Consider the following 144179-nt stretch of genomic DNA (forward strand, 5'->3'; position numbering starts at 1 on the left):
GACCACACAGGGGAGGAGAAATCGGGTGTAGGAGGAGACTGCAAAGGAATATCTGGGGAAGGCCCTCACCAAGGAAGGCAAATGAGGGACTGGCTGGTGCAGGGTCAAGTTCGTTATCTACCTACATGTCTTTGTACCCCTGAGATATCAGTGTCTTCCTCTGTAAAATGGTCTGCGAGTGTCCTCAGTGTTTCCTGATGCACACTAATTCTGTGGTATCTTAAAAGGCATTCTAAGGTAAAAATAACTTCCTTTTTAAAATAAAAGGGGAGAGGATGTGGAGAAATAGGAATGCTTTTACATTGTTGGTGGAAGTGTAAATTGGTTCAACCATTGTGGAAGACAGTGTGGCAATTCCTCAAGGATCTAGAAATAGAAATACCATTTGACCCAGTAATCCCATTACTGGGTATATATCCAAAGGTTTATAAATCATTCTATTATAAAGACACATGCACACACATGTTCATTGTGGCACTGTTTATGATAGCAAAGACTTGGAACCAACCCAAATGCCCATCAGTGATAGACTGGATAAAGAAAATGTTGCACATATACAACATGGAATACTATGCAGCCACAAAAAAGGATGAGTTCATGTCCTTTACAGGGACATGGATGAAGCTGGAAACCATCATTCTCAGCAAACTGACACAAGAACAGAAAACCAAACACCACATGTTCTCACTCATAAGTGGTTGTTGAACAATGAGAACACATAGACACAGGGAGGGGAACATTATACACCAGGCCTGTTGGGGGTGGGGAGGCTAGGGGATGGATAGTAGGGGGTGGGGGCATTGGGGAGGGACAACATTAGGAGAAATACCTAATGTAGATGATGGGGGGATGGATGCAGCAAACCACCATGGCATGTGTATACCTATGTAACAATCCTGCACAATCTGCCCATGTACCCCAGAAGTTAAGGTATAATAATAATAATAAGGGGAAATATTTGTTTAGATAAGGTTTGCTGTTACTGTTTTTGTGTGTTTGTTACTGCAGGATTTATCAGGGTCTTTAGAGGCTAATATAATTATTAATCTCCTAGAGATGATAAACTTGAAAGCATTTCCCAAACTTGATCACCAAGCAACTTATCAGAGTTTATTATGGAAAACAGTTTCCCAGGACAGAGCTCAGGAGAATGCTATACTACCTTGTGTCTGGGTATGATTTATTTGAAGGAAAGCTTGGCTCCCACTTCTTTTCATAACGAGCTCTTGGGATGGGGTGGCAAAGCCAATTTATCTTATTGGGAAGAGAGAAGGACACGCAAATGTGCTTTTTTGGTTAAAAGCTCTTTGCACATCTGTGTCCCCAAAACTTCTCCACTTACTTATTAGTACCAAAAATCCTATCAGAGACAAATGGACTTTACATTGTGCTTTGAGAAATAGAGTTTATGCCTATATTGAACCCATACTGCACCACATATTTTTATATAAATTTTATGTATCTCATTTAATTTTCATAGGGCTCCCACAACAATGGTTGTGCATATTGTGTAGTAAATGACATTCATAGCCTTGCCTGAAATATACACATTATTGTTCCTATTTAACTGGTAAATTCAGGTCTAGGGAGCTTAAGTGTCAGAAAAGGTAATAAGCCTAGGAACTGGTATATAAATGCAAGTCTCTTCCTTTTGAAGTGCCAAGAATAATTTCAATTCTTTTCCAGTTCATTTTTTAATTTTTCAAATCAGGCTGACCCCGATAAGTAGTAATTTACAAATGTAAACCTTAGTGCAAATTCAGAAGTCAACTTTTAGTATCTTGGCCACTTGAAGAAAAATGAAAGTTGCTGAAGTATATGATAATTTTGATCAAATATCATATTATTTCTTCATAATAAAGCACTCGGAAACATAGAGGCTTGAAACAATTTTATTTTCTTGTAGTACTTCTAATCATCTCACCTGGGGTCATTCATATGGCAGGAGTCACCTGATGGCTCAGTTGTGGCCAGGAGGCCTAGCACACTAGCACTGTCTTGCTGTCATAACTGATGATGGTTGCTGGCTCACAACAGGAACCTTTCCCGGCACCTAGACCCCAGTATTGAATAGACAACCATGGGAATCCACATGTTCAGGCTTCTTGAGACTTAGGCTGCGGAACTTTTACACCATCAGTTCCCCTAAATTCTGTTACTCAAAGTGAGTCATAAATCTAGTTCAGACATAAGGGGCAGAAAATAGACTCATTCTTGGTGGTAAGAACAGCAAAGTCATACTGGAGAAAGCCTACAGACGGGAATTATTGCTGTAATCTTTGCGAACACTTGACCACCATTCTAGCAGATACTTCTTAGAACATCTGTTTAGTCAATGTCCCATTTTCTGGGAATCTATCTTCTTGTTAATGTGATAGGGCTGACCCTAATCCCCTAGTAAGAGCTAATTAGACCAAGAGATGTAACCCTACCTCAGAAGAAGTCAATCCATTGCCAGAATTGATTCAACCAGATTATTTCCAGAAGAATTTTAAGTTCTGAAGCAAAGAAATAAGTTAGTGAATCAGTAGTACTGAAATCAACAGCCATTAGGTGCAGCCATTTGTTTCTCCACATTTATGGAAAAGCAGAGATGTCCAATTCATTTGTTCATTGAAAAATATTTACATGTGAAAAATGAGCCATACCCATTACGTGCTTGGCACTCTAATAGGTACTTGGCTCACTCAACTGAGAAAGTATGATAAAATCATATGCACAGGGATAAGAGACTAAACTCCACACTTTTCCAAAGAGACAGCTCTGGTTCCAAAACCTGATGATGCTTGTTGTATATCCTTCTCTTGTTTGCTCCAAGTTGCTTTGGAACTGTACAATAAAAACTCTTATTTTCCTTAAGCTGGTAGAAATGGCTTCGATTACTTGTATCTAAATGAGTCCGGATATAGAATTCTATTGAGAGAAACTGCCAATTACTTCTGTATTGGCAGAGAGACTATAATGTTGAAACAAACTGTCTACTATTCCTAGAACTTTTAAGAATTAGTACCTGCGTGATATGGTCATTTGAACTGTCAACAGCAGGACCTGAAGATGTCAGGCAGATTCTTCTCTATTTTTATACAGCAAGATGTTTCCAAATGTAGTAAATCTCTGACTTGCTTACTGGGCATAAAATGAGTCAGGAGGAATAAGCCTGTCTTTCTGTTAATACGTATTTATTCAGCATTGCACTGATTATTCTTTGAGTGCATATTGTGTGTCAGGCACCATTCTAGGCATTTAAAAAAAAAATCAACAAACCAAATTGACAAAATTTCTGTTCTTATAGAGCTTACAGTTTAGCACTTTCTTCCCAGGTTATAAAAAATGTGAAAAGGAAAGCATAGATGTCATTTTTAACTCTCTTAGTTTGTTTAGAAAAAGATATTTTCTAAAACTGGTATTTACTAGCATAGGTACTTTCTTATTGAGAAATCCAATGGTCAATAACCTTATCTAGTCCTTAAACATTTTTGAATGTACAAGTGCAGTAGAAAAGGAAAAAGCAACAACAAAGATATTAAAAAGGATCCAGTGATGTTGATATACTAAATGTTTCTGTGAAATAATTCACTCAGTCTCTTGAAATATTGAGCCTATGTTTCTAGCTGAAGAAATGCTGAGCTGCCCTCTCATTGAGATAGAACTAGTGAGGTTAGGGGATAATAGATATAATACAGCAGAATTCAGAGCATCGTAATTCATCTGTTGTATGAATGCTAAGAGCTTGATTTCATTCTCATTAGTCCTGGGCAGTCTGTGTTTTTCCTCTGGCAAATTGTTAATACAGATTTAAATCAGTTGCTTCTTCCATCTATTGGAAGAAAAAGGCCATTTAGCTTTTCAAGTATTTTTTTAAATTAATACTCAAATATTTCTTGAGTTGTTTTAATATGGGAAAAGCTTTGACTTAAAAAAAATGTGGCTTCTTTTCTAATAGTCAAGATGTTGCTTCTCAGATGGCTGGCTTTGAATCTCTATTCTGGGAGTTCAAACATTAATACATTTCCTAAATAGTCTACATGCTAGCTAATAGGCTCACAAAAGAATATTTACTAAATCAATTTTCAAAACAAACTTTTACCCGAGATTTGTTGTAGAGGCTGCAAATGTCTCTACAACAGAAGGATGTGGGAGAGGATAGACTGTTATATAGATAGAGATATAGAAATATATTGATAGAGATATAGATAGAGACATAGAGTTTTGATACTCATACTGCATTTGCTGTTGGAAATCATTATCTTCCTGTTGAACCCTTCGAATGCTTAATCAGAGCAGTTGAAGTTGTGCCTATGTTTGATACCATTTTTTTTCTCAACCCATAGAAACATGTCTGCACAGTTGACCTGGTCCATTAAACACATTATACAGAAAAAAACATCATGTATTAACTACTCGCAAAAAATGAAAGGTAGGCCAGTCATGGTGGCTCACACCTGTAATCCCAGTGCTTTGGGAGGCTGAGGCAGGCGGATCACCTGAGGTTTGGAGTTCGAGACCAGCCTGTACAGGCCTGTATGTAACCCCAGCTACTCGAGAGGCTGAGGCAGGAGAATTGGTTGGACCCGGGAGGCAGAGGTTTTGTGTGGTGAGCCAAGATTGTGCCATTGCCCTCCAGCCTGAACAACAAGCGAGAAACTCCATCTCAAAAGAGAGAGAGAGGGAGAGAGAGAGAGAGAGAGAGAGAGAGAGAGAGAGAGAGGGGTGACCTGGCATAGAACTGTGAATATAGGTCTTGAAGATAAATATATAGGTTTGGATTCAAGCTTGGTTACTTACTGGCCACAAGACCTCGAACAAATTGCTTGGTATCTCTGTACCTCCAGCTTTCTCATCTATTATAAGGACACTTTTATCCCATCTAGTTCATATGTATATATATGTAAATAAAGTAATGCAGCCATAGCACAATGGCACAGAATAGGGCACTGTTATTTCTACTGCAAGATGATAGAACAGTAGTAGGGGTAAGGAAATATAAGTGAATAGAACATATATTTGTGGAATCTCAAAGCAAAAACAAACCTTATCAATAAGTAAGCTCTTCTAAGTTTTTCATTTTGTAGACCCTCAGTCAGATGCCCAGAGAAGTTAAATGACTCACCGTGAGTGACCAAGCAAACTGAAAGAGCCGAGAGTTATATAATCAGAGGTAAGATGCTTTGTAACTGGTCTGTTCTTTCATTTATCCCTCTCATAATAAGGTGGTGTCTGTGATCATTATAGCATATTACCTGAGTAGCATTAGCAGTAACTTCAATCCAAGGAGTTACCTGAGACTCTACCACTTAAATGTAGATCAAAAAGAGGAAACTTTTGTATCATCAGGATAAAAGGGAGCCCAATGCCTAAAGAACAGATTGTATCCCTGAGTCTATTAGCTCCCTTATGCTTCAAAAGAAAATTCTCTTGGGCAGATAAGAAGTTGGTATTGCAAAAGGTAATAAATACATAAATTTTCATGCGTAACAGTCAGGGCTTGAGCAGGCTTGCCTACAATGCAGCCCACACCATCCAGAACTCTCCCCCACCCTTCTAGCTCTTGTGCACTACTCATGGCTCTGAGCAACAGAGGAAGGAAGTGCTCATTGTTCAGGGTACAAATTAATCAACTGAGGGGGTTGTTCTGAGTGGAAATGTACACTCTTCCCTCCTACTACCATGTATCTCACCCTCAAGATGCCACATAGGATGTGAGGAGCTTGGAGGCCGTGGTAGCAGAAGCCACTTGCACTGCATTGTGTGGGCACTTGAGGCTCCCTGCTGGACCATGATGTTGAGCTCCCTGGGCTGAGCATCTGTCCCTTATAAATAAAGCCTTTAAGAATCTGCATCTGTGGGGTCCAAAGTGGCTCCTGCCGGAGGTCATGGCGCTCGTGAAGGCGAGGTCATCAGTTCAAGGCTAACCTCAGAAGAATCTGCATCTGTAACTTTCCCAGGTGATACTGTCTTGCTAAACTGGAGAGAGACAGTGATATAAAAATAATCCACTTTTATTTGTAGTAGCAGCTCAGAAATGCCATGGTGATCAGCTATTTAGTTCCATGGGCATGTTCTTTCATGGCCTCTGAGAGAGAAATGTTTGTTTAGTTTCTTCTAGACTGTTTGGCCAGGTTATTTTCAGAGGGAATTCAAAAAAGAAAATACTTTTATAGTAAGATAAAAGCTAATTGCTTATAATTAAGTTCAATAGAAACACCCTCCATAATTTAATAAAACTTATTTTTTAAGGTCTTTAATGTTTTATACATGCCTGCTGAATGAATCAGCAGAAGGCTATTTTACAAAGTACGATTCAGATAAATAGGGAATGATTTGTGCTTTCTAAGCCCTAAGTTTTCAGTCTGGTTTCTTGGAAAAGGAAGCAAACGAATGTAGATTATTTGCTTCTGGAACAACATATTTTATTTGTTCTTCATTCTTTCCTTGAGAAATATTTGTGAGTTTAAGTTGCAGAGGCCAAATGATGCTTCTTAAATATTATTCATAATATTCTAACTGAATTGAAACATAGTGAGACAGGAGATATTTGAATTTGTGCCCTGACCCCACCAACACTGACTAAAATCATCTCCTGAAACAGAATAGCTGTGAATGGCCAGAGACAGATTTCTTTTTGCTTCTACTCTCCACTTTTCTTTGTCCCTCTGTTCCCATTGTCAGTTGTAACACCTTAGCTAAAGCACTTTCGTGTGCAGTCAGTTAAGCCTTTTGTGACTAAGATTGTAGTCAGGGGAAGGTATATCTTCTACTGCCATTTCCTATTGATGTATAAAATTAAGGTAATTTGGTATCTTTAAATCTCAAGCCTGGATATTCTCGTTAGTGCTGTGGATCATGGAGTAGCTAAGGAGACAAAGCACTCCCACCCCTCTGGATAAGAATCAGCAACCTCTTCTCCAATCTGTTTTGTTACATGCGTTGCCATGGTGTTGGAAGGCGGTGGCCTAGATAAAGCATTGCAGAACTGTGGTTCAGAGAAAAGCTTTGCAAAATGTCTTCTCTCTCAGTCAGCCTTAGCCCTACTTAGGGTCTCCATCTACCTTCCGTGATCTGATGGATGCAATACCAATGTCATCAATAAAGTCTCCTAAAATCTCCCTAATGATCTTGCTGTCTTTACATTTCTGAAGGTCCCCAAAGTGCCTTCACGCCTATCTTTCTATTTCTTTCTTCTCTGTTTCTCCCCTCTATCCCTCCTCTTTTTCTCTCTCTCTTTTACATTTATTGAGTACCATGTACAGTACTGTGCAACAGGGGACTGGCTCCTGGTTACACAACCTTATTACCATGTATTATTTTCCCTTTCTTAACACATATTGCACCTGAAGCGTTGGACAATTGAGTGCTTTAGTGTTGTGATAGGATTACACTGCCTGGAAGTTGGGCAGAGCCAGGTTTCAAGTCAAGCTCTCTCTGACGTCAGAACCTCTGCACTTTCCATCATATTCAGGACTTGCAGGGTCTAAAGTGATCTGCTGGCTGCAGGTATCCCCTAAGGCTCTCCCAGTAGAGAGCCCAAGTAACAATTAGCTTACTTGTTACTAATTTGTAGATCTCAGGATCTCCTTATTGGTGAGGAATGTAATAGTAAAATCTAAAGAAAACAATTACCTGAGGTGGCTAAGGGGATCCTATAGGAATCGACTGCTTGCATCTAAAGCAGGATGTGCTAATTCAACTCTGCAGCAAATCATTTTAATTTCATAAGACTCACCCAGAGAATGCTAATTAAAAATTTGGATTCCTGATGCTGTAGCCTTTCTTCCTGATTTACTAGAACAGAAATGGAGCCCGGGAATGTGAATTTTAACAGTTTCCCTGGGTGATCCTATGCAAGTGGTTTGAGGACCATACTTTAGTATGCACTGCTGGAAGGCAGTGTTATGAAAGTGGAGAAGATTGAAATAGCCTGGGAAGCTTTAAAATAATATAGATTTTTGAGCCTCACCCCACACCGATGGAATTAGAATCTTTGTGATAGGCAGAGATGGACCTTGAGATTCTGTACTTTTTTCCCCAGGTGATTTTGAAATAACCAGTCTTATTACTATCATTTGGTAAATGCTTTCAACTACTTTCCCATCCATATATCATTAGCATCAGACTCTCGGTTCTATATCTGCAATCCTGACGCCTCCTTCCAGGCCTTTGTACCACTGCCTCCCGCTCACCCCCACTCCTCTTTCTAAGGGGTTAGAATGTGCTTAAAGCTGGACTGCCATTTTGAAAAATATTCCCCTAGGAGACAAGCATATTTCAAGCACCATTCTGAGCTGAACTCTTGATTTCAGCAAAAAACTCTTTTAAAATGATGAAGAAACATGGTTTAATGAAACTATTGAAAATTCCATAAAATTTATCCTACGTGACTAAGCTGTAGCAGCTTTTTGTATTCAGTTTAACCCACATGGAAAATGTTAAATCACCATATTAACAACACAATCTAGCAGTTGAATAGCATGACAGTTACCATGGGAATGTGCCAAACACAGGTGGGCTGGCAGTGTGTGTAGGGGGTTTTGGAGGGGGATGTATTGTAGGTTAGAACTGCTATGCCTGTTTTTATATTTAAATTATTTATACAGTCAACAGATTTTAAAGAGATGCATCTGGACTTTCTAAATTATGATCTTCCGCCTCTCTACCTTGTCAACTTGTTAGAGGGAATTATTTAAATGCTATAAGTCCAACCTTTTTCTTTTGGTGAAAACATGGTTATTTCTGCCTTCAGCTAGAATCTCTGACTCTTTTTCTACGCAGAATTCTGGATGTAGTAATAATAATAATGACCAAAAATGTAAAATCCAAATGCATTCTATATACTGCAAGACCCTAGATAATGGAACCTTAGCTAGCTCCCTGATGTCACCTTGTACAGCCCCTGGTTTTACCCTTATAATGACACTATGATATGGATCCTATTCTTATTTATTCCTGTTTCATAGATAAATAGAAAATACAACACTGTAGTGCCCCATGACCAAAGCTCTTATGGATTTAAACAACACAATGAAATTGAGTGTTAAACTTGTTAAAGAAGATTTGCTACCCACACATTTAGATTCCTTACCCACACTGATTTGGCCAACTCTTGGTGGCACATCTGTGAGTCTGCATTATAGTCACTCATGGAGATTATTAAAGATAACAGTGCCTGGCTTTACCCCAGAGCCATGGAATCAGATTTCCAACAGTGAGTAGTGAGGAGATACAGAGCTCAGTCAGGAAAAGGTAGTCTATAGACACTCTAGGTTATTCTGAGGCACAAGGGTTGAGAATCTGTTGAATTATAAAATAGCTTATTTTGCACATGAGACATTTGTGCTGTTTGAGTGCTGTTAGGGCAGTACTAAGGAAGAAGTTTCATAAAGTCACTTCTGTGTTTTATTTGTCTAGTCCAGTGTCAGGTCAACAACAGCACTACTCACTGGGTGCGGTGGCTTACACCTGTAATCCCAGCACTTTGGGAGGCTGAGGTGGGTGCATCACCTGAAGTCAGGAGTTTGAGACCAGCCTGACCAACATAGTGAAATGCCGTCTCCACAAAAATACAAAAATTAGCAGCGCATGATGGGAGGTGCCTGTAATCCCAGCTACTCGGGAGGCTGAAGTGGGAGAATCTCTTGAGCCCAGGAAACGGAGGTTGCAGTGAGCCAAGATGGTGCCATTGTACTCCAACCTGGGCGACAGAACAAGACTCCATCTTAAAAAAAAAAAAAAAAAAAGATAGCACAACTACTGTTCCTATGCATATTAATATTCAAAATAATGATAATAAATACCGAGTTAAACTAATTTCTCTGGATCAGGCATTGAACGAAGTTATGCATATCATCTTGTTTAATCTTGCAAACAACCTTTGGAGGTAGATACCAAAATTATATTCTGCATTTTTCAGATAAGGCAATTGAGGGTCACCCAGGCTAAGTTATTTGCACTGGGTCCCATGTTAAATGTGTAAAGCAGATTTTCTTCTTATTTTAACTCCAGTCTTAACCTCTACACAGTATTTCTTCTCAAAGATATTTAGCTAATGGTTTTGGAACGAAGAAACTGGCAAAAAGGAAAGAAAGAAAAATGAATGCAAGGAAGGAAGAGAAGTGAGAGAGGGAGGTGAACAATAATGGAGGAAAAAGGAAGGGAAAGTGGAGGTAAGAAGAGTATTTGTGCTATGAAAATAGAAATACAAGTCAACCTTGAAGTCAACTCACACCTGCTTTTCTTCACAAAATGAGACTCTGTGGTCACTTGCCAGCAATATATCTTATATGTCTGTCACCTGTGGGGTTCCTGTCTTCCAGGTCTTACTGAAATGCTATCTCTTTTCTCCCAAAGGAAAAGTGCCAATTTGGGATGGTGATATTCAAGTACATTCTTAGGTTATGGTGTTTGGGGGGTAGAATTTTTGGCATGCTGAACAAAGGGATTAAAAAGGTCAGTTTTATGTAGGGACTCCCTTTGCTGGGGAGGGAAGGTCTCATTTCCAAAAACTTTCCTTTATTTTTTCTTCCCAGAGTTTTACATGGAAATATGATGAAACATTGCCTTCCTACTATATAATTAATAAGAAAAAATGAACTGAGCCTGGATTACACTATTATGATAAGGTATGGGAGAAAGGGAAAAGGATTCAGCCAAGTGCCCCAGATTTTAGGGTTTACTCTGGGTTTTCTTTCTCTGAGTGTATCTTCCCTTGTCTCTTCTCATTACTGGAGTGATAATGTTTAGAGGCCCAAGATTAGGTTGTGGGTCTGGGGTAAGGTAGCAAGAAGCCACAGTCTTACTTTTGGTCTGGGCCTCTCATATCCACTCACTGTAAGCCAGAGTTGCCCCTGTTTAGCTCAACAGTGCTGTAGTTTTGATATAGGGTCAGAGAACAATGTTCCACAGGGTGATTCAATGAATGCATTTGGCTGGAGTGTACCTTCCATGTATCTTATTCTGGAATCTGAACAAGCAACATATGGTTATTCAAAAAATTCACAGATCCTGGGTCCTAGTCAAATATCACCTCTTCTTGAATAAGAGAGCCATCCTTTCTCAGAGCCTGCAGTGAAGAGAGTACTATTTAACTTAGCAGTCCCTAACACCGGTGAATACCAAAGTCCCCTGTTGCTAAAGAACAAATTCTTTTGTAAGGGTTGTAGCAGGTTTCCAAGCAGGGCTTCACCTGCTTGAATTGGGAACTTTTTCCAAGCCCCAAGTCACTTGCCTTATGAAAAATGCTACTTATATGTTTCTTGAATTAAAAAAAAAAAAGAGAGCAGAAAAGTATGTTGTATGAGAGCACAACCTTCAGAGTCAGACACACCCAGATTTTATTCATGAGCATTACTCAATATGAATTTGGATTTTCTGTAAATCTGTTTCCTTATCTCTATATCATGGATAATAACAATAACCATTTAGGTATTTTGTTACGATTTAATACAACAATCTTGCACTGGTCTCTAAGTTTTTATTTTATATTGTGTTCTTTCCCCCAAGTCTCACATCTTTGGCCTCAAAGGGATTAAAATTATGTAGGTTGTGTTCTTCAGGAAGCCAACCCTGAGGTGTAGTTTAATATACAGAGTATGTTCAGATGAGAGAGCTCTGAGGACCAAGTCCCATGAAAGAAAAGGAAGGAAATAGGATTGAGTGAAGGAGAAGGCTGAGCGGTCTTAGCTGATCCCACAGTAAGATCTGAACTGAAGTGACCATCTTAATTATCCTGTATTAGGTCAAAAAGACTATGCCTTTTTATCTAAGCATCAACAGTCATTGGATGTTGCTGCCTGAGGATCCCATTACCCTAGAAGAGGTGGCTCTGTGCAGCTGAGGCAGCTGAAAGCTGCAATATGCCTGCTGGCAGCACTCCCTGTAGCTGAGCAATAAGTGCTCCTTGAAGAGGGATTTGGGTGGGTCATCCCTGTGTCCTCACATCATACCCCTGACACATGATTCTTAATAATAACTAGCTTTTGGCTTCCTGTGTTTTCAGCAATGTGTCATAAATCTGGATACATCTATCTATCTATCTATCTATCTATCTATCTATCTATCTATCTATCATCTATCTATCTATCATCTATCATCTATCCATCCTGAGCACACATAACTAAACTGCCCAGCATCAACCATCTGGTAAATAATGTGTGGCCTTTAAAGCAACACAATCTAGCTGCAGTGCTCCTATGCTTAAGCTCTGCTATCTATCTTGCAGTGACCTGGGTCTTTAAAAAGATCTGCTGGTCGTGTCAGATATAGCTGTATGTTTCTAGTACAGTGGTTCTCAAACTTTGATCCCCAGATTAGCATCATCAGCATCAGTGAAAATTTGTTAGAAATGTAAATCTTCTGGCCTTACCCAGAAGCAGAATCAGATATTTTCAAAGCAAGGCACACAATCATATTTTGGCAAGTCCTCTAAGGGATTCTGCTGCACTCTCAAGCTTGAGAAACATTTCAGTAATATATAGGGACAATAACAACAGCAAAAATAACCTAGCATATTCTAAGGGCCTTTCCATTCAATCTTCTTTTCATCTATCCCCACCTGTGGAACTCTGCTCCTTCCTGGTCAATGATGCCAGCTGCTGAAATCTTCCCCTGCTGGGTTCCACATTAGAAATGGACAACTCCTTGTTGTATCATGTTGCCATCATTCCCGCTTAGCCTCAAGGGTAGTGCTTCATTAGTTTTATTATTTATAATTTGATCTTGTCCCAAGGCAAGTGTGGCAACCCAAACCATGTATGTTGGTTTTATTGGCAGGCCAAAGAGCCCTGAGTTGAGATCTCAGGCCCATGACTAATTAAAAGCATGTCCTTGACCAATCTCAAATTTATCTTTGTTTCAATGTTTTTATCTGCAAAATTGGGAGTAAAAATACCCGCCTCACGGGGCTGCCTGCATATTTAATTAGATCATTAATTTCCATAATTGCCTAGTTTCTAACACATAAAATATGCTCCATGAGAGACTTGGTTAAAACTTACATGGAAGCCCTTTCCCTCTTCCTGCTGAGATATCATTAAAAAACCAACTGGACTTAAGAATTAACAGCATATAGGTATATGACATATTATTCTAAATACAACATTCTACTCTTCCATCCTTCTTAACCTCACCAAGAAAAGCCTTTATTAAAATAGTTTACATTTTTTCTAAAAAAAAAGTCCAAGTAGAATGTCAGAAACATACTCCAACGGATTTGTTTAATCTGAACATATGTATATGTGTGTATACACACACACACACACACACACACACATACACTTAAGCTCTTATAACAAACTTTCACATAATCATGTTATGAGTCTGTAGAAACAGAAAGTTATAACACATTTCCCCATCCATCATAAGGGTCACAACTAACACTCCTATAACAAAAGACATGTTAACAAGAAAAAGCATGACAAATTTCTTATATCAAAGTTCTATACGGCATAAATGAAAAGCCAAAGACCCAGGGAAAAATGTCTGTTTTTATGCTTCGATTCAGTCAAGAATAGATTGCCATGTAGAAAGGCGACAGGACCAAAAGAATTGACCTAATAGACTGAGGTGGGAAACCCATAAGACCTCTTCATTTATATTCTCCTTGGCCCCTCTATGCTGCATCCCTTCCCTCTGGGTATAGGGTAGGAGCTCTCTGGAATGAGGGTCTTATAACCTACTATCAGACAAGGTAGGTCAGAGAGTTTCTTTGTGGCCATCTTTCACACAGAGATGTGGGAAAAAATTAAAATTATATTTCTATGTTTTATGTCTTGATTTGTGAGAAAGGGGTTCTAGTTTTTATGACCCACCTTGGAAAGGAGAAATTGTCTTTTCTATGTCTTGCTTCTGGGGAGAAAAGGGGGCAGGAGACAGGAAGGCAAGAAAAGATCAGAGACATTTTGCTTCTGAGGCTGCTTCTGATGCCTTCTAGTCTCCTTTAGTTCAAAGTACTCAGCATGCCAAAGCATCATACTGTAGGATGGTATTTTTTGAGCCATAAAAAGTCCAATATCAATTATATGAGTTAAATATAGACTTTTCCATTTCAGTGATGACAAACCACCATTGATAGTGGTTAACTATCTTGCTGACATTATGCGGTTAACAAAGGGCAGAACCAGAATTGGAGCTCAAAATCCCAGTACAGTTTTTTTTCCATTATTCAGCCCTACCTCAAAGAACTCTGATTAGCTCTTAAATTATTATTTTTTAACTAAGAAAGAAATCTAGGTGTTGATGATAGATTAGAACAGTGTCCAGATAATGATATTCACGTTTTCTAATCAGAGCATTACTGAAGTTTTCTCTTTGGATAGATGTTGGGAACCTTGCAGAGAAAAATTTTATCATCAGCAGGGCCAAAAAAGCCTGTAATGTGAAAGAAGCTGGAAAGTTATTAAAATACCGAAGGATTATGATTTAAACCTAAACTAAGGAGGCTGTGAAAGGAGAGAAGAATGAATATCTCCTGGCATGAGGCCCATTAACATCCTAGGAAGAGCTAACTGTGGAATAGGACACAGTGAGGAACTAAGAGCTTTCTAGAGGTTGACCTTGAAAACCCAGCCAGTCTCCACAGGGGTCTTGATCTACAGAAGTTCCCTGGGCATTAACTTACATAAGAGTGACCAGAGCCAGAGCTCTCAACCTTGGCTGCATGTTAGGATCATCTGGGGAGGGTTTTAAAATTCCGATGCCCAGGCTACACCTAGACTAATGACATCAAGGATTGCTAAAGGTGGGACGCAGTCTTTAATATTTTTTAAAGCTCCCTGTGAGATGATAGAGCACAGCTCAAGTGAAGAGCCACAATTCTGGAAGCTAAAATATTTTCCTCTTTTTTGTTTGTTCCTTCATACTTTCTGCATTCCTTTCTTCCTCTCTTTCTCCTTTCTTCCCATCCTTCTTTCCTTTCTTTCTTAAAACCAGGTTTGAGAATTTATTACACAGAAGCCATTACTATAAAGATACATAAGATGTGATTTCCATCCCTGTCTTATTTTTATGTAGCTTTATAGTAAATTAATGCAAATTTAGAGATTTAAATTGCACCTATATATTAACTACTAGTTCTGTAGTTCAGAAGTCTGTCACAGCACGAATGGGCTCCCTGCTCAGAATATTGGAATGCTGAAATGGAAGTGTCAGCCAGGGTCAGTTCTCATCTTGAGGTGCTGGGGAAAAAATCCACTTCCAGGCACATTCAGGTTGTTGGCTGAATTCAGTTCCTCAGGTTGAAGTACTGATCCTTTTTAATCTCAGTTTTTTTTTTTTGCTATCTGTCAAAAAGGGGCTTCCCTCAGCACCTAAATGCCACCCACATTTCTTGCTATTTGATATCCTCCACCTTCTAGTCAGCAATGGTACAATGAATCTTTCATGCTTCAAATCTATGATTTCAACTTCTGTGACCAGCTGGACAAAAGTCTTTGCTTTTAAAGAGTTGAAATGGTTAGGTCAAATCCATTTAGATAATCTCCCTATCTAAAGGTCGGTTGATTTGGGACTTAATTACATCTGCAAAACTGCCTTCATAGCAACACCTAAATTAGCATTTAAATAACTGGGAGAAGGTTTGTGCACACACAAAACAAGAACCTTGGGGGCCATCTTAAAATTCTGCTACCACCGTCCCCAAGGAGTTCACAAGTAGAGAAACAGGCTTGAGACTCAGTATTAAGTAATAAAGGACAGTCATAGGTACAAGAAATAAAAGCAGTACTAATGTGATAATCCTATTCTTGGGGGAGGGGCCAAGAACAGCTCCAGTCTGCAGCTCTCAGGGAGACCAATGCAGAAGGTGGGTGATTTCCACATTTCCAACTGAGGTACCAGGTTCTTCTAATTGGGACTTGTTAGGCAGTGGGTGCAGCCTATGGAGGGCGCGCAGAAGCAGGGTGGGGCATTGCTTCACCCAGGAAGTGCAGGGAACTGGGGGAACCTCCTTCCCCAGCCAAGGAAAGAAATGAGGGACTGTACTACCTGGCCAAGATACTACATTTTTTCCCCACAGTTTTTGTAATCTGAAGATCAGGAGATTTCCTCATGTGCCTATACCACCAGGGCACTGGAGGTCAAGCACAAAACTGAGCGGCTGTTTGAGCAGACACTGAGCTAGCTGCAAGTTATTTTTTGTACCCCAGTGGCATCTGGAACACCACTGAGGCAGAACCATTCACTCCCTTGGAAAGGGGGCTGAAGCTAGGGGGCCCAGTGGTCTCACTCAGCAGGTTCCACTCCCATGGAGCCCGACAAGCTAAGAACCACTGGCTTAAAATTCTCACTGCCAGCATAGCAGTCTGCAGTCAACCTGTGGAAGATCTAGCTTGGTGGGGGAGGGTATCCACCATTACTGAGGCTTTAGTAGGCAGTTTTCCTCTGACAGTGCTAAGGAGGCTGGGAGGTGTGGACTGGGTAGAATTCACCACAACTCAGCATAGTGGCTGTGGCCAGACTGCCTCTCTAGATCCTCGTCATTGAGCAGGGCATCTCTGAAGGAAAGGTAACAGTCCCAATCAGGGGCTTGCAGGCAAAACTCCCATCTCCCTGGGACAGAGAACCTGGGAGAAGGAGTGGCTGTAGGCATAGCTTCAGCAGATTTAATTTCTCCTGCCTGCTGGCTCTGAAGAGAGCAGCTTATCTTGACAAGATGAATTGTCCCAGCACAGTGCACCAGCTCTGCTAAGGGACAGACTACCTCCTCAAGTGGATCCCTGACCCCCATGCCTCCTGACTGGGAGAGACCTCCCAACAGGGGTGGACAGACACCTCATACAGGAAAGCTCTGGCTGGCATCAAGCCAGTGCCCCGCTGGGACAAAGCTTTTAGAGGAAGGAGTAGGCAGCAATCTTTGGTGTTCTGCAGCCTCCACTGGTGATACCCAGGTGAACGTCTAGCAAACTGCAGCAGACCTGAAGAGAGGCCTGACTGTTAGAAGAAAAACTAACTAACAGAAAGTAACAACATCAACATCAACAAAAGGACCCCACACAAAAACTCCCTCCAAAAGTCATCATCCTCAAAGATCAAAGCAGATAAACAAAACCAGTGCAAAAATGCTGAAAATTCCAAAAAACAGAATGCCTCTTATCCTCCAAATGATTGCAACTCCCCTCCAGCAAGGGCACAGGACTGAATGGATGATGAGATTGAAGAATTGACAAAAGTAGGCTTCAGAAGGTGGATAATAACAAACTCCTTTAAGCTAAAGGAGCATGTTCTAACCCAATGCAAGGAAGCTAAAAACCTTGATAAAGTTACAGGAACTGCTAACTCAAATAACCAGTATAGAGAGAAACATAAATGACTTTATAGAGCTTAAAAACACAGCACGAGATCTTTGTGAAGCATACACAAGTATCAATAACTGACTCAATCAAGCTGAAGAAAGGATATCAAGATTGAAGACGAACTTATTGAAATAAAATGTGAAGATAAGATTTGAGAAAAATGAATGGAAAGGAATGAACAAAGCCTCCAAGAAATATGGGAGTATGTGAAAAGACCAAACCTACCAATGATTATGTATCTGAAAGTGACAGGGAGAATGGAACCAAGTTGGAAAACACACAGGAATATCATCCAGAAAAACTTCCCCCAATCTAGCAAGACAGGCCAACATTCAAATTCAAGAAATACAAAGAACACCACTAAGATACTCCTCAAGAAGAACAATCCCAGGACACATGATTGTCAGATTCTCTAAGGTTGAAACAAAGGAAAAATGTTAAGGGCAGCTAGAGAGAAAGATCGGGTTACCTACAAAGGGAAGCTGATAAGACTAACAGTGGATCTCTCTATAGAAACCCTACAAATCAAAAGTGAGTGGGGGCCAATATTCAACATTCTTAAAGAAACGAATTTTCAATACAGAATTTCATATCCAGTCAAACTAAGCTGCATAAGTGAAGGAGAAATAAAATCCTTTCCAGATAAGCAAATGCTGAGGGATTTTGTCACCACCAGGCCTGCCTTACAAAAGCTTCTGAGGAAGCCTAAATATAGAAAGAAAAAACCAGTACTGGCTACTGAAAAAACACACCAAAATATAAAGATTAATGACACTATGAAGAAATTGCATCAACTAATATGCAAAATAACCAGCTAGCATTATGATGACAGGATCAAATTCACACATAACAATATTAACCTTAAATGTAAATGAGCTAAATGCCCCAATTAAAAAACACAGATTGGCAAATTGGATAAAGAGCCAAGACCCATCAGAATGCTGTATTCAGGACCCATCTGTTGTGCAAAGACACACATAGGCTCAAGATAAAGGGCTGGAGTAATATTTACCAAGAAAATGGAAAGCCAAAAAAAAAAAAAGCAGAGGTTGCAATCCCAGTCTCTGACAAAACAGACTTTAAACCAACAAAGATCAAAAAAGTCAAAGAAAAGCTTTACATAATGATACAGGGAACAATTCAACAAGAAGAGCTAATTATCCTAAATATATATGCACCTTATACAGGAGCATCCAGATTCATAAAACAGGTTATTAGAGACCCTACACAATAATAGTGGGATATTTTAACACCCCACTATCAATATTAGACAGCTCAATGAGACAGAAAATTAATAAGGATACTGAGGGCTTGAACTCTGCTCTGGACCAAGTGGACATAATATACAACCACAGAACTCTCCACCTCAAATCAATAGAGTAAACATTCTTCTCAGCATCACATAGCACTAATTCTAAAATCAGCCACATAATTGGAAGTAAAACACACCTTGGCAAATACAAAATAACAGAAACCATAACAAACAGTCTTTCAGACCACAGTGCAATCAAATTAGAACTCAAAATTAGGAAACTCACTCAAAACTGTACAACTACATGGAAATGGAACAACCTGCTCCTGAATGACTACTGGGTAAATTACAAAATTAAGGCAGAAATAAATAAGTTATTTGAAAACAATGAGAACAAAGAGACAACATACCAGAATCTCTGGGACTCAACTAAAGCAGTGTTAACAGGGAATTTTATAGCGCTAAATGCCTATAAAGCTGAAAGAGAAAGCTGGAAAGATCTGAAATTGACACCCTAACATAACAAAGAACTAGAGAAGCAAGAGCAAACAAATTCAAAAGCTAGCAGAAGAAAATAAATAAAATCAGAGCAGAACTGAAGGAGATAGACACATGAAAAACCCTTCAAAAAATCAATGAATTCAGCAGCTGGTTTTTTTGAAAAATTAACAAAATAGAGACTGCTAGCCAGACCAATAAAGAAGAAAAGAGAGAAGAATCAAATAGACATAATAAAAAGTGGTAAAAGGGATATTACCCCTGATCTCACAGAAATACAAACTACCATCAGAGAATTCTATAAACACCTCTACACAAACTAGAAAATCTAGAAGAAATGGATAAATTCCTAAACACATACATCCTCCCAAGACTAAACCATGAAGAAGTCCAATTTCTGAATAGACCAATAACAAGTTCTGAAATTGAGACAATAATTAATAACCTACCAACTAAGAAAAGGCCAGAACGCAATGAATTCACAGCCAAACTCTACCAGAGGTACCCAGAGAAGCTGAAATCATTCCTTCTGAAACTATTCTAAACAACTGAAAAAGAGGGACTCCTCCCAACTCATTATATGAAGCCAGTATCGTCCTGATACCAAAACCTGGCAGAGACAACAACAACAAAATTCAGGCCAATATCCCTGATGAACATCGATGTAAAAATCTTCAATAAAATACTGGCAAACTGACTCCAGAAGCACATCAAAAAGCTTATCCAAAATGATCAAGTTGGCTTCATACCTGGGATGTAAGGCAGGTAGATTACATTTATTGTAATCCATCACATAAACTGAACCAATAACAAAAACCACATGATTGTCTCAATAGGTGCAGAAAAGGCCTTCAATAAAATTAAACATACCTTTGTGCTAAAACTCAGTAAACTAGGTATTGATGGAACATATCTCAAAATAATAAGAGCATTTTTTGAAAAAAAACCATAGCCAGTATCATACTGAATGGGCAAAAACTGGAAGCATTCCCTTAGAAAACCAGCACAAGACAAGGATGCCCTCTCTCACCACTTCTATTCAACATAGTATTGGAAGTTCTGTCCAGGACAATCAGGCAAGGGAAATAAATAAAGATATTTAAATAGGAAGAGAGGAAATTAAATTGTCTTTGTTTGCAGACAACATGATTGTATATTTAGAAAACCCCATTGTCTCAGCCCCAAAACTCCTTAAGCTGATAAGCAACTTCGGCAAAGTCTCAGGATACAGAATCAGTGTGCAAAAATCACAAGCATTCCTATACAACAATAATAAACCAACAGAGAGCCAAATCACAAGTGAACTCCCATTCACAATTGCTACAAAGAGAATAAAACACTTGGGAATACAACTTACAAAAGATGTAAAGGGCCTCTTCAAGGAGCACTACAAGCCACTGCTCAAGGAAATAAGAGGGGACACAAACAAATGGAAAAAAACTTCCATGCTCATGGATAGGAAGAATCAATATCATGAAAATGGCCATACTGCCCAAAGTCATTCATAGATTCAATGCTATTCCCATAAAGCTACCAATGACTTTCTTTGAAGAATTAGATAAAATTTCTTTAAATTTTATATAGAACCAAAAAAGAGTCCATATAGCCAAAACAATCCTAAGCAAAAAGAACAAAGCTGGAGGCATCATGCTATCTGACTTCAAACCATACTACAAGGCTCCAGTAACCAAAACAGTATGGTACTGGTACCAAAACAGATACATAAACCAATAGAACAGAGCAGAGACCTTAAAAATAACCCTACACATCTACAACCATCTAACCTTTGACAAGCATGACAGAAACAAACAACAGGGAAAGGATTCCTACTCAATAAATGGTGTTGGGAAAACTGGCTAGCCATATGCTGAAAACGGAAACTGGACCCCTTCCTTATACCTTATATAAAAAATACCTCAAGATGTGTTCAAGACTTAAATGTAAAACCTAAAACCATAAAAACCCCAGAAGAAAACTTGTATATACAATAGCATTCAGGACATAGGCATGGGCAAAGACTTCATGACAGAAACATCAAAAGCAATGACAACAAAAGCCAAAATTGACAAATGGGGTCTAATTAAACTAAATAACTTCTGCACAGCAAAAGAAACTATCATCAGTGTGAACAGGCAACCTACAGAATGGGAGAAAATTTTTGCAATCTATCCATCTGCCAAGAGCTAATATTCAGAATTCTATAAGGAACCTGAACAAATTTACAAGACAAAACCCAACAACCCCATCAAAGATGGGCAAAGGGTATAAACACAAACTTCAAAAGATGACATTTATGAGGCTGAGAAACATGAAAAAAAAGCTCATCATCGCTGGTCATTAGAGAGATGCAAATCAAAACCACAATGAGATACTATCTCACACCAGTTAAAATGGCAATTATTAAAAAGTCAGGAAACAACAGATGCTGGTGAGGCTGTGGAGAAATAGGAACACTTTTACACTGCTGGTGGGACTGCAAATTAGTTCAACCATTGTGGAGGACAGTGGGTGATTCCTCAAGGATCTAGATATAGAAATACCCCACAATCCCATTACTGGGTATATAGCCAAAGGATTATAAATCATTCTACTATAAAGACTCACGCACAAGTACACTTATTGCAGCAGTGTTTACAATAGCAAAGACTTGGAAACAACCCTAACGCCCATCAATGTTAGACTAGATAAAGAAAAAGTGGCATATATATATCATGGAATACTATGCAGTCATAAAAAAAGAATAAGTTCGTGTCCTTTGAAGGGACACGGATGAAGCCAGCAACCATCATTCTCAGCAAACTAACACAGGAACAGAAAACCAAACAATGCATGTTCTCACTCATAAGTGGGAGTTGAACAATGAGAACACATGAACACAGGGAGGGGAACATCACACACACCAGGGCCTGTCAGGGGTTGTGGGGCAAGGGGAGGGAGAGAATTAGGACAAATACCTAATGCATGTGGGGCTTAAAACCTAGATGACAGGTTGATAGGTACATCAAACCACTGTGGCACATGTATACCTATGTAATAAACCTGCACATTTTGCACATGTATCTCAGAATTTAAAGTCAAAAAAAAATTTTTTAATGACATAAAAAGAGAAGTGGTACTAATGACTTACTGAGAGACTAACTCCAGGAGATACTTGTAAGTCAAAGTGGGCTTCCTAGAGGAGTTGACACCTTAGCCCCATCATGTACTGGAAAATTACTTGTTAAGTAACTACTGTATGTATATACCAGGCACTGAGCTGAATTTTGAGAGATAAATCGTTATTTTCTGGGCGGACAGGAAAAAGGATGAGTTTTCTGGGGAGGAGTCATTTTACATGTAAAAGCATGTGACCAACATATAACAAAATAGAGAAGTGTTTAAGGACTTAGATGCAGTTCAGTTCTATCAGCACAAATATATGTGGAAAGTGGCTGGCAAGGAAGCCAAAGTGAGGCAGGGGCCCACTTATGACTCAGATATCCTGTGACTCAGATTTTGTATTACTCTTTTACCCACTACTTGACTGAGGCATAAAGTACAATAAATTGTGTATATGTAAAAGTCACAGATTGATGAATTTTTGTATATTTATTGACCCATGAAACTCTCACCACAATCAGAAAAACAAGTATTTTCTATCATTCCAAGAATTTCCTTACGCCCTTTTGTAACCCATAGCCACAGGTAACCACTGATTTGTTTTCTGTCACTATACATTAGCTTTCATTATTTGAATTTTATATAAACGAATTTATACAGGAGGCACTCATTTGTGCTTGGTTTCTTTCATTCAGCATAATTCTGGGGTTCATCTATGTTGTTGCAAGCATTGGAAAAGTATTAACAAGTCATTCTTTTTTTTTTTATTCCTGAGAACCATTCCATTTTATTGTATGAATATAACGAAATTTTGTATACATTCTCCTGTTGATGGACATTTGTATTGTTTGCGGTTTTTGGCTGCTTAATAGATAAATTATTTAATAAAGTTTCCATAAATATTCATGTGTTAGTTTGTGTCAACATGCTTTCATTTCTGTTAAACACCAGAAAGAGAATGTGTCATAAATTTTTGCCTTTTGTTTTACTTTCAGTTTTTTAACTTTGAAGAAACTATCCAGATTGCTTGTATTTACAGCAATATACGCAACTTCTAGGTGCTCTGCAACCTTGCTAACACTTGATATGTTGCCTTTTTAATTTTAATTTTGGCAGATCTAATGGGTGTATAGTGGCATCTCATTGTCTTTTTAATGCACATCTATCTGAAATCCAGTAATGTAAATTTGCCTTTAAATGTTTATTGGCCCTTTGTACACCTTATTTCATAAAGTCTGTTAAAATATTTACCCATTTTTAATGAAGTTGTTCATCTTCTTGTAACTGAGTTGTAAATGTTTTTTATATATTTTAAACAGAAGTCATTTCTCCGATAGATGTGTTAGAAACATTTCATTGGTCTGTGACTTACACTGTCATTTTTATGGTGTCTTGAAGTGCAAATATCCAGTTTATTATATTTTTCTTTTATGTTTTGTGTCTTTCCTGTTACAGCTAAGAAACTTTTGCCTATTCCAAGGTTGCATAAAATTTCTTCTGTGTTTTTCTCTACAAGTTTCTTCTCGATCATTCATGTCTATAATCCCTTCTGCATTTTTATCTATATGGTGTAAAATAAGATTAAATGTTAATTTTCTAATATGACTATCTAGTTGGTTCAAGATGATTTGTTGCAGACTTTTCATTCTTCATTGAGTTGGTTTGGTAACTGTTGAAAATCACTGACCATATAAACGTGGGCCACAGAGCTGTTTTAAGTAGGAGAAAGATGATGGCCTATGCACTTAAAAATGATTCATTCTTACTCTCGTTAATTAATTCTATAAATATTTCTGAAAATTCTGCAATATGCTGAATGCTGTGCTAAGGACTGGGTCATATTTTTGTTTCTGTCTTCAAAGCTAGCACAAAGCCTGGCCTAAGAAAGGCCCTTGGAAATGTTTATTTAATGAAAGAGAAAGGCAAGTAAGATAGAGCCTCTGGCTTTATGATTCTTAAGAGTTTAGAGCCAAAGAAAGATCCTTGGTTCTGAGTAGATGATACCACAGATAAGGAGATAATTGAGAGTCAATACAGCTTTCTAGGGAAAAAGTGCTGAGAAGGCACAGAGGTAGGAAAATGATAGTAAACACTAACAGTCGATTCAAGAAATAAAGATATTGTGATTGGTGAGGAGTTTAAGATGCTTCCTAGGTTTGCAGCATAGAAGATATAAACAGTAGACCAGATTTAGTGGGGACAAAAGTGCACTGGGTAGGGAAGGGTGTGCAACCTAAATCCTGCCTTCAGAGTTTATAACTCAGGGAAGAAAGGAGACTGTGCAGATGAAGTATGATGTCTGTGAAAAAAAAGAGGTCAACAAGAGATCATGTGAAAGCAAACAGGAGACTCTGAAGAAATTAGTATTTAAGGCCAGGTGCAGTGGCTCACACCTGTAATCCCAGCACTTTGGGAGGCTAAGGCAAGAGAATCACTTGAACCTGGGAGGCAGAGGTCTCAGTGAGCCAAGAGCACACCATTGCACTCCAGCCTGGGCAACAGGGTGAGACTCCATCTCAAAAAAAAATGTATTTAATAAAGATTTTGGAGGTAGATGAAGATGTTTTTAATAGTTGACATGATAGGAGAACATTTTGGACATAAGGAACTATGTAAGTGAAAGCTTGAGGGTATGGCTACACACATCATGTTTGCAAGGCTAGAATTTTCTGTTGTGGATAAAGCAGGGCAATGTGGGTAAGTGAAGGACTGATGGATTTAGTGAGATTTGAGGCTGGAAAGAAAGATTTGGGCTAGATGACATGTGATTTCAGGTGCCTGGATATACAGCACTTTGTCAGGCCCTATGTTAGATTCATCTGACATAGTACGACATGGTTCCTGCCTCTGAGAAACTCATTCTTCAGTGATTAAAATAATCCAATAAGTAATTATAAAGAGGCTGAAACATGCAGTAAGGACATATGTAAGGTGGAAGGCACAAAGTAAGAAGTAACTTACTCTGCCTGTGGAAATGAGGAGCTCTTCACTCAGGAGAGTCTTAAATGGCAAGTGGAGTTTCTGGAGGGTGGAGCATTGTTTAAAGAAGGCTTTCCAGATAGAGACAGCAATGTGATTCGAAGTATGCTCAGGCTCTGTCAGATCTCTCTTATTTTTTCCCCTTGCTTCTTACTAAAGAAAATACAATGTTAAAATCTGTGTTTACAGTTGGAATGGAGAAAAAGACATGCTGCTTCAGCTTCCGGTGTCAACTGGGTCAGTTTAATCTACCAACACCAGAGAGTCCTTTTTATGGTGTCAGGTGCTAGCCCAGCTTTAATGATGAGGTGGTACTTTATTTCTCTTTGTGATATTGGTCCTTGTATAAATCTGCTTCAGGTATCTCAGTGAGGAAGTGGTGATTACAAGGCAAGATCAGGTTTTCTTGTTTTCCTACAGAAAAGAAATATCAGAGATGGGTACATCCCTGATATTTTGGAGTGAAGGACTTAGTTTTCAGAACAGACAAGGCTTTCATTGGAAATGCTAAATTTCCAGAGGCTTCTACAAAACTATTTATTGTTTCCTTGGCTCAGTGGGCTCTCCTTATTGCCTGTATCAGAGCTCTGCAGTTTCTTGCATTCTGATGATGAGAAACCTTACAGGAGACAATGCAGCTGTTTGGAATTTCAAGTGATTCAGCACCACTGGGGACATGACATACTGGAAATGACAATATCTCCATTTCCACCTGCCAGAAACTCAGGGACCAGCAGCACGATCTTCCCATGTCATGAATATGATAAATAGCCTTGTGCTCACCAAGCAGTTATCTCGTTGGAGTCATTCAGGTTGAGAACATGCTTTCTAAATAGAAAGCTCAAGTTTTAACTCAGAAAGTTCTTAAGCATATTGGAATCTCTGTGTATATAATCCATTTGCTTCAATGGGTTCTATCATTTTCTTTTGAATCCAAAAAAATAATCCTAATCATATAGACAATGGTGACTATATGTGACTGTATCCTAGTCAAAGAGTCAGTGGTGACAGAGTGACTGTCACATGTTGGGTTTCCTGGGAAGCAGATGCTGAGGTGAAGTATATTAGTCAGCTTGGGCTGCCATAATTAAATGCCATTGACTGGGTGGCTTAAACAACAAAAATTTATTTTCTCACAATTCTGGAGTCTTGAAGTCTCAGATCAGGGTGCCGGCTGGCCAAGTTCTGATAACTCTGTTTCTGGCTTGCTCTTGTTGCCTTTCTTCTGTCTACACACGTAGAGAGAGATTAGGATTTCACCTTTATAATATAATTTAACTTTAATCTATCTCCAAATATAGTCATGTTCGGGGTTAGGCCTTCAACATATGAATTTGGGAAAGACACATTTCAGTCTATAGCACAGAGGTTACCTTGCAAGAGCTTGATTTAGCAGAGCTTACATTCACCACTTCTGGAAGGGAAGAGAGGGAAGCAGGATTGAACAGAAGGAGAAGTTGGACTGTGAGGCAAACTCAGTAAAGATCTCAGTTGATCCTCTAAGAAACTCTAAAGCTCATTTAAAGTTGTCTCGACATGAGGTCTTTTTATTACCATGTCAAACAGTCCTGGATGTAGGCTGCCCTAGTAAGAGTTTCTAAATTCTCTTTGATGATGTGTATGCATTTTAGGGATATGTGCATAGATTTCTAGGCAGTTGGCATTATTCCATAGGAATGTGAAAACCTTGTTTCAGATTCTTGTTATAGATGATGGCTTTGATGACTCATTTTTGAAAGGGGTGGGGCATAATGGGCAGGGAGAATCCAGACAAAAGATTATGCTTCTGAAGTCAACCTAGGAATCAGACACTCAAAATTTCCTAGTTTTGGGTGAAAATTCAGAAAATACCAGCATCGGAAATATACAGTTATCACTTTAAGTGATTCAATTTCTAAGTAACCTATTTGCCTATCTATGTTTTTTAAATCAAGGCTGGCTGGCTCAGTTAGCTATGTTAACCATTTCAATTTCTGATAATTCATCTAGAAAATATTTCTATATCTCCACCCTGTTAGTCACTATAACCTTTTAAGCTTTAGCTTCTCCCAATCTCACAGAATTAAGGTTTTCTATTATGATCTTCTTAGAGCACAGCACTATGTTCTTGGTAGCAGGTCCTACATATGTAATTATCTGGCCGATTGCTTTGCTGTTAGGAGGTAAGTCCCATAAACATAAGGAAATATGCTTGTGTTAATCACCCTTGTATAACCATCATCTAGCACAATGCCTGGCACACGGTCAATGCTCAAATATTATCTGCTAATTAAATAAGTGGATGAATGAATAAATGTTCACAAGATATATGTATCAACTCTATCTTTTGGAGTCAGTCTGTATATATGATGTAGAGTCCACAGTGTGTTTGTCTTTATATTAACATGCACCACCTTTTAATAGCTCATTTTAAGAGCTAATTGTCAAAACTGTATATATTTTTCCTTAGATGATAACATTGGGAAACAACATCTTGGGATTGGTTTTCTTGACATACATTAACAATAATTTGAAATTGTAAAAAAAAAAAAAAAAGCAATGATATTAATTTGTTCTTCATGGTCCCTGACAGCACATTATGGGGTTCTCACAGGGAGATGCACATATTTATTCTACTTTACTGAAGAATAGTCCCTTATCACGGAAAGTTTCTCTCTTTGAGTGAAGCAAAATGGAGGATACTTACCCTGCTGGTCAGAGGGCCAAGTTCACCTTGCTTTTTAAAGCATCACAGCTAGATCACTCTAGTGTTCAACATCCCTTTTCCATTTCAAGATTTAAGTATTGGCTTATGAACATCAGTTTATACAAAGATATTGTATTATTAATTATCCTCAGAAAGACTTTATCAGGTTTGTCTTGGCCAGTAGGTTGAGATTGATGCCAAGTCATGTAAATCTTATAAGTTTCTCTGTTAATCTTGGTCCTTAGTTGGCAAAGCGTATCTAGATTTATTGGAATAACTCCCTCAAGTTTTAAAGAAGCTATTGCAAATGTGTGCTGTGGCTACTTGTATTTCTATACTGATCCCCATGGGAGATATCACTAGTTATTAACAATACTTATTACTATTAGACCTAAAATTTCTTCAGAATCCTACTCAATGTACTATGTTAGGCAGCCACTATCACTGTGTTGATATATAAGAGGAAATCTCTTTTCCATCCTTACTCTAAGAGAAGACATGATTTAATTGGGCAAAACTCAAATTGAGAAACACATCAAAAAATGAGTAATGAATCAAGGGATAGTATAAATGCTCAAGTGGATGAATCAAACATGTTTATACATGTTCCCGTTATCAGGAATGTTGTGCATGTATTAGTCTGTTCCCACGTGCTAATAGAGATATAATCAGTACTGAGTAATTTATAAAGGAAAGAGGTTTAATTGACTGACAGTTCAACATGGCTGGAGAGGCCTGAGGGAACTTATAGTCATGGTGGAAGGGGAAGCAAACACATCCTTCATCACATGGTGGCAGGGAGGAGAAGTACAGAGGGAAGTGGGTAAAAAGCCCCTCGTGAATCATCACATCTTGAGAGAACTTACTATCATGAGAACAGCATGGAGGTAGCCACCCCCATAATTCAATTACCTCTCACCAGGTTCCTTCCAGGACACATGAGGATTATGGGAACTACAGTTCAAGACGAGATTTGTGTATGACACAGCCAAACCATATCAGTGCACATTCTTTCATCTGATACTCACAGCATCCCTGTGGAATAGGCAAATCAGATATTTTCTCCCCATTTTACAGATTAAAAAAGCAAGACAGAAAAGTTAAGGGTCCTGCAGACTTACTTAGGATCATAAAGCTAACAAATAGAAAGCAACTGGTCTTCTGATTCCAAATTATTTATTCTTTCTATAGAACCACAGTGGTTTTTAGTAATTTCTTTCTAATGACCTAGTTAATATTTATCTAAAGACTCTGAGCAAAACTTTCTGGAGTTAAAAATATAATATGTCAAGCTTCCTATTATCTGATAAGAAATCAAAGACATCAGGGATAAAACACAATTCTTGTATGAACTTTATTCAAGACAACTGAAAAGGTCTTCTGACTCAGAGGAAAACTGGTTGTTTTCCAGAACTATTGTCAAAATATTGGCTGATTATTATCTTTCTGGTAAACAAACTGCTCAAAAGCCATCCTGGGGTGCGCATGGTGAGCTCTATTACTGAGCAAGAAAGCAGAAAACATGACTATGCTTGTTTGGCCTAGGCACAGTCACTCTGCGAGGGAAGACAACACTGAAACTCATAATTTTCTGGCTGCACTTCAATTTTCCCAGGTATCTTCCCTCTCAGCACTCTCAAGCTCTTCTAGACAGGTTCAATACCATTGGATCTAACATTTTATTTGTTTTTGAGGCTATTTGGATGGTCTAATTTATTTTATCAGTATAAAAACAAATTATATGTGAGGCTAGGGCTGCAAAATGTGGGTCAAGTTATGAGGGTTTCTAAAATAAACTCATATATCTGTATCTGTGTCTGTGTGTGATTGGTTGGAAATAAATGATCTTAAGACAAGGCATGAAGTTTGCTTAATTTAGACACTTTCCAAATCTATATGTAATCAATTCAAGTAGTTGGTTTGAAAAAAGCAAAAATTAAAATCATTCAGGAATAACAGGCTCGGCACTATGGCTTACGCCTGTAATCCCAGCACTTTGGGAGGCCAATGTGGCCAGATTACTTGAAGCTAGGAGTTTGAGACCAGCCTGGCTAACACGATGAAACTTCATCTCTACTAAAAATACAAAAATTATCCAAGTGTGGTGGTACACACCTGTAATCCCAATGACACAGGGGGCTGAGGCACGAGAATTGCTGGATCCTGGGAGGCGAAAGTTGCAGTGAAACAAGATCTTACCACTGCAGTCCAGGCTGGGCAACAGAGCAAGACCATCTTCCCCCCAAAAAAGAATAACAAAAATAATATTTCTTTAACAATAGAGAACTATATGTATCCAATATTGAAACCAAAGGTCTACAGTAATTTATTAAAAATAAAGTGATTATATTAAATACAGTGAACAATTGAAGAAATTCAGACCAATGGATGTGTAAAACAAATGGTTCTATTTAAAAGGATAAGTAATGTAAAATATATATGGAGATCTTAATTTTAGATATAACTTAATTAATTAAGTTTTTATTCAGCTTTAGTTTTGTCATCAGGACTTTATCTGAGTAGCTCTTCCTTCTGCTTCATAAAATTAATAACTTTAATCTGAAAGTTTGGTCCTGAGCTAATCCTAATTAAAAGCTTTACTGTATAGTATCAGAATTATGATTATACTGATAGTAGGGTCTGGCTATGAAGCCTGGTGTTGACTTTGCCTAGGTTGAGCACTGAGCAAGATTCAAAAGAGATTATTGTTTCTTATAAATGAAGAAGGCCTGGGAGAATGCCTCATTTTCTGTGACTGCTGTTATTGAAAGCAAATCAATGATCTACTAAAAAATGGCCAACATAAATACTTTATATGCAAGAAAAATATACTATAGCTTATTTGATATTACAGTTCTTTCCTTTTTTTATTTGCATGTATTACACAGATATTTCTGGTTTCCTGGAATTTTGACCACAGATCATACTATCAGGTATGTGGTACTACTTCAAAATGAGGAGCAAATGAAAACTGCCTAAATATGACTAAAGAATTTGTGTGGTAAAATGACATAAATTCTGAATTTTGATGCAATGATTCTTGTTCAGACTCTGATTATATGACAGGCATTACTGCACAGTAGAACATGTATGCACTTTAAAATTATAAACATCTATTGAGATTAAAAAGAGATGGTTGGCCTGTTAAAGCTGACTTGCCAGAATCAGATATTTTATTCAGTATTTAACTTTGCTAGTAATTAAAGGATATGAGTGATGGCAATATATTAGCAATATCTTTCATTGCCTTTTGAAAAATTTGAAGCAATCCATTTTCCATTAGGAACTGTTCAGTTTTTTTTTATTAAATGTATTATGTTCTAGGCAATACATACATAATATTGCTTGTTACAGAAGAGCCATTTGGTTATTGAACAGTTCCTTTTTATACTTCACTTATTATCTAGTTTATGTGATATCTTCCAGTGGGCTATGACCCACATATCTATGAATTATTGAGGTATGTACAATCGTAATCTAGACAGACCAGATGTATTCTGCTAAAGGCCTTTCAAATGTAAGGATGTTCTGTATTATCTTTCTGCTTGTCATTTTAATAAAGGACTTTGACCAAAACATCTTGTTCTTTCCTAGATGTCCCTGGTAAAGAAAGAAAATATTTTTCACAGATTTCAAAGGCTTGCCACTAACATGTTCTTTCCCACATGAACTCATATCCTTTCTTCATTGTTTGCTCACTAATTGTGATTATTCTGGGAGACTTTGGTCAATTTCCTCTATATAAGTCTTAGGACTTCTGGTGTCCACCATATAGATTATAATTATTTTCTTTTATCACTACAAAATATTTCTAACGGTGGATAAGCTATTGCTTAAATGCCAGAATAGGCATTACCCTAGAATGTAGAAAGCTGGAACAAGCATTGCTCCTATGCTAAAAACAAGAAAAAAAAGTGTTTACCTATGTAACAAATTTGCATGTTCTGCACATGTACTCCAGAACTTAAAGTATAATTTAAAAAAAAGAGAAAAAGTTAAAACTCACACCTTTTCTTGAACCCATCAGGCAGCTGAATTGTAAGAAAACCAAGTAGTCTGAAATCCAAGGACAGATGAGACACTAGGCCTAGATCATCAGTGGAAGACAGTAGTAGACTGACACATCAGTTATACAAGTAGGTAAGAGAAAATCAACCAGAAAATTTTTTAGCAATCTCCATAATTTTATTTAGAGTTGACTGAAATTATTTTACTTAGAGTGGCAGATTTAAAATAGTTAACCCATAGAAACTTATTTAAACCTTCATTTTAGGTTCAGGAGTATATGTGCAGGTTTGCAAACAAGTAAACTCATGTGACTGGAGGTTGTTGTACAGATTATTTCAGCCGCAAGGTACTAGCCAATGGTCATTTTTTCTGCTCCTGTCTCTCATCCCACCCTCCACCCTCAAGTAGACCCCAGTGTCTACTGTTCCCTTCTTTGTGTCCATGAGTTCTCATCATTTGGCTTCCACTTATAAGTGAGAACACAGAGTATTTGGTTTTCTGTTCCTGCATTAGTTTGCTCAGGATACAAAAGAGATCTCATTCTTTTTATGCCTGCATAGTATTTCATGGTGTATACGTACCATATTTTCGTTATCTAATCTGTCAATGATGGATGTTCGGGTTGATTGCATGTCTTTGCTATTGTAAATGAACATATGCATGTATGTGTCTTTATGGTAGAGTGATATATATTTCTCTGGGTATATACCCAGTAATGAGATTGCTGTGTCAAATGCTAGTTCTGTTTTTAGCTCTTTGAGGAATTGCCACACTGCTTTCCACAATAACTGAGCTTATTTACATTCCCACCAACAGTGTACAAGTGTCCCTTTTCTACATAATCTCTCCAGCATCTGTTTTTTTTAAACTTTTTATTAGTATGAGACGGTGTTTTATTGTTTTGATTGTAGTATCTGACTGGTATGAGATGGTGTTTTATTGTTTTGATTTACATTTCTCTAATGATCAGTGATATTGAACTTCTTTTCATATGCCTATTGGCTACTTGTATGTTTTCTTTTGAAAAGTGTCTGTCATGTACTTTGCGCACTTTTAAATAGGGTTGTTTGTTTTTTTTTTCTGGTAAATGTATTTAAGTTCCATATAGATGCTGGATATTAAATCATTGTCAGGGTGCAGAGTTTTTAAAAACCTTCTCCCATTCTGTAGGTTGTCTGTTTACTCTTGAGGGTTTCTTTTGCTTTGCAGAACCTCTTAAGCTTAATTGGATCCCATTTGTCAATTTCTGTTTTTGTTGGGGTTGCTTTTGACATCTTTGTTATGAAATCTTTGCTCATTCTTACATCCAGAATGGTATTGCCTAGGTTGTCTTCCAGGGCTTTTAGAGTTTTGGCTTTTACATTTAAGTCTTAACTCCATCTTGAGTTGACTTTTGGATATAGTGTAAGGAAGGGAGTCCAGTTTTAATCTGCATATAGTTCGCCAGTTATCCCAGTGCCATTTATCGAATAGGGAGTTCTTTCTCCATTACTCATTTTTACAAGTTTTGTTGAAGATTGGATGGTCATAGGTGTGTAGTCTTATTTCTGGCTCTCTATTTTTTTCCATTCTTCTATGTGTCTGTTTTTGGACCAGTACCATACTGTTTTGGTTATTGTAGCTCTGTAGTATAGTTTCAAGTTGAGTAATGTAATGCCTCAGCTTTGTTCTTTTGTCTTGAAATCATCTAAAATGTTAGTAGATTGATAAGTTAAATGTGGGTTAGCATTACAGTATAGACCACTGGAGAGCCTAGAGACAAGAGACAAAAGAAGTTTTTATTCACTGTAGATTGGGACCAGGTAAGGAGTTCAGAGAGAGCTACCTTCAGGGTGCAGGTGTTTAGAAGGGGATCTGTTGCCACAGAAGGAAAGGCATGAATCCCCATCTCCTGCTTAGATTCCTCTCTCAAATGGGAAAAAGCCTTAAATAAAGAAAGGGCAACAAACCCTGTCAACAGGAGTGAAGATTCATTGCTCCTGGAAGAACTATAGAAAACACCCTCTACCCACAGGGAAGCAGTAGGCAAGAATCCTCTATCTAAAATCCTATAAAACTAGTAGAGATCTCCTACCACCGGAGGAGGAGCAAAAAACTTCCACCTGCACATGACCAATACTGAAAATAGGCAATTTGGCTGCCATGTGGAAGAAGGGCAGGAACACTGAGGAAATCCCACCACAAAGCCCAGGCACACAGAGCCTACCTTCACTTAGGTGAACTAGACAACCTAGAACCTCCCTCCCATTAACCCAGTATGCGCCGAATACCAAGCAATAGCAGTCTGATACTGAGAAAGGTCAAAAGTGTGACGAGATACCCCCTATATAGTATAGGCAAATCAGGATGGCAGAAAGTTCAGGGTGGAGCATACACATTAAGGCAGAACCTCAGAGGAATTTGAATTTTATAGTTCCCTGAAGATAGCCATAGCAAAAACAAAATCCAAATCTAGCTTAACTCTTGACCATATCGACTCAATCTTCCAATCATAATGGCCTGGCTGAGGAAGAGGCATATGTACTTTCAAGCATGAATAGTATTTGCCTTCACCTCTACTATTCTACACCATGTGGCTGGCATTCTTCTGAACTCATCATATTCACTAACATTCAAACATCCTCTCTAAATCTTTCCTACTCGTCAAATTGTTAGGATTAAAAGCACACAGTGTTCAGCCAACCAACACAGTTCCCTTCTCACAGTGTCTTCACATGGTGGAAGGGGAAAGGTAACTCTCTGGGGCCTCTTTGATAAGGGCACTAATCCCATTCTGGAGACTCTGCCCTCATGACCTTGTCATCTCCCAAGGCTCCACCTCTTAATATTATCACTTTGATGATTCCATTTTCAACATAAGAATTTGGGGGGAACATAGTCATTTGCAGCACACTATACACCATTAAGAGAAACAAGTAATACAGGATGAAAAGCAGTTTTAGAAAAAACATAAAAATTCAGTTGTGGCTCTTCACACTGTGCATTACAACCACCTGAGATGCTCTTGGAGCCAGTTTTAACTGCCTGATTTTCTCACTAAATGAAAATATAAGGAGAATATGAATCACATTATCTCTGAATGTACAGTTATACTCGGCGGTTGGCACAATATGTGCTTTTTGAAAATATATATATTTTATTGCATTTTAGGTGCTTTTAAAATAAATTCCTGAATTATCAAAAACTCTAAAACTTATATTACTTCTCTAAGGTTGAAGTTTTCAGGGTTTGGTAAGGAAACTGCACCAAATATGTCAAGTAATAAGGGATCTAATGCAGGGAATTAGAGTCCAAAAAAGCATCCTTCAGTGGTACAGGTATATGGAAGATCTGCCACCACTGCAAGAAAGTCATGAAGAAAGGCATGAAATCCCTTTTAATACAGGGAATTCGAGGCTTACATAACCTTTGGAAACTTTGGAGGAGTGAAGGCATGAGAACCACTGCTGTCTTTTCAAGAAGTCCAGAAGAGAATGGATTGCAGAGAAGGTGTCATTAATCTTAATTTTCTGAAAAGTCTAGATGTGGCATTCTCAGGAGGACAGCTGGTATTTACTAGCAAAATCTCACATCTGCCATCTCTCACATCCATGCCTGCCCATTGCTACTACAGAAAAAATATGGCTTTTCTCTTTTTCCTCCACCTCCAAATATTAAATTATGTTCCCCAACATTATTTTTTGAATGCCATTTTAATTTTATTTTTTAGCCACTGTAGTAAAAGGGAAAACTTTGAAAGATGGGTGTAGCATCAATATCAAATGATATCTGGCAGACATAATGTGTCTTTTTTACCTTAGGCTCTTTCAAAGGTAGAAGGCAACCCCTTCACAACTGGTTTTGTTTTCTCTTCCCTCCAACATGCAAAATTTATGGACCAATTTTCTTTCTTCCTCTCTTATCTCTCAAATGCACATTTTCTTGTACTTTTTTTCAGTGTAAATATTTGATATCATCTGCTGATAGATTATTTCCATTTAATTCAACTGTGTTTAATAACATCTAGTATAATTCCATATCATTCTTGTTATTGTCACAGATTATACTCTTAAAGAGTATAGGTATGACTGCTTTCTTGGCTCTGATTCTGTTATTCACAGAGTATACTCATCAAAAGTTGAGCTAGGGCCAGGCGTGCCTGTGTCCACACATGGTCAAAGGGGAAAGGCCGCACTCTCTATAATCCCAGCACTTTGGGAGGCTGAGGTGGGTGAATCACCAGAGATCAGGAGTTTGAGACCAGCCTGGCCAATATGGAGAAACGCTGTCTCTACCAAAACGACAAAAATTAGCCTGGTGTGGTAGCAGACACCTGTAGTTTCAGGTACTTAGGGGGCTGAGGCAGGAGAATCTCTTGAACCCGGGAAGTGGAGGTTGCAGAGAGCTGAGATTGTGCCATTGCACTCCAGCCTGCACAACAACAGTGAAATTCCATCTCAAAAAAAAAAAAAAGTTGAGCCAGATCTCAGGATCATAGAAGAATAAAAGTACTATTTGAAGAAACCCACTCATACCTACTCATCACCTGGTTCAACCTCTCACTCAATGTACAAAAATCATAACATCTCAAAAACTCTTCCAACTACCAAAATTCCACTTTATGGTGAGGAGGTGAGGAGTTCTTTCTATTTCTTTTTTTCTCACAGATCAAATATTTAATCATTTCATATGGAGGATTTTTTTTCTAGTAATGCATAGACAATTAAATATTCTTTATCAAATAAATAAATAGCATGAAGACATGATCCTACTAACTTTTACATGGGTAAATGTTTTCCCTTGTAAATGTCAGGCTGTTGATCTCTACAATTTCACAGTATTTGTTGCAGTTGCATAATTAACATTTTCTGTTTCTATTGCATCATCCAATAAAGAAGTCAAATTTCTCAGCTGTAGGTATCTCAAATAAAAAGCAATAGTATTCCATATATTAACTCAAAACATGTTAAAATAAGGAGAAAAAACATAATTATAACAGGACTACCCGGCAAATCACTCCCAACCTCACTTCAGTTAGACCCCAACTCAGTGGTTGAAGTTTAGCTACAAATCTACTTCACAATAGCAACATAGTGTACACATCTCAATTTTGGCCAAAAGACATCATTATCAAATATCTTGCTAAAGTTCATTCTTTAAAAATATTTTACTGAAATACAATTGACATAAAGTGAAACATACATATCTAGCATTACCATTTTGTGAGTTTTGACAAATTCTATCATCCAGGTAGCCCATATCCCCTAAAAAAGATACAGATACTGTCATCACACCAAAGAAGTTCCCTTGTGTCTCATCCAAGTCCACTCACACTTTCCTCTCTCCAAAAGCAACCAATATTCTGATTCATTTCACCATAAGTTAGTTTTCCTGTTCTAGAACTTCACATAAAGGGAGTCAAAGAAACAATGTGTATACTTTTGTGTATGGCTGTTTTCCTTTAGCACAACATCTCTCAGGACATGTGCATATTTTAAGTAGTTTGTTTGTTTTAAGTTGGTGACTAGTAGATTATAAATATATTATCATTTTACTTATTCATACTCAAGTAGATAGGCATTAGGGCTGGTTCCAGGTTTTGCTATCATGAATAAAACTGCTATGAGCATTTTTATACAAGTGTTTTTGTAGACACACATATTCATTTCTCTCAAATAAATACTTAGGAATAGAACTGCTGGGATATAGGGTAGTTGAACATAATTTTCCCAAAATGATTATATTATTTTCTATTTACAACAGAAATGTGTGAGACACTTGGATACTCCAGATTCTCATAGTCAATGTTTTCAGTCTTCTGTATTTTAATTATTCTAATATGTAAATAATGATGAACTCCTTTTCGTATACTTATTGGCTGCTCACATAACTTTTTTGTGATGGAAGTTTACAAATTTAAACCATTTTTTTTTAAAGTGGGTTAGTTCATTTTTTAGTGACTTGCAGGGATTTTTAAAAATATCTTTTGGATGCAAGTACATGTATTTATATAAATGTCTATGTGCGTATATGTGTGTGTGTCTGTATGTATATAGATGCTCAAATATACACTTACTGTTGTATGCCACTCTATGATTTGCCTACACATTTTCTTGATACTGCCTTTTGATGAGCAGAGATTTTAATTTTTAAGTAAATGCAATTTATCAGTTTTATGGCTATTGTTTTCTGTGTCTTACGTGAAAGTTATTTATTTACCCCAAGGTCATGAAAAATTCTCTTATATTTTCACCTAAAAGATTCAAAGTTTTGGGGTCTATGAAGTAAAGGTTTAATTATATTTTCCCAGTAGTCTTATTACAATTTGCTGAAAGACTTTCCTTTCCACATTAAATTGATTTGATAATTTTTTAATGAATTGACCACACAAATGCGTATATATCTCTGGACTCTCTATTCTGTTCCATTGATGTACTTTTTATCTTTATGCTTATATCAGACTCTCTAGATTACTATGACTTTACAAAATATCTTGAAATTACATGAAACAATTCTTAATTCTCTTTTTTTCTTTTCTCAAAACTTGTGTTGGATTTCTAAATCCTTTGAATTCTAAATCTAGCTTATGAATTTATATTTTTAGAAGTCTGCTGAGGATTGTATTGAATCAAAGGATCAATATTTAAAAATTACATTTTAACATTATTGAATCTTTTGATCTACAAACATGTATATTTATATAGGTTTTTAAAAATTTGTCTCACAATGTTTAGCAGTTGTCAATATAGAAGTTTCATATTCTTTTAGTGAATTTATTTCAAAGCATGCTTTTGTTTTTGCTATTATACGTAATATTTTTTAAATGTTATTCTCCATTCATATGCTGCTAATATATTTTTAATGAATTTCTTTGTTAATATTGAATCTTATCACATTGCTAAGTTCACTCATTAGATTTAATATTTTTTGTAGACCATTGGGATTCTTATGGACACCATTATGCTCTTCTGTTCAAGAGTTGCATTTCTTTCCTTACAATTTATAGGACTTTTGATTTTTTTTTTTTTTGCTTTGTTTCAGTAACAATGATATTCAGTTCAATCGTGAACAGAAGTAGTGAGAAAAGATTTATTATGGTTTTCTGCCTCTATGGACATAATTATATGGATTTTCCCTTTTATTCTTATTTAATATGGTGAATTACATTGATTTTTCAATGGTAAACTAACCTGGATTTCTGGACACAATATATTCTTCTTTCATATTTTGTTGTATGTAATGTGCTAATATTTTATTAAATATTTTTGCATGCATGTTCAAAAGGAATATTAATCACCAATTTATTTTCCTTGCAAGATTCTTTTCTGGTTTTGATGTGAGGGTCATTCTGCCTCATGAAAAGCAATGGAACATATGATTTCTTCCTCTATTTTCGGAAAACATTTAGTAATTTTGGTATTATTTCTTCCTAAAATGCATGATAGAATTCACCCATGAAGTCATCTGGATTTCAAATTTTATTTGTGAGAAAATTTCTGATAAGTATAATTGATCATATATTAAGCTATTCATATTTTCAGTTTTCCTTTCAATTACCTTTGGTAAATTTCATTCAAATAATTTTTATATTTTAACTATATTGTTGATTATATTGACATATATTTTTTCTTAATATTTTCTCTATATTTTGTCTTTTTTTTTAATGAGGTCTTCTCTTGTTGCCCAGGTCTCAAACCCTGGGCTTGAGCAATCTTCCTGCCTCAGCCTCCCAAGTAGCTGAGACTACAGATACATGCCACCTTGCCCAATTTTAATATTTTCTTATTGTATATTTAATAACAACTCCAGGCACTAGAGATAGTTTCTTTCAGTTCTGATATTGGTAATTTGTGTTTGCTTAAAAGTCAGTGTAGCAAGTTTTTTATTAATTTTATTTATTTTCAAGAAACCAATAAACCAAACACTTTCCTGATGCTGAGGAAAAAAAGATAACTGCCAATCAAGAATAAATCCCTCTGCACGTGCTCTTTAAAAATGAAGGCAAATACATAATTTCTCAGAAAAAAAGGAAGTTGATCTTTTTTTGTTTTTGCAGCAGTAAATCTTTACTATGAGACATGTTAAAAGTATGTTAGAGGAAAAATGCAGAAGAAAACCTGGATATACACAAATTATTTTCAAAATTTTAAATAGTAAATATGTGGATGAGTAGAAAATATTTTTTACTTTATATTTTGATTTACTTAAATAATTATCTGTATAAAGAAAAATAATACTAATTTAGTGTGGGGATTATAACACATGTAGAATAAACAATATGACAATAGCACAAAGATGGGAGGAATGTAAACAAAAGTATACTGTGTGGTCAGGTGTGAGTCACAAATTAGCTTGGTGAGGTGGCTCACACCTGTGGTCCCAGCTACTCGTGAGGCTGAGGTATGAGAATTGCTTGAACTTGGGAGTCAGAGGTTGTGGTGAGCCGAGATCATGCCATTCTACACCAGCCTGGGCAACAGAGTAAGACTCAATCTAAAAAAAAAAAGAGTATACTGTTGTAATGTCTTACATAATATATGAGGAAATACAATATTAATTTATGTTGGACTGAGGTAAATTGAGGATTCTTATAAAATCCCTAAAACAATCAATAAAATATAGTAAATAAAAATAATAGAGATATGTTTGATAAGCCAGTAGATGAAATAAAATTAAATACTTAAAAAATTCAATTAAACAATAAAGGTGTAAAAAAGAAAAAAAAGGAATAAAAACCATATCAGATCATAAGAAAAAGAGAAAATAGTACTTCTAAATATAATCATATAAATAATTATACTAAATCTAAATAAACTACAATTAAAACGCAGAGATTGTCAGGCTGTATGTTTTAGGCAAATGTGATTGTTAAAAACACAATATATTTAAATACCTTGAGTACCTTTGGATTTGCCATAATTTCTTTAATTGATTCTGTACATTTACCAAGTAAAATATCTTTAAAATTAGGGAGCACATTCATTTTTTATTTGTTTATGAACAAAATCTTTAACATTATTGAGGATACACCACTTTGGTTGACTGAAATCAACCTCAGAACTTGTATAACAGGAAAAATCCATTGCAAGTTATAATCATGTGATGATGATGATGATGGGTGATTCTTGAATTTGGCCAAGATGTTTTCACTATACCTAATAAGGCTTGACATTAAAGATTTAAAACTGGAACCCCAAAAGGGCTCTGAAGCAGAGGCATCTCAACTGCTAATCCAGTTTTAGACCCATATTCCTACCAAATATTTTTAAATGGGGTAAAAATAACAATTAATTCTTTACAATGCTGCCTGTTAAGTAAGCCTTTCTGCAGGAAAAAGAAGAAAGAGATTGTTTTTCAATTTTTCTAGTTGTTTTTTTAAAAACTCAAAAACCTAGAAAGAAAATTGTAAGAATATTACAAAGAACACACATACACTCACATTCTTCACCTAGGTTTGCCTATTGTTAATATGAGCCACATTTGCTTTCTTCTTTCTCTTCCTGTCTTTACACACACATACACATACACACACCCATCTATAAGTAAACATACAATATATACATTTCTTGAGAAAACATTTGAGAATAAAGTATACAAATTGAGACATTTTATTAATAAAAACTGTAGAATAGATAATCTATCTCTTAACAAGGGGATTCTCATATATACCTACAGTTAAATTATCAATTTCAGGAAATTTAGAATTCAATACTATTTTCTACTCTATAATCTATACTCAACTTCTTCTAAATTATAGCAATATTTTCCTTTATAGAACTTTTTTCTCAATACAAGACCCAATCCAAGATTAACCACTGTGTTAATTTTTGTCTCTTTATTCTCATTTGCTCTGACAAAGATACTCAGGCTAATTTTTTTTTATAACATTAAAATTAACATTTTTGAAGAGAAAAGGCCCAGTACATTTTAGAATGTCCCTCAATTTTGGTTTGTCTGATATTTTTATGAGTTAATATACCTTGTATGTGCGTAATTTCATTTCTATTCTAGCCTTGCCTACAATAACAAACTAAGGAGTACTATGTAGTTCAAGGTCAGCTTTAATTGGCCAGTACACTAAGCCCTTACAGCTGGCATTTGCTACAGTCTGCAACTGCACCCTTCCCTGTATAAAAACAACATTCCTCAAATAGTGTACCAAACCTTACAGTGATCTACCAAGATTCAAGTCTTACATGTGTACCGGAACCTGAGGCTTAAAGCAACTTAGGCCATTTCAGTTAAAAATCATCTGTATGATTATAAAAGGTCTGCCTAGCTCAACATAAACTTCTGTTAGTAAAGTGCCACAGAAGCCTAAATTCACCTGCACTAGCCAGGTGAGAAGTTCCAATCTTTCTGTGTTACCTCTGACTCCAAATTTAATCCTTTGCTTATTTTTCAAAGATCTCAGCCCAATGTAGACACAATGCCTATGACTGGTGAGGTCTTAACACATAGTTGTTATGTCAAATGGGATTGCAATGGATTACACTGATATTAGATCCTAAAGCATGATGTCCGTCTGCAAATGTGGTAAGAGCATAATTTTTTCCCAGTGTTGGTGAAAAGTTACCTCCATTTTCCCATTAGATTATCCACCCAAATAGACAGTCAAATGTGATATTTCAACAAGGCTTAACCACAAATTCAGTTAGCCTAAAAATTGGCCAACAAAACAGAAGCACGCCTAAAGTGATGGGCTGAAACTCAAGGGCACTCATCAGACCCTGGATTTTGACATCTGTGAAAGAGAATACCAGGCACAGAGAGCATAGATGTATTGTTGTTGACAGAAAGGACCCTGCAGTGTTGGCAAACAGAAATGAAAATGATGAACAAATCAGTCCAGAGAACAGGTGCTGACATGTGGCTTCATATCAGATGGAACACTTCCTTCACCTGTGTGACAAGGAAATCGAGGACAGAACACCCAGCAACATTACCTAAAAACAAAATTTTGAAAAAAGAAACAGAGAGGTATAAAAATGATAGATGAAAAGGCCATAAGAAATGACCTGATCAAACAATTCAAAAACTGTGGTGATTGAAGGCTATGTGTGATGCCTTACTCCTGGCTTCTGTCCTTGGCCTCTGGCGATTCACCTCAACTGGCTCTTGCACTGAATGAAGGTTGTAATGCACAGTTCTTTTTGGTGTACTAAAAAGGATCTTTTGGTTTAAATGTAGGTTTGAAGAGCCCTGGATTTCTAACCATGAAAAAAGGGAAAATCTAGGACCAGAAGCTTATTTTAGTACATCATAATGTAGCATTTTCTGACCTACAGAATTTTCTAGAAAGAATATTAGCCAGCAGTTTTCAAAGTTTGATCTAGGAGCCTCTAACTGTTCCTGAAACTCTTTAAAGGAGTCCGTACAGTCAGAACTATTTACATAACACCAAAATGTTATTTGCCCTTTTCACTCTTATTTTCTTATGAGTGTTCCACGGAATTTTCCAGAGGCTACCTATAATGTGATGGCATTATCGTTATCCATCTGATAGCTAATGGAATATATATTTATGTATTCTGGTATTTTCTAAGGTAGTATAAATGTATACTTTCTCAGGGATTAACTCAGTTTGACCTCAGTGCTTTTATTTTGCTATCACTGGCTATTTGCAATAATACATCACAGTCTCTCTAAGTTTGTCATCAAATAAGTTATTATTTTTGAAATTCCCAGATAAACCCTACAATTTTATAAAAAAGACAAAAGACACATTTTGGAATTTCAGCATAATGATTTATTAGGTAATAATGAGGTTGGAGAGATCATAGGAAGTAAAATTCCTAGTACAACAGCACCCGCAAGGTGTGCTAGTAACTTATCACTATCATACACAATTTTTCAAATGCCAGTTTTACATAAAAACATCTTTGGTAAAGTTGTAGCAATGCCAAACTTTATCAGTGATTGAACCTTGAGTACTTTCTTATTTACATTTTGTGTGACAAAATGGGAAATATACATAAAAAGTAGTTCTGCACACCAAAGTACCATAGTTGTATCAAGAAAAAGCACCATGTGATTTTTATTTTGATCTAACTGTTTAGAACAACAGAGTAATTATGGTTATTCAGACTGATGTATTTGGCAGACATTTTCAAAAAAATGGACAAAGTGACCTGTACTCTTAAAGAAACTAGTGGCCAATATTTGCAGTCAATGATAAAATTAGGGCTTTCTAGAAAAAATTAAAATTTTGGAAAACTTGTATCCATTGTTAACGTTTAAACTTTCCAATACTCAGAAACATTACTATGAAGCTCAGTAGTGTTCTTAAAAAATGTTATTTACTGATGGTTTTATCTTATAAAATCTGTCTATATATGAAGAGCTACCTAAATAGTTGAATATTAAATATCAACTAATATTTTTCAAATGATCCATGCATGATGTTACAACATAATACATGAGTCAAACATTTCTTGAGACTACAGTTAGACTAGTAGAATTTAATGTAATCATTCATTGACATGGTTTTAGATTCTACATTGCAAATAATCTAGACAAAACTACTGTTTATATCATTTTGATGTGTATCAAAGAAGAACATATATAATTATTTGAAAATGCTGTTGAAATATGTATCTCTCTTTCCAGTTCAGATCTATGTCAAACTGACTTTTCTTCATTTACTTCAGCTAAAACTACCTACTATACCTCACTGGGTGATGAAGCAGATATGAGAGTCTGTCTAGTTAACTTCTAGCAAGCCAGACTTCAAAGAGGTTTGCAAACACATAAAGTGATGCCATTTTTTCACTAATTTTTTGGAAAGTATACATTTTAATAAGCAGTACTTATTTTAATAAGCAGTACTTTTTATGAATTAATATTTGTTTTGTATTGCTAATGCAAGTAATATAGCTACATAGACAAAATAAATATAAGCTCTTTGGGGCTCTCAATAATTTTTTTTATAGTATAAAGGAATAATGAGACCAAAGAGTTGAGAATTTCTGACATAAGCTACTTTTTATTTATATAATATCAAAACAATTATGGACATTTATGTCAGGAATTATTCTAAATCTCAGTGTCAGAGTAGAAAAAAAAATAGAATATGCATTTAAGATGCATCTGTTGAGTGTAGTAAAGAAAAACTTGGAAAAAACTGACCTTATTTCTGTAACATTAATGCAAATTATACACTAATATCACAAGAATGAGATGTCTTCCAGGTTTTTGTTGTTGGTGTTTTGAGACAAGGTTTCTCTATGTCGCCTAGGCTAGAGTACAGAGTCGCAATCTTGGCTCACTGCAACCTGATCTCCCATGCTCAAGCAATCCTCCCGCCTCAGCCTCTGGAGTAACTGAGACTACAGGCACTTGCCACCACCCCCAGATATTTATTTTACTTTATTTTTTGTAGAGACGGGATCTCACTATGTTGCCTGGGCTGACCTCACACTCCTGGGGTCAAGTGAGCCTCTTGCTTTGGCCTCCAAAAGTGCTGGAATTATAGGCATGAGTCACTGTGCCTGGCTGCCTTCCAAGTTTTATTCCAAACAAACATTCAATACTTATTGAATGCCTACAATATGTCAGGTACATTCATATATATTATTTCTAACTTTTACAATCTCTGTCAAATATCTCCATGTGAACAATGAAGTTAAGATATAAAGAAGTAAAAAAGTAAAGAAACATTCCCATGAATGCATTAGTGCTTGATGACAGAGCTATAAATCAAGAACAGGATTGTCTGTTTCTAAAATGCAGATTGTTGCCCTTATTCAAAAGTGGTATCATACAGAAGTTGCTTATAGAGAAACCTGATGACTCAAAAAAGATGTTGTGTAAATTTTTCATGCATCAGAGGTAGTTTAACCAATTAACATTTTGATATTGCCTATACCACAAATATTGTGATTCAAATATTCATATTTATTCTCTCAGTTTGGTACATTATATTGTTATTTAAATTTAAAAATAGCATCACTTTCCTGGAATGCCACCCACATAGTTATAATGTAATGCATCATTATCCTGTGTAAATACTAATGAATTTGGAACATAAATCTTACATCCTGGCTTGGTTTTCCTATGAAGGCTGTGCCTTCTACCACAGTTTTCTGAAAATGTTTGCATGAAAGTGAAAGTAGTTTCTAAACATTCAACATTGGAAATTTATTTGTCAAAAAGCTTTTAATTACAAATGTATTTCTTTTATAAAATATAGGGATATTCACATGTTCTGTTTTACAGTGTGTTAGATTTTGGTAATTTGAGCCTTATTATTAATAGCAATTTGTTGATTTTGTCTAATTTTATGAGCATAAAATCGTTCATAACATTTTATTAGTTTATAAATGTGCAGAATCTGTAGTAACATTCTTCTATTTCTAATATTATTAATTTATGTTTTGTATTTTATTCCTTATTAGTTAGGCTAGCAGTTTTTAAAATTTTATTAACTTTAGAATAAATAAACTTTTGACTCTATAATTTTCTATCAACATTTCCTTTTGCTCTTATTTTTATTATTTTCTTTCTTCTATCTACTTTGAATTTAATTTCCTCTTCTCTTCTTAAATTCTTACAGTAGAAGCTAGATTATTTTTCAGGTCTTTTTTCTTTTTAGTGTAAATACTTAAAGATGTAGATTTCTCTAGCCAATTTAGCATGATTCCACATATTTTTGTATTTTCGTTATCATTCAGTTCCAAATACTTTTGTATTTCCCTTGTAATTTTTCTTTGATGTATGATTTATTTAAATTGGTGGTGTTACTAATATTTGGAGGTTTTCCAGATATAATTTTGTTATTGGCAACTAATTTACTTTCACTGTGGTTTGATCATATACTTTATACAATTTCAACATTTTCAAATTTATTGCAACATGTTTCCTGACCCAACATGTGTTCCAACTTGGTCACCATACCACGTACATTTGAAATAATATGTATTCTGCAGTTGTTGGGTGTGGTTTACTATAAATGTCAAAAAGATCAAGGTGATTAATAGTGTTATTCAAATTATATCTTTACTGATATTATTTCTATTGTTCTATCAATTATCAGTAAAAGTTGTTAAAATCTCCAATCATGGTTGTGAATTTGTTTTTCTTTTTAGTTTTGTCAGTTTTTGCTCCATATATTCTGAATTCCTGTTAATTAAGCACATACATATTTAGGATTATTATATTTTCTTGCTCAATGAACTCTTTTGTCATCTTGAAATGCTCCCTCTTTAATCTCTTCTGATATTCATTGTCTTTAAGTCTATTATGTCTGATATTAATCATTACCATCAGTTCCATTTATTTTATTTTTTATGGTTATGATTTATTTGTTTATTTATTTATTTTACTTTAAGTTCTGGGGTACATGTGCAGATCTTGCAGGACTGTTTCATAGGTATACACATGCCATGGTGGTTTGTTGCTTCCATCCCCCCATCACCTACATTAGGTAGTTCTCCTAATATTATCCCTCCCCAATCTTTCCACCCCCTCCTATCCCTCCCCTAGCCCCCACTCCACAACAGAACCCTGTGTGTGAAGTTCCCCTCCCTGTGTCCATGTGTTCTCATTGTTCAACACCCACTTAAGAGTGAGAACATTTGATGTTTGGTTTTCTGTTCTTGTGTCAGTGTGCTAAAAATGATGGTTTCCAGATTCATCTGTGTTCCTGCAAAAAACATGAACTCATCCTTTTTTATGGCTGCATAGTATTCCGTAATGTATATGTGCCACATTTTCTTTATCCAATCTATCATTGATGGGCATTTAGATTGGTTTCAAGTCTTTGCTATTGTAAACAGTGCCACAATGAACATACATGTTCATGTGTCTTTATAATAGATTGATTTATAATCCTTTGGATATATGCCCAGTAATGAGATTGCTGGGTCCAATGGTATTTCTAGTTCTAGATCCTTAAGTAATTGCCACACTGTCTTCCACAATGGTTGAACTAATTTACACTTCCACCAACAATGTAAAAGTATTCCTATTTCTCCACATCCTGTCCAGCATCTGTTGTCTCCAGATTTTTTAATGATTGCCATTCTAACTGTGTGAGATGGTATGTTAATGTCGTTTTGATTTGCATTTCTCTAATGACCAGTGATGATGAGCATTTTTTCCTTTGTTTATTGGCCACATATATGTCTTCTTTTGATAAGTGTCTGTTCATATCTTTTGCCCACTTTTTGATGGGGTTGTTGGTTTTTTTCTTGTATGTTTGTTTCAGTTCTTTGTAGATTCTGGATATTAGCCCTTTATCAGATGGGTATCTTGCAAAAATTTTTTCCCATCCTGTTTCTTGCTGGTTCACTCTTAATGATTGTTTATTTTGCTGTGCAGAAGCTCTTAAATTTAATTAGATCCTATTTGTCTATTTTGGCTTTTGTTGTCATTGCTTTTGGTGTTTTAGTCTTGAAGTCTTTGCCTATGACTATGTCCTGAATGGTATTGCCTAGGATTTTTCTAGGGTTTTTATGATGTTAGGTCTTATGTTTAAATCTGTAATCCATCACCACTTCTATTCAACATAGTATTGGAAGTTCTAGCCAGAGTAATCAGGCAAGAAAAAGAAATAAAGGGTATTCAATTAGGAAAGGAGGAAATCAAATTGTCTCTATTAGCAGATGACATAATTGTATACTGAGAAGACCCCATAGTCTCAGCCCAAAATCTCCTTAAGATGAGAAGCAACTTCAGCAAAGTCTCAGGATACAAAATCAGTGTGTGGAAATCACAAGCATTTCTATATACCAATAACAGACAGAGAGCCAAATCATGAGTGAACTCCCATTCACAATTGCTGCAAAGAGAATAAAATACGTAGGAATATCACTAACAAAGGATATGAGGACCTCTTCAAGGAGAATTACAAACCACTGCTCAATGAAATAAGAGAGGACACAAACAGATAGAAAAATATTCCATGCTCATGGCAAGGAAGAATCAATATCGTGAAAATGGCCATACTGCCCAAACTAATTTACAGATTCAATGCTAACCCCATCAAGCTACCATTGACCTTCTTCACAGAATTGGAAAAGAAGAAACACCTTAAACTTCATATGGAATGAAAAAAGAGCCTGTATAGCCAAGACAATCCTAAGCAAAAAGAACAAAGCTGGAGGCATCACACTACTTGACTTCAAACTATACTACAAGGCTACATTAATCAAAACAGCATGGTACTGGTACCAAAACAGTTATATAGACCAATGGAACAGAACAGAGGCCTCAGAAGTAATGCCATACATCCATCTACAACCATCTGATCTTTGGCAAACTGAACAAAAACAAGCAATGGGGAAAGGATTCCCTCTTTAATAAATAGTTTTGGGAAAACTGGCTATGTGCAGAAAGCTAAAACTGGACCTCTTCTTTACACCTTATACAAAAGGTCCACTTATTTTTTAAAAACTATCTACTATCTAATAGATTGCCTTTCTATCTGTCAAAAATTAGTAGACCATATTCATATGTGTCTATTTTTGTACTCTCGCTTCTGTTTTATTGGTCTGCCTGTTCTTTCTTTTATCAATACCACATTGTCTTGTTTACTGTAGATCAAAATTGGGCTACTGTTTCTTTTAGATTTGTTCACCTTTTAAACATTGTTTTTTATTATTCTAGTTCCTTTGCTTTCCATATAACTACTAGAATCCACTTATTACATTTAAAGAAACATTTCTTTGAGTTTAGTTTGCATTGCATTAAATCTATAGAACTGTTTGGGAAAAAGTAACATCCTAAATATTTTAATCCATAAATATATTTTTATTTATTTAGATTTTTTTATTTCTTTAATTAGGTGTTGTATACTTTTCAGGACAGTCTGTGCATATTGGTTATATTTATACCTAAATATTTTATCTCCATACAGCTATTGTAGGTGGTATTGTTTCTTAATTTCAGTTTCCAGTTTTCTATTGTTGATTTGTAGAAATATGGCTAATGTTTGTTTGATGATTTTTTATGCATGATGTGAACTTGTTAACTTCACTGAATAGTTCTAGGAGCTTTTTTTGTAGTTTGTGTGAGGTTTTCAGTAGAGATAATCATGCTAATTTAAAATACGGACAGTTTTCTTTCTTTTTTTACAATTTGCATGCCTTCAATTATTTTTCTTGTTATATTGTACTTTCTAGGGTGTTCCATATGACATTGAATAGGTGGTACGCATGGACAAGTCTGCCTTGTCTCCAAGCTAGGAAGAAATTACTCAGTTTTTCACCATAAAATATTATGTTGGTTGTAGATATTTTTCAAATTTATTGTATCAAGTTAACAGTGGTTCCTTCTATTTCTTGTTTGCTGACAGTTGTTATCATATGTGAATACTGAATTTTGTCAATAGTATGTTCTCTACCAATTGATAAGAATCTGTAATTTTTCTTATTTAGTCTATAAAGATGATAGATTACATTAATTTTCAAATGTTTAACCAGCCATGCATTCCCAGGATAAATCCCACTTTGTGGTGATATATTAGACTTTTCACATATTGTTTCATTGGATTTACAATATTTTTTGAGATTTTTTATGTTTACATTCATAAGAAATATATATCTGTTGTTAACTGTCTTTCCTTGTGAATTTTTTGACTGACTTTAGAATTTGTGTAATGTTGGAGTAAAATGAGTTTTATCTTTGCTTCTAATTTATAAAGAGATTGAATAGAATTTGTGTTACTATATTATTCTTTAAAAGTTTTGACTATTCAGGTTATTTTTTAGATAATTTTGATAATTTATGACTTTGAGAAATGTATTATTTCATCTAAGTTGTTGAATTTATGTTCAAGGAGTTTTTAATAATATTCTATTTTTTTTAATGTTTGCATGGTCTGTAATAATATGCTTTCTTTCATTCCTGATATTGGTGATTCATGTCCCCTCTCTCTCTCTTACTACATGTTTATTAGTTTTAGCAATTTTTTCCAAAGAACAAGTATGTTAGTGAAAGTTCTTCACAAATAAGAGAGAGAGAGGGGACATGAATCACCAATATCAGGAATGAAAGAAAGCATATTATTACAGACCATGCAAACATTAAAAAAAATAGGTATTTGTTTATGTATTTACATGAATGAATTGGTCCACATGATTGCGGAGGCTTTGCAAGTTTAAAATCCAATGAGGAAAGTTAGCAGTTAGGAGACTCAGGAAAAAATGATGGTATGAATCCAAAGACAGTCTGTTGAAAAGCCCATGTTGCAGAAGGAATCTGAAGGCAGTCTGCTAGAAAACTAGGAAGAGCTTATGTTTCAGATGAGGTCTTAAGAGCTTTCAGCTGATTGGCTGAGGCCCCACCACATTATGGAGGGCAATCTGATTTACTTAAAGTATATCCATTTAACTGTAAGTTACATCTACAAAAGCCTTCAGAGAAATATCCAGAATAATGTTTGACAAAATATCTGGACAACATGGCTCAGATGTTGTTGAGACATAAAATTATCACAACAAAATTGGGTTTCATTGATTTCTCTATTTTTTTCCTGACTTCAACTTCATTGATTTTTTAAAAATTCTTTTTCTTACCATTTTTCTTCTACTTGCTATGTGTTTATGCTATTTTTACTGATTTCTTTAGATAAAATATAATTATTCAAAGTCTTTCTTTTATATTAGTAATATATAAAACTATATTTCCCTCTGAGAACTGCTTTAACTGCATCCCATAAAGTTTGAGGTATTATATTCTAATTTCCCTTCCATTAAAAATATATTCATATTTCTTGAAAATTTCTTCTGATCTTTGTTTAATTTCCAAGTATTTGAGGATTTTGTTCATGTGTTTCTGCTGTAGATCCCTAGTTCAATTATATTGTAGCCAAAAATAAAACATAAAAACAAACTGTGTAATTTCAGTATTTTACATTTATTAACATTTATTTTATGATCCATGATGATAAATCTACCATGATAAATGTTCTATGTGAACTTGAAAGTAAATTGGATTCCGCTGTTGTTATGTGTAATAGATCTAACTGGTTGATGGTGTTTTTTCCAGTCATCTTTGACCATATGGATTTCATTATGTTTGCTCTATTGGATTGACAATTGTTTTCTTTCAGCACTTGACAAATGTTTTACTGCCTCTGTGGATTCAGGTGAGAAACCCACTACTATGTAAATCCACTATTATATGAATGAATGATTGTTTCTCTATAGGTAATGTATCATTTTTCATTGGCTTCTTTCATTTTTTCCCCTTTGATTTCCACAAGTTGGCTCATTATATGTCTGACTATGAGATGAGTTTAGTTTATACATTAAGGGCATTTTGAAAAACCATTTAATGGAGGGACTTCAAATGGCTGAGTAGATACAACTGGTTCTTGCTTCTTCCATGAAGAGGAACCCAAACAATGAGTAGACAATCACATTTGGAATAGGTTATCTTAAGAGAGAACTCTGAAATTCAATAGAGAAGTGACAGAAAGCACCAAAAGCAAAGAAAGAGAAATGAGGCAACATGTTTGCCTGAGATTGGCTGGAAATTGGAGTAGCTCCTTCACATGGAGAAAAGGTGAGAGACCCTCAGTATTCCACATTCCTGCCATAGACTCCCACAATTCTAGCAGTGGAAGAGCCCCTTAACCCTCATAGGTCCCAGGACTAACATAGAAAGCTGCCTGGCGACTGTGTGAAGGCATTGCTCTAGAGTGCTCATATGGGGAATCACAAACCCTCATATCCTAAGCAGTTGCAGCATGGTGCCATTATCAGAACACAATTTTTGCCAGTCAGAATCTTACACTGCCACCTGGGCTGAGGCATAAACAGTGATCCCACACATTCCCCCGACCCCAACACAGGTACTGCCTCACATTTTCATGAGTCCAAAAGACAAATTCCACTGCCAGCAACTGCCACTGCTGTGGTTTGCTGCACGGCTGAGACACAAGTGAAATTCATGCCCCACTGCTGCTTGTTTGTGACTGCTCCCAGGGAAAGCAACCTTGCCCTTCCCAGTAACAGGGTATCAGCACAGCCTCCTGAGTACCCCTTGAGCATTCTATCAGCTGCCTGGGGATAACCATGTCTCTACTTACCACAACTAACACTTTAATGAACCATTCACCACCAAGGGGGGTGAAGGTAGGTCCAGGTTCACCAAGCTTCTCCCCCATAGTATCTAAGCATACTGTCCAGAAACATGAAGTCCAGTCTAGTCCACCACCAGTAGCACCTGAATTCTCCTGGGGTCTGAGATTAGGACCACTCAGTCTGCTGCTATCACCACTACTGGTACCCACCTGCACAAACTACCTTTCAGTCTGGGCACCCATCCTGTTGCAACCACTACCAATACCCACGTGCACTGCTTTGGTCCCAGACATTGTCCCACCACTGCTACTGTCATTGCCAATGCCATACTTAATGCTTAAGAATTCAAGAACCCACCCATATATCCAACCTATGACTGCCATTCCTAGAACATGAGTAAGTCATCTGGAGGCCCAATAATCAGCCTGCCTGGACTTGCTAACACCAGTGCCATCTCTGGGGTCTGAATACTGGTCCACCTGGCATTCAGGTGCTCAGAAAAACTTCACCACAGCCTCCACTAATAACCACACCCTCAGCCATCAAGGAAATCATAGACACCACTGATGCAGTATAGAGCAGAAGAAATTTTACAAAGACTACAGTACTGAATGCAGCCAGAGGCAAAACCAAATGTTTTGCCCAACCAACACCACAGATACATTTGCAGAAAAAAATCCTTCTCGATAAAAGCAAATTCAAAAGCCGGAAGAAACAACAATTATACCAGATGAACACGTATCAATGTGAAAACACAGGAAACACAAAAAAAAGAAAAAAAAGAAATATGACATCTCCAAAGGAATGTAATCGTTCTCCAGGACCTGATCCCAATCAAAAAGAAATTCATAAAATCCCAGAAAAAGAATTCAAAATATGCATAATATAGAAGGTCAGTGAGATAAAAGATAATTCTGGAAAACAAAACAAATAAATTATAAAAACAATTCAGAATATGAATGAGAAATTTATCAGAGATGGGATATCATATGAAAAGAAAAAAACCCAGAAATTCTGCAACTGAAGAATTCACTGAATGAAATACAAAATACATTCTTCAATAATACACTATGTCAAGCAAAACAAAAACAAAAACAGAGCTTCAGAACTTGAAAATAGGTCTAATGAAATAATCCAATCAGACAAATATGAAGAAGAAAAAATAAAATGAATGAGCAGTCTTCATGACATATGGACCTTCATCACAAAGTGACAAAATATTCAGATTTTTGTTGTCCAAAAAGGCAAAGAGATAATGAAAGGGTTAGATGAACTATGTAATGAAATAACAAGTGAAAATTGGCCAAGTCTAGCAAGAGATTTAGATATCCAGATTTAGGAGGCTTAAGAGATGGCCAAACAAATGCAATACAAAAATTTCTTTTTTAGAACACATTATATTCAGTCAAAAGACAAAGAGAACATTTCAAAAACAGCAAAAAAAAAGAAAAAGAAAAAGAAAAGTGTCTAGTCGCCTATAAAGGGATCCCCATCAGTTTAACCATGGATTCCTCAGCAGGCTTACAGGCCAGGGGAAAATGGGATGATATATTCAAGGTGCTAAAAGGAAAAAACAATGTCATTTTTCACAGAATTTGAAAAAAGTAATTATAAAATTTGTATAGAACCGAGAGGGTTTAAATAGCCAAATTGATCCTGAGCAAAATCAACCAAGCTGAAGACATCACATTACCTGACTTCAAAACATATTACATATAGTAACCAAAACAGCATGCTATTGGTATGGAAAACAACACATAGACCAATGGAATAAAACAGAGAACCCAGAAATAAATATTTACAGACAACTTATTTTTGACAAAGGCATCAAGAACTTACACTGGGAAAAGGACACCCTCTCTAATAATTCATGATGTGAAAAATGAATATGCACATGCAGAAGAATAAAACTTGAAATGCTATTTCTCACCATATACAAAAATCAACTCAGGATGGTTAATGACTAACATGTAAAACCTGAAACTATAAAACTATTAGAATAATACATAAGGAAAACACTTCAGGACATTGGTCTATGCAATCATTTTATGGGAAAGACCTCAAAATCACAGGCAACAAAAACAAAAATAGACAAATTGGGGCTATATTAAGCTCAAAAGCTTCTACACAGCAAGCAATCAACACAGTAAAGAGACATCTTATTGAATGGGATAAAATATTTGCCAACTATTATGTGACAAGGAACAAATTTTAAGAATAGACAAGGAACTCAAACAACTCAACAGAAGACAAAATAAAACAAATAATTTCATTAAAACTGGCCAGAAGATATGCATAAATGTTTCTCAAATGAAGATGTACAAGTGGCCAACAGGTATATGAGAAAAATGCTCACTATCCCTAATCATCAGAAAAATGCAAATTATTACACCAATGAGATATTATCTTACCCCAGATAAAATGGCTATTACCAAAATAACAAAAAATAATAGATGCTAGTGAGGACACAGAGAAAGGGGAACTGTTATACACTATTGGTGGGAATGTACAGTTAGTGCAACCACTATGGAAAACATTCTGGAGATTTCTCAATAAATTAAAAATGAAACTATTACATGAACCTGCAATCTCACTACTAGATATCCATCCAAAGGAAAAGCAGATAAGATCCAAATAAACAATCTCAGAATTGAAAAAGGATACATTACAACTGATACCACAGAAATTCAAAGGTTCATTAGTGGCTACTAGGAGCAACTATATATCAAAAAATTGGAAAATCTAGAATAAATGGACAAATTCCTAGCCACATACAACCTACCAAGACTGAACCATGAAGTCCAAAACCTGAACAGCACTATAGCAAATAACAACATCAAAGCCATTATAAAGAGTTCCAGTAAAGAAAAGCCTGTTACCGGATTGCTTCACTGTAGAATTCTATCATACATTTACAGAAGCACTAATTCCAATCCTCCTCAAACCGTTCCAAAGAACAGAGGAGGCAATACTTCCAAATTCATTGGATACAAAAACCAGACAGATAGATTAAAAAAAAAAAAAACTACAAGCCACTATCTCTAATGAATATTGATGCAAAAATTATCAACAAAATACTAGCAAAGTTTTGCACAAATCTATATTTATTATGTAAATACGTAAATAAACAAATATTTCTATATATGGGTGTGTGTGTTTGTGTATATATATATATATATATATATATGCAACATTAGAAAGATCATTTATCATGAACAAGTAGGATTTATCCCAGGAATACAAAGATGATTCAACCTAAGTGTCCATCAACAGATGAATGGATAAAGAAAATGCGGTATGTATACAACATGGAGTATTATGCAACCATTATGCAGAATGAAATCTAGTCATTTTCAACAACACAGATGAAACTGAAAGTGATTATGTTAAGTGAAATAAGCCAGGCACAGAAAAACAAACATAACATGTTCTCACTTACGTGCGGGATATAAACACCAAAACATTTGAACTCATGGGCACAGAGAGTAGAAGGATGGTTATCAGAGGTTGGGAAGGTTAGTAGGGAATATGGAGGAGGTTAAGTTGGTTAACAGGTACAAAAAATAATTAGAAAGAATAAATAAGGCCTACCATTTAATAGCAAAGTATGATGACTATAGTCACTAATAACTAAATTGTTTATCTTTAAATAACTTGAAAAGTGTAATATGCTTGAGGAGGTGGATACCCCGTTCTTCATGATGTGTTTATTTCAAATTATCTCATGTACCCGATAAATATATATGCCTACGATGAACCCACAGAAATTAAAGAATAAAATAAATAAAATATGTAAAAAATAGACTACATTTTTACTTACAAGTTTGTGTTCTGTTGCATTATAAAAGCAAAATGATACATGTGTTCTTAAGATTTTACACATGTACATGCATATATAGTATCTGCAGGTATGCATGTACATATGGGAAATGAGGTTGAGGAAAAATAAAATACATTGAAGATAGTAATATGCAATGAACTAAGAAATAAGAAATAAGATTAATTTAACTCTCTATACCTAAGACTAAAGAGAGAGTAAAAGATACGATAAATAAAAGTAGTCTATCCCAAATGAGAAATATAAAAGTTTTGAAAAAAATTTCATATCCTTTGCCCATTTTTGAATGGGCTTGTTTTTTTCCTGTAAATCTGTTTGAGTTCTTTGTAAATTCTGGATATCAGCCCTTTGTCAAATGGGTAAACTGCAAAAATTTTTTGCCATTCTGTTGGTTGCTGATTCACTCTAGTGACTGTTTCTTTTGCTGTGCAGAAGCTGTGGAGTTTCATTAGGTCCCATTTGTCTATTTTGGCTTTTGTTGCCAATGCTTTTGGTATTTTCGTCATGAAGTCCTTGCCTACTCCTATGTCCTGAATGCTTTTGCCTAGATTTCCTTCTAGGGTTTTTATGGTGCCGGGTCTTATGTTTAAGTCTTTAATCCATCTGGAGTTAATTTTAGTGTAAGGTGTCAGGAAGGGGTCCAGTTTCTGCTTTCTGCACATGACTAGCTAGTGTTCCCAACACCATTTATTAAACAGGGAATCCTTTCCCCGTTGCTTGTTTTTGTCAGGTTTATCAAAGATTGTATGGTTGTAGATATGTTGTGTTGCCTCCAATGCCACTGGTCTATATCTCTGTTTTGGTACCAGTACCATGCTGTTTTGATTACTGTAGCCTTGTAGTATAGTTTGAAGTCTGGTAGTGTGATGCCTCCCACTGTGTTCTTTTTGCTTAGAATTGACTTGGCTATGCGGGCTCTCTTTTGGTTCCATATAAAGTTCATGGTGGTTTTTTTCCAGTTCTGTGAAGAAAATCAATGGTAGCATTGATTCTGTAAATTACTTTGGGCAGTATAGCCATTTTCACGATATTGATTCTTCCTAACCATGAACATGGAATGTTTCTCCATCTGTTTGTGTCCTCTCTGATTTCGTTGAGCAGTGGTTTGTAGTTCTCCTTGAAGAGGTCCCTTACGTTCCTTGTGAGTTGTATTCCAAGGTATTTTATTCTTTTTGTAGCAATTGTGAATGGCAGTTCGTTCTTGATTTGGCTCTCTTTAAGTCTGTTATTGGTGTATAGAAATGCTTGTGATTTTTGCACATTGATTTTATATCCTGAGACTTTGCTGAAGTTGCTTATCAATTTCAGGAGTTTTTGGGCTGAGGCGAAGGGGTCTTCTAGGTATACTATCATGTTGTCTGCAAATAGAGACAATTTGGCTTCCACCTTTCCTATTTGAATACCCTTTATTTCTTTTTCTTGTCTGATTGCTCTGGCTAGAACTTCCAGTACTATATTGAATAGGAGTGGTGAGAGAGGGCATCCTTGTCTAGTGCCAAATTTCAAAGGGAATGCTTCCAGGTTTTGCCCATTCAGTATGATATTGGCTGTTGGTTTGTCTTAAATAGCTTTTATTACTTTGAGATATGTTCCATCAATACCAAGTTTATTGAGGGTTTTTAGCATAAAGGGCTGTTGAATTTTGTCAAATGCCTTCTCTGTGTCAATTGAGATATTCATGTGGTTTTTGTTTTTGGTTCTGTTTATGTGGTGAATTACATTTATAGACTTGCATATGTAGACACTTTACAAAAGAAGACATACATGAGGCCAACAAACATGAAAAAATGCTCATCATCACTGGTCATTAGAGAGATGCAAATCGGAGCCACATTGAGATACCATCTCACGCCAGTTAGAATGGTGATCATTAAAAAATCTGGAGACAAGAGATGCTGGAGAGGATGTGGAGAAATAGGAACACTTTTACACTGTTGGTGGGAGTGTAAATTAGTTCAACCATTGTGGAAGACAGTGCAGCGATTCCTCAAGGCCTTAGAAATAGAAATTCCATTTGACCCAGCAATCCTATTACTGGGTATATATCCAAAGGACTATAAATTATTCTACTATAAGGACACATGCACACGAATGTTCATTGCAGCACTGTTTACAATAGCAAAGACCTGGAACCAACCCAAATGCCCATCGATGATAGACTGGACTGAGAAAATGTGGCACATATACACCATAGAATATTATGCAGCAATCAAAAATGATGAGTTCGTGTCGTTTGTAGGGACATGGATGAATCTGGAAACCATCATTCTCAGCAAACTGACACAAGAACAGAAAATGAAATACCGCATATTCTCACTCATAGGCGGGTAAGGAAAAATGAGAACACTTGGACACAGGGAAGGGACTACTACACTCTGGGGTCTATTGGGGGGAATAGGGGAGGGACAGTGTGGGGGGGAGCTGTGGAGGGATAGCCTGGGGAGAAATGCCAAATGTGGGTGAAGGGGAGGAAGGCAGCAAAACACACTGCCATGTGTGTACCTATGCAACTATCTTGCATGTTCTGCACATGTACCCCAAAACCTAAAATGCAATTAAAAAAAGAAAAAAATTTCAAGTACAAATAAAACTTAGTCTAAAACATTGTTGATATTACATTTGTTAGTCAAAATTATCCAGTTAACATTATTTTTTATACTTAGTTTCAATTAACTTTATAATTTTGTTTTCCCCTGACATTATGACTTTTTGAGAATGAAGTTTTTAATGCTACATAGCTGCCTAACATAGAGATAGGCTACAATTTATTTTATTATAACACTATTGGAAATGTAGGATTATTTCTATTCTTTATTTTATGAATTATGATTTGATTGGCATCCTTGTATATTTTGGTCAGAATTTTTTATCATTTATATAGTGTACATTCTGAGAAGTGGAATACACAGACCAAAGAATATGGGTAAACTATGGTAATTCATTATATTTTTGTTTAATGTCTTTACTGATAAATTTGATGTATCTATTTATATCATTATTGGGTATCTGTAAAGAATAAAATGCATATGTTTTCAAATTTCTCTGAGCAAGGCTAATTAGCTAATTTTACCCAAATAATAATAATACTGCTAAGTAGGTACCATTCCAAATTTTATACATATATACATATATGTATATGTGTATGTAATGTATGTGTGCGTGTATATATATATATGTTGGTGCAAAATTAATTATAATTTTTGTCATTGAAAGTAATGGCAGAAATCTCAACCACTTTTGCACCAATCTATATTCTGTAAATATGTAAAAAATACATACTCATATATGGATTTATATATATATGGAGATATACATATATATGGAGATGTATGGGTTTAATTTAATAAATGTATTTATTATATAAAATGTATATAAACCTGCGTGAATAGTCCTGGAATTTTCCCCATTTAACAACTGTACTTTCTTCACTTTCTAATGATATTCATTTCTACATGTGTTCATATTTGTACCTGTTATTTTTATAATTATACTAGATTGTATCAAAATTTTATTCTCAAGATGAAATGCTATTTCTTGTAGGGACAGAAAATATATTTTCATCAGAAAATCATGCTCATGCAAGAGATGAGAACTTTCATGTGATTTATATTGATTCAGACTCTATAAAATAAGACAATCTAGATTAAAAATAGCATGTACAGGTCAGAAGCTAGTTCATTTTCACATCTGAGTCATCTTATAATGGAGCTATTTTACTAAAGAGACATGTCTAATTCTGTGCATTTTACCTTTAGAACAAGCAGAACTTTGATAGTTGAGAGAGCAGTCTTAAGTGTCATTAAAGGCAATAAAAATATAGTGGTAAAAGAAAGAGATATGCACTATTAGAGAAACAAAAACATTAGTGTCCCTTAACAGTTATCTAGAATCACATATAAAGTAGCATTAACCTATTATTCTGTAAAATTTGCTGTGAATGTGTCTCTCAGTTTTCCTTTAAATTGTATATTTTTGATAGTCAAAAAGTTTAGATTACCGATTTTTATAAAACTTTTTTGTAACTTTTATTTTAGGTTCAGAGATATATGTGCAGATTTGTTATACAGGTAAACTCCTTGTCATGGAGGTTTGGTATACAGATTATTTCATCACACATGTAATAATCATAGTACCCAATAGGTAATTTTTCTGATCCTCCCTTTCCTGCCACCTTCCACCCTCCAACAGGCCCCAGTGTGTGGTGTTCTCCTCTATGTGGTATCGATGTGTTCTCATCATTTAGCACCCAAGTGGGTGCTAAATGAGAGTGAGAGTGTGTAGTATTTAGTTTTCTGTCGCTGTGTTAGTTAGATAATGGCCTCCTGCTCCATCCATGTCCCTGCAAAGGACATGATCTCATTCTTTTTATTTATGGCTGCATAGTATTCCATCATATAAATGTACCACAGTACTACATTTTATTTTATCAAGTCTACGACTGAGGACACTAAGTTTGATTTCATGTCTTTTCTACTGTAAATACTACCACAGTGAAAATCGGCATGCATGAGTCTTCATGGTAGAAAAATTTATATTCCTTTGGGTATATACTTAATAAAAAAGTACTGGATCAAATGGCAGCTCAGTTTTAAGTTATTTGAGGAATTGCCACACTACTTTCCCCAATGGCTGAACCAATTTACAGTCCCACCAGCAGTGTACAAGCATTCCCTTTCTCTGTAACCTTGCCAGCATCTGTTACTTTTTGATGTTCTGACAGATGTGAAATGGTATCTCATCATGGCTTTAATTTGAAATTCTCCAATAATTAGTGATGTTGAGCATTTTTTATAGGCTCGTAGATGCTGCATTTACGTCTTCTTTTGAAAAGTGTCTGTTGATATCCTTTGCCCACTTTTTAATAGGGTTTTTGATTTTGCTTATAAATTTGTTTCAGTTCCTTATCGATTCTGGTTATTAGACCTTTGTTGAATGCATAATTTGCAAACATTTTCTCCCATTTTGTAGTTTCTGTTTACCCAGTTGATAGTTTCTTTTGCTCTGCAGAAGCTTTTTACTTTAAGTGTATCTCATTTGTCAATTTTTGGTTTTGTTGCAATTGGTTTGGGCACCTTTGCCATGAAACACATGGCAAGTCCTGTTCCCAGAATGATATTTCCTAGGTTATCTTCCAGAGTTTTTATAGCTTTTTGTATTACATTTAAATCTATAGTTCAACTTGAGATGATTTTTGTATGTGGTTTAAGGTATGGGTCTCGTTTCTATCTTCTGTATATGACTATCCAGTTATCCTAGCATCATTTATTGAATAGGGAGTCCATTTCCAATTGCTGATTTTTATCAGCTTTGTCAAAGATCAGATGGTCATCTGGGCTCTCTATTCTGTTCCATTGGTATATGTGTCTGGTTTTGTACCAGTACCATGCTGTATTGGTTACTATAGCCCTGTAGTATAGTTTGAAGTCAGGTAGCATGATGCCTCCAGCTTTGTACTTTTTGCTTAGAATTTCCTTGGCTCTTCAGGCTCTTTTTGGTTCCATGTGAATTTAATTTTTTTTTTCTAGTTCTGTGAAGAGTGTCATTGGTAGTGATATGGGAGGAGGGCAGGGAAATGCTAGGTAGGAGAAAGGCAGGGTCCTGGCAATGGCTCCACTTTTGGGCTTGTACCCAAGGGCCTAGGTGATGACAGGCACTCCTGTTTTTGTGCTCAAATGTTGCATTTTCCAAGGCCATTCTGGACCACCACACCTCCAACCTGTGCCTAAAAAAACTCTGAGACCCTAGTGGGCAGAGACAAGTGGCTGGAAACATCGAAAAAAGCAGAGAGGTGCAAGAATACATTACAGAATAACATACTGACAGACCCCAACAGGCCATCAACTGCAGAACAATGGAGATGAAGTGGAATTCAGCTGGGGGTGTTCTGAGAAGAGTCTGGTCCCTGGGCAGCCCGACTCCTGGGGAAAACCACTTTTCCACTCCATCCCCTGCAAGCCTCCCTATTCACCTTGTTGAGAGCTACCTTCACTCAATAAAACCTTGTCCTCATTCTCCAAACCCATATATGATCTGATATTTTCAGTATACTGAGGCAAGATCCCAGGATCCAGAAAGGCCTCTGTTTTTGCAGTTTAGCTCAAAGAATCTAATTGAGCTGATTAACACAAGCCACCTGTGGATGGCTATGCTGAAAGAGCACACTGTAAAACACACACACTTGGGCTTTGGGAGCTGTAAACACTCACCCTAGATGCTGCCATGGGGTCAGAGCCCACGCTTCTCATGACTTGCCCATCTGCCTGCTCACCTTAGGGGTTTTGAGCAGCAGGACACTGAAGAGGTAAGCCACAACCTCATCACATAACCTGTGATGGGGATGAAGAAACTTTTCCCGTTTCAGCAGTTTGATAGGCATAGCATTGAATCTGTTGAATCTGTAAATTGCTTTGAAAAGTATGTACATTTTAACAATATTGGTGCTTTCTATCTATGAGCATGGAATATTTTTCCATTTGCTTGTGTCAGCTCTGATTTCTTTGAGCAGTGTTTTGTAATTCTCATTGTAGTGATCTTTCACCTCCCTGGTTAGCTGTGTCTGAGGGTGTTTTATTCTTTTTGTGGTAATTGTGAGTGGGATTGCATTCTTGATTTAGCTTTCAGCTTGGATGTTGGTGTATAGAAATGCTACTAATTTGTTGTACATTGATTTTGTAACCTGAGGCTTTGCTGAAGTTGTTTATCAGATTAACGAGCCTTTGGGAAGTGACCGCATGATACAGAATCATGCTGTCTGCAAACACGGATCCTTTGACTTCCTCTGTTATGGATGCTTTGTATTTCTTTCTCTTGCCTGATTGCTCTGGTCAGGACTTCCAGTATTATGTCGACTATGAGTGGTGAGAGAGAGTATCGTTCTCTTGTTAGAGTTTTGAAGAGAAATGCTTCCAGCTTTTTTCCATTCAGTATAATGTTGGCTGTGGGTTTGTTATAGACAGCTCTTATTACTTTGAATTATGTTCCTTCAATGCATAGTTTATTGAGGGTTGTTAACATAAGGAATGTTGAATTTTATCCAAAACCTTTTCTGCATCTATTGATATAATCTTGAGGTTTTTGTTTGTAGTTCTCTTTATGTGATGAATCACATCTATTTATTTGCATATGTTAAAACCTTGCATCCTGGGGATGAAGCCTATTGATCATCATGGTGGATTAGCTTTTTGATGTGCTGCTGGATTCAGTTTGCTAGTATTTTTGAGGATTTTTCCATCTATGTTCATCAAGAATATTGGCCTGAAATTGTGTGTGTGTGTGTGTGTGTGTGTCTGTGTGTCTGTGTGTGTCTGTGTGTTGTGTCTCTGCCAGGTTTTAGTATCAGGGTGATTCTCACCTCATATAATGAGTTAGAGAGGAGCCCTTCCTTTTCAGTGTTTTGGAATAGTTTCAGTAGAAATGGTACTGCTTTTCACTATACTTCTCATAGAAATCAGCTCTAAATTCATCTGGTCCTGGGGTTTTTTTGTTGGTAAGCTTTTTATTATTGATTCAATTTTAGAACTTTTATTGGTCTGTTCACAGATTCAATTTCTTCCTGGTTCAAACTTGGGAGATTGTATGTGTGGAATTATCCATTTCTTCTAGATTTTCTAGTTTACATGCATAGATGTATTCATAACGGTCTCTGTTTTTTGTGAGGGGGTTTTGGTTTATTTTTGTATTTTCTGCGAGGTCAGTGAAAATATCCCCTTTGTCATTTTTAATTGTTTTGATTTGGATCTTCTCTCATTTTCCTTTGATTGGTCTAGCTAGCAGTCTTGTATTTGACTAATGTTTTCAAATAAGAAACTCCTGGGTTTCTCAGTCTTTATATGGGCTTTTGCGTCTCAGTCTCCTTCAGTTCAGCTCTGATTTTGGTTATTTCTTTTCTTCTGCTAACTTCGGTGTTCATTTGCTCTTGCTTTTCTAGTTCTTCTAGTTGTGATGTTAGATTATTAATTTAAGAGCTTTCTAACTTTTTGATGTGGGCGTTTACTGCCATAAACTTCCCTGTTAACACTGCCTTAGCTGTTTCCCAGTTATCCTGGTATATTGTATCTTTATTCTCATTAGTTTCAAAGAATATCTTGATTTCTGCCTTAATTTTGTTATTTACCATAAGGTCATTCAATAAGCAGGCTTTATGTTCCCTCCCCAGCTTGGAGGCAGCAGGGGAAAGGACCATAGCCATGGCTGTGGTAGAGGATCTTTCACTTGCCTCTTGCGGCTCCACCTCAAAGAGATGTGGAATCACTATCAATCAGTGTGATCAGCCTGGGATGGAGCAGCTGTGTTGTGGGCCAAGCCAGGAACCCCTGCCTGGTGATAAATTGGAGGGTGGGGGGAACCTGGTTGAGGCGGACTGGCATTCTTCTTAAGGCAACTGCAGTTTGGTTAAAGCACTCAGGGCCTTGGCTCCTTCCTCAGCCTGAGGGCAGCAAGAGGGGTAACAGGGCAGTGGCAGTGGCAATGGTGATTTCACTTGCCTTTGGGAACTCCACCTCAGAAACACAGAGCTGCTCCTACTGGGAATGTCAAGGCGTAGGGCAGATTCTTTGCTACCTCATGCTGGGGAGTCTGCTTGATAAAGAGCAGGAGGGTTGAAGGCTCACAAAACTGAGAGGTTGGGATTCTCTCCATATGGTGACTGTGGTGTGCTGAAAGCTCTGGTGAAACCCTGAGGATCTTTGTTTCTTTGCCCAGACTGAAGGCAGCAGAGGCTAAACTGTGTGGCAGTGGCAGATGGGCTATCAGTTTCCTCTGGGAGACCCTCCCCAGGGAAATACAGAGCCACTAATAGTCAGTAGGTTCAGGGGTGTGTGGGATGGCTATTCTCCAGTCCCAAGCTGGGGCCCTTCCTGGTGAAGAGTGGAGAGTGGGGGCTAGCAGGAAACAGAGTGGACTCCTCTCTTACAGTGACTGCAGTGTGCTGCAGGTGGCAGTATAGCGACTAGACCCTTAGTTCCTTCCTCTGCACAAGGGTGATAGGGGCAGTACCACTGCAACTGCAATGGCAGAGTGGTTGTGGATTGTCACGGGGATTTCCTCCTCGGAGAACTGCAGAGCTGCCTCTGACTAAAGTGTTCGGGTAAGAGCAGGGTAGCTGTGATGGAGTCCAGGTTGGGAGGCCTTGCCTAGTTGGCAGAAGCAGGGTTGGCAACTCATGTGAATAATAGTCCAGATACTTTTCCCTGGAATGGCTATGCTATACTGGAGATCCATGCAACTCCCTAATCACTGCTTGATCTCCAGAGGCTGAAGGCTGTAGTGGTAGAGGGCTGCCAGACAGCAAAAGCAGTGGTCGGTCTCTCTCTGGGAGCTCTGTCCTACACAAGTACAGAGTTGCTACCAGCCCAAGATGCCCAGTGGGTGGTGGCTGGAGTCCCAGGATGGCAGGGGGTGTCTCATTTCATGAGAAGTGGGATTAGGGATGCATGTAAAAAAATAGTCTGACCACTTTCTTGTGTGATGGTTGTGCTGTGCTGGAGATCTGTGCCACTCCTTAACACCACTGGAGCCTGAAAGCTATAGTGGCAGGAGCTGTGACATAGCAAAAATAGTGGCCAGTCTCTCTGGGAGCTCCATCCCAAGGAGATAGAAAACTGCTACCAGCCCAAGAGCCCAGACAGGGTTGGCTTGAGACTCAGACCAAAGGGCCTTATCCTGTGAGATGTGGGAGAGGCAAGGTCTGCAGTCCATTTCTTCTTAGGCCCCTGGATTTGGCTCCTTTCCTGAAGGTGCTCAAGAGAGCCTGACTTTCCCACTCCAAGAGCTGCAGCTGCTAAATACTAGGATGCCTGGGGATTCAAGACTCACAGGACTCCACATGTGCCTGAGCAGAGGCTCTGTCCAGACTCTACATAGCTCTCAGTGTCAGTCTGGGGGTTCCAGAGGGCTGAACTTATAAGGGGATTAATCACCTGAGCCTAGGGTTGCAAGGGTCCATGGCAGAAGTGTCTGTCCCTGGGGATTCAATTATTCATCATTTCCCCAAGGTAGAAAAGTCTCCCCCAGCTCCATGCCACATCCAAGTGGGAGTTTGTCCTGTCTCGCTCCTCTCTGTTCTCCATAGGGCAAGTTGTTTCCTTGATGAATCCCAGTGTGTTCCAGTTGAAGATCTAGTAATTATTTGCTACTCTTCATTTCCACGAGAGCGATGAACACTAGCTGCTTCTAGTCAGCCATGTTGGCCTCTCCCCTCAAATCTTTTCAGCATAGTTTCTCTCATTGCTTTTATCATAAGAGAGTATTCCATAAGCTAAGGTTACCCAAAATAGTCTTTGCTATGTTCATTTTTACAACTCTATAATTTACATTTTATTCTCTAAGGCATCAAAAATTCATTGTAGTCTATGGTGAAAGCTAATAATATAACCTAATTATTTTCTAATACTTCAGGAATTTTTAAAACAATGGTTTGTTCATTACAGTGAGTGTGAATACTGTTAATTTGTTAGTATTGTGCCTTAATCAATTTCTGAATATTGACCGAGGTTATTTTTCTGATATGTTTTAAAACATTCTATGAGGGATTCACAGTATTTATTTAATTTTTAGAAATACATCGAATGTATTCGCTATTCAATATATATTTTAAAAATAAGTAAATATTATTCACATTTTTCAAACAGTCTGTATTCTTTATTTTGGTCTCAGTTGTCTCATAACAACTGCATGTACTGAGAAATTACATTAGGGACTTCCAGTTAAATAACATTTTAAACTTGAAAATATGAAGACAATTTAGGTATTTTCTTTTGAAGAAACAGAAAGTAGTTTTGAAGTTTTATAAAAATCTAAATTCAAATATAAATAATTGAAACAATGTGAGGAGATGAACCTTAGCAGTTAGGACTTGGTAATGTGGGGTCTTAAACATCATGGAATGGAGCCCCGATCTTATTTGTAGGCCACCTATTTTTAAATGCTGGTTTTGTTTCAGCTACATCAAAATAACCTGAGAAGTTTTGTAAGTATGCATTGAAGCCATACTTAAGTTACAGTTAGATTCTGAAGGCAACTTTAAGAGGCAAATATCTTGTATTATCAAAATAAGTGCTGACAAATCTCTTAGTGTATTCATGATTGCGTGGTCAACTTGTACAGAAATTCCTATGGATGCTAAAGTCTGAGTATCGGCAAAGAATGAGAAGGACATGAAGATGATTGGGCATTCAAACTTCTCTTCACTTAAGATAAATATCCATATACATTGGTGAATGAAGATTAGGTTCAAATGTTGGTTCTAACCCAGTCTTTTTCCTTTTTGCTTCTAGTACTCCTATTACTTGTTTGATAATCCCTATTGAAATAATACACATTTCTCTACTCCTTTTTAAATTTTCTTTCATCTTGCCTCTCAACAATTTAGTCTAGATTTATCTTTTGAACCACCTTGCAGTTTACCAATTCTTACTTTATATGTGTCTAATTTGTTAATGCCACTGATTGAATTTTACTTTATTATATCTTTATATTTTATATTACATTATATTTTGTTATATATTTATATAAGAAAGTAATATATAATAAATATATAAATAATAATTTTATATATTATAAAAATATAAAATGGTATATATTATATATAGTATATGTAATGTATTTATTATATATATCACTTTGTTATATTTTTCAGTACTAAGATTTCTAATTGAGACAGTTTCCAGTACTCTGCCTAAATTGTCCTCCTTGCATTTTATTTACTTGAATCTATTTATCACAGTTTCAGTGGATTTGAAAATTCACTTATGTATATCCCTGGTGGAAATTTAATTTGCTCTTTTTCTTGGTTTTTTGATTAAATCTTTTTTCTTTGTATATTTGGGACTTTTATTGAATAACATTAAATGTAAAAATTATAAACATAATTTGAGACTCTAGATGTTTTCACTCTCCAAAAAAAGGTTTTAATTTTGTTTCTGGCTTGTATCTAGCTGGGGACAATAGTAATGCCAGATCATCTTGATACAGTAAAGGTCTTAGATAATTTGAAGCTGAGATGTAGTCCTTTTCTTAGCTTTCACCCTTATTCCTGTGCTTGACCCTTTAGAGTCCCAACAGAAACCTAAGCATCTGCTAAAATCCTTCCTGCTTAGTGGGTCCTCAACTCCAGTTTCGGTTCTCTCAGTACTTTCTGTCAGGCAAAATCTCTGCCTACATTCTCAAACTTTCCAAAAACACTTTCGGAGTTAGCAAATTCCTCAACAAAAAACATAGTACTAATTGCCAAGCTCATTTCTTTGGCTTTCCTTCTGTCCCCCGCCATACCCCAAATCCCAGCCCTCAAAATTTTGTTGTCTGATAACTTTTCAATGTCTTCAGATACTTTAAAGCCTGTTTTGCCCAACTTTTCTAGGAAGTATAAGAATTTTATATCAGAGTTCTCCAAGAAACAGAGGACAAAATAGAATTAATCATGCAAGAGATGTATTGGAAGCAATGCCTGTAAACATAAAGGTGAGAGAGTGAAAGAGTAGGCAGAGAGATTTTTCAGATGATGATGTAGGTCTGAAACCTGGGAAAGAGAAGAGGGAAGGAAGGATGATTGGTTAGTAAAAGCTTCATACTACAATGTACTTCTAGGGAACTGTCTCAACCCAAACAAGGGGGCACTGCAAAGTAAAGATTAACTATCAAAGAAGTCTCCTGTTAGCAGAAATGGCCCAGCTATAATATCCCCACCAAGTTCAGTTATCAGCTTTGAGCAACTCAGAGGGAGTGTGGCCTTGGGGAAAGCACTGCAAGGTAGAGGATGCAAAGACGTGGTAACTAGAAGATGTTTTCCAGCTACTGCACTCATATCAGATTTCCTTGAAGGGATGGATAGCTGATGACCTATGGAACCACCGGCCTTATAGCATAAATGTACTGCATAAATATTATATATGATTTTTCCTCCATCCATCTTTGTATTATCTTGTTACTTAGTGATTGATTTGAATATTTATAAGACTGCTACAAAAGAGCAATGGGATGAAGCAGACTATATTTTTAAACTAATGGATTAATCTAAAAACTAAATATTGGAACACACTAGAAATATAATGGATGTCATTTTGCTTAACTGGATAGCTTATTAAACCCCTTAAGCTTTTGATTATATTGGTTTCTATTCATGTTTTATGTTTTCTGCATCAGCATATTACCTACAGACTTTATTTACTGATTTTAGGGATTTAAAAGGCCTAAATGTGTTTTCATCTTTCCATTTATTGCCAAATGCTTGACATACACAATCAGATTAACAACAGATTGTCTCACACTTCATGTTTTCTCTTGCCTCTCCTTGGAGTGTCCCTCGCTGCTTCTTACTGCGGTTATTTCTTATGTATCTTTCAAGGGTCAGTTCAAGCATCAGTCATCTTCAGGAAGTACTCCCATACAACCTTTCTGTGTTTCTGTAATATCTAATAGATATGTTCATTGTATCACTTACCCCACTGTGCTTTAATGATTGTTTGAGCTCCTTGAACAGAGACTTTGCTTTTGTTTTTCATATATTTCTTATAAGTAGCACTTTGCAAATAACATAAGTGCTCAATAAATGTTTGTTCAATAAAAAGCTTAAGTTTCATTAGAAAATATATATAACCACAGACATGTTTAGCACCTCTACTTAGTCATATTGACTTATCGTGATGAAAAGACAGGCACAGGTTTTGCTTGACATAGGGGGGCAGGATGCAGTTCTAGGAACTAGTGATGGGTCACTGTATATTGAAGAAGGTTTATAAAGTGGCCACCACTTAAGATCATAGAATGTGCTTAAAATGGAAAACCTGAGGCTAAGTTACTTGCTGAAAAGCAACTCACAATTTTTCACAAAGCTCTCTGGGATTTTAATTTTAGTTTGTTTTTAATATCTGTTACCTAAGCCTAAGTGGATTGGTTGGGTAAACTAAGTGCTTTTAGCCATTAGCAAAAACAAAATGGCATTCACACATCTGCTTAAGAGAAAAAAAAATGTTTTTTTGGTTTCCTACATATGTGGTATCAAGGACAGGGTGTTGTTATAGCTGGGAGCAAAAGAAAAAAAAATCCATATCTAATGTGAAGTATCATTTAAAGCATTATCTTGTTGCCAGTTTTTCTTTTAGACCTGGCTTGATTTCTGCAACAGAACCTCTGGGACTATTCATTTTCATGGCTGTCTTAGTAGTTTCTCCTCTAGAACACTCACCAACCTTTTGATTCCCAACTCCCTTATTTCTGTTGTCCTCACCTCCAGAACACTTGTCGTATTGAATGGGAACTAGGCTGAAGAAACACTATAGTTCTGCTTTATGCAATATCACATTTAAACAGTAATTGGCATAATTATCACGTTTTAAAAATTGATAATAGGCCAGGTGTGGTGGTTCATGCCTGTAATCTCAGCACTTTGGGAGGTTGAGGTGGGCGGATCACTTGAGGTCAGGAGTTCAAGACCAACCTGGGCAACATGGTGAAACATTATTTCTACTAAAAGTATAAAAATTAGCAGGATGTGGTGGCTATAATCCCAGCTACTGGGGAGGCTGAGGCATGAGAATCGCTTGAACCTGGGAGGCAGAAGTTGCAGTGAGCTGAGATTTCACCACTGCACTCCAGCCTGGGTGATGGAATGAGACTCTGTCTCAAAAATAATAATAATGATAGTGAGAATTATAACTGCTAGAAATTTCACAAATAAGATAACTCTGAATTATATGTATAAATATATCTATATTTTTTTCTTATAGTGAGCTTAAGATACTTGACTATAGAAAATCTATTATAAGAGCAAAACACAAAATATTTTTCTCTATGCTTTGTGGACATCACCTTTCTGCTTAAAATTTTCCAAAGGCTTTGCACTTCAAATAGAATAAACTTCAAATGTAAAGTCGGCAAGACCTTAGATAATCTGGATGTAGCCTGTCTTTATAATTTATTCTCTTAATATTTTTTGCCTGGGTCCCTAGCTCCAGTAGACTTCCTTTTAATACTTAGACATGTTTAGGCCCTTCCTTCCTTAGAAATTTTGCCTGTGATTATCCATATTTTCCTTCATGTATCTGTTTTTATTTTTTATTTTTTGCAATTTAGTTCTCAGCTCGTATGTCATCTTCTTAGAAATGTCTACGCTGACAATGTTAGATAAAGTAGTCTATTTTATTAGTCTATTTTACTTGCTCTAAAGCATTCTACATTACCTTAACCTGTTGATTCCACAAGGGCATGGGCTTTGTTTGGTCACAAAAAGGGGACAATTTAGCTAGAAATATCAGCAGTGTTATATGTGATCCTGTCATCTTCAGATTCAATTCTTTGAAAGTAACAAGATTATATTTGATTGTGAGAGAGGACAAAAGAAGAAAATGGTCAAGCAGCCAGTTAGGGTGGGCCACTGGTTGAATTCTTTCAAACAAAACAACAACCTGAAAAATCAAGCTGTAGGCACAGATAAGGGAATCTGTGCAGGGGGGCTAACCTAAGACATGCCTACTGCAGCACAGATAAGAAAGGCTACACAGGTGACTTAGCCAGACATGCCTGCAATGGAAAATTCCATCCCCTAACATATGTGCAGTAAGGGGAACAGAGCAATACGGAGTAACTCAAGCTAAGGACACACATACATACTAGGAAGATGGGGATGGAACTACCAGAAATCTGTGCCTTATGTAAATGAGATACCCAGCCCTTATCAGTTTTTTATAAAAGCCTTTAAATTCAACTGTAAAAAGAGTGACCCACCCAGGCCCCCTTTCTGCTGCAGAGCTTTCTTCTTTCAAGTATTAGACTTTGCTCCAACCTCGCCCTTTGTATCCACCTTCCTTATTTCTCTTGGTTGTGAAACAAAGAACTCCCGGTTACACCTCACAATGAAAGACGGCTACATTGTGATACATCGGTAACACTATAACAATTGGACTGACTTCACATATGTGTAGTCACTGAGAAGAGGACAACTGGCTGCAAATATCAATAGGCAGCCAGTATAACAATCTTCTTATCTTCAAGTCCAGTTCTTTGAAAGTCCAGATTGGCTCTGAACTGACTTCAAGCAAGTGCCCACTCTTAAACCAATTACTAAGGCTAGAGGATAAAAATGCAAATTAGTCAAACTTAGATTACATGCCCTCTGCATCTTAAAGACTGAGAATATGGAGGAGTGATTTTTCCAGAGAAAATTAGGGTAATTTTTTTTTTTTTAAAGTGAGGTTTGGGGGAATGGAGCTGGGCAGTGAAAGCAACAGTTGCTAACTAAAAGAAATAGTAATTGATCTGTTTAGTTTAAAGGGCTGCAAGGCATTCCTTAGGGTGGATGTATCCCAATGTAGCCAATCATTTCCCTGTGGGTGAATATTTTAGGTTGTTTGCAAAATAGTGTTATTATAAACATCATTGTTCATTAATCAAAATAATTCCTAAAAGTAAAAATGCTAGGGCCTAGTGTGCATATCAAATGTTCAATTTAGGAACATTATATTAAACAACCTTATAGAAATTCATTTCTCTTGCTAGAGTAGTCTTGTCTCATAGAGAAAATATAATGTGAGCCATATATGTAGTTGTAAATTTTCTAATAATCACATATAAAAAGTAAAAAGGAACAAATACAGTCAATCATTTATATATTTGTTAAACCCAAAAATCAACAATAATCTATTTTAACATGTAATTAATACAAAGATTCATTTATGGTGTAGTTTACATTTTGTTCTTATACTAAAGCCTGAAACCTGAGGTGCATTTTACACTTACAACACACTCAGTATGGATCAATGCTCAGCGGCCAAGTGGAATAAGTGACTATCTTATTGGAGAGCACAGCTCTAGAATACTCTAGTTCTAGTAAACACAGAGGGGGTTTTACATACCCAAGTGCTCTCAGAGACTGGTTTCTGGATGATAATTTAAATCTAGCTTTAAATTGAACCTAGTACAAATCACTCATTAATCAATAAACTGTCCATCTCTAAAGAAAAGTTTCACTCTAAGTGGTGGTTCAGAAGTAGATAGTGGAGAAAACATGGCAACATCTCAAACCAATAATGAAGACAAGAGTAGTCACCAGGAGGAGGCTTAAGAAAAAAGCTGAGTCTTAGAATAATGGAAAGTTTGCCTGGGGTGCGGTGAGAAATGGTAAGAATCAGGGAAAATTTAGATAAAGCTACCCAAAGGAGAAGAATGTGAATCTGGTAAACTGCAGTTATGAAGCAACAGAGTAGTAAATTCCACTGTGATCTCAGAGAGTTCATCAGACTTTGGGTGAAATATGGCTTTAGACTGTGCAAATCTTTTTACTGTGGTTTCAGGAACAAATCTAATAAATACTGAGTGCTTACTCAGAGCTGTGTTCTGTATTCATTTGTTTCTCACAACACATGAATTAGGAACTGTTCTTATACTAATTTTGCTGATTAAACCGATTGAGATGCAAAGTAATTAGTTTCATAGCTAGTAACTGGCGATGCTGAGATCTAAACTGCTGGTTTCTAACTCTAGAGTCCAGTCCATTAGCTCTGGTCTATTTTATTCTTAGAGTATATTTTATGTGTTCTTATAGTCAAGTCTTTTAATTAATATTTATCTTTCTGTGCACACTGACACTAGCAAATAGGTTCCTTAAAATCTTAGACACAAGTATTCTAATCACCAAAAGCTATATTTTCCTTTGAAAATTAATGCTTAGAAATTCAATTTATATTTTGATGTCTTATGAAATGGCTTACAAGTTTAGTCCCAAGGCCCTGGTGTACTCTCGGTATATATAAAAAAAATTATTTAAGGTTGAAGACCGTAGGAGAGAAAAAATAATATTTTTCTCCTCACCCATTGCAAGGTTCATGGATGATGCCTCTGTAACAAAAGGCAGACTAGTAAGAAAAAATATATAAATTTATTTAGTAGTTTTATAGGACACAGAAGCATTCAGAAATAAAGACCCAAAGATCTATGGAAAACCATCCTTTTGTGGATAGTCATGCAGAAGTGTAATTGGAAGACAGAGAGTGTCATCTAACTGTAATAAGCTGGAGGAAACTTAACAAGACCTGTTTTTTCTAATCCTTCTTGGCTTCTAGATGAAGAGTAAAGACCCTCCAGGAGAGTTTTATGACTTACTTTCAGCAGAAATAGTCGGAGACTTCTTTCATGACCTGCTTCAGGCCATAAAGGTGGAAGGTCAGAGTGACAACCTTGCCGCTACTATGGATTTCTCAATTTCCTTGTGCTTAGGATGCTCAAGATGCCATATCTGTGGTATCGTAATCTGGGGTCTGGCAAGACCAAGTCCTGAATCCTGGAGACTCTATTAGACTCTACCTGAACAGCCAGCCTCTTCCCCTGTCTTTCTGACCTGCCGTCTCATCTTTCACACAGTGCTATTGAGTTGTTAGAAAGAAATTGCCCTGGGATAAATAAGAAAGCATCTGTCATCTTAATGTGACAGTAAAGTAGCAGAGGACCAGAACAATAATCATTTAATTGTTTTTGATTGCTTGGGAAATGCCACTGAGCCTCAAGGAAATGCCTGAGGGAGGGTGTAATGAAAATGTTGGTGTGGGTGTATGTATTATCTCATTCCAATTCCCAGAGTTAGCTGGAGATCCAATAGTCTGACCCACTCCCACCAATTGAATAAAAAGAAAAGAAAGAAAGAAAAAAAATGAAAATGAAACAGATACTAGACTGAGAATGTAAATGTTATGTTTCTTTGCTATTAGTTACTTCAAGACTTCAATTTTTGACTTTGAGAAAGTCTGTATGCTGGTGGCACATACTTGAGGCAATGGGAAAAATATGTGAACCAGTATTCTTCCTACTCCTAAGCCAGGAGAAAATGCTGTTAAACAGTATTTATAAACAGCCCAAAAAATGATTACTGAATTCAGAAACAGTTTAGGTAAGCACAAGGCTGAGCAGAGAAAGTTTTAGGATTTAAAAGTTCAACTGGCAGAGAAAATGACTTTTTTCTTTCAAGGGAATGTTTGTTGAAATGTCTGGAATATGTTTACCAGAAGTAAAAAGATAGTCCAACAGACTTTCACAGCCTCTCAGGCGTAGTGCTCAGGGAAAGCAGTTATCATTCTTCCTCAACCTGCTTTGGGATCCTAACAGCCTGGTAAACAGAGATTTGGCAAACGTTTCTGAGGATGGGAACTGTGATTCTGTGTTTCTTTTCTTTTCTTTTCTTTTCTTTTTTTTGCTGGATCCTCAGGCTGTGGCACTGGCAAGGCATTATGCAAAATTTTATAAGTATCTATTAAAAGATACTGAATAAATAAGACACTTTTTTCCTATCGCTCAGAATTTCTTTCATTAGTGATTGTTTGGCTGTATATCTGGAATTAAATGTAAGCTAGTGGACCTCTTGGTAGAGTGCCATAGAGGAAATTCAGAGAGGATCAAAGCAGATAACCTTAATGTCAGTTTTAATCTTGAGAGTCTACAGTTCTAAAACCTTTCAAAGACTCAATCTCATGAGCATGATTAAGCAAAATACCTAGTTCCTCAGTGTCAGGAACAACACACCTCTGATGGAATTTGGGGATTTATTGATGAAGATATATATTTACAAGAAAAGACTGCTGGACTCCTCCAGATACAAGCTGATACACAGGGCTTATCTGTCACAAATGTAAACTTGGGGCTTCCCAACAATTTTAGAAAATAATTTTTTATTAGGCTCAGAAATGATCTCATCAAAGTTTTGGAGAATTTCTCTCAAGGTCCTTGAGCTCCATGGGAACCATTTGAGTCTGGGAAGGTACCTGGGTTACCTGAACTGAATTGGCTTCTCTCTGGGTTCCTCTGAGACCCTCACTGCATCACCACATACGTGGAAGTAATGACACTTACCGACTTGCATTCATTAGTATAATAGCTTTAATGATTTGATTTGCTCCTGTAAAAAGTGCTATATAAATGCAAATGATTGCCAAGGATCATAATTAACAGTCTTCAGCTGCAAACGACTAATATCTCAGGTCCATAGGCCAGAGAAAGAGAAACGTAAAGGTATTATTTAAGAAGACTGTTACCTCTGTGCTAACTATGATGACAAGCATTTGTAAAATCGGCATCTTTCTCTAGTAACATAGCTGGGATATTTTTGCTGACCAAAGAAGATACTGGTATAATTCATCTTTCAGAAGTGTTAAATGCTAGGGTAGTACAATGTTGCATTAAAGATGGGGGAGAGTATAAGAGGAAGGAGGGGGAACCAGGGAATCTCTTTCCAGGTGGGAAAATGGAAAGTCCCAGGACCCTAAGTGTCTTTAATAGAGAAAGATTTATCATAATTTGCACTCTGCCAGAAGTGTAAACAAACAGTTTTACAGGATAAGAAAGTACAATTACAGAACCCAACCATTTCAAGTGAAATGTAATTTACTTCCTTATGTATCATTTACTCTGTCATTGACATATATTAGATAATTCTTATTGACAACATTGATTATCTCCATGAAACCAACAATCCGATTAAACAGCAAAAGCTTCAGGTATCTCCATTTTAATCTGGAAGGAAGAGGGAATTTCTGTTGCTAGAGATGAGCTTCATTTGCTCTTTAAGTCCAGCTGCCCATCTTGCTGTTAAATTACAATAAATAAATAAGATTAGCTAAAATAAAAGGAAAGGTGGTTGTGCTTTCATTCCTCTCACAGGTTGGCTCCCTTTTTTAAAAGATTACATTTTATAAAGTTTTGATTTTTACAATGTGAGAGAGAATACAGTCTTTGTTTTTTCTATTAACTGACATATCCCTTTAATAACCCTAGGACCCATGGGCAAGTGGCAAAACCCTCTACTCAGTATATTACTTAAATAGAAAATTAAGTAAGAATGAGTACTCTTAGCCAGCAGCTTAGGCATCTTATCTTGCTTGGTTTGTAGGGACAGTTATTTTAACAACTTTTAGAGGCTCTCATTAACTTCTTATGGTGTCACAACATTCTCTGATCATAAGTGCTTGCCTTCTCTTTGTAAGCCATTCTCATTTTACAGCTTGTCTCTTTCGTCTATTGCTTGATCCAAGATCAGTCTTTCATTTGTTTATAGATAATTTACTTCTATGGTTACTTGGGATTTTTCAAGCACAAAATGTCAATCGAAGTGAGAAGTTCAGAAAAGAGACTCAAGTACTTTGAAATACAAGACGTTTGATGTTCATCTGCTTGAAACCACCTTTGCAAACTTATGACTGAGAGACAGTGAAAGAGATCTAACCTGACTCCATCTTGCTTCTAATCTTTAAGCTGTCCTTGTTCCTTCCTGGGCATAGGCTGAACTAATGTTGGGAGAAACTTACTTTATAATGTAAAACAAAGACAATAACAGCCCTTTCCCAAAACCAACCTCCTTCTTGCCCAGGAACTAGACTGCCTTTGTAGGACTAACAAATTAGCCACAAGATTAGAAATTATGGTTTAGGAGTCATGCAGCTGGAGGCTACCAGGTTCTGACCCTCCCTAAACTGCTCCTAAGATCAGTGCTTGAGATATTTTGCAGACCCTGCACTTGATGGAGCACCTGGCACCACCCAGATGGATAAACTGACATATCTAATCTCGTGGTCTCCACCCAGGCACTGACTCAGTGCAAGAGGATAGCTTCCATTTCCTACGACTTCATCTCCTACATGACCAATCAGCACTCCTGGCTCACTGGCTTCCCCCAGCCACCAAGTTGTCCTAAAAACTCTGATACCCAAATGCTCAAGGAAACTTACTTGAGTAATAATAAAACTCCAGTCTCCGGCACAGCTGGCTCTTAATGAATTACTCTTTCTATATTACTCAGCTGAGTAATGAGCAAGGTGAACCCATTGGGCAGTTACATGGTGAGGAGGTTTCATGCTCCAAAGGTGAGGAGTCCTATAAAGGTTGAAAGACTGGTAAACCCATGAACTTACTTCTAATGTCTCATGTAATTTACTTTTTAAAAAGAAGCAGTGTGTTCATAATTTTAGTTCAAAATAGAGTACACACTGATACAGCTCCAATAAGTGGAGGAACACAGGTTCTTTGCCTTGAGTTGAATTAAGTAAAATGACATGGAACCACGTGGAGGGGTTTTAAGGAGCAAAGAGTTTAATTGGCAATTAAGGAGGAAGAAGCTCCCCATTCAGAGACAGAGGGAGGCTGGAGGAGGTCGTGTCTGATTTGCATAGGGCTCAGGGGATTGATTTGACCAGGCATGTCATTCACGTAGCCTGCAAAAAAAAAAAAAAAAAAAACTGGTCCTCTCACCCTAGCCTTTTAATATGCAAATGCAGGGCACCATGATGTGATGTTCTACACACATGGGAATATGGGGGGCAAGGAAGAAGACAGGGAGAGTTTCCATGTTTGGGGACCCAGTTTCTCATGGCCTGTATTTGCATATCAAAGATTGCCGGCCCAGCTCTAAGGCCTGGGGCTTTCCTGCTAGACTAGAAACATTTCTGGAGCTGCTTTAAAGAAAACACAAACTTTCCAAGTAGCCCTTTTACTCTCTATCTGCCTAAAATAATTTCTTAGTAACTCCTATAATAACACAATGAGAAGATTAATAGTGAACTTTAAAACAATTTGTTTTCCATCAAGACAGGACATTTAATGTGGAAACTAGAAGAAATTGATCCTGCAGCCAGCTAGTGGTACATATTAAAATATAAGTTGTGTGAGTAGGGAAAAAGTAATTTTGTCTTTACCCTGATAACTTCTTGGCTAGGGTCCTTGTAACAGAAGCAAAAAAAAAAAAAAAACAAGTTTATTAACATTCATGTTTCATGTATACATGAGAGATACCCAGAGCAATGTGAAATTCAAAGTGGTGGCTTTGAGTCAGGCTTAAATATCACCTTAAGCTAAATCAAAGAAAGAAGGGTGTTGGCAAAGTCAGTTACAGGGAGGAGACCAAGAAAAGTACATTAAACAAGAATAAGTTATGTTATGTAGATTAAAGTCAGTACCTTCTCCATTGATGAGACTCACTTGTGATTTACAGTCATCCTGATTTTTCTGGTACAGAGAAGGAGACACCATTACAAATGGAGATTTTCTTTATAAATGTAAATTTCCCTTATAAAAGGGTAACTTCTACTCTGTTTTTAGAGCTTTTCCTGTGTCTGCTGTTTCTCAAAATAATCAGCTCAAAGTAATTCTTATGCCAAAGAGGCATATTTGAGGTGGCATATTCTGGCCTCCTACAGTCATATTTTGGGGTGGCATATTCTGGTCTCTTACAGTCATATTTGAAGTGGCATATTCTGGTTTTCTACAGTCATATTTTGAAGTAGCATATTCTGGTCTCTGACAGTGGTAATATTTTTAAAGCATATTTTAAAGCAATGCAACCCAATTACAGGGTTAAAGTTGTTTGAATCCTCAGCAAGTTTTCAAAATTTGAAAATTTGTTTTTGTTTCCTTTCTTTCTTTTACTGTTCTTGCTTACCCTGGAGATCTTTTGGCCTCATCTATGTTTTAACTGTTTAAATTTCAGCTGGCACTTAACATCCCATATGCCCTCTTTTTCTTTATGTCCTTCAAAAGTCCTTTCTCTCTAAAGTGATTTCAGCTAGGTGTTAGGAGTTGTTGATGAAAAGAGCTGAACTCTGTAAAATATGTAGAGATGTATTCTGAGCCAAATGTGAGTGACCATGGCCTGTGATACAGCCCTCAGAAGGTCCTGAAAACATGTGCCCACGATGGTTGGGGTACAGCTTGGTTTTATACATTTTAGAGAAGCATGAGACATCAATCAAACATTTAAGAAGTACATTGTTTTGGTCCAGAAAGGTGGGACAACTCAAATTGGGGGCTCTCAGGCTATAAGTAAATTTAAAAATTTTCTGATTGATAGGTTGTTTGAGTTTGTTCAAAGACCTGGGATTGATAGAAAGAGAAGGTTCAGGTTAAGATAAAGACTGTGGAAACCAAAGTTCTTTTGAAGTCTTACAGTGACTTCCCTTTGAGAAAATTGATGACAAATGTCTCCTATTCAGATCTTAGTTAATGTCTTTAGGATTGGGAGGGTCTGGAAGAAAAAGATCTAGCTATATTAATAGAGTTTCTTTACAGATGCAAATTTCCCTCCACAAAGAACAGCTTTGCAGGGTCATTTCAAAGTATGGCAAAGACACATGTTTAGGGGTAAAATATTTTGATTTTCTTCCTTGTCTTGTAATGTTATGCCAAAGTCAGGCTGGAAAGTTACAATATATAGGATTAAATATAATGCATCTAATGAGAAATTATGATTTGTACGGCATGACTCCTCAGAACCCTTAGATAGGAATTTGGGCAAGTTAAAAAAAAATCAGAGTTTAGTCCTCAGAGTAAATAACTTATCTTTATCAGACTAATTGTGAAAAATATACCTGGAAAGAAAAAGACCTTATTAAAGCAACAACATTCTATAAGCGATATGGTGGCTGTTTACTGGTTCTGTCCCTTCTGGGAAACAGCATCTTGATGTTGTGAGGGCCAAGGTCTTTGCTCCCTTAAAAACTCATGAAAAATCACTGACATGAGGCACATTAATTAATAGGAGAAAGGACATACAAATTTATTTAACATTTATACATGGGAATCTTCAGAATGAAGACCTCCTCACAATAAGGTATCAAAGCTTGTATACCATCTTGAGATTATAGAAAAAAGGTGGGCTTAGATTCTGGTAAAACAGATTATGGGAGGAGAGAGAAGAATTCTATTGAGGGGCAATAAATAATTACTTGGGGGAAATAATTGGATCGGGAAACAGAAATTCTTAATAGTTTTCTTTGGAGTTAAGTTGTTAAAACAGAAGCTCTGAATGAAGAGATCCCCCAAACAGGCTTTGCGTGAGCAACATGGCTGTTTATTCACCCAGGTGCAAGCAGTCTGAGTCCAAACAGAGAGACAGCAAAGGGCAGAGGAGTAGGAGCTGGTTTTATCGATTTGGGGTAAGCAGTGGAAAGTTACAGAAGTTACAGTTTAGGGCAGTTTTTTGCAAGCTGGGAGCAGATCCTAGGTTTGCAAGCTGGGAGGGGGTCATAGGGTCTGGAGTCATGAAGTTGTCTAAGGTGGGTTACAAAGTCCAATGGCCTTGTCAATTGAGGCCAGAATAAGAAACAATAAAGGGGGAAAAAAAAACACAAAAAACCAATAGAGAATGTCTCAAGTTAGTTAGGCTCCGCAGGGGTTGATCATTTCTTCTAGAAACTCGTCTGGGGTGTATGTGCAGGTCACAGAGATGACCGTGCCATTCATGGCATTCATTGCATGGTCAGACCTTTCATTCCTGTCTTTCTATTAGTAATATAAAGGAAAAAGGAATGAAGAGTGGAGGGCAGAGGAATATTAGGAAGGCTGGCACAGAGAGGTGACGGGGCAATGTTTCTCAGGGCTTCTTCAAGCGGGATTGGGGGTGGCAGCTGCAGTGATGCTGTCCACCCATCACTTGGGGAACTCAGTTGTCTTAGGCAGCCACAGGGTGACTGCCACCCATCCTCCAGGGAGCTCAGATGGCTTAGATAGCAGGCAGCAACAGTAATGGTGGCTGTCCCTCCCCTCAGGAACTTGGTGGTCTTGGGCAAACTTCAGCCAAATGGCTGATGAGAACCTGCATGGGGCTGTGGTTGGGGCCCAAGGCCCTGGTGGTATGGGTCCCTAGTGGGATCTTCTGATCTGTAGGTTGCACAGTTTCATGGAAAAAGCACTATTTCCCAGGGTGGGTAGCATGCTCATTTGCCCCCTCCCTTCGTTGGCCTCCCCTGTCCCATGTGGCTCTCAGGTGGGCTGATGCACCACCCTGATTTTCCTTGCTCTCCAAGGGTCGTGCCAACTGCCTTATTACTCCTGATGACAGAACCTGGATACATTAGTCCATTTTCATGCTGCTGATAAAGACATACCTGACCCTGGGCAATTTACAAAAAAAAAAAAAAAATGGTTTATTGGAATCACATTTTTACATGGCTGGGAGGCCTCACAATCATGGTGGAAGGTGAAAGGTGTATCTCACATGGCAGCAGATGAGAGAAGAGAGCTTGTGCAGGGAAACTCCCATTTTTAAAACCACTCCCATTTTCAAACCATCAGATCTTATGAGATTTATTCACTATCACAAGAACAGCAAGGGAAATACCACTCACATGATTCAATTACTCCCCACCAAGTTCATCCCACAACATGTGAGAATTATGGGAATGAGATTTGGGTGGGGTCACAGCCAAACCCATAACATTCAGCCCCTGACTCCTCCTAAATCTCATGTTCTCACATTTCAAAACCAATCATGTCTTCCCAACAGTCTTAACTCATTTCAGCATTAACTGAAAAGTCCAGAGTCCAAAGTCTCATTCAGGACAAGGCAACTCCATTCCACCTACGAGCCTGTAAAATCAAAAGCAAGTTAGTTACTTCCTAGAGACAATGGAGGTACAGGCATTGGGTAAATACAGGCATTTCCAATGGGAGAACTTGGCCAAAACAAAGAGGCTACAGGCCCCATGCAAGTTCAAAATTCAGCAAGGCAGTAAAATCCTAAGGCTCCAAAATGATCTCTTTTCTCCATGTCTTGCATCCAGGGCATGCTGATGCAAGAGGTGGTTTCCTATGCTCTTGAGTAGTTCTGAGCCTTTGGCTTTGCAGGGTACAGCTTCCCTCCTGGCTACTTTCATGGGCTGGCATTGAGTGTCAATGCCTGTGGCATTTCCAGGCGCATGCTACAAATTGTTGGTGGATCTACCATTCTGGGGTCTGGAGGATGATGGTCCTCTTCTCATAGCTCCACTAGGTGGTACCCTAGTAGGGACTCTGTGTGGGAGCTTCAATCCCCCATTTTTTTTTTTTTTTTCATGCTGCCCTAGCAGAGGTTCTCCATGAGAGCATCACTCCTGCAGCAAACTTCTACCTGGGCATCCAGGAGTTTCCATAAGTCTTCTGAAATCTAGGCGGAGGCTCCCAAACCTCAGTTCTTGACTTCTGTGTACTTGCATGCTCAATACCACATGGAAGTTGCCAAGGCTTGGGGCTTGCACCTTCTGAAGCTGTGGCTCAACCTCTGCATTAGCCCTTTTTAGCCATGGCTGGAGCAGTTGAGACACAGGGCGCCAGATCCTAGGCTGCACACAGCATGGGGACCCTGGGCCTGGCGCATGAAACCACTTTTCCCTCCTAGCTTCTGGGAGAGGCTCTGAGGAAGGCCTCTGACATGCTCTGGAGATGTTGTCCCAATTGTTTTGAGGATTAATATTTGGCTTCTTGTTACTTCTGCAAATTTTCTGCAGCCAGCTTGGATTCCTCCTTAGAAAATGGATTTATTTTCTATTGCATTGTCAGGCTACAAATGTTCTGAACGTTTATGCTCTTCTTCCCTTATAAAACTAAATGTCTTTAACAGTACTCATTACTTCTTGAATACTTTATTGCTTAGAAATTTCTTCTACCAGATACCCTAAATCATCTCTCTCAAGTTCAAAGTTCCACAGATCTCTAGGGCAAGGGCAAAATGCTGCCAGTCTCTTTGCTAAAACATAACAGGAGTCTCCTCTGTTTCAGTTCTCAGTGAATTCCTCCTTTTCGTTTGAGACCACCACAGCCTGGATTTTATTGTCCATATTGCTATCAGCACTTTGAGCAAAGCCATTCAACAAGTATCTAGGAATTTCCAAAGTTTCCCATATTTTCCTGTCTTCTTCTGAACCCTCCAAACTGTTCCAGGAGTTGGAACAGTTTGGAACTGTTTCCAAGAGCCTGTTACCCTGTTCCAAAGTTGCTTCCACATTTTTGGGTATCTTTCTGGCAGTGCCCCACTCTACTGGTACCAGTTTACTGTATTAGTCTGTTTTCATGTTACTAATAAAAACATACCCAGGCCGGGCGCGGTGGCTCAAGCCTGTAACCCCAGCACTTTGGGAGGCCAAGGCGGGTGGATCACGAGGTCAACAGATCGAGACCATCTTGGTCAACATGGTGAAACCCCGTCTTTACTAAAATTACAAAAAATTAGCTGGGCACGGTGGTGCGTGCCTGTAATCCCAGCTACTCAGGAGGCTGAGGCAGGAGAATTGCCTGAACCCAGGAGGTGGAGATTGCGGTGAGCCGAGATCGCACCATTGCACTCCAGCCTGGGTAGCAAGAGCGAAACTCCGTCTCAAAAAAAAACAAAACAAAACAAAACAAAAAAAAACATACCCAAGACTGGGCAATTTACAAAACGAAGAGGTTTACTAAACTCACAGTTCCACCTGGCTGGGGAGGCCTCACAATCATGGTGGAAGGTGAAAGGCACATCTCACATGGTGGCAGACAGGAGAAGAAAGCTTGTGCAGGGAAGCTCCCATTGTTAAAACTATCAGATCTTGTGAGACTTATTTACTGTCACAAGAACAGCCCACCCTCATGATTCAATTATCTCCCACCAGTTTCCTCCTACAACACAAGGGAATTGTGAGAGTTACAATTCAAGATGAGATTTGGGTAGAGACACAGCCAAACCATATCACCTTGGTTGCCAGTGCAGGATTCACATGATGTTTTGGTTCTTCTTGGTGGGAGCCTCCAACTGCTGCTGCTTCTAGTTGACCATCTTAACCCTGCCCCTCCAGTTTTCTTTAGAAAAACAATTTTCCCTCTCCACCTCCAATTTCTACCAAAGTCACAACAGGGACAATTTATTGGCAAAATTTATTTTAGTCTTATTATACTTGGCTTGATTATTTGTATAGTAGTGTGCACCAATAATAGTTATGGGCTATATAGGCTCTTTTAAAATTGGCTTTGCTGGACTTTTTTCCATAAAGAATTTTAAGTTAGACTTTTAAAAGCCTCTTGAACCAAGCCAAAAATTTATCTATGCCTGCAGATACCTGTATGAAATGGGTAAATTCCTCTCTTTTCGAGGTTCTAAAATAACTTGGGTTTCCTTGGCCTGTCAGAAAGTGACATTCTTTACTTACCACAGGAATTTTGTAAAGAAATTATATTATATAAAGGAAGTATCAGAACAGTCTTTTCAAGAAGCCTTCTCTCAGCTCCATAAAGTCAACGTCAATTCTTAAACATAGTCTGGTCATATCTGAAAATATGACATTTCAGTCAAAGCCTTGGTAAAATAACCAGTGTTTTCTATTGTGTCCTGTTGTAAAATAGAACAAATACTTACTGAACTTATTCAAATAACTCTAATGCCAGAAATTAAGAATATTCACACCTAGGTGATGAGATCAGGTGTATCCCAAACTTCAGGGTTACTCGGGCTAGAAATATGCACATGTACCCCCTGAATCTAAAGTCAAATTTGAAAAAAAACTACTCAAAAATATTATTCTGAAGAAATCAGATGGAGAGAAAAAGATATGCTTTAAATTTTCCTTATAAGAGTAAGTATACTTTGCCCAATTTATTGTAAGTTATAAGTAGCCCAACAGATAAAAGTTCATGACTCTGGAAAATAAAATGTAAAAATAATCAGTACATTTCACATTGTAAAAGTAAAAAAAAGTTTCGTCCTCTATTATTTCAATCTCATGTAATTAACTGTTGTTCTGCTCCATATCCGGTTTGGAATCCTCATAAATGGATCAGCTTTTTAATTAAAGTCTCAGAAGATTTTTTCTAAGTCCAATGGCATAATCTCCAAATTTATCAGAAACCTGTACTCAACAGAAGTTGTCAGAATCCTTTCTATGATTTTCTTTAAAAAAAGCAAATTTTGGACTGTAGCTGATTATAATCCATTTTTTGAGAAGAATCAAAGTAAAACAATAATTGCTTTGAATGACATAAGTCTTAGAACAACCATAATTAAAAACAAAACTGACAAGGGAATTTGGTTATTTCCGTGACACACAACAATTTATTATAATAATTATAATTATTAACTATAGCATATAGTAAGACATCAGAATTTTAGGAATTTCACGCAACTGTGGGACACATGTTAATAACATGTTTTAACATTTGCCCCACTGTACTGGTACTAATTTACTGTATTAGTTCGTTTTCATGCTACTTATAAAGACATACCTGAGTCTGGACAATGTACAAAACAAAGAGGTTTATTGGATTCCCGGTTCCACCTGGCTGGGGAGGCCTCACAATCATGGCGGTAGGTGAAAGGCACGTCTCACATGCTGGCAGACAGAAGAGAGCTTGTAAACCACAGAAAATTAGACATCAATTTATATTTGACAATGTTTCTTATATAATTTTAATACTCTGATTATATTTCTCTTGGACTTTCAGGGGTCCTAATATCGAAACTGTTTATTTGAGGTGAAAAAGATTAAATTCAGAATCTGAAGTAAGATTTTGAAAAATTTGTCAAATATCAAAAGTCTAAAAACTTGATATCACAAAATAGTATCACAGGTCACTGTAAAATAAGTCTTTCATTTAGCCAATGTGATTATTCAAAAGGCAAAATCCTTTACTCTTTTATAGAGAGAAGTCTTAATTTTCCAAAGAATCAAAATATATCGGAAGGCAAACTGAATCTATCTTCTTCTCTTTCCTTCTTTTGTTTGTAGCTTACTCAAAAGGTAAACAAAAATATTTTATTATCTCTTATTCTTACATGAAAATCTCCAAAGAAAACCCAAATTTCACTTTTACAGTCATGTATTATAATTCTAAAGTTAATTGTAATAAAACCTAATAAATAAATACATCCTTAATCAGTTTGAATACGAGGTAATACGAGGTAATACGGTTGTTATATAAGGGGCTGTTCCCACTCCGCTCAGAACTTATCCTTCCTGCTGCCCCTGAGAAAGGCGCCTTTCTTCCCTTTCACCTTCAGCCATGATGGTCGGGTTACTGAGGCCTCCCCAGCCATGCCGAACTGTAAGTCAATTAAACCTCTTTCCTTTATAAATTACCCAGTTTCAGATAGTTCTTTATAGCCATATAAACAGACTAACACACAAGGTAAGATTACTATGAACCTTTCTAACCCTTTACAATATTTTCCATTCTCTTTTTCCAGCTTTCTATACATTGTTTTATCATTCTTTTTATTTATTCCATTGAAAACAATCCTTAAAGTTTCTAAATTAGGCAAAATTACATTTTCTTTAACAAAATATTACATCATTATCATGTCTTCTTATAATCTTTTTTAATGAAAAACACTTCTTACTTTTCTTACACACTGTATATGGAATTGTTTCTCTCAGATCTAGTACTTTTAATTACATATATTAGTTACAGTGTTAATTGTTAGTAACCTTTGTTTTTAGTGAAAAACTTAGAAGGTAAATACTTTTTAAGAGGCAGAGCCCAGGACAAGGCACAGAACTTAGATATAAACAGAAGTAAGATTTGTTTTGTAAACTTTAAGCTATTTTCTTCTCCTTCCTAAAAGTTTTTACAGGTTTAGGTGCACAGAGGGAGATGCTCTCACAAATGGAGATTTTGTTTATAGATGCAAATTTATTTTATAAAGAGGTTCATAATAGCCAGATATATGTCAGAAAGTTGTATTTTGGCTTTTTAACTTAGCTTGTATCTTAATTACATTACTGGCTTCCAGGTGGAGCCCTTTAATGAGAAGAAAGAAAGCCTGCAGTTTATAGTACTAAATATTTAAATGTGAAAAGCAGGCACAGGTGGAAGGGAGAACACCGGTTCCTCAAAATTAGGGATCCCATTTTTTTTTTTTTTTGAGGCAGAGTCTCACTTTAGTAGCCCAGGCTAGAGTGCAGTGGCGTGATCTTGGCTCACAACCTCCACCTCCCAGGATTCTCCTGCCTCATCTCCCGAGTAACTGGGACTACAGGTACATGTCACCATATCCAGCTAATTTTTGTATTTTTAGTAGAGACAGGGTTTCACCATGTTGGTCATGCTGGTCTTGAACTCCTGACCTCGTGATCCACTCACCTCCACCTACTAAAGTGCTGGAATTACAAGTGTGAGCCATCGTGCCTGGCTAAAGGTTGTATTCTTTGGTTTCTTTTTTGTATTTTTTGTTTTAAACAGACTCTCATTCTGTTGCCCAGGCTGGAGTGCAGTAGCACAATTTCAGTCACTGCAACCTCTGCCTGCCAGATTCAAGCAATTCTCCTGCCTCAGCGTCCTGAGTAGCTGGGATCATAGGCACCTGCCACCACACCCAGCTAATTTTTGTGTTTTTAGTAGAGATGGCATTTCACTATGTTAGCCAACTAGGTCTCCAACTCCTGACCTCAAATGATCCACCCACCTAGGCTTTCCAAAGTGCTGGAATTATAGGCCTGAGCCACCAGGCCTGACCTCAGGGATCCCATTTTTACATTAAACTCTGGGACCCCAAAATAGGGAAACACCATGGGTCTAGAGAGTGCAATGCTTCCACTCTGTGGAATTTCCCAGAGGCTGGTGGGCAATGCATTGCCAATCAGCCCTCTGTAATCACCTCATTCCCCAGAAGTCTTATCCTTCAGTGGGGAGTGTCTCTATAGCCTCTAAGGGTCTCCAAATCAGGCTTTCCTTTTCCAAATGTACAAAGAGACAAGTAGCTCACTGTGGTCCTAATCATTTATTGCAAACAACTGTCATTAGCCGCCTCTCTCTAACACAGTGAATAGTTCTATTTTCCACATATTTGTGAAACCAGAACTCTAGCCCAGAGCATCTGTTGACATTCTTCGAAAGTAGAATTTGGAAGAATATATTCTGAAGAAAGTTCCTAAGAGCATAACTTATGCAGGAATATATGAAGCAAACCAAACATAATATATGGTTGTGTTCGATACAACATCCTCTTTTGTGACTAAGTAATTGTTCCACCTTACCAGATCAACTGCAGCAGCACACAACATAATGCAGTCATTTCTTTCATTTAAAATGCAATAGGCTGCACGCAGTGGCTCACACCTATAATCCCAGCACTTTAGGAGGCTGAGGCAGGCAGATCACAAGGTCAGAAGGTGGAGACAAGCCTGGCCGACATAGCGAAACCCTGTCTCTACTAAAAATACAAAAATTAGCTGGGTGTGGTGACAGGCAACTGTAATCCTAGCTATTTGGGAGGCTGAGGCAGGAGAATTGCTTGAACCTGGCAGGCAGAGGTTGCAGTGAGCCAAGATTGCACCACTGCACTCCAGCCTGGGCGACAGAGCAAGAATCCATCTCAAAAGAAAAAAAAAGCATTTGAAATCTCTTTTTTGACTGTACTCAATTACCATCCCAATTTTCTGACCCCCTGTTCTGCTCATCTCATTTAAAAAGTTTTGTCTGTTGTGCTGTGTTTTGTGCTGAATTGTGTATCCCCTCTGAATTCCTGTGTGGAATCCCTGAATCGCTAGTACCACAGAATGACTACATTTGGAGATGGGACCTTGATTAAGTTAAACAAAGACCACTGGGGAGGTCCTAATTCAACCTGACTAGTGTCCTTAATGTGGAGGAAATTTGAAACCACAGAGAGACGGTGAGGGCATGTGCGCAGAGGAAAGACCAAGTGAGGATACCATGAGAAGGCAGCCCTCTGCAAGCCAAGGAGAAAGGCTTCAGGAGAAACTACCTAGGAGTAAGGAGACCTCAAAACCCCAAAGGTAGACCAGAATGTCTACATAGACATCTGTGTAGAAAAGTGCCAGCACTCATTTTTCTTTCTCTATTCAAAGTTTCACATAATGTCCAAAATATATCTTGTAATTCTGTGTAAAAAGATGGAACACAATCTGGGATTCTTTTCAAATTTAAGAATTATGAGTCAATAGAATTAGTTTTTGATATGGAAGTGCAGTATATATATATATGTGTGTGTGTGTATATATGTATATGTATCACACACACACACACACACACACACACACAGAGAGAGAGAGAGGGTCTCACTGTTACCCAGACTGGAGTACAGTGGTACGATCATGGCTCTCTGTAGCCTTGACCCCCTCCTCAAGGGTCAGGCGATGATTCTAACTCTGCCTCCTGAGTAGCTGGGACCACAGGTGAGCACCATTACACCTGCCTAATTCTTTTGTTGTTTATTTTTCAAGACGGGATCTTCCTATGTTGTTCAGGCTCGTCTCAATCTCCTGAGTCCCACCTTGGCCTTCCAAATTGCTGGGATTCTAGGGATGAGCCACCATGCCCAGCCTGAAGTACAGTATAATATAGTTTAATAAGAGCATATAACATAGAAATTGTAACAGTGTCTCTTTATTCATTTGAGGAGGGAGACAGTGTAAATAGGAAGGAAGGTGTTTTAAACTCACACCGTAAGAGGGATTTTAAGGAATTTTTTATATGCAGCACTTTCTCCTGTTTACAGCCATGTGGTTCACATGGCTATGGACCAGAGGGTTTGAAGTGTCCCAGAGGAACAGCCTTCAGATTAAACAGAGACAAAAACAAACACCAACAAAAAAACACAGGCTGCTAACATATGCAGGAAGCCTACGTTTTTCAGTGGGCTTTGGAAGCAGCAAATCTCAGTGACATTGATAATAAATATGCTCTTGAAAATGAACATTAGGTATTAGAAGAAGGAAAGGCTGGACATTTTGCAAATTTTAAAAAGGGAATTATAGGCAAATGGTCAAGCAAGTGTAAAGCAGGACCCAGAATTAGGGAAGCCTAAATTCTATTTTAACTAGTGGTTTAGTACAGTTGGAACATAGTGTGGGGGTGAGGTTTTCAATATGCTTTGATTTATAAGATAATTTTTAGGTTGTTGCAATTACTGGCTCTCTCCAGTCTTGTAAGCCAAAAGTGGACCAGAGTTTCCCTTTTCCTGGTATTGCATGAGAGATTTTGGATACTAGAGTCTAAACGTCTGTCAAGGAAATGGATTAAAGTTGCAGGAAGGGTTTAAGCTTAGCTTTGGTAAAAGGTATAGTATAAAACCTGACAGATAGGCTTTGAGTTCAGGCAAACTAGGTTCATATTTCAGCTCTGTGACTTGCTAGCAGGATTATTTTTGGGAAGCCTAAATTCTGTTTTACATAATATAGAGATACTGCCTTCCTCACCAGGTGGTTGTTAGGATTAAGTAAAATTATGTATGGAAAATATTTAGCACAGCACATCCTATGTAATTAATGTTTGGTAAGGATAAATGATGACATTAATGTTGACAACAGCAATGATTGAAACAGACCTAGAAGGGAGATCTTAGGAAAAAAGTTTTTTGCTTCAAAAAATGGACAAAACAGACTAACATTTAAGTGAACCATCTTAGTTTCTACACAGCTTCACCAGCAAGAATGTGCTGGAGTACTGGAACTTCTTGCATAATAGAAGGGAACTGGAACTTAGGAGAGTAAGAAAATATAATCAACTTTCTGCTTTTGTACTTGGGACATAGCACAGTTCAGAATGCTTTTCTCTTCCTCAGATGGCCAGCTAGTGTCAAAAGATCAGTGCTGATCTCAGTGAACTCCAACAAGCTTGATTCCAGAACTTTAGAATGCCACAATACTCATTTACTTCATGAAGCCAGTAACACAGAGAGAAATAGTCTCAATGGATTGTCAAGAATGAAAAAAGAAAATGCATATTTTTAAAAGTTCTTTTGGGCTTAAAAAATATTTCTCTTGCAGAGATATTTCAGTTCTATAGGGCTAGTCAGGTCTTTTACTAGAAAGGATGTACAAATGCTGTCAGAGGAAAATTCCTGCTGCTCTTTGTTCTAAATTTCACCATCACTCTTTAAGACTATGCCCCCCATGGAAATGTTATATAAGGCCATCATTTTTCCTGAATTGTTTATTAAAACAGTTTTTGAAATAGTTGAAGATTTTTATCTATGTTACCATCATCAATACCATGTCAATGAGCTATTTTCCTGCTGATCTTCTCAGGCTCTAAAGCAAAGCTTTCTATTCCATAATATGCTCTGACTTCTGAGATGATTATATTTTATGCTGGCTTGTGGTATAAACTTTCAAAGCCACCAGCTGAGTTGTCATTGTAGTAAAGCTGATTCCTTGATTGATACACAGTGTCTGAGATGGCTTTGTTCTCTTGACTTCCCACTGGTTAACAGATTACAGATAAGAATAAAAGAAAAGGGTATAAAACCAAAGCAACACTGGGGGCTCTAATGATATCAGAGGTTTCCTTCTCTTTGAAGAGAGCATTATTATTTTAAAATGATTGGATCATCCTAATATGTCATGCTGTGCAAGTCAACTAAACACAGGGGCTTTGGAAAGCTTTCTTCCTGATCCTGGAGTTCATCTAATTTTTGGCTGCAGAAAATCTATGTCCTGAGAAATTAGATGTCTGGAACAGTCTTTAATCTTAGTGGATGGCTTTGATTAAAGACAGTGAAGTGCTGCTCAATTGTGAGGAAAAATACAATTTTCTTTATAATGCAGGGAAATAAAGGTTTTTTTTTTTAATTTTTACTTTATTATGTAAAGGAAGTAATGTTGGCCTATTAGTTTGTAGAAAAGAGATAATACTTTCCATTTGCTCTGCTTAAATTGTGGCCGCTTTGTTTACTTTTCTTCCACAATGGAAGAAAATTGACGTATTGAGACATTCTTTGGGAAGTATACAGGACATCTAGAGTTAGCTCCCATTCTTTGTATACTCAGCCTATCAAAAGACTCAGAACTAGGCCTTGATCAGTTAACTAATTTTTCTCTCTTGGAAACTTCTCTGAATCTATTTCTATGTAAAACAAATAAAATTGGTTTTCCTTTAGAAGATAAATATTCACTGTACTATTCAGCGTTATGACTTCCTAGCTGCCTATTTAACACTCTTCTACAGAAATGAAATTTCTGCCTCTTCGCTACCCTCTCAACTTCTTCATGGTGCAATAGCCAGGTGAGTTTGAGAGTTAAACACTTTAGATTTAAAATTACTGAATCCCATCTGTGAGCTTTTATTCCTAATGAAATGCACTGATAGATCTTACACACTTGTCTAATGCAACAGCTATTTGGTGAAAGAAGTCAGCATGCAGATGTATCCTCTAACAAGGAGAACTCAGACAAACCATATCATATTGTGTTTGAATTGGTATAGAGTGAGATTATCACAGAGAAAATGTATAGTCTAATTCAAACAGCCAAGGAGTAGAGTTTGAAACAAAAAATCATTAGGCTGAACAGCATTCTGCTTGACAGTAAAATTTGAGTTGTTTCATACTCTTGAAGGATTTTTTTTAAAGAAAACTTCTTTTAAGTTCAGGATACAAGTGCAGGTTTGTTTCATAGGTAAACTTGTGTCATGGGGGTTTGTTGTACAGATTATTTCGTCACCCAGGTATTAAGCCTAGTACTCATTGTTATTATTTCTGATCCTCTCCCTTTTCCCACCTTCCACCCTCCAAAAGGCCCCAATATGTGTTGTTCCCATCTACGTGTCCATGTGTTCTCATCATTTAGCTCCCACTTATAAGTGAGAACATGTGGTATTTGGTTTTCTGTTGCTGTGCTAGTTCGCTAAGGATGATGGCCTCCAGCTCCATCCATGTCCCTGTAAAGGGCATGATCTCATTCTTTTTTATAGCTGCATAGTATTCCATGACGTCTATTTATCAGGTCTATTATTGATGGACACCCAGGTTGACTCCATGTCTTTGCTATTATGAGTAGTGCTGCAGCAAACATACACATGTGTCTTTATAATATAACACAAACAACTGTCAAGCTGAGAGCCAAATCTGGAATGAACTATTCGCAATTGCCACAAAAAGAACAAAATACCTAGAAATACAAATAACTAGGGAGGTGAAAAATGTCTACAAGGAGAACTACAAAACACTGCTCAAAGAAATCAGAGATGACACAAACAAATGGAAAAACATTCCATGCTTATGGGTAGAATCAATATCATGAAAATGGCCATACTGCCCAAAGCAATTTATGGATTCAATGCTATTCCTATTAAACTATTGTTGACATTATTCAAAGAATTAGAGAAAACTACTTTAGAATTCATGTAGAACCAATAAAGAGGCCAAATAGCCAAGGCAATCCTAAGCAAAAGAACAAAGCCGGAGGCATCCCGCTACCCCACTTCAAACTACACTACAGGGCTACAGTAACCAAACAGCATGGTGTTGGTACAGAAACAGACACATAGACCAATGAAATGGAATACAGCATGATATTATCTCATCAGACAGTTTCACCTTGTCTATTCAGTCCCATTGTACCAGGCTTAGGTATTCCAGACCCAATAAAGGAAACCAGAATATGTCACCCTGAAATATACTGTTTAACATAGACAAGGCAACCTCTGATATTTTTAACTAAAGGCAGTTAAGAAGCAGCAAAGGGAGAGAAGCTCCCTCTATCCTCCTTTTCTTCCTAAAGACTGGATAGAAATTCTCCTTTACTGGAGACAGTTATCAGCCCAGAGATGGCACCAGGGGAATCTGCAAAAAGCCTTACTACATTAGTTTATTTTCATAAATTTACCTTCCCACATTTTCCTACCTCTGGAAGCCTTAAGCTGCTTTCCTTTGTCCTGTTAGTTCTCTAAAATTTATTGTTCTTTGTTGAAGGCCTGTGTAAGCCAGAGTTTTAAGCCAGTGCTTTGAGTTAACTTTCATTGAAGTTTCTTCGATGTGATCTGCACTGCATGTATTTGTAAGTCTACTTGTTTTTCTCTTGTTAATCTGTCTTTTGTTACAGGAGTCTGTCCCAACTACAAACTTAAGAGAATTGCCGAAAACACCCCTACACCAACTTAGAGCCAATCTATTCAGTCTCCATTGCTAGCAGATGAGACTGTTTGTTCAGGGGCTAATTATAATGGTAGAAAACACTTTGTTTTCTTAAAAGCAGACCTGAGGGGCTCTGACTCCTTCAAATATGCTTATATCCTTCAAATAGGCAATGTACTGGTCTTATTTGTCCTGGTAGGAGAGGTATGCAGCTGATCCCTCTGATCTATCTCACTAACAGTGCAAAAAAAAAAAAAAAAAAAATGGGTGGAATTTTTATCTTTTACCTTGGAACCAAAGTTTCACAGTGCTAGTGGGCATGAGGACTGTGACAGATAGCTACTGGTAGATAATATGGAGCCAACACATGAATATTTCAGAATAGCCCACTCTAGCTGAGGAGGCAGAATAGCAAGGCATAAGATAAAGTGGAGCATCTTTAGTAAGAAAAACCTTCCCTTGGTTCTACTGGTCCCTCTGGGATTAGATTCCTATGATGAAGCATATGCTCTGTTAAACTCTGTTAATTCTTTTGCCCTGTGTCTCTCATGTAAATAACAGTGTCATTTATAGAATGCCTAACCATGGTGCATAAACAGGTACTGCATACATTAATTTAAAGTCCCTTCTGTTAGATATTGGTATCATATCCTTCCTGTTTTACAGATGAAAACTGAGATTCAAGAGATTAAGTAATTTTCCCCATTCACACAGCTAGTGTATATGCATTAGGATTCAAATCCACATGCATCCGAGTCCTGTATTTTAATTACAATACAAACCTGTCCCATTTCTTTTCTGCTTTGGCAGTTCTCTTTCTTAGGAATTCTCAGGTTTGATTGTCAAGTTTCTATTCAAGAGCAGAATTCTGCCTAGAGCCTCCTCACTAAAGAAGTACTGTATACTTGTGTTTCACTAAGACAAGGACACCAACTTACAACTGGTACTAATGGCTTGACCACAGGTTCCCAGGCAAAGTGACAATGCCAGTGGACCGACTTTTTTAAAGTAACTTTGGATAAATAAATAGTATCAACTCTGTGACCCTGACTGAGCTTAAATTATTCTCAAGCATAATGTTTAATAAAAGACAGAGACATAGAGATACTATCTAATTTTTGTAAGCTGACACACTGCTGGATCTGTATTAGGTCTAGGCACATGTTTCGGACTCTGGGAGCTCTAGATATAAATATGTTATATTTATAGCATATCTGATATACTACAGTATTCTATACTGGAATAGATCTCAAATTACTGATGTTCGGTGATGATACATATTCCAAGCCTCATAGGCCTTAGGCCAAGACATGAATGCCATGTATTCCTATTATGCTGTTTATGATAGGAAATGCAGTATTTTTTTATTTTTAACTCAAACCAACAATAAGAAGAACCTAAGGAGATGGGGAAGAGAAAAGAGATAAAGACACTAACTAGCTGAGAATAGACAGTATCTGTGAAGTCTGTCTCCAGACATGAATCCCCTGCCTGTGATTCTTTCTTGTTCCAGTAGGGCCCATTTGAAGCTGCTAAAGAGCAGATACTATGCCTAGGAAAGCAGGGCTTCAGGCCTTTTGAATTTAAAAACACATTCTGGTTTCTTATACTCGATTAGCAGCATTCTCCTTTTGGTTGACTAAGGGCGAGGCACTGATGGAGAGGTGAACATTAAGAAATTTAAAATATAATCCCTAACTCAAGAAGCCCAGTTGAGGCAGACAGTGGGGGAATGTTTTAGATAGGTATAGTGTTTAACATAAACACTTGCAAAAGGTTGAGTGCCAGAATTGTGGGGTGAAATTTCAGAGGAAGGGTAAAGCATGTGGTCTCACACACTGTATTCTAGCCACAATAACAGCTCATACGTATAAGTGAATTTTTCAGAGGTCCTACAAGTGAGAGTGTGTGTGTGTGTGTGTGTGTGTGCATGCATGCATGCACATAGGTGTGTAACTTTTCCCCATCAACCCAACAATAATAAGCTTTAAGCTTTTAGAGTTTATTATTGGGTTAAGATACGTGGTTTTGAAACCCACTTTTACTACCTTGTAGCTGAATTATGTTGTCTAAATTTTCTGTTTATGCCACTATCTCCTTGTCTATTAAAAATCATTGCTAATTTTAAAAGGGCTTATTGTATTAAATGTGAGAAGTAAATGAAATAATGTATATAAAGCTCTCAGTGCAGAGCTTGGCATATGGAAGATTCAGTAAGTAATACCGTGGCAGATATTGTTGATTGCTTACTTAATATTCATTCACTCCTTCATTGCTGATGAAACTCCAGATTAAGGAGCAATGCACCCAGATAGATGCTCACATTTCCGTCTCCCTTGAGCCAACAGTTACCACACAGCTTCATTGCTTGCTTCTGTGTCCTTCGTTGCTTGGTTCTGTGTGCAGCTGTGCCTAACTGTGGGGAGTTTTCACTTTTCTATGAAAAGGGGACACATTTGCCTGGCATCATTTGTTTCTCATTTTTCTTTCCTTGAATGTGAATCTAATGTCAGGAGCTGAAGCTACCATATGTGATCCAAGTGTTGGGGCTCAGAAAATGGTACCCTAAAATATGGCACTTTGGCATACTGAGTACTTTGAACTAAAGGAGATGGGAAGGCCTTAAAAGCAGCCTCAAAAGCAAAGTCTCTTTCTGACCTTCTCCTGCTCTCTTTCTCTCTTGAAGTGAGTGGTAGAATTCCTCTTGCCTAAGGTGGGTCATAGAAACTAGAACCCTCTTCCCCAAAGCAAGCCATAAAACTTAGATCACTCTTTTCTCTTCCCTCTTAAAGAACCGCATTTCAGTGGGGTCCTGACCCATATCTGGGAGGAAGAAATTCTACAGAAACCCAGAAGAATCTGAACAGACAGCCTTACTAGGTTTCTCTCTCAGTCTTTTACCACTCAATCATGCCTTTTTTTTTTTTTTGTCTAATCACATTTCAATGTCGTAGTCTACTCTTCATCAAACCTAAGCATAAATATAGATGGTTTTCCCTGTGTCTTTTGGTCTTCATTTCTGAAGCCTCCTGTGTCACATAAAACTTTGATTAAATACATTTGTTAAGCTTTTCTCTTTTTAACCTATCCTTTAGTATGGGAGGGTCAACTATAGCACTTATGATGGGTAAGAAAAGTTATCACATCTTTCCTGCCCCTACAGATTCTGGTACCCAGTGTGGGGTGACTGAAATGAGCTTGGGACAACTGATAAAAAATCAACAACAACAACAGCAGGAACATTTTTTTTTCAACCAAGGTCATCTCTCCTGGATCTCTGCCTATAGTGCCCAATTAAAAATAGAAGGTAAGAATTTCTTTTTGTCCCTTCCTTCACAAATTCAGATTAGCAGGAAGATATCATTTGTTTGGATTGTGTCTTTTGTGTAAATCTGATTTGGAAGTACATATTTGTTATTGATCTTTTCCCTTCCAGAGACAGCCATTTCTTTCCTATTTGTCTTGTTCTATGTTCTGAAGATTTGGTTTTATGATCAGTAAGAATATTCTCTCTGGTCTCTGGCTGGGGGTGAAAGTATCAGCTTACTTCAAGGCAGCCAGTCCATATAGGCTGAGAGCCTGAATGTTTTTTGTCATAGTGCCAACTCTCAGGGAAATTTGTCTTATTAGAGATTCCAATTCATAAGGGGCTTGGTTTGTTTTTTTGGTTTTGTGTTTTATTTATTTATTTTTTTTAATTTTTTTTTTTGGTCTCAGCCTTCATTGCTTGGTTCTGTGGCAACAAAGGTCTTTGTTTCTTTTGAGTGTCTTGGAGGATGATTCTGGATCTTGGGAAGACTACATCTTTTGCACCCTCTTTTCTGGATATCTTCTTAATCCTTGGTTAAGTCATAAAAGAGTTATTGATTTTGGTTCCAAGTCATTTGGTAGGTACCTCAGTTTAAAAGAAAAATCCACAAGTAGTTGCTGATTTTTTCTGGCTGAAATATGAAAATAAAAGATTTGAAAAATTTTTTACTTTGCTTTTTTTTTTCTGAAGAACTCTGTGGTCAGAAGTCTGATTAACAGCATTTTTTTTTTTTTTTTTTTTTTTGCCTTTCTGTTTGGTCTATTGGATATTGCTTCTTCCATGGGAACTTAGTTGATGGAAACTCCTCTTGTTGAATCCCTGCTAACTATAATCTCAGCCCTTCTGCCTGTTTTCTTTCTTGCAGGCATGATTTTTTTTTTTTTTTTTTCTGAGGAGAATGTATAATATCACTGGCTTTTTTAGGGGGATGGGAAAAATCTAGCCTAAAAGCAGAATGCATGGTAAAAGATGAATTAATTGCTTGATGCATGTCAATTGCAAAAAATAAAAAATAAAATAAGAGAGAACAGTGTTTAACTTTTTAGTTTCTGTGCATCTGTGACTTTTTGATACTTTGATTTGTCAATAAGAAAAATAACAAGATAGCATCTAGCTGTATTAGTAATAAAATTTTCATGAACAGTTCAAGCGTAATTGTTAAAGATGAACTAGATGAATGTGAGATAAAAGTTTATAAGTAAAATTTTCAATATAATTATGCTTTGTAACATATGTCTACTTAGGAATAACTTCAAAAATCTTTTTTGGTAACTTAAAACCTTAATATGAGACTAAGTAATATATATTTACTTCATGCCTCAGTAAGGTAAGATACTAAAATATTAAGTGCTAAGCATAAGTTTAAGTTTAAATATTTTGGCATCCTGTTTTTATGTGGTGTAGAGAGCTAAATATATCTGAGTCTGTTAATAAGCATGAAAAATTGAGGAAACATCTTTCTGGAAATTATAAAATGGTAAATGCTGATATAAACCAATTTACAATACTTGCTGGTTTTCATTAGAAATTAAGATTACTAGAGTTAAAGATTATAATTAACCTATGTCATTAAGCTACTAGAAATTGAAGGCATACCTTAAAGATGTTGCAGGTTGGTTCTAGATCATTGCAATAAAGTGGGTCATACATATTGTTGATTTCCCAGTATTATAGGAGTTACTAAGAAATTATTTTAGTCAAATAGAAAAAGGGGAAGTTTTTGTTTCTTTTAAAGCTGCTCTAGAAGTTTCTTGTCTAGTAGGAAACCCCTGGCTCTTAGAGCTGGGTCAGCAAGCTTTGGTATGCAAATGCCCACCATTAGAAACTGGGTCCACCCTAACGAGGCAATTTCCACCATCTTCTTCCTTACCCCTATGTATGCCTGATAATATGGCTGTCCCCATATATCCCTTGTGTAAAACATCATGGCACCCTGCATTTGCATATTAGAAGAAGGGCCAGGTTTTTCACTGGCTGCATGAATGACCTGCCTGGTCAAACCAATCCCCTGAGCCCAATGCAAATCAGACAATACCTCCTCCAGCCTCCTCATATAAGCAGCCATTGCAGTGCCTGTGGGGTTTCCTCTCTCAGCTTTGGAGCACCCTTTCCTCTCTCTCTGTATAGGGGAATTTCTTCCTTTTTTCTTCCCTATTAAACATCCTGTTCCTTAAAACCACTCCATGTGTGTCCGTGTCCCTTTATCAAAATAGGTATGAGACTAAGGACCCTAGTGTTCCTCCAGTCATTGGAGCCTATCACCAGTGCATATAAAAGTCATGTTTATACTATACTGTAGCCCTTTAAGTGTTCAACAGCATTATGTTTTAAAAAATTATATATACCTTAATTTAAAGATATTTCATTGCTAAAAACGATGCTGATAGAAACAAAGTGAGCACATGCTATTGAAAAAATGATGCCAGTAGACTCAGAGTTGCCACAAATTGTCAATTTATTTAAAAATGCAATATCTGCAAAGCACAACAAAATGAAGGGCAATAAAATGAGGTATGACTGTATAAACAACTCTCTATGTGAAGAAAATAAGATGTATTTGATAAAGAAAGGTGTAAACATGGGTGAAGGAGAAATAAAATCCTTTACAGACAGGCAAATGCTGAGAGATTTTGCACTTGCTGAGGAGTGTTTTACTTTCAATTATGTGGGCAATTTTAGAATAAGTGTGATGTGAGGCTGAGAAGAATGTATATTTTGTGGATTTGGGATGGAGAGGTCTGTAGCTGTCTATTAGGTCCACTTGGTCCAGATCTGAGTTCAAGTCCTGCATATCCTTGTTAATTTTCTGTCTCGTTCATCTGTCTAATATTGACAGTGGAGTGTTAAAGTCTCCCACTATTATTGTGTGGGAGTCTAAGTCCCTTTGTAGGTCTTTAAGAACTTGCTTTATATATCTGGCTGCTCCAGTATTGGGTGCATATATATTTAGAATAGTTAGCTCTTCTTGTGGCATTGATCCCTTCACAATTATATAATGCCCTTCTTTGTCTCTTTTGATCTTTATTGGTTTAAAGTCTGTTTATTCAGAGACTAGGATTGCAACCCCTGCTTTTTTTGCTTTCCTTTTGCTTGGTAAATCTTCCTCCATCCCTTTATTATTTTGAGCCTGTGTGTGTCTTTGCACATGAGATGGGTCTCCTGAATACAGCACACCAATGGGTCTTGACTCTATCCAGTTTGCCAGTCTGTGTCTTTTTATTGGGGCATTTGGCCCATTTACATTTAACATTAATATTGTTATGTGTGAATTTGAACCTGCCATTATGAGCTCCTTGTTTCACTCATTAGCTTCTTCATGATGTCGATGGTCTTTACAATTTGGTATGTTTTTGCAGTGGCTGGTACTGGTTGTTCCTTTCCATGTTTAGTGGTTCTTTCAGGAGCTCTTATAAGGCAGCCCTGGTGGTGACAAAATCCCTCAATACAAAAGTTAGTCGAGTGTGGTGGCATGCACCTGTAATCACAGCTACTTGGGAGGCTGAGGCATGAGAATCACTTGTGCTTGTTGTAGAAGTTGCAGTGAGCTGAGATCATGCCATTACAGTCTGGCTGACAAAGTGAGATCCTGTCTCAAAAAAGAAAAAATGACTTTTTTTTTGAAATTTTGTTGATTTTATAAAAGTTCTTTTATTCAGATTTAAGAAATTTATTTTTTTTAAGCTATCTATAGCTTATAGTCATTTGATAAACTATAATTTTATGAACAAAAATTTACTTTTTTCCCCTATCTGATTCTTCTGGAATTAAAAAAAATCTTATTTATGAGTATTCTTCTTCTTATTATTTTTTTGTTGCTATTGAGGCAGAGTCTCACTCTGTTGCTCAGGCTGGAGTTCAGTGGCATGATCTTGGCTCACTAAAACTTCTGCCTCCTGGGTTTAAGTGATTCTCACGCCTCAGCCTCCCAGATTGCTGGGATTACAAGTGTCTGCCACCACACCTGGCTAATTTTTGTACTTTTAGTAGAGACAGGATTTTGCCTGGCTTCAAGTGGTTTGCCCACTTTGGCCTCCCAAAGTGCTGGGATTGCAGGCGTGAGCCACCACGTTTAGCCTGAGTGTTCTTATTCTAATGGCAATATAGTTACTTGCATAAGTTCAATACAAATCTGTTACCCTTATAACAGGATACAAATAGAAACATTGGTTTTATTAGAGAAAGTTTTATTGGAATGCCATATGTTCATTTGTGATCAGACAACTTTAAGGAGCTAGGGTTGACTTTATAGAGCCAATAAAGACCTCCTTTGGAAAAACTGGCTTGCTACCTTAAATAAATGGTTCACACAGTTACCTTTCAAGTGGGTAAAGACTCTCACTTCCTGACAGACTGAGAAACGTCAGGATATTTTGGGGACCTCAAGCAAAATAAATTCACCCAAATTTATAGCTCCTACAGGTTAATTTTAATGGCAGGTTCTTGACTTGACTTCCTCATTGAGATTCCTATGAGAAGTACCAGCGACGCAAATGTAAAGAGAGCTTATCTGTCAATCACTATTCTTGCTGCACTTTTGTAAATAAACAGATCAAGTTTAATGAAACTAAACCAATTTTCCAAACAAATTAGTCTTACTCTGATTTATTTTTGGTAGAAATGGGATTGACTGTAGAAAAATATTCTGTTTCAGAAGAAAATTATAGTGTACCTGTTAGTAGAGACTAGCTCATTGTTTTTGAAGGTTTGTTAATTATGTAAAATCTGGACTACATTCTTGAATTTTCTAGTTTCCTCCCATTTCTGGCTGCAAGTCTTCAAATAATTATCACTAATTTCTCTCCCACCCTCTGGCTTGGAATCATTGGAAAAAAAAAAAAAAAAAGAAAGAAAAAAAATGCTCTTTTCCTGAGGCCTAACAGACTGAAGCTGGATCACTTTATGTTGACTTCAGAGAAATTACCACAACAACTTATGTATGAACAACCTTCATTCCTGTTGCTGTATAGACTATTCAGGAAGTTCACTGGGGCACCCCATGCAAACAGTAAACCAGGAAAATCTATTCAAATTATCACTGCCTGCCTTTGCTTCACCTGAAGCTACTTCGAGACTATCTAGAAATCTTGACTGGGTACCCTCTGGACTCAAAAATTGAGTTTAGTTTGCTCTGTTAACCTTTGTTTATACTTTGTTTCTATAAAAATGCATCTCATTAAATACTTGATAGCTTACACTATATAAAAGTCTAACTTTGTTGAAAGCTCACCTACAACATTACATCCTGAAATGAGACACAACTGTTGACTGACCCATCCTTGAGATTGGGAGTCTGGTTTAATGGCAGATGAGACTACACACCAGCAAAATTTCTCCTTCCAAGCAAGCCATAAAACCTAGAAAGTCACTCTCTTCATTTTTCTCTTGAAGACTCTCATTTCGGATGGCTCTTGGCCCATACATGGGAGGAAAGAACAGTACTCAGAAACCAAGAACAATCTGAACAGGCAAGCCTTACTGGGTCTCCCCTCCCTTACTAGTCTATTGCCATTCTATTATACCCTTTGTCTAATCACATTTCTATACCGCCATTTATTCTTCATTGAACCTAAGCATAAAAATGGATAGCTTTCCCTGGGTCTTTGGGTCTTCTTTCTGAAGGCTCCCATGTCACATAAAGCTTTGACTAAATTTGTTATGCTTCTCTCTTGCTAACCCATCTTTTATGTAGAAGGCATGTAGGCCATAACCCTAATAATGGTTGAGAACATAAGGGCATGCCTTTCTGTCCTTACAGAAGGAACAAGAATGGAAATTTCAAGAAAATTTTAAAATGTTAGCCCAAACAGCATCGACCTTCTAAATCAATACCAGCAAGTACCTATCTCCAAGTTTCATTTTTGTAAGAAAAATATCCCATTTCTTGTTTTTATATTTACTCTGTCAGAAGGTCTTCTGTTATTTGTAGCTGAAAGCATTCCTAATATTTATCTTATTTTTTATTTTTACTTTGAGAAAAGTATTACTTTATTTAATTTTTATAAAAATCCAGGAGAGTGGGTAGTTTTTTCTTTTCAGAAGAGATTTTTTTGAAGTTGTTATAAAAAATTTAAAAGTAAGCTTTTTGATATTAATAATAGTAACAATAACATAAATAATAAAATAGTGATAAGCTGTCAGTTTTTGATTGCCTAATTTTGTGCCATTTGAATTATATTTGTTTAATCCTTACAGTAACTCCACAGAAAAAGTACTGTATAATCTCTACTTTACAGATACAAAGTATGAGACATAGAAAGGTTACATAACTTGCTCAAAGTCACAGAATTGAGATTTAAATCCAGATCTTTCTGACCACCAAGCTTATGTGCCTAATTTCGTAACTAATTCTACAATTGCAAATTGCAAAATGCTTTCTCTGTTTTCCAGGTCTTTGTATATGCTGTTCCTTGTGGCTGGAACAGTTTTCTCCCCACCATCTTTTCTTGGCTAACTCTTGTTCATGTTTTTATACTTCAGTTTAAATATATGTTCTTCTTGGAAGCCTTCCCTAACATCCCTTCTTCTCTGTATGATTCATGGCCTCTATCAGCACACGATCCACACTTTGCCATGTTTTATTTATCTGTCTCACTAAACCATTTGAATACGGTATTCTTGATCACTGAATTCCTTCCTTGTTTACCACCATTGTTCTAGACTTCGGCATATAGTATACATTCAATAAAAAGGTATCAAAAGTTAACTACTCCATTTGTTTTAGTTTGGGTGCTTGAGGGGAGTCATGGTTCCTGGGGAGGAAAGAGTGAAAAAAGTTTGAAGGAGAAGAGAATGATAGGCTTCATTCCATGGTGCCTAACAGGACGTGCATGCAGGTCATTTTATGTCCTTCTAGTGAAATTGTTTGCTGTTTAAGCATTTATTGCAGTCAGCTGTAGGAGGGCTCCTTAGTCCATGATCAAAAAAAGAAAAAAGTGCTCTGAAAAGGTAGCAATGTGTGTCTCTGGAAGGCAAGCCTAGACATGTGGTAGGAGTTAAAGAAATGTAGAATTACAAAAAAGAATCCCTCCTACGAATGTCTAAAAATGATGTTCCTAGCAGCTTTAGGTATCACAGTTGTGCAGGCAGAAAAGTAGTTGATTAACTCACTGGCATTATCTCTGAGGAGTGGGTGTCTTGGAAAACTGCATGCACAATATTCCTTTCAGATAAGCTACTAGGCATTGTTCTACATATATGGCCCTTCAGCTCACTCTATACATGACTGAAGGCATACATTTAAAAAGTTGTCCCTCCCAAGGTTAAGATAGCTGTGCTGTGGCCATTTTGTGACTGGGATTTAAGAAGAAGATACTGAAATTTAAAGCTGACTTGAAATAGAATTTCTGAATGTACTAGAATAGGCAACAGAGCCCACTCCAACCACCCCCTTCACTCTCTATACTCTACTTTCTCCTGAAGGTTTTCAGATAGCTCTTTTTCATCCACATTTTCCTCCTGTATTCAAGTATATGGTGAATCAGATTTCCTTCATTTAGGTGACAGAGTTAGTCATACTGTGATATGGAAGCCTGCTAAGGCCACATAGAGTGGGAGCTCCAGAAACAATGGGATAAATATGTAGTTTATCCAGCATCCTCCCCACTCTGCTCCCTTTCTGCCCCTGAGGCAGAAACTGGGTGATTCTCATTATCTTTTCCCACCAAAGTTTAGAAGGAGAAATCCAGGATAAAGGAAATCTGAATTTCCAAATCCAGCTAGGTATTCCTTTTACCTTACTTGAGTCCATTGAGTTATCAGTGATTCCATTCATTTCTTTATTTGGTTTAGCAGTAATGATAATAAACATTTAGATCACAGGAATATTCAATAAGTTTATTTCCTCATCAAATTTCAGTCAACCAGTAATGGGTGCCAGGAGCAAAATTGCTACAGATTTGTTGATAACAAATCTGAAACTGTGTCTTAGTTACCACATAATTATGCTCTAATCCAGAGGCTGGCAAATTTTTTTTTCTGTATAGGGCAAGATAGTAAATATTTTAGTCTTTGCAAGCCATATGATCTCTTTTGCAACTGCTGGATTTTGCTGTGTATGTCTATGTGGTTTTTTTTTTTTTTTTTTTTTTGTCCGAAAGCAGCCAAGACAATACATAAATGAAATGGTGTGGCTGTGTCTCAAAAAACCTTCCTTTACAAAAACAGTTTGCAGGCGGGAGCTCACTGCTGGGCCATTGTTTGTCGACCCCTACAATTAGCAATGTCGTCATTGGACAGAGAGGGATTGGTGACACAGATGCCGTACATGTCTCATCCCTAATATAGACACTTACTGCATCCAAACATTTTCAATTTTACAGTCTCATTAGTTCTGCTCAACAAATGTGAGAAGTGCAGCAGCAGGTTATTTTAGGATAGTGATGTATTCTGGTTAAGAACAGAAGCTTTGGAAAGAGATTGGGATAGGAATTTAGTTCTGTCACTTAGGAGCTGTGTGGGTGCTTGGGCAGATAATTACCCTCTGAGTTCCTCAGTCACCTAATCTGTTAAAGGTAGTAATATCTGCCTCAAGCATAAAGAATCCTTCAATAGATGCTTATGATAAATGCAATTACTGTTATTATCTTTTATTTGTATAAACTGGGGTTAAGCTCTTATAATATTTAGGTATCACAGTTGTGATATTAAATGATGTAGCATATGTAAAGCTTATAACACAACAGTTAATGCATAATAATGCTTAATGAACAATTATTATTCATATGTCCATTTTACAAATAAGGAAAGTTTTAAATAATTAAAATTTTCTGCCAAAGCTTTACAGTGAGTAATAGTAAACGTTGAGTGAAACCTGGTCCTTTGGATTCCAAAGGTCATTCTATGCCCACTGAAATTAGCATATGTGTATTAAAACTCCTTGAACAGGTACAAAGTGAAACTCAAATAGGACTTTTTTTTTTTGAGACAAGACTCTCATTCCATTGCCCAGGATGGAGAACAAACAGTGCTGCAGTCTCGGTTCAAGCGATTCTCATGTCTCAGCCTCCCAAGTAGCTGGGATGACAGGTGCCCACCTCCACACCTGGCTAATTATTGTATTTTTAGCAGAGATGGGGTTTTGCCATGTTGGCCAGACCAGTCCTGAATCCCTGGCCGCAAGTGATCCACCTGCCTTGGCCTGTCAAAGTGCTGGGATTACAGGCATGAGCCACTGTGCCCGGCAGAAACAGTTTTCATTAAGTGATAATAAGTAAGAGTAATTTTTCACTCATTTCATTTGTCAATTAATTAATTTATTTTTAGTCATATGTTTCTCTGTAAAATACCTTGAACTGAAATTTTTATTCTTTTTAAAAGGCCTACCAAGAGGCAGATTGACTCTGGGAATACAGCACAGGCTTAAGAACTGTTATAGGGAATATATTCTGTATTGCCTTTTCAACTAGACATGTTTCATCCTTTATGAAACAGAATCAATTGCCCTAAATACCCATGTCTTATTTAATGTTGATCCCATCCTCTTTGGCCCAGCTGAGTCAAGAAAATGGTAGACACAAAAACCAAACTGAAAGAGAGGCTATAGATACGTGACTTGTGTGCTTGTGTGGCTCAACAAGGTGATCTGGGACAATTAGAACCATTCCTGCCATTCTCTCTTTATCTCTTTCTCTTTGTCCTGGAAGTTTTTACTTAGGGACCCAGAAAAGTTGCCAGTTTACAATGGCATGCAGAGTTTAAGTAGAGTTAGAGCACAGAGGATGGTGGTATGACTTCTATGAAGTATTGATAAATAGAAAGATAATCAGAAAGATAAATGGAATGGTTTAGATGGGCAGAGAGGAGGAGTACAATTCCTGGTTCAGTCCCCATTAGTTCAGCTGTATTCAATTCCTATTCTTGGATCTGTATAAGAACCTACTGGGCAGCCTTATAATACCACAGGCTCGAGGTTAATTGAACTAGCTTTGTGGGCCTCTGTTCTTTGCAAACTAAAGAACTCTGGCTGAAGTAGTGATGTCACAGGCATTGTCAGTGGGACAGCCATTTGAACTATTTCATACCCTGGGTACTTCACGTGCGGGGATGGGAAGGCAAAAAGAAACATCTTCAAGATTGGTTGTAAATATTTACTTCAAAGCATAAATCAAAGGCCTTAGTAAATATAACTACATACAGAGGACTATCTGATTGCCAGCAACAGTTCCTGAAGAAAGCCATGTATGGACCCCTACTGTGGTTATTCTATGTTTGTTGCTCATTAGGGGGAAAAAAAATCCTTTCTTCCCAATATAAGTTGATGTATTGCTTAGTGATATGGTGTGCATTTTATAATTTGGAAAATAGAATGGTTAGACACAATGCATTTGTTGGTGTTTTGTTCAAATGAGTGATGGATTGGAAGAATGATCAGGGAGGAAATTCTGAAAAAATGTTTTAATGATGGTGGGATGGATGGTGACGGCAGAGATGCAACTGATAATATGAGAAGGCAGATTACCGAGCACAAATTTCTTGTTGCAGGCTCTTTTATTTCAGTAACAATGTGGACACATCCAAAATAATAAAGCAAAGCCTCCAAAGGCAGTTCAAACTTAATATATGTTTAGTACTTATGTGTCAGAGATTATATAAGTTATAAATCATGTATCAAATGAATAAGTAAGTAAATGCCCTTGAAAATCCCAATAATGATTCCAGGAAGATTGACAGGCAAATAAACCAAGATCATGGTATAGTGTGATAAGTTTTTGTGATGGAACTATGTGGACAAAGCTATGGGAATTCACAGGAGGAAACAATTCATTCTGCCATGGAGTGTGGCAGGGTAGGGAAAGTTTTCAGAGAGGAGATGGCACTAAAAAGGGCATAAAGAATGAATAGGAATTGAGAAATATCAAAAAGAAAGTTATTGCAGGGAGAAAGCACAGACTGAGTAAAGAAGCGATAGCCGGAAAGGAGAGCGAGACCCTAAAGGTAAGGAAGCTTTTGAGATAGTTTCTTGGTAAATACCTTAGCATAGTTTGGTGGCTGTAGCAGAATCATTCAAATACTGTTGACTGCCTAATCTGTTTCCCCACTCCCATTAGGTTGAACATTTTGAGTGAAATCTAATTCAAAATACAGACATTAGTGATGGGAAGTAAGTTGTCTCAAGGAAATCTCTTCATAAGTCATGTGATATGTCCTTGCTTCCTATCCAGAGGCTCCCACAGACTCCCTGACCCATGTTCAAACTGGCCTTGGGCTAAGGGGGTATGTTTAACTTGAATGAAACTCACTTTTGCAAATATTGTTCCATGAGTAATGCCGAGAATATGTTACCTAAAATAGAAGGGAAATGAGAAAGAAAATGCCCAGGGGAAGGTGCAGATGAGCATCTTTATATATTTAAAAATAAGAAAGAAAAAAAGCAAACACTTTACAAAGATGGCTCTTTCAGCAGAAAGATGCAATGCAGAAAGATTTGTCAAGATCCCATGTGTTTTCCTGATGATACATCTCCTCCCTCTGTGAACAAATTGATAAAATATCAAGAGCTGTTCTGGAGATAACAAGCACAAAAGAACTTACAGTAGGTGTTGTACTTTGCAGCAGTGACTGTGTCCATTTGATTCTAGCCAAAACAGTCTCCTACTTGCCTGAAGAGAAGGGTGGAAATTCTGGCCATGACTCATAGGGGGGTGGCCAGAAGTAGTGGATAGACCAGCATGGGCATCTCAGGATTTAGTGTGCTTGGCATGCCCTTGTCTGCCCAGAGAATTGTGGGGGCGACCTTCCCTCATCTGCCTCCATTTACTTTTCACTTATCTCCACCTCTTTCTCTCTCTACCCACACAAGTACATTGAAGAGAATAGGCTATTTTGGGAATGCTTGCAAAGAAAGAAATCACATTCAGACACAAAAATGCTAGGAGAAGATACTGCTGAGAAAGCAAATCACTTTTGTGAACAACTGGGTTGAGAGGAGAACCCTTCATAAGGAAACTGACCTGCAGGTGACATTTGGTTCTTCCCTTTTGATTGACTTGTTTTGCTTCAGTATTTAACATTTTTTCTGAATTTTGGCCATGAGCAGCTTCCATGACAGTTTCTGAAAGAATATCAGAGTGGCTCCATCAAACAGAATTTTTCCCCTACAATTTACTTGAAAATTTAACATGTTTTCCTTAAATTTTGGAAGAATGGCATTACCCAAAGAGTTCCTGGGGGTCTGGTCATGTTCTGTTCTCTTTTGATTCATATATTGGGGAGGAAATGAGTCATACTTGATTAAGGGGTTGATAACTCCTACTCATACAAATTGTGTGTGTGGCCAAGGAAAGAAGCAGCAGAATGCCATGGGGTAACAATGCTGCTTTCTCTGCTTGAGTGTTGACTTTGCAGGCTGCAACTCCCAGCATCTTAATCCACAAGCTGTGAGGTTTGCAGCCGACTCTGCAGAGAAGTAGAATATTTGTGTGTGCATGCATGCACACGTGTGTGCATGTGTGTACACTAGAACTCTGGTTCATCATGATTATCAAACGGTTATTTATGTGATCTTTATTGACTTTGTGGAAGAGACTATTTGAATGCCAACTCAAACTGCCAGGGACAAATTTTGGTAATAACAATAATGGCTATATATTATTTGTTTTGAGCTTGGCAGTATGCTGTATACATCTCCTTTTTTAATCTTTCCCATATTCCATATAAGTAGATATTTATAATGTCTACTATAATAATCTCGGGGAGTTTAAATGAGTCAGCTTAACCTTAGGTCTGTTTATCTCTAAAATTGGTGCTATTTTGTAGCCTTTCCAATCTGATTTTGGAATTACACTGTAAAACCCACCAATGTTTAAAAAATCCCTACGAAATGTAAGACAGTGAAATTGAATATTTTATTCATAATGTATGACAAAGCTAGAAATTGAAGATGTTTCAATATCTACACAACTTAATTTAGCACATAATTTTATATTCTTACAAATTGTTCTATTTCTTTTATGAAGATCAAACCTTGAAGGCAGCTTGGTTTATTTTTTTATTTTATTTTTTCAACTTCTTTTTGTATCCTCCTTTGGGCCTCACATAAGAAATCCAGCTACAGCAAAGACAAGGGAGCACACAAGATATCGTATGTGTGCTCAACACAGGTTCCTATGGAATCACATTTGATGTGAGGATTCGATTCTAAAGTCAGCACATGTGGTGATTACTTTCTCTAGAATCAAGTTGCCTGGAAAGGCATATGCTCATTTCCTAGCCACGTGGAATTTGGATGTAATTGGCCCATCACAGCTTTAGGATGGGCCCTAACTAACTCATATTAGTCAATGAATTCCATGTCATTCATCCTCGGCTATAGTTATTGATTCAAGGATGTCACATGGCTGAACCAAAACCAATCAAGACATGGTTTCTGGGTTTTGGTTTGAGGTATAAAAAAGTTTGTTTCCTTTTTCCATAGCTTCAAGTCAAGTCCTTTGTGAAGACCAAAAAGAAAGGATCTTAATATAAAATCAGTACAGAAAATGCAGAGCTATAAAATGGTGAACAAGACCTGGGTCTCAAGAATATTGTTTGAATCCCAAGTCAGTCCTGACCCAAGACTAGGAATTAATAGATTCTTTCATTTTTTAGGACAGTTTGCATTGTTTTGCTATTTCTTGCAATCATAAAGGCTACCTGATTCCCCAGGAAAAGTAAAAAGGTCTAATGTTATTATATTAGAGATAGCGACAAAATTGCATAGTAACACCAGTACAAGTGCTTTTTCTTTATTATTGAAACAGACTGTGGCTTTTTGAATTGGTCAGGAGATGAAGTATTTGGTTTTTACTAAGGGCCATGTTAAGAAAAATATACTTTTTTAAACTCTCTAATAATACCTTGTGTAGTGCAATGCTCAAAATGTGTAAGGCAAATGGAAACTGAGTTTATTTGAAGAAGTATTACAAATTCTTGTTCTTGCTCTAGGACATTTGCTCTTTGAGAGATTGTCAGGTCATACCACAGACATTGTTTAAAATTCTCCCTCTCTCTTTGTCAGTATACTATTGAAATCACATAAGAAAAATAAATATGCCTAGGATATGACTCTACCATACTATTTAATGTTGTCTTCACAATATCACTTTAAGGAAGGGGTCAGTATTTCCGTGTTTTACATCTGAGGGGCACTGAGACGCAGGATAAATAAGTGCTTTCTTTCAACGTTTTAAAGAGCATAACGAAGCCAGGACATATAGCCAGTCCTGTCAGACACAAGTGACATGACACGGGACATCAATACATTCATTTTGATTGATTGGAAAGCTTATTGGATTTTAATTTAATAAAAGTTATATATATGATGGCAAACTGCTATCACCCGGAAATCAATGAGACTATTTAATAATGTGGTGTTTAGAAGTCTTGGCCTATATCTTTGGCTGTTTGAGTTTGAGCCAGTATACTTTAGTTTTAGAATCTTAGATCCTCCAAATTACAACATGCATGGGGTCTATGTAATATTGTGTCCCTCAAATTGTTCTATACGGCTGAAAACTGATAATTTCTTATGAAGCAAGGAAGTTACACGATGAAATATCACAGAATACAGTTACTGGAATTAGTGAAAAATATTATAATTACTCACTGAAAGAAAAGAACTAGAAATAGAAATAACTTCACCATTATAATTTTTTAAAAATCTAACTAATTTAAAATTTTTTTTTTCTAAAGAGGAGGAAAGCCAGAGGGGGGCCAAGGTCTACCAAACTCCAGTATAGAAGATGGTGCCATTTGCTCAGCCAAAAATATAGCACAAAACCCAGAACAGAAAATGGTTGCCTGGCATTAGCTGCTGAATTACTTACTCCCTGAGGGGGAAAGTAAAGCTGCTGCTGTAAGGAGTTGGTCCCTGGAAGGCCTTAGTTGACCCTTTCAGTTTACCTAAGAGATGCAAAGGTACAAGGAGTAGAATTGGGAGCAGCAGTGGCTGATAAACTTTGACTATTTTATTCTAATTCAGAAATGCTGTATATTACATGAATGGAGAGATACATCTGAGGCTTGTGAGACCAAATATTTACATTCCCAGGACCGTGCATTCTGTTTTGAGTAGGAAAAACCAATAGTGGGAGAGGAGCAAGGCTCTGCTGCTAGCTTTTAGAGCTCACCCTGGGTAGAGTTTCTTTTTATATTTTTCTTATTAGCAGAGTGGAGCGAAGGAACTAACATTTATCGAGGGCATATATTATACTAATTTCTTTCTTGGTGACATTATTCAACTTCATCACTTCAACATCTCTTTGAGATAGATTTCTGTTTTACAGAGATAAACACATCTTTGGAAATTTAAGAGATTTGCCAAAATTAATTCAACATTGGAAATCTAAGTCTTTAGACTTGCAAATCCAGATCAGAGTTAACTAGACCGCGTGTGTTTGCAAGTCTCTTGGTTATCAGAAATGATCCCTACACAGGTGTTTTCTAAAGCTTTCTCCAAATCTAAACCTTGATGATTGAGGAGATTTTTAACTTATTTGTTTTTAAGTTAAAGAAATTAGTTCTCAGTACTTTTCTTTGAACTTTTTTGCTAGACTTGGACTTTATCCTTTTTCCTGGCAAACAATTATAATTGTTTTTTCTCCTGTTCTTCTCCGCAACACTCAAAATGGATAGTCCATGAAATGGATGCCAAAAACATAAACTGATAAAGCATAGAACTAAAGACCAGAAGCTGAATACATACACATAGCAGCAATTTTATATTTCCCCATGTTTCCAGAGGTCTGATGAATTTGTTGCAAGTGATGTTAAATTGACTAAAGCGTAACTTTTTAGTCTAACTATTGAGTGGTAATACGCATTGAGAGTAGAAAGTGAGTGAAATGTGTGATCTTGGAAGGTTATGTAATCCCTATGAACCTCCACTTTTTTCCTCATAAGATGGAGATAATGACTCTTTATAAGATTGTTCTAACAATTTAAAAGTATAAGTACAGTACCTTATATAGCTTTATTTCAATCCACCACGTCCATCGTCCCTCTATGGTTAACTTTAGCAAAGGAATAGCAATCAAGTAATCATCAGACCAAGACTAATCATTTAATACATTCCAGCCAATGTACTTCATCTTGGATCACCATCCTGATGGAGGGTCATTCAGTATTCTGTTGTTATTTAATACTTATAATGTCTTGTTGTCTTCAGTTCTTTCTAGTGATTCTCAGTCGTGGCTGTGCATCAGAACAGTTGATGAAGTTTCTAAAACCTCTCATGCCTCAAGCTGAATCTGACCTTAACTCTGAGGTCTTCTGGGCTATGGATCAGAGGAGAAGTCCAGTGATATGTACTCTTTGCAAGCCACACAAGCGATTCTGCTGCACATGCTAGGTTGAGAATTACCACAATTTGGCCATGTGTTCTAGGTTGGATCACTCTTGAAAATGTGAAAAGGTTGCATTCTCAGAAGTCAACTGTGCTAAACCCTTTCTTAAATATCTATAGCTGTGTTTTTTAAAGTATTATCTCTAAACTACCTGTGTCAGTAATACCTTGTGTTCTTGTTGCAAGTGCAGCTTTCTAGGCCTAACCCCAGATTATAATCCTTGCTTATGCAGGCTCAGTAATTTTTGGGATTTCTGTATTTAACGTATTTCCTAGATGACACTTACACACATTGAAATTTAAAAATTATTGACAGAGAGATTTCCAATCAGAGATAGTTTGAGGGCAGACTGGAGAGTAAAACAAAAATCTGCCTTAATTAGTACAGTCTCTGTTTAGGATAGAGGCAAAATAATAAGCATCCTTTGGGTTTCTCAATTTTGTGTCATTTTGATGAAAGCCTGTAGTTATGAGTTTATATTACATTCGATTGAATCCAGTAAAGAAGGATATCACTTGCTTTTATAAATCAGAAGGGAAACTACTTGGCAAAGCATGCAGCTCCATGCCCTAGTTTTCGACAGCCTATCTGGGAAAATGTCATGCTGCAATACCAGGGAAATTGCCAATCTCCTACAAAGGAAAGCATTTTTTTTTTTGTAACTAAGGAGGTTTAGGGTGCACTGGGATGTGAAGACTTGAAAGCACTTGAATCTTCTATGGAAATGCCTGAGCCACGCTAACCACCACCATGTCCACATCAATCAAATGCAGTTTTTGTCAAAGTTGCTTTGATTTAGTCTCTTTCTAATTATGACTTCTGCTGAAATGTGATCATGTGGACAGGGCTAGGAAATAAAATAACAACTGTGGTTTTAGAGATTTTTGTTTTGTTTTGAGCATATCCTTAAAATGAATTAAGCTTCAGTCAACTTAACATCCCTTGCAATAAATTCAACAGACCTCTGAAAACATGGGGAAATATAAAATTGCTGCTATGTGCATTTCAGCCTCTGGTCTTTAGTATTCTATGCTTTATCATTTTAGGTTTTTGGCCACCATTTCATGGAGTGTCCTTTTTTAGTGTTGGCAAGAGGAAACCAGGAGGATGAATAATTACTTTATAATTCCCTCAACTGTTCTGAGGCAATTTGTTTTTGTACAGTGTTTGGTCACAACCTTAGATTTTGTATTTATTGAAAGGGTAAGATGTAGTAGCACATTTAGTATACAGTGTCTGACCCCACATATATCTGAATTTTGGTCCACAATTTCTCTGAAGTAGCAAGAGTCAAGAACCATTTTAAGGGCCGCTGGTTATCTGGATGTTGGAGTCATCTCCAGCGGCTTCGTTTATACTTAATTGATTTGTTTGTTTTTGTCATCACCCTCCCAAAATGGAGGATAGAGTATAGAATTCACATCTAATACCCAGTCTGATGGTCATCACCTTACACACTAGGGTTATCTTCTTGCATATTTCTTTGCCGGTTTTGTGCTTAGATTCCATAGATGTGAATCATACCTTCTGTGAAATCTTTAAATCCCAAAGGAGACAAAAATTTTGTTGCCCAAAAAGGAAATGCTTCTAAAATAAATGGAGAAAATTTCTTGTAATTTAGAAATAAGGATTCAGATTGTGTTGAATAATTTAACATTATGATGGGTTATCTTAAAAAGGAAACATAAAGGATAGTATTTGAATTCAAGAAATTTTGCTTAACAGGATAAATTCCATGCTCCTCATCACGTGTCTGAGGTCCTCTTTCATTTACTTGCTTCCTACCTTTTGGCTCATTCCTGTCACTCACCATCTGACACTGAATATTTCAACAACACAGAAGTGTTTAAATTTCTTATACACACCATGCTGTAGGGAAACAAGAAACAGGGGGTTTGTCTGAGTCTGGTAGCTGGGGTTGTCCTACAAGAGCTAGAACCACGGTATGAGCTGTCAGGTGGGACCTGTGACTATAAACAAAGGGGTTTTCCTTTGGGAGGTAAATTAAAAAAAAAAAAAAAAAACACAGCAACTGCTAGAAATTTCACCATGCAGTCTGAGAGACATGTAAATATCCCAGCTTCCCCTCCTGGTCTTCATTCTTCCACCAGTGACTTCCATTGCCTAAATGTCTGAGAGACATGTAAATATCCTGGCTTCCCTTCCTGGTCTTCATTCTTCTACCAGTGACTTCCATTGCCTAAATATCTGAGAGACATGTAAATATCCTGGCTTCCCCTCCTGGTCTTCATTCTTCCACCAGTGACTTCCACTGCCTAAACTAGTTACAGGTCAGTTGGCAAGGGAGACTGGGGAATGTCGTTCTCTGAGATACAGAAGCAGAGCAGCAAGGCGACAGGGAGTGAATCTTACAGCAAAACTTGGAAGTGAATTCTACAACCTATGTTAGATTTGGCCTACTCAAAAGCACTCTGAAACCAGAACTTGAGTTCAAGTAGTTTAAATGGGAGGTGAATCCAGAGTACATAGGAACAGAAGTAGAAAAATGATACATGAAAAATAAGTCAATGCATTAATAAATGGATTGCCCCTATGGGCAACTGGGTAGAGCTCAGTCATGCTGGGGACACTTGAGAGATTGCATAGAAAAAGCTTCAGGTATTCCACCTGAGGGCTGAGGAAGTCAAGATATGTATGCACCAATTCTCCTCCATCATTGGCTGAAAACTGCCATTGGGAGGAGATGGGTCAGTAGCTGGGTGGTGCTTCTAGCCTGCCTTGGGCATGGAGTTAACATGTTCCTTCCATCACAGAACATCCACAGGCAGAGAATCACAAGTGCTTGCAGTAAGATCCTGTCAGCATATGCAGGAACAGTGAGTAACAAGGGACTATGGCAGCACCTGCTATATTCACAGGACTAAATTAGGTGCTTCTCTCCTGTGTGTCTTTAGTACTTTCTTTAATATATCTGTCACTACATTGACTACTTATCTGTTTCTAATGCAAACTTTTGGTCCTTAAGGCAGAAGGTATTTTCTATTCTTTATCTAATCCCCACTAATAGGCCACAGAAATCCTTAGTAAATGTAAGATATTAAATAGATAGTTATTAAGTCTACCAGATACAACTTCTTCCCTTTTTATTAACAATTATTTGTTATATTCTATTTACCACCCTGAAATAAGGATATAACATAACCTACTGTGATGGGCTAAATTGTTCTCCCAATATTTGTATGGTGCAACCTGACTGCCAGTGTGACTGTACTGGGGGATAGGGTCTTAAATTAGGTCATAAGGTATGGCCCTAATATGATAGAACTTTGGCCTTATGAGATCTCCTTCTCCTCTCTCTGTTTTCTTCTCTCTCTCTCTCTCTCTCTCTCTCTCTCTCTGTGTGTGTGTGTGTGTGTGTGTGTGTGAGGACACAATGAGAAGTTGCTAGTGAGGAAGAGAGCCCTTACCAGAACTGGACAATGCTGGCACTCTGATATCAGATATTCAGCCTCTGGAACTGTTAGAAAACAAGTTTCCGTTGTTATACCACACAGACTATGGTATTTGGTTATGGCAGCCTACTTGCCCACATTATTAATACTATGTCTTAATTCTAATAAAAAAGAAAATACTAAGCAACTAATATATAAAAACCCATATGAATTTCATTATGTAAAAGATCAGGAATGAGTACACCAGAAGGCATAATGAGATAAAGTACTTACACCTACTGATAAAAACATATTTAGTTTTAAGAGAAACAAGAAAACATTCATCTGAATATTGTTGCCATTTAAAAAATCTTTGTTAATGGAAATATGGGCTAATACATAGACTCAATGTAGATATCATAGACTCAGTGTGAACACTGAAACAAATATGCAGAATAACAGGGAGTGTTATATTTAGAAGTTAAATTTTATGAGATTGTTGTGACTTATGGCATGCTTTTGTGAAGAAATAAAATTTAATTTCATTAAGAAATAAAATCTTAATTCCCAGTGAAATTACTTTTTCCATTGATTAACATTATGACATTTTTTTAAAGTTCTTTGTAATTAAAATGGAGCAAAATATGTTTATATTTGTGTTTATTTGTAACTCTGTATAGAGAGCTAGAATCTAGTGTCAGTTATATAGAGATTATTCATCAGGATAAATCTCCCATAGGACATTTGATGGTTCCCAGATATGGAACGGTTCTCTGATACACAGGATAGGCTGTTCATCCCTAGAGGATCCCCTAATCATTGTGAGAACTAAAACATACCTAAAATTCAAAAACACCTCTTTGAAAGTGGTACTGCCCCATTGAGAACTGCTGTGTTCAATGTTTGTTAAGTGCATCTGCTTCTTGAAAAAAATAGAACCTCAGTTTTGGGGTAGTTGTGAATAAGTAAAATTTCAAGAGATTCAAATAGTCTAAGAATGTAAAAAGTAGAAATTAACCAATGTATTAAAAAATCACCTCCTCACTATGAAGATTGATGCTTTGGAAATATGGGTTTAAAAACTTGGATATTTAAAAACATCTTCAAGAAGAAAATATGATAAAAATGACCTTTTCAGTTCAGCATTTTTATAATGGCTTGGAAAAAGATATAGGTGTCATGTTTATGAGATACAGAAATAACACAATGTTGAGAAGAATAAGTAATGTGATGTGTCACACCCATTATAAAACAGGTTAAAGCGAATATGATGAAATTCAAACTCAGGCCTTAAAATATGATTTCATCAATATAGAATGAAGACATAGGCTCACTTAAACACAGTACCTTATTACTATCTTAAGAAGTAAAGCAACACTGGTTTCACCTTTGTCCATGTAATTTTTGTTGTTTCGTTTTGTTTTGTTTTGTTTGCTGTGAGACAGAGTCTTGCTCTGTAGCCAGGTTGGAGTGCAATGGCATGATCTTGGCCCACTGCAGCCTGTGCCTCCTGGGTTCAAGTGATTTTCCTGTCTCAGTCTCTTGAATAGCTGGGACTACAGGTGCGTGCCCAGCTAATTTTTGTATTTTTAGTAGAGATGGGGTTTCACCACGTTGGCCAAGATGATTTCAGTCTCCTGACCTCGTGATCCACCTACCTTGGCCTCCCAAAGTGCTGGCAATATAGGTGTGAGCCACCATGCCCAGCCACATGTAATCTTTAATTACAATAGATGTAATCTTTAACTACAATATTCAAAACAGGCAAAGTTATCTTGTCTTAGACCTGTCTATGGTAATGACCTTAGTTCTGAGTGCTCTACTTTAAGAGGAGAATTTATCAACCCAAGAGCTGTTAGAAAATACAAGGATGATAAAGTTCTAACTTAAAGAAATGGAGGATAGAATAGGATATTTTGAGTGGAGAAGAAAATACTTAGGGAAGACATAGTATATATATAAGTAAATTGAGACTCAGAGAGATTGAATAACTTGTCCAAGGCACCAAAGCTAAAACTAATTGTCATTTATCAAATAGTCATTGCCAGATGAGACGATACATAATTTGCAATGTTCACAATCGGCATATGTGTTGGTTGTAGTAATATAACTGCTATAAATTAACCCCCAAATTTTAGTAGCTTAACACAATAAAAGTTTATTCCATGTATTTATTCAGTCTTTGATCCTGTTAAATGATATGCTTTATTTCATGTGGGTATTCTAGAACCCAGGCTTCCTGCATCTTGTGGGAATTTTATCACCTAAAGTGTGTATAGTATCACAACTGCTTCTTAACAGCTGCCTAGAAAATGAGTTCTTCTTCTTCCATTAGCCAGAATAACTCAAAAGACCAAACTTCAAAGCAAGAGAGGTAGTGGGGAGATACAAAGGAAGTCAGAAAGGACCTGGGAAATACAGGCCCCATATGGGTGGTTGTCTCCCAAAGAGTCCTGGCTAGGAAACAGAGAATAAATTTGGGGTTTGATGACTAACTGTATTAGTCAATTTTCACACTGCTATAAAGAAATACCCAAGACTTGTTAATATACTTAAAAAAGAGGTTTAATTGATTCAGAGTTCTACAGGGCTGGGGAGGACTCAAGAAACTTACAGTCATGGTAGAAGGAAAAGAGGCATATCTTACATGGTGGCAGGTGAGAGAGAGAGAGAGAGAGAGAGAGGAGAGAGAGAGAGAGAGAGAGAGAGAGAGAGTGTGTGTGTGTGTGTGTGTGTGTGTGTGTAAGAAGCAAAGGGGGAAGAGCCCCTTATAAAACCATCAGATCTCATGAGAACTCATTCACTGTCACGAGAATGGCATGGGGGAAATGGTGCCCATGCCACAATCACTTCCTACCAGGTCCTGTCCTTGACACATGAGAATTAAGGGGATTACAATTCAAGAATGAGATTTGGGTGGGGACACATAGCCAAATCATATCACTAAACTCAACCACAAAAAGCAAGATGCATTTTTCTCTCCTTATTTGATAATTAAGAATACCAAAGGTCATGAAGATTCAAAGAACTTTCCTTAGGATTCATGACCTTTAAGTGGCTGCTCAATTTTTATCTAGTTTTAAAGCCTAGGTATGTTACACCACACAAAACCATCTGCAGTGAGCAACAGTTCTTTCTACTCTTTCTTTGTTCTCTTACCCAAATGAGGTCAATCTTCCTATTTTTACTGGATTTTTTAAATCAGCCTGTGGACTCTTAGCTAGTTCTAACTTTCTCGAATCAAGAGTTACATGTTTTTTCTAAAAAAATTCTTTGGTTAGTTCCCTGAGGCATGACACCAATCATTTTTCGGTTGAAACATATACATACACTTAGGCATACACACTCATACATAGACTTGCAAGCTCCTTCACTGACCTTTTCTCACTCATGCATTTTTCTCCTTTTGGGGATTAAATCACTCTTGGCTCCACCTCTCTAGTGTTTAAATTAGTCTGCATAAAATACTTTAGTCACTTATCTTCCAGACTTTGCTCAATCTCCTTAGCAACCTCCTTAGCAACAGACTTCTTTAAAAAGGAATCTCAAAAAAGTTGCACAGGACCATATTCCTTGCAATTGTACTAAAAATTGGAAAAAATAAAATACAAACTCTCAAAACAACTTACACTGACTTCCCTCTCATTTGTTTATTCAACAACCCTTTGAACTGTTGACCTGCCTAGTATTGTTCCTTCTTCACCTGGCAGTCAGAGTGAGCTCCAAACACAAATCAATTTGTATCATTTTCCTACTAAAATCTCTCTGCAGTATTTTCTGCTTCCCTTCTGATGATACAAACCAAATTTTGACTAGAGCCTACAAAACCAGCTCCAGCTGTCCCTCAGACTTCACTGTCTCCTCCCTCCTTTTCTCCAGCTATTCTATCTTGCTGTTACTCATTTCTCTCTTCAAGACCTTCACATTTGCTATTTTCTCTCTGCCTGGGCTGTGCTACCCCCACATTTTTATATGATTCATTCCTTCTCATACTCAGTAAGGTACTTTCTCATACTCATGGACCACCTTAATTAATCTGCATTATTTTTAATAGAATTTGACCCCATTTAGGAATACTAACTCTACTTCTTTATGCATTTACTTTGCATGTAGTTTCCATGAAGGGAGGGATTTTGCCTTCACTGCCTTATTCCCAAGTTGGTACAGGTTTGGGTTGAATAAGTTAAATAACAAGTGTCAATATTTCTTTAGTGCCTTTCATGTATCAGACTTCCTTGAGCAATTTGTTTGTTGTTAAGAGTATTGATAAAATGTCTGGTATATATAGAAGCCAGGACCTGGTGTCACACCCATCCTGGAAACGAGGGTTTGTGTATCAGAGATACCCTACTCCAGATTTAGTTCCAGAGCTGAATTAGTATTCTGGGAGACAAGCAAACCTGACCATAATTAGTCTGCAGAAGTAGGAAAGGTGCTGTCTATGTAGTTTTGTTCCCTGCATTCATTTGCCTTCAAGATCATGCATAAAACATGCTTCCTTTCACTTTGGGCAAAGTTCAGCATACTGGAGTTGAAGGGAAATTCATCTTTCAGACAGGTGGTATCTGAGATTCTAAAACTGAGCACAGGTGACAAAAGAGGTTTGCTTAAGAGGAGAGGAAAGATTCCTTAGTGTTTTTTATGCTTGTCCCTCCCAATCCTTTCTCAGAAATGGTGCTTGATTAAAAAAAAAATGTGTAAGTTGGTGCTTTCTGGATGATGCAGATTATTCCAGAGGAAATAAGTGCAGTGTGTAAGTTAATCAAAAGCATTTCCCCCACATTGACTTTCCTTCTTAGCTCTTTAATTAGCTATTCAAGAGCAGCACTCCTGTATATGTCTAAAAATAGACAGAAGCCCAGTCAGGAAATAAGCAAAATAACCTGTTTTCTCTTTACTTCAATAGTGGTTAAAAGTTGCACATTAGTATCACAAAACTGATAGGTTTATAACATTTCGTTGAAAAATTGTGCATCTGTAATAGAAAAGATATGTGTAGAGCCTTTACTCATTTTAAAAGCAAAGTATTACATTAATTTTCCCTAGAACTTTGTAGCTTGCAAATATATATACTTTAACATATACTTTAATATAAATAATACAACTTTTCTTTTCTGGATACAAATTAACATTAAAACCAATCATGGTGGCATCTTGCCCCCATTTGTGCATACGCTGGCAATGCCTCTCATCTTTGTGTTTTATAAAGCCGAGAGGTGATGTTTGATCTTGTCTCAAAATGTTATGTGGCAGGTACTGTTATCCCAAAATGTCCATTGCTTTTTTTCTATTCTGTTCTGGTTTGTTTTCTTCATGTTGTCTGTCCTCCAAACTACTTTGAAAATGCCTCATAGGGCCTCTAACAATGCTAAAATGACAGTGCTAATGTCCATGCTGACCCTTGTGCTAGAAAGATGCTCTGTTCCCTGGGAAGGTGGAGAGAATGCTTAGCTTTAACCAGTTTTATGCTACATTTTCCTCACTTTTTCTTCCACATAATTGGATAGCTATCACCAAGTACAGATATTTTTGAGTAGGCCCCCCCATCAACTCACAAGGCACACTCAGAGAAACCCTAGCACTGGGCCCAGTTTAGGCTCAAGTGTGAATCTGCTATACATTATTATATATATATATATATATGAGGTTTTCATGAAAACCCTTTGAGACAGTTGAGGAAAGTCATTATTTATGCCATTTAATATATTAAAAACTAAAATACAAGGTAGTAGATTTAAAAAAATTTAAAAACCATCATTAAGAATAATCTAGTTAAACTAGGGAATCAGATACATTTGTATTTATCTTAACCTGGATATTTTCTATTCTTCCTTTGTCTAAGCAATAGAGAGCTCTGTGGTGTAAAGGTGTCTAATTGACCCTAAATGAGAGGAGATGTCCAGGCAGAGGTGCATTTCATGTGAGTGGAGGTTTAGAAGCAGACAGAGACTGGCTGCTGGTACAGTGGAGTGATCAGATACCAGTTGGGGAATATGTGCTAGATAATCTCTGATGCCTTCCTAATCCTTTTTTTTTTCGTCTGTAATCCCACAGCTAAATCAAAAACCAAACAAACAACAATGTGGTTCTGCTGAAGGGAAGAGAAAGCTCTGGGCTTTTATTAAAAGTGAGGGGTACTGGGAGGAATATACAAAGCAAAGTGGTTGATGATATCTCAGAGAAAGGCAGAGGGAATGGCTTTTCAGCTTAGGAAAGGGCAGGGTGGAGAGAAGCAGCTTGTGGATTGCTAACTTGATCCTAATGCAAGGGCAGAGAAGCATTGACCTGACTGTAAGTCTTCCCTGGCTGCAGAAATTTGAAGATGAAATAACAAAACAGTGTAAGGAGGGGACTTCCAAGTGCAGGTGCAAGAGTTGAGTGGGAGCAAAGTGTTTATTCAGAGGCAGCTCTACCCGCCAGAGGAGTCTCAGAACATTCTCCTATTTAATTTTGGCTCCCTATCCATGTCTACGGTCAGCATCACCTAGCAGACGCCAGAGCAATAGCACTGGTAATGGTGGAGCAAAATGCTCTGATACATAACAGCCAGTCAGGAGAATTCAGCCTCACAGGAAAGAAGGACAAATGACAATTGTGACACATCCATAAATCCCCTTTTCTAAGGCCCTCATTTTGAATAAACATGAATCAAAAAGTCCTGGGGCAAGGAATCATGACCTGATCAGTGACACAGGTTGGGAGTCTGGGAGAAGTACCTGCCACTCTATTAAGCCTTCTATGGTTAATTGGCATTTTCCCACAGTTTTCTGTTCATTCATTTTTCTACAGGGTTCCCAGCATCTAGGCTTTCAGTACACTTGATTCCTCTCACGCACTGGGACTTGTCCGTGTGTGTGTGTGTGTGTGTGTGTGTGTGTGTGTTTGTATTGGTCATGTTAAAGAAAAAAAGCATTCAATGTTCCTTTCATAAGGAACACTGTATTTCAATAAGAAACACTTTAGGACTATTTCAGCAGGTTTTAAACTATCTCAATAAAGAGAGAGAGAAAGCTTCAAAGATAGCTGGAGAACTGGGGATTTATAGCCAAGAAGCAAGGGGCGGGGGACAGTGGATGAAGAATTGTTTAGAGAAGATATCAACGCGTTGGAGAATTCTTGCTGAGTCAATTCAATGAAGGCAATGTTTGAGGATGAGGAATTTGATCAAATGTTGAGGATGATCAGATATAAAAGGTAGGGGAATTGCTCTAAAGTGACTTAGCAGAATTCTTGCTAAAACTGGAATAAATAAGCCAAAGATAAGGCCCAAGGATGAGGCTTAGTTGAAAATAGGGCTCAGAAGAGCCCATCTAAAATCTCGCAGGGGGCAATGTCTTGGTCAGTGAAAGGCGGTAGGCTTGTCATGCAACCATCTTTTCTTCTGAAGTTACCTTGCTTAGCTTTGGCTTATGAACTGTGAACATTCATACTGCTAAATCCTTAACCATTAGGACATGATACTCCACCTGACAACTCATACAGGTGCCTTTATCTCATTTATCTCAGCGGTGGAAACAGAGTGTTGTAATAAACAACACTCTACTGAATGGTGTAAAATTTATTTTGAAATCTTTATTTTAAAAAAATGAGTTAAGACAACTTTAATCATCTAAAATCTGAGTGAAGGCCACATCAGAAAATAAAAGCAGTTTTTCTTTGCAGTTGGGTAAATGGAGACAGGTAAAATGTGTTTCTCCTGGTCACAGCAAAAGTAACAGAGTTGGGAATATAATTCCCACTCTGATTCCTAGGTCCCTGTTCTCATCAATAAAATGCAGTCAACACCCTGCTCTCTTGCTCTGATTGCTGTATTTACGTGCCCCAATTTTCCCATTAAATCTAAATTGTATTTGTATTTAAATGTAAATTGTACTTAGCTTCTCCAGCAGAAGCTTTAATTTTTATAGCATGTTTAAGAGTTCTGAGGGGAGGTATTAAAATTTTGTTTTGAGAGCTAAGGTGAAAAGGTAGTGCAAAAGTTAAATAACTGATCACAGGACATATGCAGGCCACTATTACCAGTGTAGACTCTGTTATTCCTTCTACTTTTGTGACTGTTTGAAAATTTTCAAAGCAAAGCATTTAAAATAACAGTAAAAATCAAAATATGACAAATAAAAGAAAAAATGAGTATCATTTGCCCACTAAGCTTACTTTCTAATATAATACCTTTAATAGCTAATTATCTTTATCTAATGCCTATGTTTTCCAAACCCCATTCACCTCTAGCATAGGTTTGCATTTATATAATGACTATGAGGTATTGAATAGCTTCAGGAAAAATACTAAAGGTTTGAACATGGTCTTGGTATATATCTTCTAACTATTGACTTGGAGATCCCTAAGAGGAAAGACACTGGATGTAAAATTGAAAGGAAGCGAACATGATGAAAGTTTTCAGTAATTCAGAATATTCCTATGTGACAAGGAAACTGAAAATTCTACCAATATTTTCCAAAATTTCTGTTTAATGGAAAATGTGGATAAAGAATAATGTAAAGCTCAGATTTTAACACAAAGAAATAAATAAGACTTTATAGATTTTACCGAGAGTTGGTAAGTGGAACTCTTAATTAGAATAGAACTAAGAAAGAGTAGAATTTGTGCAAAATATAGAAGGGAAAATTGGGAAAATCTTTTATGTGACTACATATGCTATACGAGATATAGTATTTTAAGAAATTTAAGAAGGGGAATGGCATAATTAATTCACATATTCTTAAAACAGCAATGGCATATGATTAGAGGGAAAAAACAGGAGTCAAAAAGCCAATTTGGTGATTTTACAGCAATGTAGATAAGAAATAATGGATGTCTAAACAAATACAGTTACATGGGCAAAAGAAAGGGTCATATTTGAGGAATAACAAAGATGTGAAATTAATAATATATATGAGGCTTCAAGCATCTGCTTTAGAAATTTGGGTAGATGATAGTTTAATTTCCCAGTATAGAGGATGCACAAATCTGTTGAGAAAATGTTGAGATTTGGAAATTTTGCTATGGAGTGTTTATGGGACATTTAATTTAAGATGACCAGCAGTCAATGGAAAAATCACACATGGAGCTCAATCAGGATGTCTACGGAGAGATACTTATGGCATCCAGGTTATGGAGATATAATTGGAAAAACTAATCCAAGTAGAAAGAGATCTATAGATTGAATCTTAGAAATGCCACATGAAATTAATTAATAACAATTCTGAAATTGCCATTTTAAAGCACTAAACATAGTACTGACATATATCTTAATATATTTTATGTTTAAATATATGTAATGTATTAAAAAGTATATATACATACACACACATATACATTCATATATAAAACACTTTGGAACCCAGAAAAAGAAATATTCTGTTCTGAACTATTTTCTAGTAAAGTGAAAAAGTTTTCTTTAATCTTGGAGGATGTCTTCTGAAAGAGGAAGTAGATTTAACCTATATAGTCAAAGGCATAATCAAGAACAATTAAATAAGAAAGAACTTTCTAATAAATTGAACTGTGTCAAATAAGATAATCTGGTCAGACAGAAGCAAATTTTCAGACACTAAAGCTATGTCTGACATACACCAATAAACATTTGTTAAATGAATAAGACTGATCATTTTGCTGAGAGTTGTAAATGATAGCATATTTAATGAGAAGCTCTTTAAAATGTCCCCTAAAATTGATTTCTGTCTAGTCTTATGACTAAGATTCTACACTGGGTAATTCTCTGGTCCATTTTCTGAGATCATTAAATGTAAGGGATCACCTAAAGATAAGATTTTCCCGAGATGGTTGTGTAATATTATCACCCCTTCAGAGAAAAGAGTGCTCTGAATGTGTTTGAGCCTACTTAGTCTTATATAACCTAAAAATCCAATGAGACATTTGCATAGAATTAACAATTGACCAAGATATTTACTTTGAACATCATTAGTTTCCTTAAAATTTTAAGATTTTGTTCTATTTCCATTTCAGTTTCTCCTTTACCATTGTGCTATCCATCTATGATTATAGAACTGAAAATGGTCAGAAAGATCATTGATTAATCCGTCTCCCTGGATTCAGGCAGAATAACAATTAGATAATTTTGGATTAATGAAGTTATAAAATTGTCATAACAATTTCATGACACATTACTTTTATAATTCAGTTGTTTTATATTTAGAAGTGTGAAGTACACAGGAACATGTATTTGATTTATTCTAAGACCTTTCTCCTAATCCCTCTAGCTTTATTATTTTTTAAAAGGTTCTTGCTTTTAGATAGAGCTTGAAATATATGTACATAGTAACTCCTAATATTAACCTGTATGTATCATTTTAAAATTGTTTTTGTTTTTCTTTCTTTTTTCTAACTGTTATCCAATGTGTTTTTTCATGTTATAATTCTATATGAACACTATTTCATATTTTAAATTTTATAATTCTTTTCTTTATTAAGTCTTCAGTGGCTTTGCAATGCTTCTGAATTAGAATGATGTTTATTATTCTCAAAGACATGTTTACATATATTCAACCTCTCTGGGTTTCCTAAATCTTGGAATTAATATATAAACATGTTATTTTTATTTATTTTTTTTTTGACACAGAGTCTCTCTCTGTTGCCCAAACTGGAGTGCAGTGGCGCAATCTTGGCTCACTGCAACCTCCACCTCCCAGGTTCAAGTGATTCTCCTGCCTCAGCCTCCCAAGTAGCTGGGACTACAGGGGTGTGCCACCACGCCCAGCTAACTTTTTGTAATTTTAGTAGAGACTGGGTTTCACCATGTTGACCATGCTGGTCTTCAACTCCTGACCTTAGGTGATCCACCTACCTAGGCATCCCAAAGTGCTGGGATTACAGATGTGAGCCACCTGGCCCAGCCAAACATGCTATTTTTATTGTTATATAGAACCCTATTTGCTTTTAATACATGGTGCCATTTTATGCTTCTGGATGCAATTAGCACCAAATACATTGATTTTTTAAGTTAACTAGAATAAAATTGAATTTTAACACCAAACACATGCTATTGTCATTTTAGGGCACAGTCTAAATTAGAAATTCTAGTGAGGAAAATGTTAGCTTTTCTAAGCAGATGAGTCAATAAAGAAGCACTAGCTTCTTCCATAATATTAATATTATAGATGATATATATAAGTCATTTTTCCTTTGAGTTCTAGGTTCAATATTGTACTAAATATACTAGTAGAAAAATAGAAATAGTATGTAACTCATTTGACTCTGTTCAATATTGTACTGAATATACTGGTAGAAAAATAGAAATACTATGTAACTCATTTGACTCTGTACAGCATAAAATATATAGAAGCTTCATCCCTATCATTTAGTTGGATGGTATAGATGCATGACTTGTTCTGTTCGTGTGGGTCCAAATATTGACTGAGAAGTTATTACCAAGTATTTATTTTGTGCTTGGAAGAACATACAAAGTCTGACTCCACCAATTATGATTATAAAGATAATCTGGCCAAATAAAGGAACTAAAGGGATAATCAGTCCAAGTTCAACTCAGCAGATATTTAACATGTATGTATCAAGCATTTGCTAGATATTATGTATGTACAGGAAGAAAATTACTAAGTTAGTGCATCCCAAAGTGTTAGCTGCGGTTTAGATAATGGTTTTAGGTAATGTATTTAGATGGTATTAAATGGCAGAGCATCATACAATAGGCAAGCTATTTTTACTTATCTTTAAAACTTCCTAATTATTATCAGAAAGAATATTTTAGCTTGATACTCCAATATCTTAAGTGCCTCTCTAATACAAGTTTGTTTACAAAAGGGGGAGGCATTATTCTAAGTATTTGAGGTACACAACAATATCATTACAATTTAATAATATTTTATTTTTGTCATTTCATTTTAATTTCTGTTTAATTAGAGCTAAGATACCATTTTCCTTTAGAATAAATATATTTAAACCAAAAAGAAAAGTTTAAAGAATACTAGGGCTGGGTGTGGTGGCTCACACCTGTAATCCCATCACTTTGGGAGGCCGAAGCAGGTAGATCATGAGGTCAAGAGATCGAGACCATCCTGGTCAACATGGTGAAACCCTGTCTCTACTAAAAATACAAAAAAATTAGCTGGGCATGGTGGCACATGCCTGTAATCCCAGCTACTCAGGAGACTGAGGCAGGAGAATTGCCTGAACTCAGGAGGCGGAGGTTGCGGTGACTCGAGATCATACCATTGCACTCCAGCCTGGGTAACAAGAGCGAAACTCTGTCTCAAAAAAAGAAAAAAAAAAAAAAAAAGAATACTAATGGGGGACTTCCACCAAGATAGCTGAATAGGAACAAATCCAGAGAGCAGTTCTAGTCAGAGCAACCCAGAAGGCAAGCGTTCTTCACATTCCCAACCAAAGTACCAGGTTCATTTCAATGGGACTGGTTGGACAGTGGGAATAGCCCAAAAATGGTGAACAGAAGCAGGGGGGCTAACCAAAGCAGGGTGAGGCACTGCCCCACCCAGGAAGAGCATCTGGCCCAGAGGATCTGGGGCCATACCCACTAGGCACTCGGGTCCAGATATTGTGCTTCTCCCATGACCTCTGCAACCCACAGCACAGGAGAACTCTGCTGGGCTGAAAAGTGTGAGCGAGCTACCAACACAGATCTGAGCAACAGCTCCAACCCACCTCGCACTGTCAGTTAGCAGCACATATCTGGATGGAAGGTTTGACTAACGCTGGCTGAGAACACCTGCCGGATGGAACTACCCATCCCCCAGAAAGTGGGAGAGTTGAAAACAGGGGAACAGGTGATACGGCTTGGCAGGTCCCACCCTGACAAAGTCCAGCAAACTGAAGCCCTCTCACTAGTTTTGCAGCCAGCAGATCAGTTTGAACTCGATGCAGGTTGAGCAAGCTTGGTGGGAAGAAGGATGCCCACCATTGTGAAGGCAGGTCTAACCTCACCTGTGTAAATGAAACCCAGAGGAAGACTACCCAGCAGCCAGGCTGAGCCCAAGGCAGCTCAGCAGTACCTCTGCAGGCAGACAAGCAACAGACTGCCTCATCGAGTGGCTTCCTGACAACTGCATAACCAAAAAAAAAAAAACCTCATACAGGAGAAATAGCTTCAACTTCAAGAAAAAGGATGTCCACTCAGAGACCCCATCCAAAATCACCAATTTCAAAGATCAAAGGTAGATACATTCATGAAGATGGGAAGAAACCAGGGCAAAAAGGATGAAATTATCAATGACCAGAATGCCTCTCCATCAAGGGACCACAACTTCTCACCAACAAGGAAGCAAAACTGGATGGAGAATAAGTTTGATGAGTTGACAAAAGCAGGCTTCAGAAGGTGGGTAATAACAAGCTTCTCTGAGCTAAACGCACATATTTTAACCCAATGCAAAGAAACTAAAACCCTTGAAAAAAGGTTAGACAAAATGCTAACTAGAATAAACAGCTTAGAGAAGAACATAAATGACTTTATGGAGCTGAAAAACACAACATGAGAAATTCATGAGGCATACACAAGTTTCAATAGTTGAATCAATCAAGCAGAAGAAAGGATACCAGAGATTGAAGATAAACTCAAAGAAATAAAATAAGAAGGCAAGATTAGAGAAAAAAAGAGTGAAAAGAATTAACAAAGCTTCCAATAATATGGGATTATGTAAAAAGACCTAATGTATGCTTGATCAGTGTACCTGAATGTGACAGGGAGAATGAATCCAAACTGGAAATTTGGATTCTTCAGAATATTAGGAGAACTTCCCCAATGTAGCAAGGCAGGCCAAATCAAGGAAATACAGAGAAAACCACAAAGATACTCATGAAGTAGAGCAACCCCAAGTCACATACATAATTGTCAGATTCACCAGAATTGAAAGGAAGGAAAAAATGCTAAAAGCAGCCAGAAAGATCAAGTCATCAACAAAGGGAAGCCCATCAGACTCACAGCAGATCTCTCACCCAAAACCCTACAAGCCAGAAGAAAGTGAGGCCCAATATTCAACATCCGTAAGGAAAAGGGCTTTCAACCCAGAATTTATATCCAGCCAAACTAAGCTTCGTAAGTGAAGGATAAATAAAATCCTTTATGGACAAGCAATTGCTGAGAGATTTCATCACCACCAGACCTGCCCTACAAGAGCTCCTGAAGGAAACACTAAACGAAGAACCAGTACCAGCCACTGCAAAAACAGACCAAATGATAAAGACCAATGATGCAATGAAGTAACAGCATCAACTAACGGGCAAAAAAATCAACCAGTAACAAATGGCAGGATCAAACGCAAACATAATAACATTAACATTAAACGTAAATGGCCTAAATGCCCCAATCAAAAGACACAGACTGGCAAACTGGATAAAAAGTCAAAACCCATCAGTGTGCTGTCTTCAGGAGACCCACCTCAAATGCAAAGACACATATAGACTCAAAGGGATGTAAGAAGATTTAGCAAGCAAATGGAGAGCCAAAAAAAGGAGGAGTTACAATCATAGTCTCTGATAAAATGAACTTTAAACCAACAAAGATCCAAAAGAGACAAAGAAGGACATTACATAATGGTAAAAGAATCAATGCAGCAAGAAGAGCTCACTATCCTAAATATATATGCACCCAATACAAGAGCACCCACATACATAAAGCAAGTTCTTAATGACCTAAAAAGAGAATTAGACTTCCATGTAATAATAGTGGGAGACTTTGACATTCCACTGTCAATATTAGACAGATCAACGAAATAGAAAATCAACAAGGTTATCCAGGACTTGAATGCAGATCTGAACCAAGTGGACCTAATAAACATCTACAGAACTCACCACCCCAAATTCACAGAATATACATTCTTCTCAGCACTACATCACACTTACTCTAAAACTGACCACATAATTGGAAGTAAATCACTCCTCAGCAAATGCAAAAGAATAGAAATCATAACAAACAGCCTCTCAGACCACAGCACAGTCATATTAAAACTAAGAATAAAGAAACTCACACAACTACATGCAAACTGAACAACTTGCCCTTGAATAATGAATGGATAAACAATGATAAGAAAGAAATAAAAATGTTCTTACAAACCAATAAGAATGAAGACACAATGTACCAGAATCTCTGGGACACATTTAAAGCAGTGTCTAGAGGGAAATTTATAGCAATAAATGCCCACATGAGAAGTAAGGAAAGATCTAAAATTGACACCCTATCATCAAAATTGAAAGAGCTAAAGGAGCAAGATCAAAAAACCTCAAAAGCTAGCAGAAGACAAGAGATAACTAAGGTCAGAGCAAAACTGAAGGAGATAGAGACACAAAATCACCCTTCAAAAAATCAGTAAATCTAGGAGGTGGTTTTTTGAAAAGATCAACAAAATAGCTAGCCAGACTAATAGAAAAGAGAGAATAATTGAATAGGTGCAATTAAAAAAACAATAAAGGGGAGATCACCACCAATTTCACAGAAATACAAACTACCATCAGAGAATACTACAAATAGCTCTATGCACATAAACCAGTAAATCTGGAAGAAATGGATAAATTCCTATACACTTGCACCCTCCCAAGACTAAACCAGGAAGAAGTTGAAACTGTGAATAGACCAATAACAAGGGCTGAAGTTGAGGTAGCAATTAATAGTCTACCAACCAAAAAAAGTACAGGTCAAGATGGTTTCAAAGCCGAATTCTACCAGACATACAAAGAGGAACTGGTGCCAGGCCTTCTGAAATTATTCCAAACAATACAAAAAGAGGGAATCCTCCCCAACTCATTTTATGAGACTAACATTATTCTGATACCAAAATCTGGCAGAGACACAACAAAAAAGAAAACTTCAGGCCATTATCCATGATGAATATTGATGCAAAAATCTTCAATAAAATAGTGGCAAACCAAATGCAACAGCACATCAAAAAGCTTATATCCATCACAATCAAGTAGGCTTCATCCTGGGGATGCAAGGCTGGTTCAATCTACACAAATCTATAAACATAATCTATCACATAAACAGAACCAAAGACAAAAACCACATGATTATCTTAATAGGTGCAGAGAAGGCCTTCGACAATATTAAACAGCTCTTTATGCTAAAAACGCTCAATAAACTAGGTATCAATGGAATGTATATCAAACTAATAAAAGCTATTTATGACAAACCCATAGCCAATATCATATTGAATGGTCAAAAACTGGAAGCATTCCCTTTGAAAACTGGTACTAGCCAAGGATGTTCTCTCACCACTCCTATCAGTATAGTATTGGAAGTTCTAGCCAGAGCAATTAGGCAAGAGAAAGAAATAAAGTTTATTCAATTAGGAAAAGAGAAAGTCAAATTGTCTCTATTTGCAGGCGACATGATTGTATATTTAGAAGATCCCATCATCTCAGCACAAAACCTTCTTAAGCTGATAAGCAACTTCAGCAAAGCCTCAGGATACAAAATCAATGTGTAGAAATCACAAGCAATGCACCAATAACAGACAGAGAGCCAAATCATGAGTGAACTCCCATTCACAATTGCTACAAAGAGAACAAAATACCTAGGAATACCACTAACAAAGGATGTAAAAGACCTCTTCAAGGAGAACTACAAACTACTGCTCAAGGAAATAAGAGAGGACAAAAACAGATGGAAAAACATTCCATGCTCATGGTTAGGAAGAATCAATATCATGAAAACAACCATAATGCCCAAAGTAATTTGCTGATTCAATGCTATCCCCATCAAGCTACCATCGACCTTCTTTACAGAACTACAAAAAACCACTTTAAAGTTTATATGGAAACAAAAGGGCCTGCATCCTAAGCAAAAAGAACAAAGCTATAGGCATCACGCTACCAGACTTCAAATTATACTACAAGTTACAGGAATCAAAACAGCATGCTACTGGTACCAAAACAGAGATATAGAACAATGGAACAGAACAGAGGTCCTGGAAGCAGTGCCACACATCAACCATCTGATTTTTGACAAAACTGACAAAAACAAGAAATGGGGAAAGGATTCCCTGTTTAATACATGGTGTTGGGAAAACTGGCTAGCCATGTGCAGAAAGCTGAAACTGGACCTGTTCCTTACGCCTTACACTAAAATTAACTCCAAGTGGATTAAATATTTAAACGTAAGACCTAACATCATAAAAACCCTAGAGGAAAACCTAGGCAATATCATTCAGGACATAGGCATAGACAAGGACTTCATGACTAAAACACCGAAAGTAATGGCAACAAAAGCCAAAATAGACAAATGGGATCTAGTTTAACTTAAGAGTTTATGCCCAGCAAAAGAAACAATGATTAGAGTGAACTGGCAACCAACAGAATGGGAAAAATTTTTTGCAATATACCCATCTGACAAAGGGCTAACATCCAGAATCTACAAAGAACTAAAGCAGATTTACAAGAAAAAAAACACACAACCCCATCAAAAAGTGGGTGCAGGATATGAACACTTTTCAAAAGAAGACATTTATGCAGCCAACAAACATATGAAAAAATGCTCATCATCACTCGTCATTAGAGAAACGCAAATCAAAACCACATTGAGATACCATCTCATGCCAGTTGGAATGGCGTTCATTAAAAAATCTGGAGACAACAGATGCTGGAGAGGATGTGGAGAAAAAGGAACACTTTTACACTGTTGGTGGGAGTGTAAATTAGTTCAACCATTGTGGAAGACAATGTGGTGATTCCTCAAGGATCTAGAAATAGAAATTCCATTTGACCCAGCAATCCAATTACTGGGTATATACCCAAAGGATTATAAGTTGTTCTACTACAAAGACCCATGCACACATATGTTCATTTTAGCACTGTTTACAATAGCAAAGACCTGGAACCAACCCAAATGCCCATCAATGATAGACTAGACAAAGAAAATGTGGCACATATACACCATGGAATACCATGCAGCCATAAAATACAATGAGTTCATGTCTTTTGTAGGGACATGGATGAAGCTGGAAACCATTCTCAGCAAACTTGATACAAGAACAGAAAACCAAACACCACATGCTCTCACTCATAGGCGGGTGTTGAACAATGAGAATACATGGGCATAGGGAGGGGAACATCACACACTGGGGTAGGTTGGGGTGTCAGGGGCAAGGGGAGAGACAGCAGGAGCAGGGAGGCTGGGGAGGGAAAACACTGGGAGAAATGCCTGATATAGGCGATGGGGGAACGGAGACTGCAAACCACTATGGCATATGTATACCTATGCAATAACCCTGCAGGATATGCCCATCTACCCCAGAGCTAAAAGTACAATTTAAAAGGAATATTAACAATACAAGTGGCACTCCATTATGGCAATCCTGTGGATTGTTACACAATGCATGAAGCTGGTAAGCACTGGACAATTGTATTCTTGGCTCTTGAGAACCACCATTTGGTTATTATGCATGGGGCAAACTTCTGTTCCTGAGTGATTTTTTCATTAGACTTCAAATCTAAGTGCTGTGTTTTATACCACTGGCAATATGAGGACCAAGACCACCAGCATTCTGGAAGCCTATGCTGTTTTAAAAATGAGATATAAGTGGTAGAAAGAAGGTGTATATGAAAAGACAAAACTTTTTAAAAAAGAAATAGTTGAGAGCCACATCTGCCTCAAATGCATTTTTCATCAAACAATATTTGGATGGGATGAAGGGAGAAAATATAGAAAAAAAGGGAAGAAATAAAGGGAGGGAAAAAATGAAAAAAGAATGAGCAAATTCTATTACCTAGAATGGATGGCTTTGCTTCTATTATCCCTGAACGTGGGGCTGTGAATTTAACCTAGATTTTAGCCCAAAAATATTTAACATGAATATATTCTTTTCTTAGAGTATAAGAAAACTGCAATAACTGTTGGTCAAAAGTTGTTTCGTCTGGCTGGGTGTGGTGGCTCAAGCCTGTCATTCCAGCACTTTGGGAGGCCGAGGCGGGTGGATCACAAGGTCAAGAGATCAAGACCATACTGGTCAACATGGTGAAACCCTGTCTCTACTAAAAATACAAAAAATTAGCTGGGCATGGTGGCGTGTGCCTGTAATCCCAGCTACTCTGGAGGCTGAGGCAGGAGAATGGCTTGAACCCAGGAGGCGGAGGTTGCGGTGACTCGAGATCACGCCATTGCACTCCAGCCTGGGTAACAAGAGCGAAACTCCGTCTCAAAAAAAAAAAAAATTGTTTCTTCCTTAGTATCCATTTTAACTACAGTTTTTTCTTTTGGTTAAATAAAAAGTATTTTCTCTGAAGTAAGTACTGTCTATATGATATGGCAAGCATATATACATGGCAATCTCAAAATGCTTTAATCAGTTTTTTTGTCTAGGGGATTATTTTTGTTTTCAGCTCCAAAATGCCAAGAGAAAAGAAATGTAATGCATTTTTTAAAAAATCTAGATAATTTTGCTTTTGATTTGAGATTTGGGCACTCATCTTATTCTTCTGCTGCAATTAGAATCAAGCAAATTGTTAAGCATTTCTAAGAGGAAATCCTATGTGAATTTAAACAACTTACATTTTTACTTCATTTTTTTCTCAAGTTAAGTCACTACACCACACATAAAAAAAGCAGATCTAGGTCAAAGGTTTATCTAACAAATATCTTTATACACCTATTTCATTGAGATAAAAATGCAACATTTATTTTTCCCCCTTAGGTAGCTGCTTTCTAAATCTCTGTGATTATAAAAGTAAAAAAGAAGGAAGTAGAGGTAGGAAGGGGAAGGAAGAGAGAAAGGAAAGGAAGGGAAGGGTCTTTTACTTAGATTCTTAAAGCCACAAATAGATAATGTTTTGAAGGCTAGGGTTCAATAATCAAAGAGTGGATAAAATCTTGCATAAACATAGAAAAACTAAGTAGAATGTTTTTCTGCTATGTTCTGGGAAACTTAAAGAAATGACTCTTTTTTTTTTTATTATACATCAATGGAACATCATTTCTCTCTATTATGTTTGTTGTTTATAAGTGTCTTATTTTCCCTCTTAATATTTTGGCAGATTCATAAAAATTATTCTTACCAACATTGAATCATGCTGTTCATAAGAGTACTAGCATTGCATAAACACTGATATTTCATTGGGGACAGGTACCAGGATTCTTCAAATTTATATTTTAATGCTAAGTAAAGTGGCTGAAATGTAGTTGACACATCATAACGTATTTGACAAAAAAATACATGAATGATTAAATTAGGTGTAAATGAGAAAAGGTCAACTTTAAAACAAAATAAAACAATAACGTATAAATGAGAAAGGTCAAATTTAAACCAACAAAATAAAACAATACACCAGCCTGAGTATCTAATTTAGTTGAAAATCACAAATGTTTGCTGTGTGACTGCAAACATTTATTTTGCAATTAACAGACTGAATTCAATTCTGTAAATTACAGGAAATTAGTAAGCGTCTGATCTTCAAAGAACAGTTATAATATCAGCTACATATTCTGTCATGGTCTTTTTAAGTAATCAGCATCAAGTTTTGGTTAATTGACATAATTGTGACATTATGTATTGAATATTAAGAATGCCATGACTAATCTCACTAATTAGTTTTCTGGCCTTTTGTCCATTTCGCAGAAACGCAGAGGAAAGTCTTTATGTGTAAAACTTTGTGCCAGGAAAATAAAGCAGTCATTCACTGAAACTAGAGAAGCCTTAATAATTTTAGGTTACTATGACACTTGAAGTAATTTCATTTTAGTTTGAAAATGACTAATTTTTCAGTCCCTGACCATTGAAGAAACCAGGTGTTGAGATGGTCGGTCAGGACAATGAGCCCAACTTAAAGTAACAATCAAGCCTGTATTCACTGACCATAGCATGGCAATCAAGAGGCAAAACTGGCACTGGCTCACTAGCATTTTTTTTTTCCTTGTGGAACAGCACCAAGTAAGGGTAGGTGGATCAATGAAGACAAGAAGGTGGTAAGGGGATGTGAGTCTTACTGCCCAAGAGACCTGAATAAAAGGCTCCTGCCTTTTTTAGGAACCAGTGGTCCAGGGATGGAAGGGAGGAGTGGGAAAGTACTGAACTGAAGTGGAGAAAAATACCTCAGCCAACGCTTCCAGAGAAGGAATGAAGGCACTTAGGCTAGAATACAGATATGTGCATGAACATGGTTGACCCTGGTAGTGGCTTGAATCCTTGACTGACTCTCCCTTTAGAAAACTGCAATGCACCAAGACTTGTATAGCATGGGTAATTGCCTTTCATGATTTCTGCCAGGTAAGAATTTATGGTTGCCTAGATTCGAGCTGGAAATATCACATATAGTGCCATTGGCCTGGAGTGATAATACTGATTACCATTGTCCCTCAGCTCTTCAGCACTGGAGATGATGTTAATGCATCTACATCAACCTCTTCTGTTAGTATCATCCTGACTGGAGTTCTTTAGCATTTGACTCAAAAATATTGTTTTTTTGTAAGCAGTCAGTATCTTTCAGGTACTTGGCCTAATGGTCAATTACCCTCTTTTTCTGTTAATTTTTATTTCATATTGGTCATCTGGCACAAATAACAGAATAAAAACCGTCCCTGAGTTCCTTCAGTCTGTCTAAAATCAAAATAACTTGTCATCTCTTGCCTGCCTTCTCCTTGGCCACAAAAATTCTTTTCTATTCATATTTACATTTTTAAATACTATTCTCTTAAATTATGAAATGAGTCTTCTCATGGGTAAATGTGACCTGAATTTTGTTACTTCAACTGTTGATATGCTTCCTTGCTTTGACACACCCATTTCTTGCTATTTCAGTAGCAAGCCCTGCATTATCTTCACATTTTGCTTTCTCTACTCTGTTCCTACTTCTGAGCTACCGTGTTAGCTGTAGCCATCAAGCTTGGCTTACTAGACACATATGCTCTCCAACCACAACTTGGCTGAGGACACTTGCTTGGCAATGCCCTTCTTCATCCCTCGTTGGATTTCTGGCTCCCTCTCTTCAGTGGCAGATCTAGGCTTTGGCCTTCCATTCCTTTTCTTTTACCCACCTCTCCTTATGATGACAACTTTTTCTATTCCTTCAGTGAGCTGTGAACTCTCCATCCTCCTGCTTAGTACCTCTGTGTTTATCTTTATTATTCCCTGTAGAAAAGAAAATGATACTCTTTTTTTCCCTGAAAGTAACACAATAGCATCTGCAATATTGTGGTTTAGCATAATATTTAAGAGCACAGGCTATTTTAGGGAAAATATAAATTCACATACTGTATTTCTAGCTAAATTAAAAAATAATATGATGCAGTCTCAGAATTTGAATTTCTACTTAATGCCAAAATAAACCAGAAAAACACAAAAAAGAAAACAGACAAATATATGAAACACTTGTTTTTAAGACACTAGAATTAGGTATAAAAGATGACAAGCCATAAAAGACAGAAAACAAATGAGGTAAACCTTATGATTACTCAATCTTAGCAGCTCGAGAGAGTTTCTAGGCTGTAGCTTACAGAGGGAAGACTCAGGCAGAAACCAACCAACTTCCTTAGTTGAGAAGATGAGAGAAGCAAGATCAGGAAAACCAAAGTGATAGGACAGAGTGCCAGAGAGCTGCATGAAGAAAGAAAAAGCCCTTGAATTTTTAGAGGATATCTCTCAACTATTCAAATTTGCAGTGATCAGTGTGAGGCACTGGGCCTTTGTACTCAAACAGGGTTGAGAACACTGTCTCTTCCCACCATCTTAAATTGAGAAACTAATTTACAGGGTATTAGGTAGAATAATCAAGAAGGTCTTTTTTCAGGAGTGAAAAATAATTAGCCCTAATTGGAACACTGCTCAAGACCCACCTACCAAAGCATAAAATCCATACCTGAAAGAATCAAACTGTTTTCAAGTAATTAAACAACTTAAAACTAAATTAGTAAATACAACAAAGCTTAAAAATGGGAGTGCAAAAATATCCAGCATTCAACAAGGTAAAAGTTAAAATATATGGCATCCAATCAAATATTTTCAGGTCTACTGAAAAAGCAGAAAAACATGACTCACAATGAGAATAATTAATAAGTTAAGGTAGATCCAAAATAGAAATTGATGTTAGAATTAGTAGACAAAGATGTTAAGTTAGTTACTATAACTATTCAATATGTTCAAAAAGTTACTATAACTATTCAATATGTTCAAAAAGGTCAGAATCTGAATTATGAAGATAAAAACTACAATGACCAATTTAAAAATGTACTAGATAATATACTAAATAAGATTAAAGACAGATATAGCAGAAGAAAAATTTGTGACTTTGAAGACAACTAGAAAGTATCCAAACTGAAGCAAAAAGATAAAAGAACACAAAAATAAATGAAAAGAACATCAATGAGCTGTGAAATAACTTTGAGAAACAATATGTGGTTAAGCAGAGTCCCTGAGGTAGAGGGAGGAGAAGTAAATCTGTGAATCCAAAAAACTCTGTGAACCCCAAACATAAAAACTATAAGAAAAACTAAGTCACATTATGATTAAAATACTCAAGGCTTGTAACAAAGTAAAAAAATTTAACCTCAGCCAGAGGGAAAACAAGATGAATTTCATATAGAAGAATAAATTTAAGAATAATAAGAAATTTCTTTTTGACTGCAATACAAATGAGAAGAAAAGATAGCAAAGTCTTTAAAGTATGGAATAACAACAACAAAAAAATCTGTAAATGTAGAATTCTACACCCATTGAAAATATATTTCAAAAGTGAAGGCTAAATAGCATAAACTCACTGTCAGACATATATATAAAAGTTGAAATACTTTATTGCAAGTTATTTCACACTACAAAAAAAAATTAAAAAGTCCTTCAGACAGAAAGAAAATAAAATGGAGATGGAAATATGGATCAACATAAATGAATGAAGAGCATTAGAAATTATAACTATGTAGGTAAATATAATATTGTTTATTCTCTTTAAAAGATATTACGAGTTTCTGTACAGCAAAAGAAACATCAGAGTGAAGAGGCAATCTAGGGAATGGAAGACAATTTTTACAATCTATCCATCTGACAAAGGGCTAATATTCAGAATCTACAAATAACTTAAACAAATTTACAAGAAAAACAACTCCATCAAAAAGTAGATGAAGGATATGAACAGTCTCTTCTAAAAAGAAGACATTTGGCTGGACATGGTGGCTCACGCCTGTAATCCTAGCACTTTGGGAGGCCAAGGCGGTTGGATCATGAGGTCAAGAGATTGAGACCATCCTGGCCAATATGGTGAAACCCTGTCTCTACTAAAAAATACAAACATTAGCTGGGTGTGGTGGTGAGTGCCTGTAGTCCCAGCTACTTGGGAGGCTGAGGCAGGAGAATCACTTGAATGTGGGAGGCGGAGGTTGCAGTGAGCCAAGATCATTAGCATACAACACCACACCAGGCTAATTTTTGTGTTTTTAGTAGAGACAAGGTTTTCCCATGTTGGTCAGGCTGGTCTTAAACCCCTGACCTCAGGTGATCCACGCACATTAATCTCTCAAAGTGCTGGGATTACAGGTGTGAGCCACCATGCTCGGCCGAGAATTTTTAGTGTGGTAAAGCTACTCTGTATGATATTATAAAAGTAGATACATGTCATTATATATTTGTCCAGATCCATAGAGTTTCCAATACCAAAAGTAAAACCTAATGTAAACTATGGGCTTTGGGTAATAGTGAGGTGTCAATAGAGGTTCATCAATTCTAACTAATGAACAGCTCTGGTGGGGGATGTTGATAATGGGGAAGGGTATGCATACATGGGACAAAAGGTACATGGGGAATATTTGTAACTTCTGCTCAATTATGCTATGAACATAAAACTTCTCTAAAAAATAAAGTATTTCTAAAAGTATACTATTCTAAAACTCATACTATACATGAAGTAAAATAATATCACTTGGAGGTTTACTAAGTAAGTTAAAGGTGTATGCAATAAACACTAATGCAACCACTAAAAAATCATATATAGCTAATAAGACAATCATGAAAATAAAACTGAATCATAAAAAATATTCATTGAACTCAACCGAAGGCAAAAAAAAAAAAAGCCAGGAAACAAGAAAGGATGAAATAAATAGAAAATAAATAGCAAGATGGTTGCTTTAAACTTAACTATCTCAATAGTTAAGATCAATGTAAATGATCTAAATGCATCAATTTAAAGATAGAAATTGTTATATTAGATTTTAAAAGCCAGACTTAACCTTATGCTGCTTCACTTCAAATTAAAATGTTTCACAGATAAAATTCAGATGGTTGCTCTGTTAAATACTAGCAGACATTTAAGAAAAATAATGCCAGTTCAATACAATACTTTTCCAGAAAAATTGAAGAAGTGATACTTTAAAACTTATTGCAAGAACAATGCCAGTGACAGATGTTATTATTTCAGTACATATGAGGTATTTATAGATCTATCTGAGATAATTAGAAAAGCTTTGAATTTTATTTCAAACCTTGTTGATTGTACTTGTCTATAAGCTGTCAATACTATGCTGTGCCTTGAAATAATGGCCAATATCTTTCCTGTTAGTACCATAAGCAGTAACCAAATAAATAGCCAGGAAAGAGACATATTTAAAAATATATCATGAACAGAATGTCAGCTATGAGTCCATTAAATATCTATAATTTTAGAATTTTGATTTATTATTCACTGAGAAACATTTTAAAGGTTATTGTGGAAATAAAGTAATTTTGCTTGATAGAAATTTTGTATATCATTTCTTTAATGCAAGTTATTCCAATTACCATTTAGCTAATGAACCCTTCAAATTTCATTTGCATAATGGGTGCCAATTTTGACAAGAGGAATTTATCCTGCTGTGATAAAAGCATCATTGAACTCGCCAATGGGGTGATGATTACTTAGTTTTGAATCATCATGGACACACCATTGAACAGTTGCAATCACTGGTTTGTCATTCTGGGTTTCCAGAGCTCTCGCTTTCTTTCTGGTTATAGGACCTGGACTCAAAATCTGATTGACTACACTCAGCATTAAGATTGTAAATAGCAATGAAGCTTTCACTGAC

At 36.9% G+C, this 144179-nt stretch overlaps 1 long non-coding RNA gene across 1 annotated transcript; it reads left to right on the forward strand.

Moving 5' to 3' along the window:
- The first annotated feature begins 911 nt into the window (after window positions 1-911).
- On the forward strand, window positions 912-98752 carry LOC118142979 (uncharacterized). The gene is made up of 4 exons (XR_004726979.3): window positions 912-5158; window positions 30685-30729; window positions 31824-31932; window positions 98368-98752. It is a non-coding gene; the product is annotated as an uncharacterized LOC118142979 (long non-coding RNA).
- Window positions 98753-144179: the final 45427 nt, after the last annotated feature.

The sequence above is a fragment of the Callithrix jacchus genome, chromosome 7 (assembly GCF_049354715.1).
Source record: "Callithrix jacchus isolate 240 chromosome 7, calJac240_pri, whole genome shotgun sequence".
Taxonomy (NCBI): Eukaryota; Metazoa; Chordata; class Mammalia; order Primates; family Cebidae; genus Callithrix; species Callithrix jacchus.